General features: G+C 38.9%; 2 protein-coding genes across 5 annotated transcripts; both read right to left on the reverse strand.

Annotated features, from left to right (window-relative positions):
* Positions 1-2,327: 2,327 nt before the first annotated feature.
* On the reverse strand, positions 2,328-75,328 carry LOC139743806 (3'-5' exoribonuclease HELZ2-like). 4 transcript variants are annotated; one of them, XM_071654263.1, is made up of 35 exons: positions 75,161-75,328; positions 66,384-66,468; positions 65,666-65,714; positions 61,703-61,930; positions 58,491-58,563; positions 57,651-57,796; positions 54,143-54,325; positions 51,808-52,082; positions 50,978-51,149; positions 49,290-50,108; positions 45,136-45,439; positions 43,619-43,913; positions 42,828-43,029; positions 41,957-42,097; positions 41,311-41,512; positions 39,564-39,726; positions 37,082-37,234; positions 36,028-36,370; positions 33,618-33,727; positions 32,501-32,734; positions 30,895-31,076; positions 29,999-30,255; positions 28,209-28,598; positions 24,055-24,130; positions 19,303-23,350; positions 18,188-18,291; positions 16,940-17,089; positions 16,307-16,441; positions 13,823-14,130; positions 11,890-12,086; positions 11,558-11,660; positions 10,580-10,807; positions 9,591-9,750; positions 7,139-7,306; positions 2,328-5,841 (listed from the first exon to the last, which is right to left on the reverse strand). In XM_071654263.1, the coding sequence occupies exons 2-35, from the start codon at positions 66,443-66,445 to the stop codon at positions 5,732-5,734; spliced, it is 10,770 nt and encodes a 3,589-aa protein (XP_071510364.1). In that variant the 5' UTR covers positions 66,446-66,468; positions 75,161-75,328; the 3' UTR covers positions 2,328-5,731. The 4 variants fall into 4 exon arrangements, with proteins under 4 accessions (XP_071510364.1, XP_071510365.1, XP_071510362.1 ...); XM_071654261.1 differs by having other exon boundaries at positions 2,329-5,841; positions 51,808-52,085; XM_071654262.1 differs by lacking the exon at positions 75,161-75,328 and adding an exon at positions 69,432-69,468 and having other exon boundaries at positions 2,329-5,841; positions 51,808-52,085.
* A 39,104-nt stretch (positions 75,329-114,432) lies between these two features.
* Positions 114,433-119,895, reverse strand: LOC139743801 (GS homeobox 1-like). The gene is made up of 2 exons (XM_071654256.1): positions 119,376-119,895; positions 114,433-114,833 (listed from the first exon to the last, which is right to left on the reverse strand). The coding sequence occupies exons 1-2, from the start codon at positions 119,893-119,895 to the stop codon at positions 114,433-114,435; spliced, it is 921 nt and encodes a 306-aa protein (XP_071510357.1).
* Positions 119,896-144,179: the final 24,284 nt, after the last annotated feature.

Below are 144,179 nucleotides of genomic sequence, written 5' to 3' on the forward strand. Positions count from 1 at the left end.
CGGCTAAAATCGTGTATGAATAAATTGTAAATGCATGTGTCTGAAAGCAGGGTTATGAAGAGCCATTAGCTAGTATGAGTAAAAAATCACATTTCGAGGTATATTAACTTTGCATATTGAAACAGCCGAGTAACTACAAAGAATAAAAGCAACAACGAAAAAGACTTGCCCATACTTTGTAATTGTTTGCCTTATCGTGAATTTGACAGCGGTGCTGATGCGAATATGAATGCGTTGCACTTGCATTTTCTTTTAATGCCCTTTTTACACCCTTGTGTGAAAAACTCCTGAAATCGCATGCTGATGAAATTAGATTGAATGAACTAGGTACCTTTTTGAATGTCGATCTCGGTGATCATAAAATTATGATTCACTCGAACTTGAATGCCCGCATCATTAAATCGGTGTTATTATCTACTGAAATGTCTGGTATTCCGAAAATAAAACTTTGCAACCTATTGACAAATTGCCCTACATCTACGTAAATAAGCACTGAATTGATCAGTGTTTTAGTAGTAGCCATGATAAAAAATTAATGGGCGTATACATACTTTTTTTTTTACATTTTTTTAATCATGGCTACACACTGTACTACTAAATCACTGATCAATTCAGTGCTTATTTACGTCGATGTAGGGCAATTTGTCAATCAGTTGCAATGAAAACATCTCGGCGGAAGAATTTCTTGAATTTGGAAGATATGGAGACTATTGATGATTCTGTGGATGTTGTAAAATATTTTAATACATACTTTACAACAACTGGAGAAGACATCGCTCAAGATTTCCCAACACTGATAAATATATATTTTTTTAATCAATATAATACACATGCTATGTTTTTTACTCCCACCTCTAGGTATGAGGTTATTGATATTGTATCTGGTTAGATAAAGTGCAGGTTACGATGACATAAGCAATAAATATGACTTTAAAAGGCGTTATATTTTTTATTGCGGATCCTTTGGTGCATATTTACAATTCGCCAATATATATTATTTTGTTGAGTAGTTTGCTTCCGGAACAAATCAAAAGAGCTAAAATTATTCTTATATTTAAGAATGGAGATAATTTAGATGTTATACGGCTATTTCTTTTTTATCTTGTTTGTAAAAAATTTTAAGAGAAAATTATGTATAAAAGAACGACGAATTTTTGAGGATGCATTGTGTTTTTACAGACTCCCAGTTTGGTTTTTGAGAAAAGCACAGCACCTGTCATACTCTGTTGAATTTTGTTGATAAAGTAGCACACACTTCAGATAATCACTCTCATTTGATCGGTATCATCCAAGGCTTCTCCAAGGCCTTCGACACTATTAACCACGATACATTATATTACTTTATAAGGGGTCTAGAGCAATTACTCCAGACCCTTCCCCTGACCCTAATCGTAATCCTCAAACTAATCCTAATCTGAACCTAATCCTAACCCTAATCCAGATTTTAACCCTAACCGCAATTTTTACTCTAACCTTATCACTAACCAGTAATTAGGGGGGGGGGGGGGGGGGTGGTAACTGTCCTCTTGGAGTAATTGCCCAAATATACTTTATAAGTTGTCCGACCACCATACGACATAGGCGGGAAGGCCTCGGAGATTCAGGGGTTATCTAACTGATCGTAAACGTTTTTTTTTTTTTTTTTTTTTTTTTTAAGAATCATAACTCTGACATGAGAATTTTTAATTGTGGCACACCACAAACACCACAAGGTTGTTTATTGTACATCCTGTTGAAAAAAAAAGTGAATATAAAGTTTGAATTGAATTGAATTTGAAAGCTGGATTTAGCCGTATTAGATATTGTTTATCATGATTTAAAACAATGTTGCTGTGATGTAACATACTTGTAATGTCCATACCGCTTAGGAATTTGCTTCTCTTATTATATTACCCTCTTAACAAGCAGAACATCTATAGCTATTGCCTTCAAAGCAGTGTAAATTGTGACCCACAAGTACACGTATACACTACATCAATGTGTTCGACACACTCTTACATACAATGTACTTGCTTTCTGGCCTATCACTTGATGACTTTAATATGTGGGTTTTATCAATGTGTCTGTTTGTGTGTTTACCTATCCAAAATATGGAGAAGAGCAAAACATTTTTGGTCTCAGTTTCCCTTAACAACATGTTTTGATCAGTGATTGTGTTTGTGCCACATTTTCCATGGGGAGATGTGCAGTTTTTAGGAGATATCAAAAATGGTTAGGCAGTGTTGGTTACCATGGTTACACTTGAAAAAAAAATCCAATTGTAAACATATGGTATGTCAATGGTATAGTCAATAGTAAACAGTACACAGTATTTAAATTGTATTTCAATGGTGAATGCTCGCTGATAAACAGTATTTCATTTATGGACTCAACTGGCAAACTGTGTTTAAATGACACTTTAATGGTGAATGGGGAATGGTGTTTCATTAATGGACTTGACTGGTAAACAATGTTTCAGTGATTTTTAACTAGATCATCTGTGACTACCTTACACAAGGAATTCAGATTGTCTCACGTCTGAATAATGTCATTCAAAAGACACAGCAGTAGACAAATCATATGAAGCTAAACTTGCATCAGTTTATTCCGGTCAATCATCAAGCTTTAAGCAGCTGTCCTGTGATACCAATGTACCAGCAATAAATCCTATGACAACTGTAACAAAATAGAATTAAATATATTATGACACAATGTAGAGCATGATCATTCAATGTATCAAAATTTATGTACATGACACACTATAAACATACACAATTTGGACCCTTGTATTAACCCGTTAAGGACGAGTCCCGAGTATACTCGGGCAGGGGTCTATTGGAAATGCGTGTTGTAGCAAAATCAGTCCGTCCTCAATGGGTTAATTACTCTTGTCATAAGACTATACCTCGTGATAACTTTGTGTCATTATATGTACAAGAATTGTATTCACAAGTCTGTTACACTTGTATTTAATACAATTAATCATTTCATGACTGCTTGTACTCTCATACCCGAGAGGGGGTTGAAAGAGTTAATAAATTATACAAAATAACATTCTACCATCATTCAAGTGTACAAACCACATCAAACTTGTTGCAAACTCTTTGTTAAACTCAAAATGATTATTACAAGTACAATTATTCCACTTGTTTGACTGACTTGATGTGAATGCAAATAATTTAAATGCATACTCTTGTCATGTTAAGCAGACATTGTTGAATGCCACGGAAACATCTGGCATCTTGTGCTGATTATCATATAAAGTGTGTTAAAACAGGATATAATACACTGTAACTGTTAAAATTTGAATGATGTCAGCATCATGACAAAGTGCTTTAGTTTAATTATATACATGTACTTATGACTAGATATATTACACAATTTTCATAATTATGTAATGGATGTAAACTACAAGCGCTGCACTGCCACATTCTTATAAATCCAGTATATGCCAGCACCCAGGAGGGCAGAGGTATAAATTATCAATACCTTATATCTATCAGAATTAAAGCTCACATACCCAAGTAGAAATATGATAGCACGAGAAGTTGCATTATTGTAATGAGCATTTACTTTTCAAAGGAATACACCTTGTCAAATGAATTTCTGACTACATGTATATCAAGGTTATACAGGAAGCAAAGAATTTGCATTCTTGAATAACTTGTCACATAATATCATAAACTACACTGCAATAATAAGATTTTTTTTGTTGTTGCATTTTTTTTTTTGGGGGGGGGGGGGCACTTATGTACTGAAATTCCTAAGACAGAGAGAAAGAAAAGATGTCATCTCTGTGAATTTAATTATTTCAAAAGTACATCTGCTGAGTGAATGCATGGAAAATCTACACAAACTCTCAAAGTTATCTACTTCTTCAAGGAAATATACATGATTCAGCAAAACTGAAGAACAAATAAGGGAGAGGAGTTTGAAAAATATTTCAATCTCTTCTTGGGCAAGCCAAATAGAAATTTGTTATCAAACACAAACAGGTATGTCATTCTCAGAAAAACCTGCTTTCTACAGACAAAGCTGAGGTTTGAAGAGGTTCACACAAATTTTTCACATGTAATAAGATTCTGACATACAGACCTCTTCAGAAAGGCACAGCTGGATGGGCACTTTCTGTACTTGACTGTTATTGAATTCTTTTCAAATGTTGGATTTCTGAGAAGGCATACATTTGATTAAGCTCAAATGTCCCTGCATCTCTCGTTGGTTAGAAACAGTGAATGTGATTGCACATTCATATGTATCACACACTTGTACATCCACTGTAAATACTTTAGTAAAAATCGGGTTATATCAAAGAGCATTTTGCTAATGACAGATGTGCAATTGGTTTACATAATCTGTTATGCATGCAGTGTGTAAAGACCTCTTAAACTTACTCAAAATTATGTCAAACATACAGCTTTCCTTCTCCAAGATACATTGTAATTAAAACATAGTCTCATATAACTGGCTTTCTTTATCATTAATTGAACAAAGCATAGACTGAAGTGATATATTAAATCTTATGCACAGACAGCACACAAAGGTACAGTGTATACAAAGTACAGAGGTTTAATGCCGCTATTTACAGGCAAGTCACACTGTAAAAAGTGCTACGTACACAACATTATGCTAGTACCCTGGAAATTTCTTCAAGTACATTTTTTTATAATAGTAATACAAATCTTTCGTCTCGTCAAAGCTACTGAATATACATACTCTAGGAAACAAAATTCACAGCATCACCACTTTTGTCCATAAATACAGCATTTTTTTTTCACAGAGCAAGAGAAGAGCAATCATGGTCTCATCAATGACAATATCAAAATATAATCTACATAAGCAAACATAAAATATCCTCACGTGTTTTCAGATTTTCTAAAAATATTCACAGATGAGATTTGTCCTATTTTGCTGCCTGCAGCTCAACATATATCTGAACTTTTCACATATTTTTCTTAATGTCTATTTGGAAACATATCAAACACATGTTGTATAAAGTACACTGGCAATATAAGATTTCAAGTATTGTAATCATAGCTGTATTATACATCAAGGGTTGAGATTTTTCTACAACACTGTTGTTCAAAACGTGGGACACAATTCATTCACATATTCTTCCTAAAAGTCCCAATTACCCTTAAATAGTGCTTCAAGATATCCATCTTTGCAACAAAGGAAATAAAATTGAATGTCTGCTTTATAAATTATCCTTAAATCAAAATTAAAACAAAAATCACATGCAACTTACTGTAAAAAAATAATCCATAAAACCATAAATGACTATCACACCTGTGACACTATATGGGTATATCATCCATTGTAATTACAAAGCATGTTCACAAACACTGACAAAGAAAATAGAAGCACTAGGAGAGTGCAAACCCATTCAAAGGTCAGCAAGTAATGCTAAGAACTGTACACTTATCCCCTCAAAAATATCCTGGATCCAGATCATGATCCCGATCACCACCTAAAGCTAAATTACCTGCTCCTACGATACCACAATGGACCCATCCTGAAAACTGTATAAAGATCTTCTCTTGACTTTTTCAGTAATATTTCTTACAGGCAAATAAATGAACAAAACCAGGAAAAACACTGCTTCCTTAGTAGAGGTTTAAAAAAAAAGAAAGGTATGAATTCTGAGCTCAAAGCAGGAAAAGGCAGTCTGCCCTGTGGCTCATCTGTGCTGTCAGGCAGCTTGGTGTGCAAGCTGCTATAGCCCTGGGCTTTCTACCTTGCGGGGTGATACCTAGGAACGCTCTGGCAAGAACTCACGAGCCTCTTTCAAACAGCCCGTGTTCCTGTAGATGTTGATCATTTTTCTCCACTGTTCATGCGTCTGGAGAAGATGCATGTTGCCTGGTGATAAGACAATCCCAGTGAGGCACCAATGTTAAAACAAGCATAATTATTTATGATTACAAAATATAATTCATAACTGCTCATGAACAAAAACAAAAGAATATAATTTACGAGTTAATCGAAACACATAGTACTTTGCTGTAATGAAGACTCTATACCACATTATCATCTTCAGTACAGAAATATTCACATGTGGAAAACAAACAAACAAAACACTGAAAACACCAAAAACCCAGAACAGCAATAACAAAACAGAAGCCAATGTATCAAGGGATCAGAGTAAAATTTCAGATGTTGTGAGGCAACATGGGGTGTGTTAGTGGCTGAACAACCTACACCTTCATATTTACTGCATATCATGGACACTTGCTGAGCATTTGGACTAACATAGAAACTAGAACAAATAACTCCATCATGCAGTTGACTTGGATGCCTCCACCTTGTCATGCAATTTCACAAGTACTGTCTCTTTTTTTCCACAGTGTTTCAACCCATCATACTAATATGAATGATAGCATGATAGAATAATGCTACTGGTTGTTATTTTTCTTTTTCAAGGGAAAGTATTCCACAAAGACGGCTAATTATGAGCAAACTTTCTCTCCCAGACTTTGTATCAAACTTTGATAGAACAAGTGCTCCAGAGTTTTCATGATGTAACAATCTAGACAGAAAGTAATGATTTATCAAAATGAATATCTTATCCTTATTGGACTTTCCTGGCAAAAATTACACAGACAGGAAATGGCACTTGTCAGCTAAAGATTAGCAAACTTAGACCTTGACCTTTCACCTAGTCATTTCACTATAATTACCATTGAACTTTACTAGCTGAACTTACGGCTGGAAAATGACAATTTTGGCCAAAGTGCAGTGACTTGTCATGAAAGAATAATTGTCTACTTTATATATACATGCACATGTATGTCCTTCCTGCCAAATTATATTTTCCATCATTCACAACTAGCGCAATCAATGGCTAGAAAGCATTTTTTTTCACCAAAGTTCAGTGGTCCTGAGGGATATTATCTCAAATCTAATCAGTGTATTTACAACTCATGCTGCATACCTGGACCAAGTATCAAGAAATATTGCCATTGCTGATGCCGAAGTCATGCAAGCAAAGTGTGGGACATATGAACACAGGCAGCAGACAATCCTAAGGCACAATGACTCCAGCACCCTCTGGGGAAAGAGACCTAACGCTTTGTGTTTCAAATGCCAGACAAAATGAGAATAGACACACAGACACACAGACAACAGAGGGAAAATTTTGCCTTCGGTGCAAACTTACCAACAATGATGAGGCCTCTCTTAGCTCGAGTGAGGGCAACATTCATCTGGTTCTCATCATTAATGAAGCCCAGGTGCTTGCGCTGCCATCCCTTGCTGGGCCATTGCTCAATCTCAATGCGTGGCATAGAGCGGACTGTGGACAGGATCACATAGTCCCATTCGCTCCCTGTCCAGCAGGAAAAAAAAAAAAAAATGCACCAAATACAAATTTCCAAAACACTGCAGGTACAGTAGCTCCTAGCAATCTCGTGTCAAAATAGTTGACTGTTTAAAAATTCATCTTCATGTACATAAGTAGATGAAATTCTTCTTCAGCTTCACTGGGACATTTGAAACAAAATGTGTTCAGGCATGATATCACACATCAGTTCCTGTGACAGTGCTTGGAAGTTACACTGGAAGAATAATTCCACTCCTATAACGATATATCTTCTCATGCTTATTTAAGTTTGATACTACTGTACAACATACAGATTGTTTCCCCTTTCCCGTAAGTCCTGGGATATGTTTTCAACCACAAACGCAAGTCATATTTAAAGGAATCATGCCCATGTGTCTAAAAATTCGAGTTTTCTTGTCATAACCAACTATGATTAGGATTATGTAGACTCAAAAGATAGAAACCTGGATAAACACTTACATGCATCTTGATATTTCTGCTGACTTAGTTTACTAATGCAAATAGATTTATTTACATTTTTCCTTCTGAGAACCTAACAAGCTATTCTGTCCTCCTTACATACTCCTCATAAAGTGCATTTTCACATTCATTATCTACATTACTTTGCATACATTCGTTGTTGTAATGCTGGGCAAACTTTAGGCAAGTTAGTAAAGTTGTGTGGAACAATCTCTGAGAAAAAGGCAAGCACAATTTTTTTTTTCTTTTTGGTACAGTATGTTTGTAAACCAGTCAGTCCCCCTCCCTCGGTATAACACTTACATACTGTACACAATGAACTCAGTTCATCCTGGGAGGTGTTTATGATCATTAAACACAACCTTAATTATTCGTTTCTAAAAAGTGAGTTGCATTAATGGAAAAGGATTCCCCATTGATGATAGGCACACAGTCATCACACTCATCAGGTTGTGTAAACTGCAATAAATCAGTGCATGCTGTCACTGGTTATAGCGTCAAAATCTACCTGTGACCAAATTTCTACTTAACTACTAGTTCCAAAAGTAGTGGTGGCAACAGTAGTGGTTTATTTTCTTCATGCACAATTTATTTTGCTCTATAAGCATAACATCCTCTTTCAGTTTCTAAACTTTTTTTTTTTTTTTTGGGGGGGGGGGGGGTTTGGTTTGGTTTGGTTTGGTTTGGTTTATTTCTGCATTTTCTTTCTCCAAATACAATGACAAATGAAAACAAAGTGATACAGGGTATGCGAAGTATGCAAAAATAAAAGAAGGAGAGTTTAACAATTTCATAACAACATCTATTAGTAATGACATATGAATCAAAACAATGTATTAAGAAATACTGTATTCATGGACAAAGGAGAAATCAATACAGGAGACTGTCCTCATAAGCAGAGTTTGACGTGGATGAGGCCCTATCTATATGTGACCCGCTACAACAAAATGATCCTAAAGTCGGGCGAGGTCGATTATTTGAAAATTGCATGACACAATTCCCTAATCTTTCTGCTTTAAATTGATATACAACACGTCTTATAAAAATAATCGGCTGCGGAGATATCGATGTTTAAAAGAGAGCATGTCAAGACTTGTGGGAAATCACTGTTTCGAGAAAAGCGCCCTAAAAGTTCTCCTTGCGACGCAATCACAATCAAGAGACACGCAAGTCAGTATTCACCTCCGGACAATAGAAGTTAAGCCCTAGCAACCCCCGAAATGCTCATTCAAACACAGCGTCGGCGGTCTCCTCACCGACCAATCAGTGACCAGGATGTCAGGAGAAGCGGCTAGGCATAGCTCAACCCGCCCGCACGCACCAGTCGACTGGGCAGAGTGCGAGCTTCACGCTTCGGTTAGCGGCAAGCAGCAAACTGACCAATGAGAGCACTCTGGTCGTTGTTAGGGGCGGAGCCTATGTGTGGCGCTCAATCCAAATGTTCGAACCAGTTTCTGCTTCGTTGAAACGCCAAAAAAACATGGCCCAGAAAAACGCTATTTTTTGGTCTTTCCTTTCATCATTTTGCTTCAAAATTTCGACAGATGATAGAAGACATGTCAGACTCTAATAATATGTCAAATTCAGAAAATCGTAAGTTTTGACCAATTTTGATGCTCTAACTTCAAAGTCGATTTGCACGGCTTCGACCGTGCGCGACTTTAGGACCATTTTGTTGTAGCGGGTCACATATTATGTAATATAAACATAATACAACACCAATTATATATCTACTCATAAAACTCTTATTCTTAGTATTATACAAAACACATTTTCTTCAGTCTTTGCTTAATTTGATGAGATAACTAACCTTGACTCTTCACGACAGTGCTGACCCTGATGTTACTGAAAGGCGCTCCCATGGTTTTGAGTTCATCTGTCAAGTGAGCACACTGGAGCCGATACTGTGATAGGACCACAATACTTTCCGCTTTGGCACCATGGTGGACCATCTCGCGAACAATCCTCCGCTATAGATTCAGAACACATAGATAAAAATTGCTCCATTCACAAATAAAACAGCTTTTTTTTTTCTTTTTCAGACAAATTTGAGACTTAACTAAAGGAGAATATGATGATGCTTTACTTCCACTTTCACCTCCAAGGAGTAAAGAAAATGTGAATTACATATACCATTATTACTGAATACAGCCTTCATTGTACCAAAGAATTTAACATACACTGTTAAACCTTGTGAAGTTTGTTGGGATATTTCAGCAAAATGTGAATTTGACTTTATCCAATCCTTGAGCACACATCAAAATATAAAAGAATGCTTCCATTCAAAATTGTTCACCAACTAACCTATCTGGATCAGAAGAGCTGATCACAAATGATGTATTTGGTAGAAAACAAAGACAGAGTTTGTTACTAATGCTGGGGAACACAATCATGTACTCTGAACAACACGACGCATTCTGCACGTAGAGGAAATCCTGTACTGTGTTTTGGTAGCAGAATTGCAAAGAAGTGTTTTGGAGCCTGTTAGGTTTTATGTTGGGATGCCATTAAGATTGTATGGGAAGGCCTGAATCTATCTCCACAGAGAGATAACAGCTACAAAAAGGAGCCACAAAAGTAAATACTATCAGAGGCCGAACCCAGGCTTCTGCCTGAAAAGATATGTGTAATAGGGTACGTAAAATAATATCTCTAAATTCTGAATTGAACTCATGTGAAAGGTACGATGAAAGAGGATGATTTGAAACTGCTGACGTTAAAAACTTTTGAACTTATTGTATCAATCTTTTCACCATTTATGACAAAACATTCAATCAGTTTATCATTTCAAATACTCACAACATGTTTAATCTCCATGGGATTGCCTTTGGACATCTCACTTCCCTCGTCTGACTTCACCGATAGGGTTTCCTCTCGGCCACTGACATGGCAGAAGACACGGGGTGTGTCCCCTCTATTTGGCCAAATTCTCCACAATGGGTCTCTGGAGCGTTCAGTCACTGACCTATCCGTCTGTAGCTTGTTGTCGTAGAATGCCGACGATGGAAATTCACAGATCCTCCGGTGCTGAAAATGTACATAATAAACCACATGGCACTGGGTCACAGGGTAATGCATTCAGATACAAAAGTAGAAGTAGAATATTACAGATAAGCACACTTCTTTGGCTTGTTATTCATCTATAACTTGCCAGATGGAGCATGCTGAATGGTTCTATTCATACCACAAATAATGGTCTAATTCTCTGTTTTAACAGAAGCCTTTCAAACTAGAGAAGCAGCAAAAACATCAGGGAATTGTCCCCCATTAAAACAGTCCCTGCTAAATGTTGCTCAGACGTGGTCATCAACTGCAGGGAGCTTGTAATCAATAATACAGTGGACTCCTGCTATAACGAAGCTTAGTCCTCGGGACCAGCAGTTTCCTCTCATTATTTCAAAAATTTGTTATAACCGAACAAATAAACAATAAAAAGGAACAGAGTGGATAACGTTGCAGCCCGAATTTTTACTTCGTTGTAACCAGAATTTGGCTATAACCATGTTTGTTATAATGGGAGTACACTGTAATAATTATCACCATCACTACCCATCATAAGTATTATTAACGTGATCACAATGATCATCACTGTAACTATCACCATGAGAAGTAGAAACTTCACATTCAGTGACATCATCATCATCAGCAGCATCAGCATCATCATCTCTATCGTCATTACAGTCATCATCCTTGTTATCGTTATGTCACAATCATCAACATCACCAATGATAATCTGTATCAAAGGGGTAAGACCCTGATGAGATAAAAAAGCCATACCATTCTGTACTGGATGGTCAACATCTTAGCCTTGTCCTTGTACTTCTCCAAGAGAGAGACATCCATTCCAAGAGCCTTTGCATTGGGCTCTGTGATGATGGACCTGAATTTAAACATGAAAGTCACATATAGCCAATTAGGAATACTCACATTGTTTCCCTTTGTAAATTTGACTGATATCTGAAACAATTACAGTTGTACTTGTGTGAATTACTTCTAATCAAATTTGTTTCTACAGAGATAAATGACAAGAATCTTGCTGACTGGAAGTAATCGTGTCAAGGACTTGGGCTGGGAATGGTTTTGAGTTAAGTGCCCCTCAAAGCTCATACCTCAGCTGCTTGTGATCACCGATCAGCACCACCTGTTTTGGCTTGTTGAAGACAAGCGGGATCATCGTTTCTGGCTCGCTGCACATTCCAGCTTCATCAACGATGACCTGCATGGCCGAGGTGAAGGTTCGAATGCGGAACCCCCCAGACACATTACACGTACACAGCACAATGTCATGTTGCTGGAGCTCTTCCCTCTGGGTATAAAAAAAATAAATAAAAAATCAGACTTGAATGACAGTACTCATTTCCCAAATCCTGTCTAACAGAAGCTCTTTGTTCATCATACCAGCAATACATGTATTTCGTGTTCAGACTCACAAGAACAACTTCACACCCATACCAGTGATCTGTCTTGTAGTTAGGAGAGCTACACTAATCAAATCCTGGTTTGTTTGTTTGTTTGTTTGTTTGCTCATTTTCCATCTGAGAAGATGGCTGGAGAGCCCATATTCAGCTACGTTAAGCTGGTCTTCCATGGGGTCCAGTTGGATGTGAGGTGGGACCACTTCACCGGGTGAAACACCCTGCTCTTTGCGATGTGTGCAATTGCCAGGCCCATATTTTGAAAAAAAAAAAAAATCTTTAACCCATTGAAGACAGGTCCCGAGTATACTTGGGCATGTGTCTACGGGAAATGCGTGTTGTAGCAAAATCGGCCTGTCCTCAAAGGATTAATAGTTTGGTCTGACGTACCGTATGTATCAGCCTGAAGCAAAGTGTCATATCTTCCTTATGCCACCATTGAATAGTCCTAACTTATTACAATGTAGGTTCACCAAGTTCAGCATCATCCTTCTTGAATTTGTGCTGCTGAAGATGACCATCAACTCTTCCAGTTGATCACTTCATGGTAATAAATGCAAAAAAAAAAATTATGAAAAAGGTATTTCAGGGTATTCAGGCCCTGCTCTAGCCACCACGCCCCCCCTCCATGGGACCCAACCAGTTGGTCGAAATCAAACGTGAACAAAATTATCCACAACGCATGACAGACACAGGATGGTGTATAATGCAACTGGTATAGGACGAGCTCCAAAGACTGAGTCAAAGGAGTGTCTTTTGAAGTGAACTGATGCACTCTAAAGTATATACATACAAAGAGGGATTTAGCACTCCATGACGACCAGAATGAATGTATTGTTTCACTCTCTATATACATGTACTTGGTATGCTCATTCTTAACACCATGCAGAAGAATCAATGCTATGCAGTACCATTAGTTTTCAACATATTTTGTAAGCTTTTCGTGTTTCATATGCCTCACGGGAACAAAATGGAAGAAACATTGTAAGACCATTCCCCCCAATAAAAAAACAAACAAACAAACATGGGTCTCAAAAAATTATCAAAACACTACTGTAACTTTCTTTCATGCTTTCAAGTGTCAAACATAGACAGAAGAAATATAACTTCTTCAGAATACACACAATCAAATTTCAATTTTCTTGACCTAAATCATGTCCTTCTCAGGCTTACCAAAAAATGACCAAGTAAGTTTTTGTGGGTGCTGTGATACACAGTTGCATTTGTACTTTGCATCTCCTGCCCCTGTGCATGACATCTTGAAAGTTCGGTCGAGAATTATTGTTCATCCATTTTACAAAAAGAGATGAATATGCTGATTTCAACAATTTGACCAAATTCCATCTTGAAGTCTAATGTGATTCATGTGATTACAACATCAGGTAAATATCAAAGTCTCCCAACGAGTGTGACACATGCAATCAACTCTAGAAAGAGAATGACATCCACATGGTTTAATGCTTACACAAAGGAAATACATACAATCTTTTAAAAAGAGAAAAAGATAAGATGAGTTTGTTCAAGCATGACATGATAAAGCTTATTGTTATTGCAGAGCTTTCTTTCTCACACATGAATTTAGGGGACTATAGAGAATGGACCAGAGAGACAGGAATTGTGGTGTTACCATTGCTGCAGACAGAGTGGCTTTGTAATCCTTGACGGTGTCTTTGTAAGCCTGGGACGTGTCTTTGACGCTCTTCAGCAAGTTGGGGAGTTTTCGCTCAAATGAGAGGATCTGTCTGGCGTAGGGCTTTCCTTCCTCTCGAATTTTGTAGTGTAGAGCAATGTCTGCCAGATCTGGGGGCATGTCGGCCTCATTCTTTGACCTCTTTGCCACATAGCCAGGTGCCCCTGGAATTGGGAATGCCTTGCGCTCGATGATCTCGCCGTAGACACGAACGATTGAGACAGTCTGGAATGTCTTCAAGTATCCTGTTATGATTGTTATCACATGGACAATGTCAGTCATGATGCAGGGTGAATCTACGAGTATTATATTTGTATAGTACTAGACATAACACAGCTTGTCCAAGATATCTTTGAAATGAGAAAGAACAAATCTTTAAAATTTTAAAGCATTTTGATATAGGAAATATTAATAAAGTCAGGGTGACTTCCAACTATGTTTGTGATGTTAATGATATGTATCCTATAGTCTTTACCTGGTCGAATAAATAATAATAATAATAATAATAATAATAATAATAACTTTGTAAAAGATGGATCATGAGGGTTACATTTGCTTTAGCATGCACTGCATGTGACCGCCCAGTTCAAAACCCACAAAAAGTTGCAGATTATAAGATTCCCTAAAATGGACCAAATTAGGTCAATTGGCTTGAGTGACTAAAGGTTTTAAAGTTTATCTTAGCTGGGAGAGTCATCTTCACTACTCTACTTTTTGTCAAAATGTGACGGTTTGAAACAAAACCAAAAGCTAGATACAGAACAGTTTTTCCAAACCATATTGTTTTTCAACAGGCGCCGATTTCTCTGAGATTTTCAAAGATACCTCTGCGCAGCAAGCTCAAGTGACCCTAGTCTTTAAATCCTCTTTCTCCCTTTTCTATTAAACTGCACCTCTTAACCCTGTATTATTCTTATCACTTTTTGAATGGGTTTGGATGATCAAATTTAACATCATTTTAAAGCTTAGAATTTACTCTCTTATGTGTAAACTAGATATATCGCTACGGCGACTGATATGCCTCCGCCATAATGCATGGTTCTCCTAATAGGTCTATAGTACAATGTCTTAAAATGACATGTTTGCCACAAATGTGCTGAATGTTCACTTTCCTAGACCTAGGTTCAATTGGATGAATGATTAAAATGTCAGAGTGCAGGTATTTGGGGAACTGTTGATTTTTACTTGACTTTTGACCCTTTTATAAGTTTATGCATTGAGTAATTTTCAAGGTATTGAGAAAAAGTATAATTTCAGTATCAAATGGGGAAATAGCATTATCTAAACCTGGCCTTTGACCTTTGACCTCACAGTTCCAAAGAGAATCACTGTTAGGTTGAACATGCATAAATATGTAAGTTTCATGATGATACCTTGAGTTACTTTTGAGATATGGAGGAAAAAGTGCAATTCAACTCTTTCACTTGACCTTTGACCTTTTGACCTTCGACCTTTTGGCAAGAAACTTCCCACAGAATATATATCGGGTAATACATGCATACATCAAGTTAAAAAAACAAACAAACAAACCTTCAGGCATTCCATAAATATAAGGAAAGTAGTGATATTTTGAGGAGTTGACCTTGACCTTTGACCCCCTAACCTTTGAACCATGACCCCCAACTTCCCTAGATAATCACTGCCTATTGGAACAAGCATATATACTAAGTTCCATGAAGATACCTTGAACCATTTGCGAGATACGGAGAAAAACATGAATTTTCAACCTTTTTTCCCCTACAAAATAACCTGTGACCTTTGACCTTTGACCCTGTGACCCTAAAATCCAAACAAAGTATTATCCCCCCAGGATATACACTCATACCTAGTTTGATGTAAAACCACCACACGGTTCTTGAGATATCGACAAAAACAAAACGGGACGGACGTACGGACGGACGGACGGACGGACGGACGGACGGACGGACGACCCGAAAACATAATGCCTCCGGCCACTTTGTTGGCGGAGGCATAAAAAGTGAAAATTATTTTTGGCCTACTTTTTGTGGGCTTTGAGATGGGTGATCACATATTTGCATTCACTTGCATTTTAGTAATAGACTGAAAACACTATACCCTCTATGGACAGATTCTGCAGTGGTAATGTCAAACAGCTAGTCACATACAGTGTAGATAGGTATCAGTATAGGCATTTTGCAACACGCCCCACAACACAAGTGTGACTGTCTGCAAATAGGAGGGGGGGTGGGGATAAAAATCATTTAAAGTACCAGAAATATTGCATGAATGTCCTTTGCTTGATGTTATATCAAACCACACGTACAGGAACTTTGGAAACATTCAATACATCTAATGATGAGTAAATCATGTCAGAGTGATATCAGCTTCAAATTGCTGAACAACTGCACAAAGTGAGATTGACAGACTCAGAAATACAGATGAAAACGAATATGGACGTACTAGCCACAACATCCACAGACTTGTTCGAGGGCCCACAGTAGAGCACTTGAGGTCGTTGGTCACCTGTCTGCAGCTGTGAGTTGATGCAGGAGAAGAAGTATGCAAGGTAGGCCCCCGTCACTGTTTTGCCGGTTCCTGTGAAGACACAGCATTACTTTACGGTGGCAGGATTTACAATGAGTGCTTTAATCAATGGGTGGACGACTTGGGGTTTGAAATCTGAGGGCAACCTATGAGCATGATATGTCTAATTGAAGACAAGTGATGCATGGAAAGCTATCAGATCACTGAGAAGAGGGGTAGAGAAACAGCTGATGTAAAATTCAAAACAAGTTTTAATATTGTTGTGTAATATGACAGTCAGTTGGAAGTAAAAAACAAAAAATGATGTCATATGATATGTTGGCCACTTCATTTTAAGAGAGCTGGTATCAGAGATGCCACATGCGAAACATATCTACAGTCATGGAGCAATCTATTACATCTTCCTATGAGGATTTATACACAGTTATCACTTCTACAAAAGCAGTTTTTTTTTTTTTTTCAGGCAAATGCCGAGTCAAGCAAAAGTTTTGTGGCACACTCTAGTGTCAATGAACAATCAGACTTGCAGAAGTCCTTTATGCCACTTACCTGGTGGTCCTTGAATGACAGAGAAGGTGCTTCGCAAGGCTTCTTTCACTGCCTCCTGCTGAGATTGATTCAATGGCTTCAGGCTTGTATCTGGTACCCGAAGGTTCTGTATGCCTTTGGCCAGGTTTAGAAGCTTTGCTGTTGTGGTGGCTTAAGAATGAAACAGATCAGAGCATCAAGATAAGCATGACAAACTGTTATCTTACTGATCAGAATTGAAGAAGTGCAAAGCACTGCTTAAAATAATAATAATTTTAAAAATATGTAAAGTCAATATGTCTTTTTCTACCCAAACAGTTGCAATGTGTAATCAGTTTATACTGAAAATCAGATCCATGCACATTGACTTGTGCATGCACACTGCATAATGTGCACCCACCTAAATACAGCCAAGATCTTGTGTATACATAGGGATCCAATCCTTGCTATCCAAGGGTCTAGCCATATAACCAGACAGATGTGCATATAACCCAATGCACAGGCTAATGCTGCGTTTACACCAAGTTTTCGGCAGTCATGGCAGTCACGTTTCAAACCACAGTGGGCAAACCGGGATGGATGTGAGACAATGCTGGGGGACGGGATGGGTAAACGTGACAGGCCATGATTGCCAGGGATGCTGTGTCAAATTTTTAAACTGTCAAAAGATTTACCACTGCAGTCCCACTGCTAATGAGAAGCCTCATAGGTCGCACCAAAATGGGGTGAACTTAACAAAATGTGACAGCACGTCACAGGGCTTAAATAAAAGTTGGGTGGTCCGTACTGGGACGCGACGGAAAATAATAGTGTAGTATAGCCTGACCAGATGCTGTACAAACAAGGTTTGATAGCTGTATACCACATGTTCACCAGAGTGAGAACTGGAACAAACAAGACTAGAATAAAGAGAGAAAAAATACAAGAGAACATCTCATCTATCAATGCCGCACTACTTTTCAGACAAACGGGGCTGCCGTGTCCCCTGGGAACATGGTGTTAATGTACATAGTATCATAATGGTTACTATGAAGAAAGAATCACAAACTATTTTCTTTATAATTCCACAATCAATTGTAATCTACTACGCTTGCTGACTAGTCTTATTTCATGACACACATGACTTTGATACTTGATCTCTATCTATCACCACCATTACCACTCTGAAAAGTTCTGAACTTTCAAAAGTAGCATGGTCAGCTATGCTGTAATACTTTAAGATAAAGCAAACTGAATTTTCAACATATAAAAGGAATACTCAAAACTCACTTCTGTCGATGCCATGTATGGCAGGCTTATGAGGTCTCTGTAATGCGATGTCTTTGACTAGTTGCGGTGCTTTGGACAGGGCAACTATTGCTTGTTCCAGACGTCTATGGAAAGAGCAGGGAAAAAATAGAAAAAATATGTGAATGGTTCTCACAGTAATAAAATAATACAAAATAATTAAGTAACGTGTGCCCAAGCATACAATGTACCTTGCAAGAGCCATACCATTAAAATCAAAATGAATAGTTTATGAACTCCAAACTCTGCATCAGAGGCCTGGAATTTAATTCCCACCCAATGCTTACATCCTAGAACAATATGTTTTGACCCATCATGTCCCTCTCACCCAGGTGTATAAATGGTTACCTGGCAACGTTAGGGTAATAATAATGGCAGGAACTTTGGTAGAGCATTGGCAGCACTGAAGAGGTTACCCTGGATAAACAAGACCTTATTATCACTAGGATTCACACAACAGTTTTCCCTTCTGTTAATCAATGTGTCAGCTCTCACTTAGGTTGTAACTGGTTACTGCAGGGGAGAGTTATGACCAAGACAAATAAAACAGTCTTGTGGTTAAGGTAAATTTTAACATGTAGTGACTGTAAGCATTACCTAAGCATATGAACTCTAAGGCACAATACCATGAAGTTTGCAAAAGTGCACTCTTGACCTCAAATTCTGAGTTTGTCTGGGAGTAAAGGTTGTAAACATACATGTACTTGTAACACAGGAGTCTTTCAACCAAAATTTAATCCATGGCTTTTATGACCTTTAACCATAAAATATGATGTCAGAAAGCAAACATTACTGTACATGAAGGTTCTTTGAGAACATCCCTGATCAAAAGACGGCAGATGGATGGGGATGAATGGAAGAACACTACTATGGTCTCTTAGTCCCTAAGTTGGTAAGTTAAATACTGTTGTCATGTGTATGATTTTTGGAACATAATTGATACACAACTATGGCATGATATTGCAGGTGTGCACCATAAGAATTTTCTACTATTGCATCACAATCAACAAATGCAATAATGTCATTCAAATATGCAGACAATACCAGAAAAACGCAGAGACAGTATTACATGGATAGAGCTCAGGGTAGCCTCTCACCTGTCTGGCTCAGGTTTCAGAATCATTTCCACAGAGCTGGCCAAGTGTCTTTTGTCATCAAGGAGATCCTCAGGAAAAGGTGCTGATGACTGGTGGATGACAAATTCTACAGGAAGCCTCAATGGAACATCTTCTTCTTCGGCAACGTTATGTTGTTCCCTATTACGCCTCGACTTCTCCTTCTTAATTCCGCAAATCTCATTCACTTGCGCAGGATCTGTCTTCTCCAAGCAGCAGTGGGCAACAATTGTTTGTTTGCTCCATGCATCTCTGTTGAAGGGGCCAATGCTACCCTTGTTCTTGTCGTACTGACTGATTGCAAGCTGGGATTTCACCCTGACTTTGCGGTCGATGCAGACACACAGGTAGTGATATTCATTATTCAACACACGGTATTTGACGAAAATGCGAATGCTATGCTTCTCAAGGAAGTCCTCAGATAACTCAAAATAGCCAGATATTTTGCCCTGGTTTTCTTTCCATTTGATTGGCACATTCTGAAGGATGACTGTGTCATCATTGCCAATGGAGCTGTTGGCAGTCACCATAGACAGCATCTCTTGCCACTTGTTTTGATAGCTTGTGATGGACTTCTCCCTGCCTGGAATATCCCGAGCTATTCTGGCAAAGCAGGTAACAGGTGAAGAACGATGCTCAGTACAGAAACCAACCTTTGGGCTTATGTGGAAGAGCTGAATCTGAGGTACCAGCAAACCTTTGAGCACCTTGGAGTTCATCTGGAGCTTACAAACATCGCCTGCCTTATACGTCCTCTCAAAAGATACCATCTCAAGGACCTGTGTGTCTGATCTATCGTCTTGGGTACTGCTGCTAAAGGGATTGGCATCACGTCGTCCATTGGCATCTGCAGTCTGAATAGCAGTGACAATACCATCATTATTTCCTTCCTTGATAGCTTGGATAATAGCGTGCCAATTTTCTGCAGGGATACTGACGACAGGAGAAGAATACTCTATCTTTGCTGGAGATACTGCAATCCTTCTCCTAGTGGTATCATACATCCTCGTCTTCCACTTCAGTTTCACACCCTCAGACTCTACTTCTGGCTTCTCTGCAGGTTTCAGATGGCTGAAAGCAACAGCCCTATGTCCACTCAGTACATAGCTGCGATATGGCAAGTACATCATCATTGACATCTCATTAAAGCCCTCTATGAAGGAACTTGTCTGCAGAGGAGCTTCTTTGAGCTTCAGAGCCAGCTTAAGTGACAAGGTCTCCTTGCTGAATCGCTTGGATCTGGCGTTCTGACTATTGCAGTGGTGTGTGATGTCTGCCATTTCTCTTGGCGAGTATGGGCTTTGGCTACCTTCTATTGCAGCAGCAAGCATTCTGTGCACAATTATGTCCATGTAACGTCGAATTGGTGACGTAAAGTGGCAGTATGCTTTTCGCTTCAAGGAGTAGTGTGATCTCTTATCAGTCCCTTGTTGGCTGGTTGTGTCAATGTACTCAGCAGACTCCATGATGCGGTGGTAATAAGACAATGCAAGTGCATGGTGTGGATGGTTGCTGTCTTGCAGTACCAGATTGATAATGTTCTCCACATCCATGGGGCCTTCAGTCTCTTGCATAAGTCGATGCACTTCTCTCCACACTTCGACAGCAACAGCCATTGGATTATCCTGACATTCAATAGCAGTGTCAACTTCACTGCGATCAGCATGCATTGAGAGAAGGACACTGTTGGCTATTGCTTTATGAAAACGGCCCTTCCATGCCTCTACCTGCTCCTGAGATGGTGCTAGCTGTCTTCTGAGAGGAGTACACTCAGGAAAGTTTTCAAGAATTTTCTTTGCAACACTTTCATTTGCCAACAGCATTAATTCCTCAATCAGGCTGTGGGCATGAGGATGACACACTGCTCCACCTCCATCATCTTCACATTGGTATATCCTCCAGCCATCCTCAAGACGGTGGCTTCGACACTGTTGAGCAAGCCTATGTAGGCATCTTATCTGTGCTTCCACTTCACAGCCTTGATGACTGCTTCCCTGAATGATTCTCTCAGTCTCTTCGTAGGTCAGTTTCCGGATTGATTTAATCACAGATCTAAAGAACTGTGGAACTGCAACCATTTGTCCATCCTGGTCCAATACAAATCGGACTGTAAATGCTAATCTATCATGACCTGGGAGCAAGCTGCAGAGCCTTGTGCTCAGCTCTGTTGGCAGCATGTGGAAACAGTTCACGGGAAAAGGATGGTAGAAGGATGTGCCACGCTCATATGCTTCCTTATCAAGAGCACTATCCTTGGTGATGAAGTACGACACGTCAGCGATGTGCACATCAATTTGGTATCTATTTCCAGGAAGCTGGATTATACTGATAGCATCATCCAAATCCTTGGAGCCAGGAGGATCAATGGTGAAGACTTTTTGGGCACGCAGATCTTGTCTAGACATGAGCTCATCCTTTGGAATGGTCCAGTCTTTTGGATATTCTCTTTGAACTTGCGTATATTCCTCTCTAATTCCATGTACAAGTTTCAAGATGTGCAGGCCACTACGCTGTGTATCTCCAGGTAACAACTCCTCAGTGACAATTCCAAAGGGATACGGGGTACGTTTGGCCCAATGCAAGTACTGAACAACAAAGAGTTTTTGAGCTCTTTCATAGTAAGCAACTCTCACTTCACGTGAAGATGTAAAGTCCTCTCTTTCTTTTGCATCTTCTCTTACAGCCATGTAGACTGTTACTTTTGCCTCACTGCACTGTCCACTTCTAGGATTTGGTTTCCCAACTAAGAACAGTTTTGGACATGAGCGATCAACTGGCACCATGATATTGACATTGTGAGGATCCAAGTAGCACACCAATTTCCGACCTTTAAGGTCCCCGTTGCGTTCAACAATACCTGTCACTTTTCCATAGATCATCTTGTCTTCTTCAATGTTGGCTTCATCATCATATTCCTCATCCTCAATATCCTCCATGACCTCCACTACTACTTTGTCTGTGTTTAAAGCCTGGCCCCGTCGCCTCATACTGGTGATAGAAATGACATCCCCAGATTGTCTGTCGTGTGGAATGGCAATCATACGCCCAGTTACCTCATGGATGAAGGTACAGACCTTGTATTTCTCAGGGTATTTGACCGTCAGTTCTAAAAGTTGCTCTACAGATCCCTCATGTAAATCATCATGTTGACCAGTGTCATTCTCATCATCAGATGCGTACGCATCTTCACACCTTGTCCTGGGAGCTTGTCTTCTTTGATTTCTTCGCAGAAGAGCAACATGTCCATGCCTCTCAACCATACGTAGATTATTCAAATGATACTCCCTGCCTCGGTCACCAGCTGCCACTGGGGTTTCTTGTGCATGTGCAGGGCATGGTTCCTGCAGTGATGTCTGTGGCATGTCTGGCATTCCCTCCCGTTCTTGGAGACCAGTATCATCAAGATCATCTATGGATTCAAGTTCATAAGGTCTGCTTCTCCTTTGCTCAGCTCTCTCATCTTCTAGCATCTGCTCTCTCAGATCTTGAAGCCATTCCTGTCCCCTCAGCTCTTCAGCGTCAACGTCCGGTTTATCACGCAGTGTGCCAGTGTCCTTACTTCCTTGGCGACAACCAGGAACTGCAACAGCACGAGTCACAGATATTGCAGCAGCTCCTCTGTTATGTGAAACATAATGCTGACTAGATTTGTAAGTCTTGGACCGAGGATTAAAGGGACGTGCCTTCGGATTCAGTAAGTGTTTAGCTGCATCAATTTGCCTTGTGATTTCCGCAAAAGTGAGGTCATTGGGCAAAAGGCCTTCCTTGTCCTCACATGTCTTGATGTACCTCGTCCATGTTTTCTGGCACTCTCCGACTGAACACAGCGCCACTGGATCTCCAATTACAACAATCAGGGACTTGGCACGTGTGAAAGCTGTGTTCAAGAGTCCTCGGTCAGAGAGAAAACCATACCAGTATCTGTTTCTGACAGGTCCCCTACCACCCTGGCGTATGGCAGTGATGTCAATATTGTTCAGAGTAGACCTTGTGCGAACCGTACTGATGAACACTGCACGATACTGTTTTCCTACGGGGAGAAAAAAGGGAATACACAAATATCAAGAAATAGATCAGTTGCATCCACATCATATTATAGGCCATGAAACTGCTTACACAGAAACAACAGATCTAAGTTACACTCCCTCCATTCAGAACCACCTGCATACATCATCAATCTTCTCTCCTTAAATGATTTTTTTTTTAATTTACTTCTATGCATCTTACCATGTCACTTTCCCATCGCACAATCCTAGCCGACTTTTTTGAGCGGGAAAAATATGTTTTGAGCCAAGGTCAGTGACTTTTGACCTTTACCCCATCATTTCACCCAAATCATTCATTTCATCATTCCAATAATAATTACTGCAAATAATTGGCCAAAGTTATGGCTGGGATGACATTTGTCATCAAAGTTTACTGATCTTAGGTTACTGACATTTCACATCTGTCATTTCATCCCAATTGTTAAATAACTCTTATAATTCCTATCTTTCCCAGTACACATGCATATAACATAATGACTGGTCATTTTTAATGAAAAGCATTTGACACACATTTATATTTGATACTATGAACATTATTTTGAAGTAACCACTGAATACCACTGCCAAAATTTATTGACATTCAAAAGGGTCTCCATGTTTGGTAATTTTTGGTTGATTTGGGGCATGAATCTCCTCTGTAGTGTAGTCTCTCTTGACTTGAGATGAGCTACCAATGACATCACTATACCTTGCACATTCTGCACTGTCTCCACTGTCACTGCATGTAGGCCACGCTTCTTCATCTCAGATCTAATCAATTGCACCTAGTGGTAAAAAGGAGTTACAAAACAACTTTCACAATTTTCTATAATGTTGCATCTTCTATTTTAAATGAATTAATTATGCAAATATATGCAAAAACCTCATTTTCGTCTGTAATTGGCTTATAAAAGCTTATGGAACGCTGATTTTTGGTGTAAATATTCGTAGTGACATTCCAAACATTTGTGCATACAAAAAAATTCAGTATCGAAATTAATTTCTTATGTTTTTTATCATTTTATGAATATTTTATGTATTTCGTTGTTTTTTCAAACTTTTGCTTTTGTTGTTTTTTCAGCAGAATTTGTCATACACATTTTTGAAGCATAATTATACTAAAATAAATTGATTTCAGCCATTAGAATTAAAAATATGAATCTTTATATGAATTTATTGAAAAAACACAATTTGTATTGACTTTGTACACAAAATCACATATTTGAGCAATTTTGGGGTTGACAAAAATTTTTTGAAGGGGCGTGGCTTCGGAATGGTATGCCCGGGCATGACAAATTTGGTCTCAAAAGTTGCGTGAGACTTGAAAGTAAAAAGTCAGTGAGCGGCGCAGTCAAAAATTTTGCGCGCCGGAATGGTCGCGGAATTTGTCGAGGGGGGGGGGGGCCATTATGCCCCCAGGTAAGTTAGGGTTAACACAACTAAAAGCTCAGAGCAGTTTCACTTGAATCAGACACAAAAAGCGAGCTTTAGAATTTCAAAGTCTAGCATATTTTCATGAATATTGATAGTGGTCACAATGACATGATCAAATTAGATGAGGCAATATTTTCATCGCCCATTAAAAAGTCTCCTACGGACCTGCATATCAACATAATAAACTAGCAGCTCTCCATTGTTTTACCCTCGTGGCACTCTAAGTGAAGCAAACTTATTAAAACATCTTGAGATTTAGAGATTTCTACAGGCCCCTTTGGCAGCATCCTTCTGCTATGGGGTATTTGGGGCCCCATCCATGGGGGACCATCATTTGTACGAACAGCAATCCTCTCCCCCAGTGATGATTCCTGCTTGTTCGGGATGAAATAAAGAAAATTAGCCATAATTTAAGGGTATTCGGGCCTCACAAGGGTATTTGGGCCTCACCCCAGTGGATCCTATGGGGCACTATGTTTCCCTCTTCTCCCCCCCCCCCCCCCTCCCCCCAATTCATATTTCCTTCTAAGTTTGGTCAAAATCCAGCCATCTGTTTTCAAGAAGGTTAAATTCTAAAAATGTTTAGGCATAACAGATGTCTGATTGCAATAGCCCACTTGAGCATTTCTTCTCAGGTAAGCTCAAAAAGCCCTCTGAGAGAGCAGACCTCCACCAAGCGGCACATTTCTACCCATAAAAACAGGCTGAAAAATTGCCCATTTTCCCTACAGCCGCATTCACACATACAAAACAGTAGAGATAATGATCAAGATCCCAATCATGAGATTAATTGCAGCGAATCCCAAAGAGGCCTTGTGATTATCTAGTACCTCATCAGCTTCCTGCATGCTGCGCAGTGCCTCAAGCAGAGCATGTGCCTTTAGTGTGCATTTGCAAACCTCAAATATGTGCAGCTTTAACTCCCAAGATTTTTTTTATTTGCCAAAGGATTAAAAAGTCCTTCAAAAATTCGTACAAATTTCTGAATTACTACCAAAATTTAATCATCTGTTCCTTGTGTCATTACCAAGTTTTCCTGCAAGTTTTATTAAGATCCACTCAAAACTTTTTGAGTTATTTTGCACACAGACAAACAAAGAAACACTGAAAAAAAATAACCTCCCTAGGTATTAAAAGAGAGAGAGACAAACACAAAAAGTTTCATTTTTTACATCAGATTACTGCAAAGTTGACTGTAAATTTACTATTTCTGACAAGAAATGGAAAGTTGAAGATAGTGGTTTACAGTGTAGGGCAGTACAGTATCTGATATAACACACACTGTCCAGTTTACTATGAGACATGCACTCTATTGTAGCCTACATGAATTACATTGCAGGCCATGGTCAAGGAGGGGAAGGGGACACTAATCCATGGGTAAACAAAATGAGTCATGGGCAGTGCTTGGCAGAAACTCTTTGTTCTATTGTTTCCAGACCCAAGCTACCCCATCACTGGAAATAGTTCCAAGTTTAGAAGTAGCAAGGTGCAAAATGAATATAGTCCTTTATTTGAAGAACAGATATTTAACAATATCTGATGTCCATCTAGACCATTGGTGGTTTATACAATCATTACTTGTTGAGGGCAAGATGGTTATTATAAATATGCGTGATGCACATAAGGTATGGGTAATTTTGATACAGATTGCATGGCACCTCGATATCGAATTTGGAGTAAAGTGATGAGACTCTCAGTGTAGAAGTCTTTGTTAAAGTTTTACCATGTGCTCATTGCTGTCCTGAACTTTGGAGGAGCTGGATGCAGTTTGTGAGTGCAGGAGGAACTTTTGTAAGTTGTCAACATTTTACAACTTTCTTACTTACTGATTTGATGCAGTAATTTTCATTCACTACACTGTTGTACTCTTGTCTAATGATTCATTGATAATTTATGTTAAAACTGATTTGTCTGGGTTGGTAACTCCTGCAATTTAGTCAGAACAGAAGTTAGAAGACAGTCCACCAAGCTATTCTCTATTACATGTAAGATGGTTCTTAGTAATAGTATGTATATATATATACAATATGAGAGATATACAGAGCCTGGCGATTTAATCATATAATCACGAGTTATATGGTCAGCTGGAATACAGAATTTCTGACTATATTACTTAGTTACTGTGTCATATAGGGTTGCTTGCATTTTGGAAGAAGAATCTGACTTGATTCTATCTTATTTGGTTGTTTGATATTCCAGCTATGACAGTTAACCAGATTTATAATTCTGTGCGTTAAGATTATGATTTGTTTGAATCTGTGGCAGCAATATATTCATTGGAATATATTGTATGTATGGTTTTGTGCACTTTGAGCCATTGATTTAACGGATATTGCATAACCCAAATTGCGAAAGGTTTTACAAATTAATGATTGCTTGGTCAGACTGCACATTTAATTTTATGTACATGACTATAGATCGTTGAGGGCGCACTAGACGTGCATGAACAAAATGGCGGCGCCCATGAACAAAATGGCGGCGCCCATGTGCAGTACATATACCATAGATACGAAGACAGTGTGTAACATGTATAAGCTATTTAGAGGGAACGACTGTGATTTTATACTTTATTGTTCTTGATATACAGTTGGTTCCCTGGTTTTGTGTCAGTGCATTGGGTTGTATGGTTTATAATAGCATAGCTGAGAGTTTATATCGAATTTGTTTTTCTATCACTGTATAATAGATTTACACGATTCATTTTTGGTATTTAGGGCCTATGTGTATAGCTTAGTATGTATTCAGTGTTTTGAGGCATGGTGCACGTGTTATAATCACATTGTATATAATTTGGAATATATGGTTATATGCTTACTATTATTCCAATCTTATATCAGGATGTTCGCACGAGTATGGTATTCCTGCCGACTGATGTCCACTCATGTGATTCAGGACAGTAATCACAGACCTGGGGGTTGTTGTTTGGGTATGACATCAGTGATGTCAGAATAAAGTTAGCAATAACAACATTCTGAGTGCTGATACTCATTCATTTGAGTCCGAACCCTAAGATTGTTACACAATCTACACACTGGTGACCAACATCACCTCACGACATTGCTATCACTCTTTTATGCAAACATGTGAAACTTAAATTTCAATAACTTCCACTGACATAAATGTTAATGCCATAACATATGCAGTGTGATGCTTGTTTTCTTTTATCTCTGCTGACTCATTTTTTACACCTTCTGTTTTTTCTTCGGGGAAAGGGGGAGTTTAAACTCCTTTCGTTAAGGATACTCCTGGCAAAAAGTGAATGGCCAATGTACTTGAGTGGGAGGCAAATTACAGGTGCACTATGTGTACATACAAAACACAGAAATTTGGCTTAACATTTAATCTTAATTCTACTTCATGTTTACCTACTGACACTAACAGGAGAGGTAATGCATGATGTTCAGATGTCTTAAATCCAGTAGAACTCACCTGAGGGAAGTACGGGGACAAGACCACTATTTCACTCTGCTTTGGCTTTCCCCACTGTTCATCTGGCCAGAACTGTATGAGTGATGCCACTTTCTCCACAACCTCTCGTGCCTCCTCCAGATTTATGTAGGACGACTCGACCAGTGTGTCAACTCCCTTCACTTCCACAAAGTTGAGTGGGTAGAGGTTGGGGTGTTCCTCCCCCTCCTGACACCGTGACTTCAGCGTCATACCATAGTGGACCTTCAGGAAGTCCAAGATGGCCTGGCAGCTGCGATAGTTGTCATGGAGGAGGCAACTTGCCTGGCATTTGTTCTGCTTGTCAAACTTGTAGAGGCGTTGCAGCAGAGACATGTCAAACTTGGCATCCAGTGCATGGAATGAGTGCACCTAACATTCAAAGAGAATTGACAGGAAGAATTATTGTGGAAATTGAAATAACTGGATAAACAGACAGACTAACAAACAAGACTTATGAGTCCCTTTCTTTCATGTCTGGACCACTGGAACCAAATGTAAACTTCACTTCTGAAACATCTCACTCCAAATGAAACAAAAAGGCTCATAAATAAACTTTAACTTGGCACCTACAACTGTAGTCCTACATAATCTTATGTGCCGACACAAATAACTGCAGTTACTTAAAAGAGTTTTGAACATCCGGTGGAACTACAAACAGTCTTGATAAGTATGGACATATTTTGCTGGGACTTCAGGAACCCTGCATGGCACCGAGGGTCACATTGCTGCAACATTGCAATAGACGTCTGACTTGTCACTGTCCATTATGATCTCATGCACACTGACAAGTTGGACTTGCTTGTACAAGGTTTACAATGCATGTTACTCAACCATACTCATACACTCTTCACACAAATCAACAAATCACACACAAAAGAACAAAATTTTGATGTATCTTAACATTACAGAGCTTTCAAGACTCTATCAAAATTTGATTTTGGAATGAAATTTCATGCTAGGACACTTCTACAAGGCAGGCGACAAATTATTGTTTGTGTGGTTAATGTAACATTTCTGATTTATCTCAATCTTAGATGATCACTGACTGAGGACTGACATTAACCTATCACCCTTTTTATTCCCAGCAATTAATCATTGACTTAATCTCTCCCCTTCTTGCCAGATAATATCATCAGTTGACATATTCATCAAGAATGACATTTTAAAACAAGGTACACTGACCTTTGACCTTAATCATTCACCTATCACTACAGTCTTGTTCATGCAAATCAGTGTAGATTCATTGCTATACTGTCCATCAAATTACCTTTTGTAATGACTGGACACTCCTAGCTGCTGTGGTAATGACAGGAAATGGCAATTTATGGCAAAGCATAATGACTTTGACCTTTCAGCACTAGCTGTATTGCACAATCATTTCTACTCTTTCTACCAAACCAAATTACCATATGTAAACATTCGATAAGGCCAAGGCAAAGGTAGCTGTGAAGAAAGGGAAAGTAGTCATCTCAAAGGCTTATGATAATAGTCTGGCTGCTTCATTCTCTTCCAAACTCTGCATTAAATAAACTTTCCACTCATTAACAGACATGCATAGTCCCCACCAAGCAGATGGCTAGCAAGGCTCCTCACAAGCAATTGGCTTCAATGGCTGCTGCCAACAGTACAATAGCCTCCCCCCCCCCCCCCCCCACAACCCAAAAAATATAATGCTTCTAGCACTCTTTGGAGCAGATCAAGGCATAAAAATATGCAGGAATTTGACTTCTGAATGAAAGAGAATAGTCATGCTGTTCTGTGGTCCTAACCATTGGATTTGTTTGCTTGGGATCACCAGCGAGGACCACACACGTTGTCTCTGTCGCCAGACCAAGTGGGATGATCGCTTCAGGTTCCAAGACTTGACCAGCTTCATCAATCACAATGTGGGTGAAGTAACCACGGAGGGTAGGCGTCTTGGCCAGGTGCACTGCCATGGTGAGCGTGGCCAGGACAATGTTTGGTGGTTTTGGTCTGGTGTTTGGTGGTCCTGTCTGTGCATCATCTTTGCTGCCACGCATCCACTCTATGGACACAAACATGCAGAACATTTATGCACTTTGCACAAGAAATCTTCAAAGATCACAATGCTTTCTATGGCACAATGTTAACACCACCTACAAGCTGTACATCATGAAGACAGATTTGCTATGCAGCCAAACTTTGAAACGTCACAAGGCAATGACTTGATCTCCTTGACAGGTGATCAAGCTGTTCAAAAGATAACACCTGAACATTTGCAGTGATGAAGGCTTCCTCTTCTTTGAGGTCTAAATATATATTTGAATTGAATTGAATTGAAAGGGTATCTTATTGATTAATATCCATTGCAGCCCACAGGCTGACTTGCAGACATTTTACAGAAATAAGCACAATTACTATTTAAGATATTTATATCACTATAAAATATTTCTACACCTGTTTCAATGCAATTCTTTTCCTTTCCCCATTACCTAGGCAAACGGTAGGCATTGCAATTACAACACAACAATCTTGCAAGACTGCCTCATTTTATTAAAAAGGCCCTTTCTTACCATTTCCTATTTGTGTAGAGTCATTTACTAAAGGGTATGTGAACACAAAGTATCATCATTTCAAGCGCTATAAATTAACCCCATGCTCACTTACAATGCATCTATCATTCAATAACTACACCCTGCCTTACCTAGAAGCTCTTCATCTGTTGGGACATGAAAGCCTTCAGCATCCACAGGGCAGTATTTCCTGACCACTTCTGGTACAGCGGCAATTCTGCGCTCAGCTGCATAGATTCGCAACATCCGCACAGCATCCCCTCGCTCTTGACAGAAGCTGTCCAGGTAGGTCGAGATATACCAGTCAGCAGCACTGTCAGCACGAAAATAATGACATTGTTTAACATGTATCAAACAACCACACAGAAGAATTCCATGATTTTGAAGAATCAAACTTCTTTCTTGAGGCTATAAAAAAGCTCTGCCAATATGCATTTGATATATATGGCACATAAAATGTTAATGCAGTAAATCAAAGTGATTGGAACAACACATCTCTACCAAAATACAAGAATTACAGAATTACAGCATATAAGATTATGTAACTTGTAAGTTTAACCATTCATACACTTTGCCATTTAAACAAATGTGTCACTCTTGTCTCAACAAACTTTGCAACATTCTTTCAACTATTTTTCCTATATCTAATTTTAGGAACTCTTAATGGTGCAATGGTGTCATTTTGCTTACAGTTTCAGTTTCTTGTAGTTATAATATTGTGACTGCTTGACAAATGTAGAACTGATATCTAGAACTTCAACAATAGCTACCTATGAGTCAAGTACATAAAGACTGATACATGCCAACGAAACTATTCTGTACTTTCTAGTTTTCATCTAATATTGCATAATTAACCATAAGAAGAACACCATTTAGTGCACTCTGCACGGATCAAAAACTCTGTATCATTAAGCAACCATTCTGGGAATATCACTACAGAATAAAACTGTAATGAGTGAAAAATACAAAATGAAAATTGATACAAGATTCAAATCCTCTAGGAATAAACAAAAATATTTCAAAAAGTAAATGTCCTCTCCAAAGTCTCTTTTACATTGAATCTATTATTCTCGTCACCTTCAAAAAACATCTAAAAACCCACTTGTTCCGTTAATATCAATAATCCACTGGTAAAGCGCATTTGAACATGTATATTTATGGAAAATATGCTATATAAATGTATTATTATTATTATTATTATTATTATTATTATTATTATTATTATTATTATTATTATTATTATCATTACCATTATTATTATTATTATTATCATTATCATTATTATTATTATTATTATTTTTATTATTATTATTATTATTATTATTATTATTATTATTATTATTATTATCATTATTATTATCATTATTATTACTACTACTACTACTACTACTACTACTACTACTACTATCATTATTATTATTATTGTTATTATTTTGGGAATTACAGGATGTCAGATCTGATCCCCTTTTCAACTAATTACAACCCAAATTGATTTTATCTCAATGAAGCTAGGAGCATCAACAATATCCCCTGTACAAAACCTAAATGCGAAATTTCATTGTGACAGTAGAGTGCTACTATCGTACTAGCTCATGTGGGGAAATCTTGATGTGCAGAATTACATCTCCCCCTCCCCCTTTTTTTTTGGGGGGGGGGGGGGAGGGGGAGATAGTTGGTTTGCCTTCATTTCTCCAACAACCAACAATACATTGATTGAAAGTACAGTAAAAGACACACCTATTTGAGCGGGTGCAGATCAAGATTCTGGCTTGGGGGCACTGGTCCACAGTTCTCTGAACTGCCAGGGCCAAGGTGTGGGTCTTCCCTGTCCCAAATGGTCCTAGGATCATGGTGGGACCTTGGTGGGGCCCAGGGGTGTGTGTGGTTCCTGCTGCACAAATGTAGCGGACAGCCTTCTTCTGCCTCTTGTTTAACATCACATCGCACATCTCCTCTTCGAGCTCCAGAAACCTGCTCAATGAAGTGGGAAAGGTATCATCACAAAAAAAAACAAAAAAACATGATGACATACACTATCAACCGATATCAGTTGATTTCTAGCAGTGATGCGGACAACACCTTAAGTACACTGTGCTTTTTCCTCATCAATTAGATAAGAGCAACTTTCAGTGTGACCCACCTCCACACTTGCTTCTGTAATCATTGCTCATGATGAGGATTTCTCAATGAATATTTGCGTTGTAAACTGTTAGTAGTTTTGGGAAGTCATTTTCTGTGATAAGAATCATAACTGCAAACAATCAGAAACATGCATCTATAATGTCACATGCCATCAGTACTGTCAGTAAGCAAATGCCTCTCAAACATTTCCCTTTTCCTTCCATCCTTGCCAAAACCAAAACAAATTTTTTTTTTTTCAACTCAAGAAATACTGGCATAACTGTTGCTGCCTCAATAGTGCATAATTTCACATGTGAACAACAAACCACATATGTTTCTATACTCTTTCCCCATAATACACCATTTATTTGTAAAAATGCAGACATGCATAAACATGGTCAAAATGAAGGGATTTGGTAGAGCAACTCTGTGACTGTGTCAAACACAAAGCTGTCTCACATGCTTTTTTTCTCCCGTTCTTGAGATGAAGTACGATTTCAAACAGACACACATTGGAAATCTGTGTTTGTTTTCTTGAACACAGATTAACTAACAATTCATTAACAGAATACAACGGCTAAGAAATGCCAGGATATATCTTACAGTGATGAAAAGTGAATGAATCTAAAGGTAAAATCACCAACTAAGATAATCTAGCTCAATGATCTTGACAGCAAAACTGATAAACATGTTGCACGAAGGATTTTGGGAGTAATGTAGGACTTATGGTTACCTTGCAGGTTGGTTTGGAGGTGGTAGGACCGTGTCCATACATCTCAAGTTATCCACTGCATAATGACAGGTCAAGAACCAGTGTCTGTTGACTGAGAACTGCATAGTGACCTGTAAGCAGATATCAGTAGGAATAGAGACAGATGACTGGGCAGCCATTCCTACTACATGGGTATCTAGGCACAACGCTGTGTATCTGTGATACTGGTAACAGAGAGGGTGATCACATCTTTAATGTTATGCCCTCAGTAGCTCTGCCCCAAAGTCCCCTTTTGACAATGAACTGTACCATCAAATGTCTCTGAATTCCCCACCCCTTACCCTAAAGATTCTTTCTAAATATGTGACCCTGCATCACAAAACAAACAAAAAGTCGCCAGACATGAATCTTTAGTTATGACCATATTCTGAAAGAGCAGACTTTAAGCTTTAAAATGATGTATAACTCAAATCAAATGGACTCTCCTAACCTACCTAAATATTGGAAAGAAAGCACAAACTCAGGGCAAGTGTGAACTGAGAAAAGAGGCTCTGAAGTACAGTGTCTATTCAAGCGCTTAAACTATACCAAGCCGTGCTGGCTGTGCGATGAATGGGACAAAAAACATTAAGTAAACCACCCCAGTAGCAACAATGAAGGGATTATCAAATTAAACTGAAATTAAGCATGCCTCATTAATGCATTCTGTCCATGATAAATGCCAACTTCAAAGCAGTAGCACTGTCCTTTCAAAAGTTATTAGAGTTGAAAATGAAGAGTGTGTACAAGGTTTTTTTTTCAGAAATGTAAAAGAGACTCTAAAGACACACCTAATCATACTATTCTACCAAAAACATTCGAGATAAACTGCTTAAAAACACACTTTCCCGCCTGTTTTATGATCCCGAATTTCAGCATAATGTAAAAGAAGACTTGCTCTTTCAGAAAATATGAAAAAGTCAAGGTCGGCTAGGTTGACCCATTTCACTTATTTTCAGTCCTCACGCAAAATCAGTGTGTGCGACTTTTTGTTCGTTTTGTGATGCACGGTCACATATGATCAGACTGCACAGTGAGGAAAGTAGGACGGACAGAATGATATTTCCTCAGAAAGATAAAGTGGGGCCATCCCTGAACCGCCACAAGCATCTCATATATTTTTCCTGTACAAGTCTCTGCACACAAAATCACTACAGTGACTATTTGATCTGTAATAGATTTCTTTCTTTTGTCTTGCAATTTACCATTGTTGTGGATCTTTGGTGCATCACTTTGGCTCCTTGCTTGTGGGCTTGAACAATGGACACATGTAAAAGTTATCAAATTCTAAGTTTGTATATTGCGACTTGGAAGGGTGAAGCCTTTCAAGAAGGGCTAAATCTCATCCTGAAGGGTTTTTTGTTATGTTTTGTTCTGTTTTGTACTTAAAAAAAAAAAAAAAAAAACATGATTAAAATGTTCATGACAACAAATTGTCCCTTGGCAACATGTTATTCCTTTGGGCCCACTTGAAAAACATTTTATCACTTAACCCGTTGAGGACGGTCTGATTTTGCTACAGCACGCATTTCCCATAGACACCTGCCTGAGTATACTCTGGAATCATCCTCAACGCGTTAAGACTCTTTTAAAAATGATTTCTGACAACTTTGGATAAAATCTTATCTGATGATGAAACTGTTCAATTTGCTCATGGAACACATTCCAACATAAAACCTCATTGAGTGCCAAATTGAGCCATCGATTCTGCTGTCATTGACAGCTTCAATATTTTACCTCTTGAAGTATGCAAAGATAATAAAATCAGGTTGTACCAATTCTGAACCAAGAGATCTTTGGAATATACAAAGACTCTGGCCTTGGGGGCATACATGGAACCAGTTGGAGTCACCTGTACATTTTGAAAAAGTATGTAACCCCTGCCCTTATGAACGATTACTGCCAAGTTTAATCATTCTGATCCTACATTATAGAGAAGGTGAAAAGGTAAATATGTTTATGGAAAAAACATGATCAACAACAGTTAATGGACAAAGAATTACTGCAGCCATTCACCAAAACCTACAGCAAAGGTGAGCGATAATTTGTTTTTGAGAATGATAAAAAATAATACAATGAATATCAAGTAGCTTGGAGTCCTCTTGAAATGTTCCATCTAATCATGTCTCCGAATGGCATGACGTATAAGAATCATATATATCAAATTAATCAAGTGCACACTACCTCTAAGTAAACCATCAAGATGTTTCCATTTCTGTTTTCTTAAAAATGAAATATCCATTCCACTGAGGAAATGCTATATCAGTTTGATCACATGTGGTTATTTCTTTACCATGTGGGCTGTCACTTTTAAGCTGCAACAGCTCATTCTCTGGAACAGTTAGACACCACTCTATGCATCTCAATTTTTTTAAGCCATTCCTTGTCATACCTGCACTTTGGCTGGTGGCTTCCCTTTCAGCACGGCCTCTAGTCTCCAGTCCTGCACAAGGCGTGGGCTAAGACTGACAGTGACTGAGTTGGATGAGCCTTCCTTTGACAGGATGGGGGCCTCATAAACTGTGGTCAGTTCTTCATCTCTGTACACACCCTGACTGTTGCACTTCAGAAGGACAGCTTCAACATAGCTCTGGAAGATTCGTGAGGGCTGTGAGTCATTGAACAGTGGCTGACTGAGTTTAATTGTTCCATAGAGTTCCCCTCCCTGGGCGAAGAGGGTGTTCCTGGAAAGCTGTACTGTTTGCATAATCTCCATGTCTGTCACCGCTTTGTATCTGTACCAAGAACAATTTCCAACGACAAATACGACCTTCATATGTAGCATAAGGTAAATGGCAGATCTAGTTTCTTCCTCACTTATCACACAGAGAACATCTTTCATCTCCATCCCCATTCTCTTCACATTTTGGAATTGGCCTGCTGATAACATGAGTAACTAGAAATATCTCTATGGCAACTGGTAATGTACATTGTAAATGTAACTGTAGCACTTTATCTTGACCTTTGACCTCATGACCCAAAACTTCCCAGTGAATCATTGTCAGAAAATAAAATAATTGAAATGAGATAAAAAGAGGAATTTAACATTTTCAATTGATCTTTGACCTTGTGCCCCAAACTTTCCACACAGAATCTTTATATGGTTTAACACAAATATGCACAAAGTTTCATGAAAAAAAAAAAATTGGTTTCAAACATTGCTGAGATATAGGGGATATTGTGAAAGTCAAAAATTTCACCCTTAACCTAGACCTTTGAGGTCAAGCACGTGCATCCATAAGGTGATAAGTACAGCTTCATCCACTCACACACATGCATGCCAAGTTCCATTTGGACACCTCAAATGGATCTTAAGTTATGTGGACCACAAAGTCAATTACGGACGAATGGACAGCCAGAAAACATACATGCATGTCTCTGATGAAACTTTGTGGCAGAGGCTTAACAATCATCCGCATCGAGAGATGTGAGCATTCCATACTTGCCTTGAGAGACTCTCCATGCATTCTCTTTCTTCCAGCTCGAGCATCCTGTGCATGAAAACCTTGTAGTTTTCTCTGTTTAGGCGAAGCACATCCAGGTCACCATCTCGTGACTGTAGCTCTGATGCTGCTGGGCTGGGATACTTCTCCATCAACCTGGCGGAACACAAGCTTATGTGAGCGTATGCACATGCTTAAGGGTATATTCAGGTACGAGTTGTATATTCCTGTTGTAAAATGTATATATGAGACTAAAAACTGCTCTTTTCCCCCTATCTTTCATTGTATTTACATGCAAAACATGCCTATTCATTGCCTGTTTTGACATCGAATACAATACCCTTTGGCAATACCATCCCAATTTTGGGTAATTGTGCCCTGCACATGCCAAAAGGGGACACCAACATTAATTCATACCAAGTTTAATTTCCTCCTGCTTTGATGTTTACTAAAGTCCAGACACAGCTTTTAAAAAGAAGATATAAAAATGCTTACTACAGTACATGTAGTTCGCTGGGCCATTTGGGCCTCACTCTAGGGGCCCCCTCTTTGATCTTGGGCATTTCCATCACTTGTGTAAAATAATTATGATTCCCTCCCCTTCAATCCACAGATGATTCATTCCAAATTTAGCCCATATTCAACTCTCTGGTTCTCGAAAGGAAGCTAAAACTGTTACAAATGAGAAAATAAATTATTTTGCAGTACCTGTAATTTGGGCTCTGAATTATGGGTCCCCTGGGGAACCACTAACATTTATACAAAATGGCAAGTTTGGTCAACAGCCAGAGACCAGTGTATTAAACAAAAAATGATAAAGATTACGCACAGCACACAAGGGATGACGCATGATGTATGACATGCAACAGACACCAGACAGTGAGTGATCATAACAGCTCCTTTCAGTCATTTGGATCAGGGGCCCATTTCATGAAGACATCAAATAAAAGTCTTTACTCAAAGGTATGGTATAGTTTTGATACCTCAGTCATTTCAAAACCAAAATCATTAGATAAACTTTGAATTCCTCTAAGAATTGCATACTTTGCAATATTTCCTAAAAAAGAGGCATCTAACATTATCTCACAAATAGTTAAAGTCTGAATCCCCCATCTTGACCAACCTACATCCTTTTAAATCTCAGAATGGCCAAAGCTATGAGACACTTTCAAAGGGAAGTAAAATCCATTTCATGACATCCCTCACAAGTGCATCTTATGAGCAAAAATGTCTCTTATGTGACTTTAACTTTTAATAACAAAACGGACCTCCTGGTGAGCTTCCTAGAAAAGGGATTGTGTCATCACCTTACCAATCTCCAAATAGTTTTGTAACGAAAAATATGGAAAGCATTTTGGAGTTGATAATTTAGAATGTACAACACCTTCCCCCACAAAAGACATTAGTTCTTTGAACAGTTACAACTCTACAATCATTTGATGCAATGTGTCATTTTTTCCCATTGATTTCATTATTAGAAAGGAAATTAGTGAAGATTTCTGTGCATGTTAATGCGAAACATGGAGAGTGATGACATAATCGCTTGATCCCATTTGCACACATAATTGTTACCAATGCCGTTGTAAAAGTGAAATTTTCAGTCAAAATAGCAACCTTTTACTTTGTACTTTGACCTCTTCCACTCAAAGCATACAAATGTCTACTGTTTTTATCCTTCCTATGTGTACCACATCACATCATGTTATTAAGTTGATGGCTGGATAGCCCAAGTTTAATGACCTTGCATCTTTGACAGTTGTATCCAAAATCTAATCACTGCATCTACAATTTATGTAACATACAATTCATACTTGGTCCCACTAGCAAAACAAACTAGAGAAGCACTCTGAAAGCACAGACCTCCGCCAAGTATACAGCTCATTTCCACCACTGGTCTTGTTTTTCCATAGAGATATCAGTGATTTTCACCCATACGGACTTATAGCATTGTGTGCCGAAAGTCGCCCGATTTCCAAATATACAGTAGGAACCTTTTGTTACGTCAAAAACCCTCAGCTGCGCGGCGCGCGTTACCTTGGCAAAAACTAGAGCACGCACTTTAGTGCGTGCATGCAAACCTCAAATACGTGCAGCTTGAACTCCCTAGTTCATTGACCCTACCTGCCAAAATGTCAAAAGTCCTCTTTAAATTCCCCAAAAATTCTCGGATCACTACCAAACTTTAATCATCTGTTACTTGTATCATTCTAAAACTTTCCTGCTAGTTGCATCCGAATCCGTTAACCACTTTTTGAGTTATTTTGCACATAGACAAACTAACAAACAAAAAACAAACAAACAAACCAATGGTAACGAAAACATAGCCTCCTCCCGCAGAGGTAACAAACAAACCAAAGAAAAACACCACAGAATTTTCTTCAAATTGTGAGAACTACATCTAGGATCTTGGGCACATGAATAGTTGGGACAGACGACTCAAAAATGCCTCCGGCACCCTTTGAGTGGAAACCAAATACATCCTTACCCCTTGGTCCAGGAATCTGGGGGAGCACTCCTAATGATGTTGCAGTTGGTTTCACTCCATAGTTCACTAACTGCCACTTCTTGGTGAATAAACTCTAGCTGCTTGAGCTCAGTTTCAGTTCCCATGTTCACAGAAAGCTTGACAACAAGGCAGGGTCTCTCATCTGTATACAATCATGGAAAGAGGCCTGTCAGTATTTTGCACACCATCTACATCTGGTAGTGGATGGAATACCTACAACTGTGACTTCCACAATATGGGAGGTGCTACAATGGGAATGCTTAATGTTCTAAAGCACAATTGTAGCATTTTAATGAGCATTTCTCTTACTCAGAGGTAAACATCCATTCTATTAAATCCTTTGACACTGTAGTAGAATTCTGTCTACTTGATATATCTGTCAGGGGCTGCAACCACATGCTAAGTTCAGGATCAGCAACAAATCTCCATCCATCAATATCATAATGATCTGACACAGATAACCTGTGCAAGTTTGTCTCCCTAGAAAATGCCATGATTTATTAGCTCTTCATACACTGAAAGTCCTCTGCAAATATTCTCTCTTGAAGACACATACCGGTAATTCATTTCAATGAATTTCAAAGGAACGTCTCTTCATATTCTCATGAATAGAGGTAAATCACACATAGTAAACAGTAAGTCTCTTTGTTTCTTCTTCACTCAACTGGAGAAAAAGTGACAAATATTATGGAATTTAGGAGCTCCACATCTGTCCTCAAATACTGATACAAATTCAGAAATTACACAAGGTGATTAAAGTGATTGCTTGAAATGTCTCCTATAGGCCAGAACATTTCTGCTCATTATATTTGCTCAGTTGGTATGATTCTAAAAGGAACAAAGTGCCTTATCCATGGCATCAATTTATTCAACAGTCAAAACAACTTATCAATTAATACATTTTGAGGCAAAGGGATTACATTTCTTAATCCATAACCAACAAACTTTTTGTTTCATTGACTACACAATGCAAATTTCTAGGCCATGAATATCATTGCCACATTTAATTTGAACATCAATGTGATTGCCAAAAATTTCTCTTTTCTATGAAAGCATGTAATAACATAAACTAAGATTTATAACTTTCATATGCAACCGCCCAGCTCAAAACCCACATATTAGTCAGAGATTCAGATTTTCTGTAAAGGACCAAAATAGTCATTTACGTTGACCACCTCAAATGTTTAAGTTTGTCTTGCCAGGGAGAGTAATCTTTTCTCTACATACTGTCAAAACTTGGCAGCATGAATAATTTTTTTTTTTTTTTGGACATGGTGATGCTTTCATTGTGAAATGTACAAAATGTTTTCACTGATATTTCCAGATAGCCTGTCTAAGTGACCTTTATCTTTGGATCCTTTTTTTCTCCCATTTCTGTGAAGTGCACATCTTAACCCTCTCTTAATTCAGTCACTTTTTCAATGGGTGGGACGGTCCTCTTTTAACAAGTATATCATTTTATCAAAGCTGCAGCTTACTCTTTTAAACTGAGTAGAAAAGTGGAAATCTATTTTGGCCAAATTTTTGTGGTTTTTGAGCTGGGTGGTCACATTTATTCTTTTCCTGATTGAAAACTTTGCGATGTTTGAATTATTATCATTTTAATTAGTAACCTTGAACATGGAGTAAAGGTTCTCCTTAAAAAAAAAGAATTTTAAAATTGATAGGAGAACAGTAATTAAACAACATGAATAGAAAATTTCTCACAGAAACCTATGAGACTTACCAAAGTCAAAGACAAGCCACTGGCAAAACAGGCCACAGCGTGATGATGAGAAGATAACATTCAGTTGGTAATCCTGGGAATTTGTTTCCTTTTTCAGCAGAATGCCAGGACAGCTCTGTGGCTGGTTCTCATACTCTGGGTCTGAGAGGAAGAACTGTGAACGATGCTGGTCGTACAGCAGTCCGACTCGTTTCAGCCGTTTCTGCTTAGTGTGATCAAATGATCATGAAAGATAAACATTCATGAGGATTCAACGCATTTGCTCATTCTGTTTTGTTTTTTTTGTAGCTTACACACATGCTGCACATGATGTTGGAAATATAAAAATGGCTGAGATATAACAGAGGAGCAGCTGCTGTCAAAAGGGGAGATCAATGCACAACAATTATTCTGTACCAAACCACATGAATCAAATTTTGTGGGTTGTCATATTCATGGTCAGTCAAATCATATCACACCTGACCTGCAAGAACACAGCAATTTTTATGACACTCCAAGAGATATACGCCCACTCTTATCTACACACACACACACACACACAAAAGAAAAGCCAAAAGGGGCGAGGAAAAGTAATAAATATGAAATCTAATATTAAATCAAATTTTGAATGGACAAAGGCAAATTATAAGTCAGGCATTGTCGTCACCTCAGGAGCATGAAGGATGATATCCCATCGTATTTCTTTTTGGTGCCGAGTCTTCAAACTGTTCTCCTCTTCTGGTATGACACATGTCTGGTTGAAGTTATTGTTTACTTCTAACTCCATGCCATACATATCCTCAGTCACCTGATTATCACAGAGCAGTTAAAAGGTATCACAGAGTATGAGTGTGCAATCAAGTCAATCTTAAATACGTATGCTTGGTGATGGTATGAGTTCTCAATGAAATTAAAACTTCTGATGCTTAGAAAAGCAAGTCATGCTTTACAAAGTTCTACAAATGAAGAATATTCTCATGATTTATCATAAATCCAGGATGATGACTAACACATAGGATATGATTTGCACCTTTTTTTAATGATTTCCTCCAAATATCACTTGATTACATCCCCTTGATATGGACAACTAAAACAAACTGTTCTATCACAAATGAACTTCAATCTCAAGCTCTTTAAATTTCCACTGATAGAGCTGTGCTAAAATATGAAAAATAACCTCAATGAAATATACATCATATCACACGGAGTCTCAATATGAGTTTTGAAAATTTACGGTGGGCAACTTCACAATAACGTTTCACATGAATCTGTCTAATATACGCAGATATGTAAATCAAACTGTACTGAAACAAAAGCAATAGTTGTGCACGTAATTCACCATCTACCCTCAAGAAGTTATGTAAGACTTCTAAAAATCTAACATGGCTTCTCATGAGCATCTTTGAGCAGCCATCTTTAAATAGTCATGTGACTCTGATTACAGTTTCTTATTCCAAAGGTTCGTTATTCTGATGGTACATTTATCTGAAAATGAATAAAGGCTCATTACTTTGAGATTATAAAATGCCTGGACTTACTGCATTCTCTTCATCTATTTGAATGTCATGTGCAAGGTCATCCAGCCATGAAAAGAGCTTCATCTCATGAGCCTTGTCAAGTTTCATGATCAGATAGTCATGGCGTTCCCGCCATTCATCCAGTTCCTCTACACTGTGAGCAAACTTGCAGTCATTGTTGTCGCCATCTGTTCCAGAGAACTCACACTGACCCGTTTCATTTCTGGAAAGATATAGCATTTGTATGATGTAGCATTTATGTCTGAATCTGTTGGTTTCCTCATATTTGTCTTCAATTGTTTCCTCATTTGGTCCTACAGGTATGTCACCATTCATTTACTTCTCAAAAATATATCTTGTGCCACATATCCATATCGATACTTTTGAATTTGTCTAAGGCCACATATCAGTGGCGGATCCAGAGGGGGGCGCAACCGGCGCACGCCCCCCCCCCTTTATTTTTCGTTAAAAACAAAAGAAATATAAAGACAAAAGATGAAATGAAACCCGGAAGTGGCACCAAAAATATTAGTCACGCCCCCCCTTTACAGAATTCCTGGATCCGCCCTTGCATATGAACACACTGTCCATGGTGAAGTGTACTTTATGCTCAAAAATACTTACAGATATGTACTTCACTCTTATAAGCTACATTTTCATCATCCTGATAACAGCTGACAAATATTCATATAAAAGTCTATTACATGTAGCAATAATTATGGTATTAAAAAGTAATTTCAAAGTGACTTTAAGGAGTTCAACGGCCAGTACTCTCTGACATACATGCATGAGTGGAAATAGCAACAACTTACTCCCTGCACATCTTGTAGCGACCATCTGCATGGGGTGGGCTGCGGTATTTCCATATGCGGTCAGAGTCTGAAAGAATCCTGGCCTTGTGCCCAGGAGATTGGCAATGAGCCTCATACTGCGTCTGATCTGAGGTAGAGAACCGGCAGTAGGAGCAGTGATACTTGCATGTTGGTGCTGCTGTAGAGTCTGGTGTGGGAGTCATTGTTGGCGTTGATGTTGAAGGGATGCTCCCTACTTGGGGGGATGCAGTCTGAGAGTGTTGTTGCTTGTCAATGACCTCCTTCATTGATTTCACTGAAGGAGTAAAGTGGGATTTAGTTTGTAATAGCAAGGCACAAAACAAATATCAATAAAGTTTCGCTTGATCTTGAATCTTCCTAGCCTATAATCTAGACAGTGGATGCAGTTATTGCCTTTGCTGTAACGCTGGGGGTCTGATGCGGCAAGACTTTTGTCTTTGCTACGTGAGTGAAACGTCTGATGCAGCAAGACTACAAACAGTGGATGCGTGCAAAGCATCCACCCCCTATTTCCACTCATCTTGCTGTAGTCATTGTTTTCTATTTATCGGTTTTGAATTGATGGCAGTTTTCGTACAAAAAACTGTCAATTATTAGTCGATAATACGAAAGCAATGACTAAAGCAAGACGAGTGGATATAAGTGGTGGATGTTTCCATTGTTCAGAGCCTCACAGCGCATCACACGTTAAGTGTTACAGCAAAGACAATAGTTGCATCCTCTGCCTAGATTATATGCTAGAATCTTCCGTGCACAAGTCACATTACAATAAATGAACAACAAAAACATATTCGATTTTTGAAACCCTAATAACATGAATAGAAACTTAGTTTGCCGAAATCATGGCCATATATCCTGTAAGAATATCAAATACCAAGCTTTTGATTAATGTTTTTTGTGGACAAACAGGAGTATATCAACCCCTCCAAACTCAGCTACAAAATTTAGTGCTGCCATCACTACAGAAAAATGATAATCTGCACCTACTTCAATATGCCTTAATGAGTTTTTGATGTCTGCTTTCTGAACACAACTTATGCATTTAATTTGGGTTTTGTGTATATCATAGCTAAATGGGGCAACTGCTTTGGACGGATGAGTTAACTACAATGTATCAAGTACTAGCAGTCAACTGTGCCATTTCAGTACAAAACTGTTATTATTCTCATTCAAGCTCAACAAAGCTCTCCGAAAATTTATTGAAATGGCAGCAGCTGAACATGTGCATTTTCTCAGTTCTGGTTCCCTTATTTTCTTGAGTATGAGTAGATAGGATACAAAAATGTGAGCTCTAATTCCAACACACAATCTCTTTGTATGGCACTATGAGACAACTCAACTGCAAATTGTTCTATGAACGTGAACTTGTATGCATATAATCAGTACAGTGGTTTTGGAGTTCTACAAGTTGTTTAGTTTCTGTTTTTAGCTGGATATTCACAGCATTAGGTACCACACATCAGCATAAATGCTGGAATCAACAGGCAGTCTGTTACCTTTGTATTTCTTTTGGTAATCCCACAGCTCCAGTTCTTCCCAGAAGTGAGGAAAAAGACACTGTTTGCCAAACACACGCTTGCATGATTTGTTCTGCCAGCAGATTTTAAGGTCGATCTCTGGTCGCAGCTTAAGTGGTCTAGGGAAGATACGGAGCCATTTTCCCTGGGATGAGGCCCAAACCACTCTGACAGTGTACTGACCCCATGCATGTCTCTTTTTTCCTGAGCAGTACGATTTTTTCTTTGAATCTTGCACCTGAATGACACTGGAATCCTGGTCAAAACATGATCCGCATACAACCTTGAGGGAGAGAGAGAAATCACAAATAAAGAAATATTTAGAGTCTAACCATCCACATGTAAAAAAGGAAGCTACCAAACAGTATTTCATCTATTTGTAAATATGCTGATAGCTTACTAATAGTGCATGCATATGTTGCAACTATTTAAAAAAAAAAGTGGTAGATCATAAATCTTTCTACTGCAGTCTAAAGTAAATTGTACTGGTCAAGAAAATCAAGAGGAAATTTTTAATGAATACAGTGAAACCCCGTTATAACGAGTTCGGTTATAACGAGGAACCGCTTATAACGAGGTGATCGCGTCGGTCCCGTTTTCCTTTGCGTGTAAATCTATGGCAAAACGAATCGGTTATAACGAGTTCGGTTATAACGAGATTCCGGTTATAACGAGGACAATTTCGGTGCATCATGATAAAGAAAAACATAAGCAATTTCATCGGATATAATGAGGTTCCATTTCTTGACTTGCCCCTTTCAAACACGCGACAAACAAACATTGAAAACCGAATTCACGCTATCTATTCATATCTCTTTCCCGTTTAGCAGAGTACCGTTCCTTCCATGTTTCCTTCTAACCCACACGTTAAAACACAGGAATACCTTCCAATGTTCCGACTAAGTTATTGAATATCATCATTCTATTTTCCTTTTTCTCGAGATACGCATGTGTGATAGAAGGTCGATCAGACCACACCGCAACGAGAGGGGAAAAAAAAAGCGCATTCAAAAACTTTTCATGTAGCGACAGTCGTGACCAAAAATGGACATATAGAATGCGTGTGTAACTCATCATTCATAGCCTTTCCATTTTTCGTTCCGAATTACGCGTGTTTTGCTGATTAGTAAATATGAGTGTTTATGATAATATTAAAGCCGAAATGATTAATGAAATCATCACGATCCCGCCGGGTGACAGTACATGTACTAACTAGCGTGAAAATAGTTGAGTAACGCATGTTAATCTACTTGAGTCGGTGTTCAGAAAAAGAAACTAATGCATTCAACGGTTTGAATAAATCTGGGTTTGTTCATTATCATTTTGATAACAAATGATAATGTAAATATGAATGTGTATGATTAAAGCCGAAATAATTACAATTTTGCATTATGAAATCAACGCGATCCCGCCGGATGACAGTAGCGTAAAAATGATGAAATAACGCATGTTAATCTACTTGAGTCGATGTTCAGAAAAAGAAACAAACGCATTCAGCGGTTTGAATAGATCTGGGTTTGTTCATTATCATTTAACAAATGATAATGTTAACATGAATGTGGAATAACAAAGCCGAAATAATTAATGAAATCAACGCGATCCCGCCAGATGACAGTATCTATAGCGTAAAAATGGTTGAGTAACGCATGTTAAATCTACTTGAGTCGGTGTTCATAAAAAGAAACAAACGCATTGAACGGTTTGAATAGATCTGGGTTTGTTCATTATCATTTAAAAAATGATACTAGTAATGTAAATTCACCTGTATGAATGTGTATGATTAAAGCTGAAATAATTAATGAAATCAACGCGATCCCGTTGGATGACAATGGCGTAGAAATAGTTGAATAACGCATGTTAATATACTTGAGTTGGCGTTCAGAAAAAGAAACAAACGCATTCAACGGTTTGAATAGATTTGAGTTTGTTCATTATCATTCAATACTGCATTTCACAACGGATTTTTTTTTCTTTCAGAATGATAATGCAAATATGAATGTGTATGATTAAAGCCGAAATAATTAACGAGGTACAGATTTGCGTAAAAAGGATCACAACCTTCCAAATTTCTCGTCGCATATATGTAGAAAACGCGAAGAGATTTTCGGAAGAAAGTAAAGAACGCATTTTTAATCCCTTTGGGCGCAACGATCACATTGAATAAGATTACAGCCGAAATGATTCATGAAATCATTGCATTCCCGCTGGGAATCAACAGCGTAAAATACCTCGAAAGTTATGGTAAACAACACATGTATGTTACTCTATTTGCGCTGGTGTTTAGAAAAACTTAACAAACGCATTTTATACAATCTGGTTTTTGTTCATTAATCATCTTACGCTGTTTTTCACAAATGAACAAGGAAAAGTAGAAATTACGCGGTGCGTAATATATGTCCCCGCCGGAAGTAGCATTTTGTAACAAAATGTGCAATATCAGAGACTCCAACCCCAAGCACCTTCTGATCTGGAGATTCTCCCGCCCGAAACCCCTAACAAACGGGAGACTCCAAGTTGATGTGTGCGAAGCGCGAAGTTCTTAGGATTCTAGATGTTCTCTGGTGCTATCTAAGGCTTATTTTTTGAAATTACGACAGAAATAAATAAGAAATCCTTTCCACCGGGAGACACAGAGCCAGGGCGGGAGAAATCAAATCTCAAACGGGAGAACGGGAGATTGTGCAAAAATGGGCTTTTGGCGGGAGATCTCCCGTCGAAAACGGGAGAGTTGGAGTCTCTGCAATATAGGTAAAAAATCAAGGTCAAAGGTCAAAGAAGTCAAAGGTCAAAATTCTGTGTAGAAGTTTTGAAGCCCTCACCTAGTGCCATTACATAAAGCAAATGGAATCGAAATTGGGTTAGAAATGGCGAAGGAGTAGCATTTTGTAGCCAATGTACAATATAGGTCAAAAATCAAGGTCAAAGGTCAAAGAAGACAAAGGTCAAAATTCTGTGAAGAAGTTTTGAAGTCCTCACCTACTGCTATCACATAAAGCAAACGGAATCGAAATCGGGTTAGAAATGGTGAAGGAGTAGCATTTTGTAGCAAAATGCACAATATAGATCAAAAATAAAGGTCAAAGGTCAAAGAAGTCAAAGGTCAAAATTCTGTGTAGAAGTTTTGAAGCCCTCAACTAGTGCCATCATATAAAGCAAACGGAATCAAAATCGGGCTAGAAATGGCGAAGGAGTAGCATTTTGTAGCAAAATGTACAATATAGGTCAAAAATCAAGGTCAAAGGTCAAAGAAGTCAAAGGTCAAAATTCTGTGTACAAATTTTGAAGCCCTCACCTAGTGCCATCACATAAAGCAAACGGAATCGAAATCGGGTTAGAAATGGCGAAGGAGTAGCATTTTGTAGCAATATGTACAATATAGGTCAAAGGTCAAGGTCAAAGGTCACAACTGAAATTCTGTGTAGAAGTTTTAAAGCTCCCATGTAGTGCTATCATATAAAGCAAACAGAATCAAAATTGGCTCATAAATGACAGAGAAGTAGCAAATTGAACATTTTGATCACACACGGACGGACACACGGACGGACGCACGGACGGACGCACGGACGCACGGACAGACGCACAGAGACACACACGTACGGAGCCCGTTTCATAGTCCCCTGCTCGAACTCGTTCGGCGGGGACAAAAAATATACTTTCAGAATGGTTCAGTACAAGAGGAAGAGACAGGTGTAGAAAGAATCACGAATACAATATAGGCCTACTTGTCAAGAACATAATATGAACTATTATGCGAAGAGATTTTCAAAAAAAAAAGAAAGAATTCATCCATTTTCAACCCCATTTTTAAAAAATACTTTTTTCCGTCTTTTTTGTATCAATTCACAAATAATATCCCTTAATTCTCGCAATAATAATGATCCATAATTGTGTAAAAACAACGCAAAGGATGTTCTTAGCTTGATTGATGGGTATATGACGTCATGCTTATATTTTTCTTTGTTTTTGATGAGTACGGTTATAACGAGGTAATATCGCTGGTCCCACGGACCTCGTTATAACGGGGTTTCACTGTACAAATTTTTGAATGACTACTATTGCACAAAGCTGCATCAATTGAGTTTTTGCTCCAATCATGATCAGCTGAATTTTGAATTCTGCAGTGTATATTGTACCTTGATGGTATGAGAAAATGCAGGGTGTTCCTGGAAACTTTGCGTAGCGCCACAAGATGGGGCCAAGGTGGCTCGAGTTGCAGATGCAATCTGGGGCTGGTTCCTGCTTTTTCTGTCACTTGTCAATGAACCTTGGGGCTTAGCACTTGCTCCCTTGGTGCTGAGAGGTCCCAGTGCTGAGCCCTCATTGTGATGAGCTCCATTCTTCAGTTCAGAACAGATGGGCCACAGTTCTTCCATTCTGATGCCATGGGACAACTGGAGTGCCCACAATTCAGACTCGGCTAGACTGTGAGCAAAAGAGCACTTGTCATCCAACCGACATCCAAAGGTCTTGTTTATGTGCCAGCAGAGAGGGATTTTCTTAGTCTGGCGCCGGAAAGGACACTCCCTGACCTTGAGGTACGCTCCATCACAGGAATGGACCAAATACTGCCCAGCAGCTATGGAGTGGTCTTTGCTATATTCACAGATTTGTGGATTCGAAGCCCTCGGCCGGCTAATTCTATGAGGCCTATCGTCGTAACACTTTGCACAAAGAACTAGAATCTCCCCACCAATTTTCTTTAGTACCTCCCTGACTGCCTCCATCTTTGTTGGGTCGGGATTTTGCTGCCCTCCTCTCTTTGCTTTATTCTGTCTGATACCTCCTTGGGCTTTGGCTGTAACAGACAGGACACCTGAAGAGACAGCTTTTGACAAGCCGGAAGGGTGGTGCATGAGATATTCCATTATCTCTGCTCGATCAAAAGTTCCTCGGTGTTCAGCACGCCAGACTAGTAGCTCAATCCCGCTATGACTGTAGCGGCAATCCTCTACCTGGAAAGTAAGAAAGAGAAAAAAGATGCTGCAACGATGCCACAAACATCTTGAAATATTCCATGTAATTCTGATCTACCCATTTCCAAGAGGCGTATCTCATGTATTCAATACATGAAATTCACTTGTTATCTCTGATTTCATAACTGACAGGATATTAGTTACAGAAACATGAAGAGGTGCACAGAAGTACACAAACTGAGACAGGACCCTAAAAAGTAGGGAGAAACTAGAGTAATATCAACAAAATTGTCTGAAAGACATCACATATTTCATCACTTTCCCACACTGAGAATGGGATGGATATGGACAAGATAGTTTCAGAGAGAAGAGCATGGCAGTATTGCACAAGTAATATTCTGGAACAACTTGCGTTAATTGTACCTCGACCTTTGACAACTAGAAACATTCACTTTTAACTGGTTCTTTCTCAGTGACTATAGTGAAGTATAAAGGCATCCTAATAATTATATTCCTGCTTCAAGAAAAGAAAATCTCCTAATATGGTACAAGGTATCAAAAGCAACAATCTCTGCTTCAAGACAAGAGAACCTACTCATCAAATATTTGCATGAAACTTCAGACACTTGGTTACAAAGCATGTAGGGAAAGTCACACCACATCACAATGCCTTTCAACACAATTCCAATATATGACAGCAACCATATCTTTGGTAATGACCCTGTATTCCTTCTTTCTTGCTGCAAAATTTTCTCTATTCTCACACAAAGTACTTGCATGGAAAGAGACTATTTTTACATTACTATAAATGTGTCTTAAAAACTACATTGTATTCATAAATTCAACATCATAACAAACATCATTTTCACTATCATCCTTAACAATTGACCAGTGTGAAATAGCTCTACCTGGCATTTGCCCTTTGGGAACTTGTTACAAAGCAATTCTTCGGCACGCTTCGGGCGAGGGCGCACAAGTCCATACACAGTACTGGAATCTGCTGAGGGACCATTTTTCTCCAGCTGACAGAGCAGTAGGTCTTTCCCACACTTGGGTCCATGAGCTGGGTTGAGATTCAGGCTGAGGATCAATGAAAAGATACATGGCATCAAACAATATCTCAAGTACTAGTAGCTGCTTCTCCTTACTCATCCTCCTCTTGTCATTCTCTTCCTCTTCCTCAGTTTTTCTTTATCTTTACAGTACTAATAATGTGCTTAATGACACATTATCATTTTATCATATAAAACAGAGCGGTTTATCCAACCATTTACCTATCAGTGTCCCATGTACAACAAGTGAAATATTCTACTTGACTGCCTTCCCTGTCATACTTTTCCAATGTGTATGTCAATGTCAAACTTCCCTTCAAAGAAGTTTAAAAACCATGAACTAGCCTCTTTTTGAATGCATGACTGAATGCATTTTGCACTTTGTAATTCGTTTGTAACTTTTAAAACTATTTTCAGTCTATTCTTTGCTGTGAGTAGATATCCTTTTGCAGCAGTTACAAATACCCAGATAAAATGCACTATCTGAAATGATCACACTTATTGCACTAATAATTTCAGACATGGTCTTAATCAATGCTTTGAAGAGAAATAAAAAGAAAAACAGAGTAAATCTCCATCTCGAATATATGCTAACAGTTTCTCTGTGAAAAAGAGACAGTCCACAAGATTCCCAGAGCTCATGAGCTGTTCGTGTGCCAGAGATCAGAACTGAACTGCCGTCTCACCTGTAGCAATTGACGCCATCTTGGTTCCTCTTTAGGGTATAGCAGGTCTTGCAGGCGAGGCGGAATTGATTCTGCTCCAGCCATTCTATGGAGACTCGCGACAGAGGCTGCCCCAAATCCTGAGAGGACCGTCCTGCACTGCCTGGCTGCCTCTGCTCACATGGTGAGGAAGTAGACAGGGACGGGTCATTGTTTCTCCTCGCACAGGCAGTTTGGCCTGTGTCTGTGGACCCAGCTTGACTGGATGATGATCCTCGGCGACCTGGCTTGCTTTTCTTCTGACAAGATATAACATGCACATACATAATGTATAGACATGGACAATACAAAGTTGCACTATAAAGCTGCTTTGTTTGAATATTCAGTCTCTCTCTAATCACTCCTTGAAAGAAAATGAGCATACTACAAACATTAACATACCTGTACAAACATGAACTCATTCACACACACACACACACATATTGGCAATACATTCATTCATCATGTGACAGTACTACTGCAACTGCATCATGGTTAATTAATATTTGAAATTTTCTGACAAAATTCTTGCAACCATCATTGATCACAAAGGCTGACATATAATTGATTCCTCAAGACATGGAACCCTGCATCCTAGATGTGCACTATACACTTTGTTATGATACACTTGCCTGTCACTTGCCATGTGACTTTGCTGGCATTAAGATTAATCCCTGATAAAACTTAGCCTTTAAGCAAAATGAGCAACCCAACTAAACTGAAACAGTGCAACATTCCCTTACATTATGATGTTAAAGTAAGAACTGAGAGGAATACATAATCCCTAGTCACTGCACAATAATGTCTTTCTTTTTTTTAAACCTGTTGAGGAGGGTATGATTTTGCTACAAACACGCATTTCCCATAGACGCTTGCCCGAGTATATACTCGGGACTCATCCTCAAGGGTTAATAACCCGTGACCATTCAAGAAGAGAGCACATCAGCAGCTGTGCTGACCATGGAACTTTGCACAGTAAGGCTAAGGGCAAGTTAATATGTGTCCTTGGGTTGCTGGAGCCACTGGGTGAGGAGATGGTCCACCACGTACAGCTTGGTGTCTGTTCAAAGGCACCTCAGTGGGCTACTGCTCTGATCTACTGTACATATTCGACGGCATTTGTATGCATGATGCATGCATAGGCCTACAATGTACACACGCAGGCACACACATGCACACACAAAATAAAATGTGATACAAACGAATGTTTCATCCTTGAGAACCACAAGCAGACTGGTTATATACCAACAAATGTATTTACCACATACACAAAAGTACACAAAGACACAAAGGACAGAAGGTAACATGAAGCAAGGCGCTCTATTTTAAAACATACATTTTCTTCACCAGACCAGACAATATCAAAATGCATTTTTAATAGATATCATTTTTCATTGCATGTTACTGATATTCATTATAGCAAATTCATGTCCTTTTAAAGAGACCTTCACAACTTTCTGTTAAAGCTCAAATTGTTCAACAATAGAGGTAAATATATAGAGACCACCATCATTCAAATTCTGCACAAAAAGAAAAGTTTGGTCTGGAAATCAATGTAAATTACCTGTTGCTGCAGTACAGCACACCAAATTTTGTCCATGTCTGGTACCTGTACACATGTGTGTAAGTGTGCGTGTGTGTCTGCCTTTGTCTGCATATACATTGTATGTGTGCACATGACAGCTTGCCAATTCAATATCCTACTTTGTATTCACCACGGCTAGAGTCATTCACACACTCTATCATGATTCTTAACATGACTCTTTTTATCTACACCACAGAAACTTCCAAATATGTATGATATCTTTGCTTTCTTTACTTTTCCCTCTCTCCTTTTCCACTTCTCACTTCAGCTGATCGTCAACTCCGACATATCTACATGTTTTGTGTCTATATGAACAGAATGATATGACAAGACAGTGATATTCATCCAGGGTAGCATATTTGGCGTTTAGGTAGCTCTTCCAGAAGACCCACAATCATTATCACCCTACTTGTAGTCTTGTTAGGTTCTCATGTTTACACCTAGGTGAAGAGGGAGATCATACCTAAATGTATTGTACATTATGCATAGAAAAACACCTGGCAGGATTTGATCTTGGAATCTCTTGATTGAAAGTCCCGAGACTTACCCACAATACAACAGTGTTCCAAACTGACTTAAACTATGTTATTGGACTGCACAGAGTCTGGAATGAATTAAATTTGCATACGGATGTGAAAAAGATCCATCAATGTGGACAAGATAAATGTTTCTATCTTTAATCAGAGTGAATGATGGGTGGAAGAGAGCACAAGTCCAAAGATTAACTAATACCTGCTTCTGTTTTGTCCCTGTCTTCATATGTTCCTCGCCGATCCAATCCATGTCAATGTCATTAGAGTTGGTGGAGGCATTTCTAGTGGATTGGATGATGGATGCATTTTGCTCCAGCTCCTCATCTACCACTTGCCTCAGCTGGCTAGCACTCCAAACGTTGAAATACTGAAGCACAACTTGCTGAAGGGAATGCCACAAAAAATCAACATACAGTGTACAGTCAAACCATCATACACACAATCCTGTTCCATTCAACACAAAGTGCAAATTTTTATGCCTCCGCAACGAAGTGGCCGGAGGCATTATGTTTTCGGGTCGTCCGTCCGTCCGTCCGTCCGTCCCGTTTTGTTTTTGTCGATATCTCAAGAACCGTGTGGTGGTTTTATATCAAACTTGGTATGAGGGTATATCCTTGGGGGATAATACTTTGTGTGGATTTTAGGGTCACAGGGTCAAAGGTCAAAGGTCACAGGTTATTTTGTGAAAAAAAATTGAAATTTCATGTTTTTCTCCATATCTCGCAAATGGTTCAAGGTATCTTCATGGAACTTAGTATATATGCTTGTACCGATGGGCAGTGATTATCTACGGAAGTTGGGGGTCATGGGTCAAAGGTCAGGGGGTCAAAGGTCAAGGTCAACTCCTCAAAATATCACTACTTTCCTTAAAATGCAATATGTCTGAAGGTTTTTTTTTTTAAACTTGATGTATGGCATGTATTACCCAATATATATTTTTTGGGAAGTTTCTTGCCAAAAGGTCAAAGGTCAAAAGGTAAAAGGTCAAGTGAAAGTGCTAAATTGCACTTTTTCCTCCATATCTCGAAAGTAACTCAAGGTATCATCATGAAACTTACATATTTATGCATGTTCAACCTAACAGTGATTCTGTTTGGAACTGTGAGGTCAAAGGTCAAAGGCGAGGTTTAGATAATGCTATTTTCCCATTTGATACTGAAATTATACTTTTTCTCAATGCATAAACTTATAAAAGGGTCAAAAGTCAAGTAAAAATCATCAGTAGTCCCCAAATACGTTGTACCTGCACTCTGACATTTTAATCATTCATCCAATTGAACCTAGTTCTAGGAAAGTGAACATTCAGCACATTTGTGTCAAACCTGTCATTTTAATATTTTGCCAATTGTGTGAAACTGTCATCACACATTGTCAAGACATTGTACTATAGACCTATTAGGAGAACCATGCATTATGGCGGAGGCATATCAGTAGCCATAGCGATATATCTAGTTAGATCATGTACTTGTTCTGTTCGTTTAATTGAAAAGGTGCCCGTTGTACATCGCTTTTATGTTGTATACAGCAAACCTTGCCAAAAATCAACATAAAATATTATTGGACCAATGAAAATTTGTCATTAACTTAATTGATTGTTGACTTGTACATACATCAAATGGTTAACTTACAGTCATCGCACAGGCTTACATAGAGTAATCAGTAACTATAATAGGTCAACTTAAGTTGTGAACTTAATGATGAATGCATGTATCTGTATGCTGAAGAGATTATGTGACAATGACTGCTGATGCTGGAAATTTTGGAATGAAATCATCTTTGAACTTCTTCACTTTCACTCTATGATGGAGGCAATTTAAACAAACAGATAGGCAAGGTTAAAGTATTAAAAATGCTTGTAATTTAAGCCCCGTTTTAACAGAGTTTTTCAAACCACAGTTAGCGTGACAACATTCGGGCAATCTCTTTTAACCCTGCCTGTTAAAACGGTCCCCACAAAATGTTTCTCAGATGTTGTCGTGGTAACTTTTGCCAAATTCTGCTCTGACTACCCTGACATTACCCTGACAACCCTTCTTTTAAAACGCTCTTGTGGTACGCATGCAAAACAGTCCAAATAGAATGACACACCACTCGCTGATCATGTGCACGGATTGTAACCACACCCCCTTCGATAATGAACGGGAAGGTTCTTATGGAAACCCACCCAGAAAAGGTTTTCAGTTAAAGGTTTTCAGCTAAAATGGTGCCCATTGCTCTCTCCTGCAGATTTATGCGTGATGCGAGGAATTTTGCTCTCCAGACATTGTCCCGACATTGTTAGGGTAAGGTCTTCTCAAACAGGGCTTGAGTTAATTTATCGCAGAACTGAAACTTTGACATATTTCCTTTTGGTATCTAATGTATCGAACATGTTCAAAACATCAATCTGTGTTCCTGTAGCATTTCCACTTTGCTTTTTCCACATCGAACAGGCATTGAGACTGTATCGAATGAAATTGAAATTTAAAAGGACTTCCCAACCAGAGAGGCCTAAATGTAGCAATAAATCTATCAATGTGTCATGATCAAATCAAAGTACTCTCTGTTACAAAGACATCAAAATAGAAATGTATACTGCAAACCCAGAACACATTTCAAGGAACTATAGTATGGAAATGCATGTTGACTTGTACTGATTCATAACACTCTGATTATTATGGGAGAAAAAAATATAAATTTGTACAATATTTGCAATTGTTATATTCCTATTATTTTTCTTCAGATTACTTGAATAAACCCACAAAATCAACAACTTCCAAACCAACATTCTGCCAGTGACATCATGTGTCAATCATTGCTAAAGAAAATGATTTACAAAAAGCATTGGAATGCCCTTTCCCTAGAAAAAGCATAACTGATATGTTTCCCTGTGTTTCTGTTGAATAATCATAAATCAAAAAGTGTATCACCCAGAACTGTTTCTAATTTGTGTGCCATATTGTACTAGTATTATGTTGAATCCCATCATACAATATTTCATCTGATGGCACTCAAAATTCGCATTCCAGCAGAATTTGATAAAGTCACAACTTATGAATGGGTACCGCAAAATGAATGTTCATTAGTTCTTCATAATTAAATCACATTTTTCCACAAACTTTCACATGAAAATTCCTGACTTCTGGAACCCATTTCATAAAAAAACTGATATGATAGCAACTCTTGATGGAATGGCAATTGTCATAGTAATGAGAAGAATCCAGCTTCCTGATTGGCTGTTGCTACTGGAAGTTGCCATTCCAGCAAGAGTTGCTATCCTAAAATCTTTCATGAAATGGGGCCTAGGTATCCTAAATTAACCTAAATAATTGGACAAAAACATCTTAATAACAAAGCCTCAAATATGATGAGCGTTCTAACCAACCACTTTGAACCAAGAGGTAGAAGGGAAAAAAAAATGTATGAGTAGATGAGTCAAATACTGTATACGCCGAATATTTTGTGAGGTTTTTATTTTCACGAATTTCGCGAGTCAGCTGCTATTCGCGAAATTAAAAACACGCGAAAATATTGACTCTAATGCCAATATGAATGTGACGTACGCGTATACATTTCTCCGTTCAGTACAAGACTCCACAATCGCAAATTTAACCATCCGCGAAATTGCCAGGAATTCCTGATTCACGAAAATTTAGACTGGTGAAATATATGGCGTATACTGCAGACTTTTCTACGTGTCTCATATCAATGACGAAGTGGTATGGTACCATTTGTCTTGGAGCCAGTCTCAGAAGCTGATGGTGACATTCTCGCAGCTTGGCTGCCACCCTCTCGGAAGGAGGCTTACTCAGGAGTGCACGTTTAAATTCAATGACAGATGTGAGAGTCTGCCGCTCGTCACATTCCCATGACACTGCACAGAGAAAACAAAAACAAAAAAAAAAGCAAATGTTGACAGTGACTCAACAAAACTTAAACTATTCCAGTCTACAGATTCCACACTTTAAACTGATCTCTCTACAACTAGAGGATAGCATTCTGATCCTTCCTTTTCCCCATGCCCCTCTTCTTTGCTTCTTCATAAACTCATTTCTTCTTCCCTTTCCTTCATCCTCTTCCTTTTTTTTCCCTCTCTCTTTCTCTTCCCAATATTCTCTCAATGTTCTCTTCCTCCTCCCAAGTCTGTGATCTCATAAAACTGGTGCTACTGTCAGTTTACAAGGACCTGCCTGCATAGATGTACATCTCTACAAAACAACCATCTTCCATTCTGTAGCAAGTTCCTTGGAAGGCATCTCCGCCTTGGTTTGTTCTAGTTATTGGCTTGAGTGACTTGTACAATCATACCTAAACATTGACCAGACTAACTGCTACGATTGCAAACACACATACACATTCAGAACAGCAGCTGAGTATGCCACCACACTGAATGAACAATACCTCAGAATGCACACCCAACATTGTTTCAAGGACCTACATGTAAATATGAAATGTACTGTATCATGTGCTGGTTAATGACACATGCAAAATGTTTGAATTCGGTATTTGTACCCAAATTTTCTCAGAGCACAACACTTGTGTAGTAGGTTTCAACAGGGATGACTCACCGTTTTGTACACTGCATTTGGCAATTTGAAGGAAACGCACGCAACAATCTGGCCTTCCGGTATGTCCATTTGCCTAGAGAGGTGAAAGAAATTATAAAAAGTGATTAAAAGTTTCAATTGGCTGGTTTACTGAGGTGATCAAGTTAGCAGATTTATTTTTTCTTCAAATTGTTTAGGAAAATGTGATAATTTTTGTTTGATTCTCATATTCTTATCGAAAATTTCATTACTTGGAATCAAGTTTGCAGCATTACCGGTAGTTCTTCAATACACTTTGGATCCCAAACTCATCTGCTAGTTTACAAATGACGCACGTGTCGAAGTGCTTGAGTCAGAATTGTGCACATAATGCAACTATGGAATGCTTAACCCACAAAGCAAAGCCGAGTGCGTTTAGGCTAAATTCCATAGTTACCGCATGCACACTATTCCGACTGACGCAAGAAAAGACAAGTGCGTCATCTGTGTTACAGAATGCCATATTTAGGGATATTTTTCTTGCCAAAGTCAATTTTTCTATCATGTTACCCAATGGCAAATTTACTGGATGCATTTCCACTTGGCTTGCCACAGACAAGAGCCCGAAAATCATGCATCCACTACTTCAAAACCATGCATCCAGTATTTACTAGATGCATGATTCTTAGCCAAAAGGCGACTTGTACTGAGTGCACAAACGCTTGCTTGATGCGTGAACCTTTGCTACGTGTACAAGTGCGCATACTCTTGCTAAAGGTGCGCTATTAACATGTTTACCACTGTGACCCAGCATGCAGCCAGCAAAAAAAAAATCAACATATAGCTCTCGACGAATGAGATTGCAGGATTCTCACTACCAATTCTATAATACATGATTGCATGAAAGAGCTTCACATGATTACATGCATTTTCAACTATTTCAAAATGTTGGCATATTCGATACTCCTACGGTAAATACTATTTGGAATACATTGTATATGACATCACTTTTTCCAAATAGGACACTACCCTGTTAAATGATGTAGCAATTGTGACCAAAGATTATAAACAAGCTGCACTGCAGTGGTGCACTATAATCTTTGACTGTTACATCATGATCATTCACGCTTCGTAAGGTCACTGTAGTATCCCTCCATAACATCACATCCACCACATGACTTCTCATCTCATTTTTTCCCTTCTTAGGGCCCTGGTGCCTCTAATAGCACTATAATGGAGTCCCCTCTCCCCATAGTTTTAACCAGAAACTCTCAAGGACAATCATATCTGCATCCTAATTCAGGCAGTCCTTGGGCAAGCTCTCCAGTGTCAAAAGTAACACTTGCATGATGTACGAACATACACTGTATGTACAATGTATTTAACTTGAATATAAAATATAAGTATTTAAACCGACCTACCACTCTCTAAGTTAACTGTTGCTTTGACAGTATAAGTAATTGTGGTGGGGCTGGAGTTATCTGGTATTTGAATTGCAAGCATTTCAAAATTATTTGAAAAATACATTGACAAAACATATGACTATCATACTAATATCAACAATTCACCATTGACAGAAATATCCAATCATGACAATTAAATATATCAATGAATAGGTTTAGAATCATGAATTCAGGAAATTGCTGAGAAATAGGCACATGTAACTTAAAGAGGGCACTCAAGAAATCCTTTTCATCTAATAGGCCAGTGTGACATCTACATCTGCACCCACAGATACACTGACACTACTGCCTATAATTCAAATATAAAAGGCACTGAAATAACAGGGTAATTTCAGCAAGCAGTCACCTTTCTTGAATAAAGTGTACTTGTTTATACAAATTTAAATCATTGCATCTGGACATACTGTTTCAAATTCTGAGGACAGTTTCATGCCAATCCTGGATGCTTCATCAGCCCATCTGATCAGTAATTCCTGTTTGCAATAATTTGATTTTGTACCTTTATTGACCATTACCTGGCTGAAGCCAAACTTACATCAATTGCTTACACAATTGTAATTATTTCTGGTTTTTATTAGTGGAGGTCTCGGGTTCGAATCCCGATGGAATCCCATTTTCTTTGCTCAATTCTCCACTAATAAATAATATTCATTTTTGGTAAGAATAATATTAATTTTTGGTCAGTTTTTTTGTTTGTGTTTTTACATACTCAAAAAGCTGCATCACTTTGATGATCTCTCACATTTATCTCCAAGTTGAATTATCCTTCGGGTTTATGCCAGGTTCAATTGCGTGTGTGTCACACACAATAACACACTGCTATAGCTTCTGACCATTCGAGCATTGAGAATTTAGGGTTTCTAGGATGAACACTGAACTAGGGCTTTCTATAGCTCAGTTGGTAGAGCACCGGGCTAGCATCCAGAGGTCTTGGGTTCGAATCCTGATGGAATCCCATTTTCTTTGCTCAAGTTTCCACTAATAAATGATATTCATTTCTGGTCAGTTTTTCTGTTTGCATAGTTTATTTCTGGTTTTGTCAATGATTTTCACCATTAGCCAGGTTCTATAGCTTCTTACATTTTTTAGCCAAAGAAGGGTTTACTCCATAAAGGGAGACAAAGGAGAATGAAAATTCATCTCTGGGTTTTCAAGAAAAAGATGAAAATGTACAATTTTTTATAGGTTGCGTCTTTGCGTAATCTAAAGCTGCTTTTCTACACGGCACAGGGAAGGGAACGTCCAGTGAAAATCTGTCATGGGGTTCTCAAGAAGAAGATGAAAATGTACAATTTCGGCCCCATTAGAGCCCCTCCCTACCCTTCTCCCCTGGGTCCCAAGGGGGGCACCTCTGATTCCGCCATGAACAAACCTGAAACTACAGTCATCGATGTACTAACTCATAATATTAACTTAGCTCTATCACTTTTAGTTCTAGAGACAAAGATTTTTTAAAATTCCTTAATTTTGGGGAGTTTACGCCCCCCCCCCCCCCCCCCCCCCCCCCCCTGTGGGCGCCAGGTGAAGAGCGATCGCAATAGCTCACTTTAGCCTTCGGCTCAGGTGAGCTAACAAGGAAATGCTTGGGCACACACATTTGATTCTACATGGCACGTAAAGAAGTTGGATCAGATGAGGGTTAGTACAGAGAAGTTGAGATGGATCCATCAAAGTGCTGATTGTTGCTCTTCAAATAACCTCTTCCCTGCCACTGGCTAATTTGTTATAAAAGGCCCATTTCTACTACTAACAGAAAAAAAAATCATAATATTGTGGCATCAGACAACTTACCAAAAGTATACAAGCATGTGCATGTCTGATATATGCCCTTTCTCGCCCCTTCTCATGTCTCTGTCCTCCAGAGTAGTCATCTTCCAGTAATATATTATACAGCTGCAGGCAATCAACAAATAACCTGGCTGCAGTATGCAATATGGCTGTATCCTGCAGCTTCACACCTTCCTTCAGCAAATATTCTGCTTCTGCCTGCAAAGTTGCTATGAAGTCAAGGATCCATCTCTGAAAAAAAGAGGCGATGAGGTAATGACATGTCAAACTGCATAAATAAGAGCTATGTCTGGACTTGTATTTGCACTTGTGTCGAAAGACCTGCTAATGCATCATATTTCTCTCACACTGACACTGCATAATTGAGAAATGCATTTTTTGGCAGTTTTTCTATTTGGAATGAAGAGAGAAGTCCATGAATTGTTCATGTTGATATCGTGAGAGAAAACAGCAAAAGTCTTCATTAGAATCTGACCTCATATACAGTAATCAGAACATGGGAAGAGAGACTCCATGGTCAAGCTGTATTCAACTTTATACTGTACAGTTGAACCTGCCTTAGCGGCCACCTGTCTATAGCGACCACCTGTCTATAGCGCCCACTGAAAAATCCCCGCGAGAGAAAAGCCCTGCTAAAGACCCTGTGTATAGCGGCCACCTGTCTAACGCAGCCAGCGGCCACAAATTTTGTTTCCCGCAGTAGATTTTAACCTGTCTATAGCAGCCAAAAACCCAATGGAGCCATAGCCGAGCCGATAATTTAGTGTTTTTCTGCTCTGTAGACAAGCGGGCAACATTCAGTGATTGACACTGCTGCATTCATCCCTCATTCAGTCATAATAATGCACTAGTGTTAAGCTTTCTTCACGACAATACACATACTACTGTGCAACAATTTCATATACACCGGCATGATTAAATGCATGAAACACACGGTGTGTACACATGTACACACATACATGTACATGTAAGGATACAACGATGATACATGTACATGTAAGGATACAACGATGATACATGTACATGTAAGCAATGCACACAAAGTTGGATTACCTGTCTATAGCGGCCACCTGTCTATAACAGCCAATTTTTTCGTCTCCCTTGGGTGGCCGCTATAGACAGGTTTGACTGTATCTATCATATTGTATGCAAGCATAGTATTTGATGAATCAGGACATGTAAGACTATTCAGCAAAGAGTTAAAGATACCATCTAATAACCAAAGGAATGGAATGAGACATTCATGATAAGCATTAAAATCCCTTGTCAAAAAGAATTAATGACTTTCAACCTCATATAAAAAATTACACTGCATTTGTGTCACAGAAGGCATTATTCTGGTGTGTTGTTGAGTTTGCAAACATCAGTTGATGAGCAAGATCTGTGAAATAAAACTCAAGTTACAAAATGATTATATTGGTGTATGCAGCAGAGAAAAATCAAGCAAACAGAATGGTAAAAATTTTATCAAAGTCTGGCATGTACTGCAAAACTGGATATTTTCGCACAATTAATATTTCAAGCATGGCCAGGTAAGATGAGTTTCGCATGTTTTTAATTAAGCAATTAAAGACATCAACTAGCAATTGGAAGAGATGGCAGGCAAAAATATTTGCTTGCTTGTGTTTTCAGACTAGTTTCTGCTTGTGTGAAATGCACAAAAATGTCAACATTTACTGTAGTAGGAAAGTTGTAGAAAGGTTGTTTACACAAGACTGCCTTATTTGTTGCAACCACATAACAAATGTGCAATCAAATAACGCAATGAAATCAATCACCTTCAGTTTATACACAAAACTATCTTAAAACTAGAAATGTCACTACGGCGACTGGTGTATGCCTCCGCCATAATGCATGGTTCTCCTAATAGGTCTATAGTACAATGTCCTAACAATGTGTGATGACAGTTTCACACAATTGGCAAAATATTAAAATAACAGGTTTGCCACAAATGTGCTGAATGTTCACTTTCCTAGAACTAGGTTCAATTGGATGAATGATTAAAATGTCAGAGTGCAGGTATTTGGGGGAACTGATGATTTTTACTTGACTTTTGACCCTTTTATAAGTTTATGCATTGAGTAATTTTCAAGGTATTGAGAAAAAGTATAATTTCAGTATCAAATGGTAAAATAGTATTATCTAAACCTGGCCTTTGACCTTTGACCCCACAGTTCCAAAGAGAATCACTGTTAGGTAGAACATGCACAAATATGTAAGTTTAATGATAATACCTTGAGTTACTTTCGAGATATGGAGGAAGAAGTGCAATTTAGCCCTTTCATTTGACCTTTGACCTTTTGACCTTTGACCTTTTGGCAAGAAACTTCCCACAGAATATATATTGGGTTATACATGCATACATCAAGTTTAAAAAAAATCCTTCAGGCATTGCATAAATATAAGGAAAGTAGTGATATTTTGAGGAGTTGACCTTGACCTTTGACCCATGACCTTTGACCCATGACCCCCAACTTCCCTAGATAATCACTGCCCATCGGTACATGCATATATACTAAGTTCCATGAAGATACCTTGAACCATTTGTGAGATATGGAGAAAAACATGGAATTTCAACCTGTTTTTCACAAAATAACCTGTGACCTTTGACCTTTGACCCCGTGACCCTAAAATCCAAACAAAGTATTATTCCCCCCCCCCCCCCCCCCCCCCCCCCCCCAGGATATACCCTCATACCAAGTTTGATGCAAAACCACGTCACGGTTCTTGAGATATCATCAAAAACAAAACGGGACGGACGGACGGACAGACGTACGGACGGACGGACGGACGACCCGAAAACATAATGCCTCCGGCCACTTCGTTGGCGGAGGCATAAAAAATGATTTGGCAACTGCAACCACTACTCCCTTAAAAGTACTTGTCATATCATCACAAAAAATCAAAGTGACCAGATATTTTTCCTGATTTCATTGCAGAAAAGAAATTCATTAGAGATTAATGTGCAGGTTAGTGGGAGACGTATGAAAGCTGACATCATTGCTTGATGAAATTTGCATATGTGGTTCCAACTGAAATCAGTTTATGAAAACATTGTGGAATTTCACAATCACAGAGCCTCCTAACTCAGAATGAAATGAAATTCCCTGTCATTCATACTAGTATTTGTTTGCTCTTTCTACAAAATCTATATGGGGAGTGGATTTTATTGCTTGAAAAAAGTTTTGGTTAACTGTGAATTTTACAGCTTAATCTAACTTGCAGCAACAATAATCTTCATAAATTAAAAATTCTGTAAAAAAAGTGAAATAAATAATTTTACAGTAGTGTGCTTAATTAAAACAGACAGATCTCACTTAATTCAAAACAAACGGTGGGGCTAGTGCTCATCGGAGTATCTCAAGTTCACCCTGCACATTCTTGCAGACTATTACATTTCATCAGAATTTAGCAAACTTGGGGGGGGGGCAATTGTGTTTATAATTTGTATTTTATCACACTGGTAACAATACCTGCCAAGTGTGTAGAAATCTATGTGTTTTCTAAAAGAAGATCAAAATGTGAAAACTGGCCCCCAATTTGGTCCTGACCTCCAGGGGGACCACACGTAGATGTGCCACGAACAAACGTGAATGCATACTCACTAATATACTTACTCGGAGCATTTTTGGTTTAATAAAATACTTTTAAAGAATATCTGATTTGGGGGTTCTGGGCTCTCTTGTAATTCCAGGGGAGGACCCCCAAACACAGGCATACACCTCTATATAGTAGGTGCATACATACATACATGCATACATACATGAATACATATAAATAATAAACACACACACATACATATAAAATCATACTGTTTCCACTAATGTACATTGTTTTCTTTCTCTCACAAGCAATGTGAGTACAGATTCATTTCACCTATTTTATCCTCACTAAAATGCACAACTGACTAGAACACAGAGATATTCATTAAAAAACATACAAATCATAAAATATAGTTACCAATACCTCTGATTGTAAGTCATGATAAATCCTCCACCTGCAGACAACCACAGAACTGAAAGAATAAATGTGAAGATGTCAGTACCATAGGATTGGCATCCATAAGTTATCAATCCAGTAATTTGATGAATGTCTGTTATTATTATACAGGAATTTCCTGTTACAAGTTTTCCACAATCAGTCAAGTCCTTTGAATTTCACAGACCATTGACACATTATCAGTGGCATAAATGCATTTGGACAACCAAATATCTGCATACTTTCATTTTGGTAATCATATCGCACAAAATGTACAAAAGCTACTCTATGATTATTTAATATTCCACACATATAGCAGACAGCAAATTGAAAAAAAAAAAAAAAAAAATGCTTGAAGCTGCCAATACAATATAGTCATTCATACTGTTTCATAGAAAATTGAAAAAGTAACAGTGCTGAATGAAATAAAATGTAATTTATGCAGAAGTAGTCACTTTTGTCATCCAATTCTGTGATTTAATACTAAAAGGGATCATAGCTCAAAGGCACAACATTCACCAAGAGGAATTATGAGGAACAATGACCCTGTACATAGCATAGGGCCTACTGATGGAAGAAAATATCGCAGTGAAAACAAGTTTGGCCATCCTACATTCAAAAACATGATTGTCACTGCAATGATCTTGTACATTGTCTTGAAAAAGGTATTTACACATAACATGAAATATTCAAGCTTTGAACTTACGCTTCATCAAATAATTCTGCAATTCGGGGATGTATGTGATGTCTCTGTAGCTGTTGCTCCATGCCTCCTATCCCTCAGCCTATACCTATTGTCAGTATTCAGTATGAGAGCAAATTATACAGTTAACAAATCAAATAAAAAAAGAGGAAGAGAGAAGTGACACATACATTGCACGTACAGGAATTACTATCAAAATGAGTAACAACATCAAAAATTCCATTGGTTCTTTCATTATAAAATATACAAACATGGTTTCTACTAGTTTACAAGTTGTACAGCACTAGAGTTCTATATTTTACTTAAATTACACACTACATTAGTTTTACCAAAATTAACAACAAACTTTCATCAACAATTTTTTGGCAGAAAAATATGTGACCATGCATCACAAAAACCAACAAAAAGTTGCAAGGACTATTTTTATATGTGAGGACTCAAATTATGTGAAAAGGGTATAAACCCTCTCAATCTTGAGTTTTCCCTATTTCCTGAAACCTTTGAGCAAATTCTTCTTCAAAATTATTCGAAAGTTCGGTATCATAAAATGAACAGATATTGAGCTTTAGCAGTTTTCTGGAACATTTTTTGGTAGAATAGTGTGATTGATAGGCACATTTTAGAGGCCTCTCTTCATTTCTTTAATACCCTGTACACACATTTTTAACCCTAATAACTTTTGAAAGGATGATATATAGTCGCTTTGACAGTTAGTATTACTCATGAATAAAATGTGCTAATAGAGCATGTTCAATTTCGTCCCATAGATTCATTGCACAGTTAGCACGGCTTGGTAAGATTAAGCGCTTTACTTTAAAGGAAACAACAACCCAAAGAGAAATGAGGACCGAGTGAAAGCAGAAATAGTAGGACACATCAGTGAAAGTTTGAGGAAAGTCAGACAAGCAATGCAAAAGTTATGCATTTTTAAAGTTTTGGTGTTGTAACCGCTGGATGAGGAGAATACTAAAGGTTTTTATGCCTGATAGTGATGTCATGTGTAGACAACAATATGAAGACAATATAGATATTCTAGAGGAAATTTCACAAAAAATCATTTTTCTAGCATAATGAAAGAGCACTTGACTTACCGCTTTTAGAAAGCATGTGAGTGTAAGTAAAAGCATAATTCTGGGCAAAGCACCACGATAACGCTATTACGTTTGGCAAGTGTTAAATATTGATTCTAAAAATGTCAAGGTTCCATGACTCTCTCATAGCTCATACACTCATCACACCATTCTGGTCAGCTTGTTATCTAGACTAGGGCCTGGTAGAGGCCAAACCAGTTAATAGACATCTCAAACGTTACAGTTTCTTGCAAATTTACCTAACCCTGAATCACCCCGATAAATCATGGCACTATGGAAAAAGACATTAGCTCCATACATCATACCATGGACCTACTACACATGGACTATGAACAGAGGTGGAGATCTTTCTTTGAAATTTGAAATTGCTTTAGCGATGATTTTGCAATATACACTAACATGTTACAACTGCACACATGCATTTTTCTTGATTTAAGAAAGTTAACGTTAGAGACGTGTATCTTCTGCGCATGTAGTTTTTAGATTTCTCAAAGCACCGTCTTTTTTTATCTAACGTTAGGCCTAATGTTAGGCTGGCTGTCAGTGGGCAACACTGGATCAGAGCAGGAAAGCATGTTCAAAATGCTTTTGTGACACTTTTGACAGAAACACTAACAGGTGCACGTATTAGTTTCTAATTAACGAGCGATACAACGGTTAGTAGGTCCATGGTCATACAGAGCCTCGGCTACACTGAGCTGACCCTGTATTGATGTCTTAATTGTGACTAAACTAACTGTTAGGTCTAACGTTAACTGTTAGATCTACTATTAATAGATCTAACGTTAAATCAAATCACACAGATACTTTTTTGTTTTTGTTTTATCGTCAGTCACAGAAAATAGAATGATTAGACCCTATCATGTGCCATGTGGGGTTGTGTTTCCGGACACTTAAGTTCGCGAGTGAAAACTTACCTATTTTACATAGAATATGCACCCTTCTTCACCTCAAAGACCGACACTCCTTCAACTGGGTGCGTCATTTTCATTACACTAGCAGACGCACACTTACATTACAATACGCGTCCGGTCCCACAACGCTTGGCTTGGTCATATTATGCCATGGTCTATTCAACATGGCATGTAATGTATGCCAAAATCAAATCTCTAACGTTAAACATGCAAAAGTCCAACACTGCACAGTTATAAACTTTAACTGTTAACGTTAGATCTTAGATCTAAAGATATCTAACATGTTAGACTCTGCATGAGCATTACTAGACTTTAACGTTAGATCTTATTAGCAAACTGAGTGTAGCAGCATCTTAACATTAAATTTACTAACGTTAGTTAGCATTTACGTAGAAATTGCCTAACTGTACGTTAGGGCTTAATCGAGGGTGCCGGGTGGCAAGCAAGTCAGTCTCCTATTCAAACTGCATGAGCGACCTGTATTTGCACTTGCAAGTTGCAGGTCTTGATAACCTCTAATATACGATTACACGAATATCTCACCATTTCTTGGTTCTGACGTGACATGCATGATTTCTTTGGTAATGTGCAAATGAAATGTATTCAAATGACGAGTCATTGCGTTGGAAGTTTTTTCAGCAAGACGATTTCATAACTGCCACCGAACTCATGAACTGCAATTAGTGCAAAGCCCGTCAACTGGCGCTCCTAGTGAGTATAGTAGTAGCGTTATAGCTAGCTTGCTAGGCTAGAGGTAGGCGCACTACACTGCATGCATGCATCACATGCACGTAAACGGTCACGGCGAGATGGGTAAATGGTTGACTGGGGTACCGCCGGCGCGGTGCGGGGGTGATTTATGTACGAGGGCCCCCGGAACTGCGACTGGCATAAAATTATGCGTATCGATAGCCCATATCGCCATACACACGATAACCGTGAGCGGAGCAGACGACTCATAATGACATGAGGCCTCGGAGCTCGGAGGCGCCCGAGTTGAAAAAGAAGAAGAAAGAAACATGAGCAAAGGATAATGGTTACTGTACATGTTAGAAGCAGATGGGGGAGCTGGAGAAGGAGGAGTTTCCTTCGGGTTTTCTTCTACAGTCACTGATATGGAGAGCTACCGATCAATGGGCGCCTAGCAGCCTACTACAGACACGTATAGCATGCAGTATGTCGCAGCAAGGTTGGGGAATCCCACAAACACAATCAAGCGGAAACGGGATCCGGGGAATCCCCACTCCGCCTCTCCCTCTCTCTCCCTCTCTCTCTCTCCTCCCCTCCCCTCCCCCCCCCCCCCCCCACCACCACCATGCACACACTCCGTTCGTATTCTTTATTCGCACGAGTTTCGTTCAGTGATACAGGACACATATGACACAGAACGTGATACACACACAAAAACAAACAAACACCAGTCTGAGTCACAAATTCAATAGCAGCTGGTCTTCAGTATGCTGTTTGATCACATAGGCCCTACATTCCATGTACAATGTATGCACACACACAAACAGTGCGAAACCCAGGAACTCTGAGGTTGTTGTTGTTGTTGTTGTTTTGTGTTTTAGAAGCGTTTTCCACTCTCTTTAGAATATTTACGCCACAAACAGAAGTATATTCTCGACAAACAGACAAACAGAAGAATATTCTCGATCCAGCCGCTTTCATTATAAAGCTCACTCAAGATTGTAAATTGATGATAAAAACAGTATTCCAAACAAGGGGTTTTTAGTATAATTTAATTGGCATTATACCCGACGTGGTAACGTTCAGTTGATTTGGTCCAATGTAACATTCGACTACCGTTACATAATTTCATAGATGCGTGATAACACTAAGTATAAGAAATCATACTCGCCGGGATGCAGTCTCGATTTTTGTTTGACAGAGCCATCTTTACAAAGATGTTTCCGCCATTCCTCGGGTCCTTGTTTGTGGGTCTTGTTTGTATGTTTGTTTTCGCTTGTTTGTTTTTTTTTTCCTATAATCTGTAGAAGTAGTCCTGGAGCTATTATACTATGTTGCTTTCTTGTTTTGTGTTATCGTTTTGACACAGAGCCGAATTGGGGACAGAGCTTTATTTTTTTTTTCTGTGCGTTTTGGGAATTTGAGTATATCCTGGATGGGGGATATAAATACAGTCCAATCTTTAAGTTTTAGACCTGCTAAAACATCAATAATTTGAATGGTTTTGTTCAATTGATAATGACCGGTGACTTTGAAGGGAGAGAGAGAGATACCGGGGGTGAAATAAGTACGGAATCGTATGCATGACGATTCATGTAAGCCATATGTTGGAATTGGTCCCAGCTTAATCTCATAATTATCAGATCGTATTATCATGAAATTGACCAGCTCGAGCGCTATCACTTGGTCGTACACTTATACAGACGGTCATACTAAATGAAGCTGGGACGTACAAGCTGTCTTTATGATATAGATAATCATGAATGAATATATAGATGAATTAACAAATAAATAAGTAAATAAAAAAATAATCACATTTCTGGAGTTGCCTTTATAGATCTTCGGAAGGCATTTGACACGGTAGATCATGACCTACTTTTACATAAATTAAAGTGTATAGGGTGTAGCAAGACGACTGTAGATTGGTTCAAATCCTATTTAAGTGACAGACAGCAAGTGACGCAATTCAAAGGAGCCAAGTCCTACTCTTCAACTATTAAATTATAGGTGTACCTCAAGGGTCAATTCTTGGTCCCCTTTTATTTTCAATTTATGTCAACAGTCTACCCGAGTGTACTTCAGAAGGTGTTACTCTAGTATATTATGTACGCTGACGATACGACTCTCACTGTCAGTGCTATATGTTATCTGTGGTTTATATACGTTTTGCTATTTAATGTACATATGTTCATTAATATTATTCAGGGCTCCATGGAAGACCATTATTTATTGGTGAATGGGCTACCCTGACAAAAGATTAGAAATGAATAAATAAATAAATAAATTAATTAATTAATCAATCAATTAAAACGCTAATTCCTGCAGTAAAGTGGCATACAATCGTACATGTCATATTGATTATCAGCTCTCGTTGTACACATAGGTGCACTCACGAACGAAAACAAATTCAACCAATGGCCAATCATATTATGTTATCATGTTACAAAATTCCCCACTCCGCTCCTTGCTGAGCGATTCAATTGAACCTTGAACTCAAGGCTCTTAACGCTGTAACATATGATGGCTACTGCTGACAGCAATGAGCTGACGTGCGTGTTTCCACCTTGTAGTGGGGATTCCCACTGTTTACAGCCAGGAATAAACAAAAGATCAGAAAATCTGAGGCTGGCGTTCAGCTTCAGTTCAGTAATATCATCTGAGCTATTATGCCAAATAACAGCCATACAGAAGAAAAGAAAATATAGTCACAAAATGTCGAAAAAAAAAAAGATTCCATCACTAAAACATGAGACGAATAAACATGCCACAATCCTGCTTAGTCTTCGCCAGGAGTGTAGCATGAGGATCAAGATCTTCCAATCAGTTGATGTACTGAAATGCGCTGTGATAAAGAAAAAAAACCAACATAAAACGTGAAATAGTTTGATTGTCTTTCCTTTAGCTCACAGGGGATATTCGAGTTTTAAAACTAAAATAAACAAGACCTTTCTTATTTTTCTTTTATGATGATGATTGCTGTTTGTAGCAGCTGGAAGGCATGATAAATATTGCATGAACCCAGAGACACACAAGCAACTGATCAGATATAAGTGAAAGCGAACATAATGGTAAAAAATGTGACAAATTTAGTTAAGCTTGACTAAACGATCAGAAACACTATGATATTTACATAAAAAGCGAAAAGAGAAGCCAAATAAAGTTAGAGTGTGTTTACAGTAAATCCTACAAAGATTCGAAAGTTCGGGGTTTTAGATCTTCATTCAGTTCCACAAACCTGTGATATCGGCAAGTTGAATGGACTGATGATGTCACTTTCCCTAGTCTTCGATACTAATTATCATTATGTTTCTCATAGGAACTGCAATGTATATCATTAAAGTACGTTATCAATATAGTTTACAGTAACTTTCAATATGATTAGGATTATGATCAACTCACTCATTACATCATTATAATGATCATATTGCAGGTCAGTCTCTATCCATTGGTAATAGTAATTAATTGGTAATCGTTATTCCACAGGTTGTTTTTTTTTATATGAAAATGAAATAAAGTTCGCTATTCCAGAGGTTCGTTATTCCGAAACTTACAAATCCTGCATACCTAGGCTAATCCGAAAATGAAAAAGGGTTGGTTAACCCAAACATTTGTGGCGTTACTTCCAAAGTTCGTTATGCCGATTCATAGTTCCGAAAATGAAATAAAGTTTGCTGTTCAAAGGTTCGTTAAACCGAGAATGAAATAAGGTTCGTTATTCCCAGGGTTTGTTAATAATCCGGAAAAAAAAAGAGAAGATGGGAATAGACGAACTTTCGGAATTACGAACCTATTTGTGGGATTTTTAATGTAAGTGTGACAATTTGAATTTCCCTTTTTTCAAATTCAAAAGCAACACCACAGCTAAATTCATATTTGGCTAATTCTTATACGCTATAACCACTTATCAGAAAATGTGTCACTTCCCTGCAACAGCACAAAAACACAGAGTTTTCATTTGGACTCTGATAAATTAAAGCATCACATACGTGCATTAAACACAGCTGCAGCTATAGGTATATAAGTAAGAATTTAGTCTCGTCTCGGGATTCACGATCTCATTTTAAAGCCTTCTCATTAAAGAATAGTAGTAAAAATATACATATATATATATATATATATATATATATATATATATATATATATATTTATCATCCCCTGTCACTCTGCCAGTCATCAACAATTAACTTTAATCGCTTTGTTTATTTGCTGTGGTGATATTTATGTTCTCCGTGAGAAAAATATAATCTCTTCGACCTTGATATATACGCTCCCCTCATATGTAATCACTTAAACAACGTTTCCGCATTTGGTTTTCATGACATGGAGGTGAGAAAGATATAAATGGTAGAAGAGTCACAAGGAAGTATAGACTCGTGTTTAGGCGATTATCTTTTATATTCCATAGCAAGTCGAAGTCCAAGGGACAAAACACACAGACGCCACACACACGCATGAAGCGACATTAGCATATAATCATACTGGCAGACACATAAGCACATTTTTTCTATTAGCCCGAAGTCACAAAGATATAATGTATATAAATGTAAGTTTAACTTCAATCCATGATTTAAAGTTATAGTTCATAGAGAAAATCTGAACTACACATCTACATCATATATATGTATCATGAGGAGTTTAGTGTTGATGCGAAAAACATAAATATATCAATTTTTATATTTGAGATTACAGCTGAGAAAAAAAAATGAAAACATACATCATAACAATTTAGAAATCTTCAGACATGTTTACAAAAAGTGCATTATCATTGAAAACCTTTTATTTTTCTCTATTAATTTTGATGATGACCTTACTTAAAGATATTTTAAAAAGTGTTTATCTGGGGGTTTTTATCTTGAGGCATGCAATTGCCTAATAATAGTATACCTCATGTCATCACGGTATAATGATATGCATGAAACTCGGAGAAGGAATAAAGTACCATAAAATGAACCTCTCGTCAACTACCTTAGTAAATGTTATTAATTTATTTATCTAATTAGTTATTCCGTTCTATTTTCACATGGTAGCCCTTTAAGTAAAATAAACAAACAAACAAACAAAAACTTATATACAAAGAGGACCGGCACAAAAACAAAACAAAATACATAAACAATACAAAGTTAAAAATAAAGCAAACAAAAGTACAGTAGATAATAAATGTCATATGTTTTATATATACATATATACAGACTGTACATAAGTATACGTATATGTATATCATATTTACACATATTATATGCGTATAATAATGATAATGTATGTATATCATATAACATATCACTGACATTTTGTCGTATTGACTTCATGCTATATGAACGTGCTCCCATATTACCTGCATGCTCGTTCGGACAAGCTTGCTTATCTACCTAGATATAGGGCTTTTATCTGTCTGTACACACACACACAGACACACACACACACACAACACACACACACACACACACACACACACACACAGTGCCATGCATCTACTGCCCTGGACAATATTGCGCCGTACCCGCTACACGAAAAGCAGTAAAAGATTCATGTGATATCGATAGATTTCAAGACAAGGTCGCTCTTAAAGGACCTGTGCAATGTATGCCCGCTGACTCGTGTTTATTTATTTTTTGCTTTTGTTATTCCATTTTTGTTCTTTTGGCGGACCCAAGTAATCAGGAAAAAAAAACAGCAGAAATATAATATATACTATTTAATATAATATGACACATATCATACTCTTCTGACCTGTACACAGTGTTGATCAGAGTATAATCAAGTAAAACAACGATGTAACATGCATTTTCTACTGTATAGGTCCTACTACATGATACAGGAAACGCGCCATGCACACGAGGAGACAGATCACAAAATGGGCGAAAAAATAACGCACAGTAACTGGTTTATGTATCGAGCAGTTGCTGTGTGTAGCTGATGCATGCACAGTTTGTTTATGATAATATGCCTGGATTATGCATAAGCTCAATGATGATGTTGGAATGTTTTTTAAAGGGGCGTAGGAGGAGAACCACCTTACTAATGACATGATTCTATGAAAGCAGGAGAGTGTTTACATGCGACTGAATGCAATAAACATGATACTTACTCGACTAGGCATGATTCGCAGGCAATCTCCTCAGTACTGGTAACGGTGATGATGAACAAACTCACTACGTGCAGACAGAAATTCTGGAAACGCTGATTACTGAAGAGAATCTGACCAGGCAATCGTTTCGACGTTCTTTCCGTTTGTAGCGACGATACATCTCTGGGCCTTCAACGATGAACGGGGAATTTATAAATGGAAGCTAGTCTAGATTATAGACTGCTTTACAACCATGTATTAGATAGTTTACAGCATAGCATGCACTAGCTCAACGTTTATTTGATAAGAATTGGTTTTTAAATGGCCACGACTTTATTAGGATCTCTTTGTTTCACCTTGTTTTTGGATATCTCGGCCACTTCAAAACCTATTTTCATCAATGTTGAACTTTTAATACCCCTTAGAATTGCATGCTTTTTGATATCTCATAGAGTGGTTTCTGAATATCTCGCAAAACGATAAAAGCTAAATCCTCACCTCAACCAGAACTGTACACACCCTTTAAACTTTGAACGGTACAATGATGGCATCTCTAGAATCGGTTCATCCGAAAAGATTTTAGAAATTGCGAATTTACCCTGCTTGAAGGATATTGGTATGGCGTGTTGTGCATTTGAACGAAAAATATAAAGAGTTTAGAATTTAGACTACTCAAAGCAAACGCTGATGGCGCAATCGATAAGATGCTGGGGAATCCCAAGAAAGCCAGTGAGATTGCAGAGTGTTCTGACCTGGCGACAGTCACGACATACGGTATCGGAGGAACTCACATGCAGTGTTTTGTACAAATCGACCAGCCCGAGCTCCATAAACGGACAGAATACTGAGATAAATCGCAGAAATATTGCTAGAAAATAAGCCATATCAGTAGTCTTTCACAAGGATCACTGAACGTAGATTTAGCTGAACCCCCCCCCCCCTTGCGATCTAATGTGAAGCAAGGTTGTTTACCGTACTTATAATGAAACACGAAAGACGTATGATTTTTTAATCTTTTACGTTTAACACGTGTGTTTACGGCGACTTGTTTACAAGTGGGGACCGCTGTGCTAACAACGATACACGGAGACCGTACGTGGCCGTGAAATATCGCCTAATACACGTTCGTCTGCAGTGTATGGTACATTTTTACCTATACGAGGTAGTTTTGCGAGGCAATTGCAGTTGGTATTTTGCAGGGTCGTGGAAGTCAGCAGTCAATATTCGTTGGTATTTTGCTCCTTCCGGGTTTCGCCATTCACTTTACATGTAAACGAAGAGAAAACATTCAAGGACGTCGCTGTGTGTCGGTTACTCGCACCGCAGAAGAACGCCGATAAATCAACTCATACAAGGTCGACCAGTTCCAGGTAGTCAAATGTGGCTTGACCTATATCATAGTGTATAGCCGTATTCACATATTTTCCTAACTTACCTAGGGGATAGGTAATAATTATGACATTGACTGGCCTCGAGGGAGATACCAGATAAATATTGGCCGCACTGAAAGAATATTGCCCTCGTCTTCGACTCGGGCAATATTCTTTCAGTTTGGGCAATGGTATCTCCCTCGAGGCCAGTCAATATTATATAAATGTGCGAGCAAATCGGTTATTCGATGAAGCAGCAACCATGTATTATTCCCTCTGAATAACAAATGTTCCCGCTTGTAAAGGAATACACTGTATCTATAAACAAAGCTAATGCTCATGGCATTGTCGTGCAGGGTCGTGCCTTTGATCCCTTATTCACTTTCTACTGAAAGATAACATCTCAAAGATGTACAGTTTTAGGTTGATCTACTGTAATATACATTGCCAAATGCCACTTCACATTCGTGCAAGCATATACGTGGCTAGCTCATACGTGCTGTACTACGGCTCCGTGCAGGCGAACATTCACGTTTGATCACTAGAGAAGGACATCTTTTTGCTGAATACTCGAAACATTAGTCGATTCGCGTTCCATCACCTTGATTATATTAATACGTGACATCACCTCAATTTGTTTATTGTATTCATTTTGTTCATTATTTCGTTATTTATGTTTTTATTTTATTATCTATTCATTTATCTCTTTATCAATCTGATCATCTTTTATAGTCATTCAATACATGTTTGACTGCAGACATAATATATCATGCTTGCTCAGATATACATGTATACAAGAATTCAGTCATTCATGATATCTTTTTTCTTTCACCTCTTTATCTGTGACATTGAGAAGATTGACGAAATTGGAAACATCGATTTCCTCAATGCTCCTAAGTCTCTGCTGACTGATGTACCGGTATGTAACATGCTAACCAACAAAGAAAAAAAAGATAATTCACACTCAAACGTCATACACATACACTCGCACACACACACACACACACACACACACACAAACAAACACATACCAACGCATGCACACGCACATTAAACAGAGGCAAATAAGAAGGAAGTATAGACATTGGGAATTCCCGCAGTATCTCGTCCCCATATTATGAACTTGAATCATGCTGTGAAAAGCTATAGACGGAGCCGAGCAAGTACGTGATGTCGTTGAAATCAACGAATAAAATACAGTAGTAGAAGCACACGTTGCGCATGCGCTGTGTGCGCTCCTGTAATCCTGGGTTTTATCACCTCCCTTGCTGCAATCAAGTTGCAAGATAAATGTTGTATGAAGAACCCTGCAGGCGGAAGACTTTTGGGGTGCGGAAAGGCGTGGAGGTGAGATCCGGGATCTCTGCATGTGGTTAGGACTGGGGTTACCATGTCACGCTTTTTAAGATGACTTCTCCAGTCCGCGAAGGCAACTTGGAGGTAAAAAGAAGTGAAAACGTATCCCGTGACCGGGGTATAATACCATGTACTTTGTAGGCGCCTTCAACACTTTACAGAGACATGGCGCAAAGTTACACTATTAAGAAAAGATCTCAACAGCCCTTCTCGGGTGCTTCTTGCAAGCAATATACATAAATGACTAATGCAGGATTTCTATGAAAGGTCATTATCAATATATAAACCTAAAAAGGTTTGACATAATCGGTTCCCTGCAAATCAAAATTATCAATACACCTTGTTGTACTGATAATCTATGATCAGGAAGGAAATTTTTCTGATTACTCTTATTAAACACCATTGATTTTTCTTTTTTAATTTCAGAAATAACTTATTTGAATATAAATAATCTATTCATTCATTATGATACACTACACTAATTTGACAATTGGAAGCAGGTGATCATACCTGACTGAATGAGAGTGAGTGACGTACCATATCCAGCGCGCTCTTCTTGTAGTCAAATTTTGTGCAGGGACACTCATCATATCAAGAGATGTGCCGGGCAATACATCATGATATGACATTGGCGTCAATAAATATGACAGACACATTTTGGCCTTTACATGAAATATCACTTTTGTCACTTGCTTCCTTTCCCAAAATATAGGGCAGTACAGTGGGTGCACCTCATGAGACAGATACCCACGAGTCATAAAGCCCACAAGTCATACAGCTCATGAGTTCGACGATAAACAGACAAGGCCCACGAGACTGACACATTAAGCCCTGTGTAGTTTCTGTCGAACTAGAGCACTTTTTTTTCCTAGTGTCGAGCTTATGGGCTTTATTTGCCTAGCGTCGAACTCATGGGCTGTATGACTCATAAACCTGTTTTTAATGTCGAACTCGTGGACTGTATGACTCGTGGTTGCAGTCTCGTGGGATAACCCCAGTACAGTGTGCTTGGCAAGTTTCGGTAGGTTTTTGAAATAGAAAGGAGAATGGTATTCTTTTCACTTCAGGTTGATTTTTTTTTTTCCCGTGAGGTCGGGAATCGTTATACCTGCGGCTGGCTTAAACTCCATTTGCAATTTCAATACTATTCATGTTTTAATGTCTTTGAATGAACAGTTCAATTCAATACATGTAGCACTCCATCAGAGGCAAGTTTGCTGGAGGAAGAGCGCCATCATGCGTTGCACGACGAACATCCGATAATTATTCAAGACTGACCGAGTTCAGGATCATCTTCGACACTCAGGACACAACCTCTCTGGAAAGAAAGCAAGCAAGAAAGAAAAAGTTACTGCAAAGAGTGGTGAACAGAAATGAATCTTAGTTTAGACATTGTCATAGAAACTCTAGAACAACTTCCCTTCTCACATGTTCAGGCTTCTACCTCCATTGACATTTTCAAGAAAACCCCATTTATTTCTAGAACATAACTGATAATTATGTAATATCGGATTATTTTCCTCCTAGTCGATTTATATGCTTGTTTCCTTTTGTTAATTGTGGAGAGCTTAGAAACATTTTCGTCATAAACGCTATATAAATTTTTCGTATCATTATCAATATTGAGTGGTTCACCATATACAAGCTTGCTTTTTGGTGTAGATCTCAATTGTTTCTTTTTCTCAACTGAAGCATAACTATATATTTTGCCAGTATGCATGAATATGTTTATCTGTATCATTCTTCGTTTGCAAAGTCGAATGTATATATTTATGATGTCATTCTTGATTTATTATGTGGTATGTTTTGTTGGAATAAGACGAATGAAAATAAATTAATTAAATTGAATTGTTGCGATGATAATCTTGGTGTCAATTGAATCAACAGGATTGTCGTTGATAATGCTGAATATGATATAAATAGTAAAGGAAAAAACTATAATGATAGTATTGATCATTATAAAGTAATATTAATAACAACGATAATTGATAGAAGTAATGTAAGAAGAAAAATTACAGGAAATAAAAATGATTACAATGATAATGATGATGATAATGATAACGAAGATGGGATATTGTTATCAAAGTAAAAAATTGGCACATGTGTGATTCTACAGGCAGGAAAAGCTGAAACACGCATTGACTGAAATGATGAGACTCAAGTTTTCAATCTGACGCGGTTCTGATTGGTTGGTTGCCACGTTGCTTTATGCAAAGAATTGTTTCTATTGATGGCTTTTTAATCTATGACATGACGTCAGTGGCAACATTTTGTTTGACATTCCTTCCGTCTTAAAAAAAAAATCAAACAGGGAAATTCAGAAGAAATGCAGATATGTAAGCAAAATTTCTGCAAATTCACTAATTCATTCGTTCACACATTTAACATACATCTAACTTACTTGGATGAAATATTTCATTTGCAGAAAAAGGCACTTCGTATAATTTTATAGAGTGCGTAATGCTTCAAAACATTTTCAAACTGACGAGTTATTTTCAGAGAACTATATTTTGCAAGTTCGCAAGGTGCATTATTATCAATTTGGCCAATTCATGTTTAACTTATGTAATAAGAAATTTCCTTCAGCTTTAGAAAATATATTTAGCAAAAAATAAAAAATAAGCAAAAATATTCACAAATACCCCATTCGTCAAACAGATCTATACCCCGTGACCCTTTCTCCAACTCTTTTAACTAAACGTTTATCCATAGTGGCCCTGGAAGTTGCAGCGACATCGCGGCGACATTTCTTCTTAGTCGCCGAGACGCCTCCTCGACGACGTCTCCACATTGTCGACGGTAGGTGGCCATGAGGCTCCGCATTATAGCGGAGACGTCTCGGAGACTTACAGGACAAAATCAGTCTCAGCGACTTTGCCGAAATAAGGAGCGAGACTCGAGTCACCACCAGACCGCCATCTACAGGCCAAAGAGATACCAACTCCAGGGCTCACACCTGTAAACAAAAATGTTCCAAAGATATTAAGATAAATGAAGAAAAAATAATTAAAAATCAGAAATGCATTTTGATATATTGAGTATGAATTCCTCTCCAAATTGCATTTTGGTTGGAAGGTGAAAGCTTTTCTCATGGGATTTGAAGGGACTATGTTTTATTGGGTGCATGTACAGAAAATATGTATATTTGGAGCGAAAAGAACTCGTTGTCTGGCTTTGTGGACCCTTGGACAGAGTTTGAGCCAAAGAACCCGCCTTGGGAATTTGATGGATGAAAGGATATTATCTCACTTGCGCAGGTTAGTGAAGAAGAAATACCTTATTTTTCCCAACTATTTTAGAGAATTTTTTTAAATTTTGAATTTTAACACACGTATCTATGGGGAATTATTTACCCGTGTGAGCCCTCTACGAGCAACAATTCGCAATTTTGTCGTGGAGGGCGCTTTTGTAGACTTCGTACTCGTGTCCCTGTCAGGGACAATACTTCGTATATACGGCACTGCACTGCTTCGTAGACACACTTGTTGAGTTTGCCCCCAGATTGCTATTTACTTATACCCCAGTTTAAATTTGATGAACTTAAATGAAATGGTAGAGCATTAAAAAAAGCAACAACAAAGAAGACCGGCACGACCATGAAGGCCGAGCTGAGAAGGGCAATCCACCCGTTTATGGTCGGTTATATACTCCAGTTTTATTGTATCATTGTTGTTTTGTGATTTTACGGTGATTAAATACACAAACAAACAAACAAACATGACCCATTAAGTGATATCTTACAATCTCTCTCTCTCTCTCTCTCTCTCTCTCTACATATATACTGATATCATATATATATATATATATATATATATATATATATAGTCGAGACAATGTAATGATGACAAAAGATGTCGCATGAAGCCGGCTGTTACGAAGCTTTCGACCTTGGTCTTCCTCAGCTTTATTATCTGTTTATGAAATGAAATATATGTTTTGAGCATAACAGATCTGGAGTCATGAACATAATACACTAAATACAAGTTCAGCATGAATTAACAGCTTCATAGCATACTTGGCAACATTTTTGGCAATCATAAAACATTCAACAATGTATAACTGTAAATGAATATATAATGAGTATATGTAGCGTGCACACATATCATACAATAAAAATATCAAACACATATCATAGATAAACTTAGTAATATGATTACCTGCTAAGCAGACGTATGAGTTGCTTTGGTGTCTTGTGGCTGTCTTGTGTCGGGATGAGAGTGATCATGTGATATATTATTGGGAGGAGTAGGGTCCGATGATAGAAGAATTAGGTTCAGTGCTCATACAAGTCTCGACTACAATTCTTCCTAAGATGACAGAGGCGTACGGTACGAGTATCAGCCTCATCGCACTATATATATATATATAATAACTGGGGCTCAGTTCAGCGCGAACGAAAAATGGTTCATGAGCCATCAAAAAAAAAAAAAAAAAAAACTCCAAGGGCCATTACTTTTGCATATTGACCCAACTCCCCCTCCCAAAAAAAAGAAAAAAAAACCAAACAATGAATTTCTACATATACTAGGCTGAAAAAAAGGAAAGAAACCACAATTCAGAAGCTCATTAGATGGCATAAAATTGAATTTCAGAGATAACAGGGAAAATGGATATTTATAGAAAAGATCATCTAATCTACACTGTATTTCCTAATCTCCATCTAAACCCTTGTCTTCCAGCGGAACTAGATGTGACAATCCTAATTTTCACTTCGTGCTACACTCACAGGTTTAACCACATAACTGCGACGTGTTATTAGATGCAACGATCGCCGATATTATGCCGTTTTCCAATACCCAGTTATATGATGGTAAAGTGTGTAATTATAGCGAAATGGTACAAAATGCACAAAGACCGCAATTAAAGAGGGAAGAGTGAGGAGAGAAGGGACGTGTGAGAAAAACAGGTGCTGCTTCCGTTATCTATAGTATACAGGTTTTCTCATGACACTTTTTATTCCTTTCTCTTAAATCATTTGGCAATTCGTACCTACATCTTACAAATTTTGGGAAGATAATGTACACAACAACAACAACATTATATGATAACTCCTTCGCAATCGATTTTTGAACTTATAGGATTTGAGCAGAATAATTTTGAAAGAGTATTTATTTATTTATTTACTAACCTCTGTGTGAAAATGAGAATAATCAGTAGAGTCATGCATGATTAAGCATTATGCTCGATACAGAATGATCACTTTTCAAAAGTTACAGGAGTATTTTTTGGGGGTGGTCTGTGGCGCATTCTGCTTCAGGTGCAATGCTTAAGTGCTGTTGTTTTATCTTCCATCCTCTGATCCACTCACAATTTTTTTTTCGGTTATAACGTCTTATTTACCCGGGGTAGCCTCTTCAGTGTTGCCACTGCTCTACCAGAGGGCCCTGCCATTATCATTACCCTGGGTAATGGTGAGTCAAAGCATCTCGTCCAAGGATGTAAGCGCTGGGCGGGATTCGAACTCGAGTCCTCCGATCGGGAGTCGGGAGTCTTATCCAGTACGCCACAGCGCCCCAATTGGTCAACTCAATCCTAGGTGAACTCAGGGGAATATGGATATATTATGTTCAACTCTCGTATAACTGCATACTCCATTCGGTCTATGGTGAGAATCTGATATTGTAACCAGCATTTACAGCACATGTTGGTCAACAAAGGAGGGAGTTGCTGTGTCGTCGTTGAGTGAGTGGGCACACTTGTAAAGATGGAACAAGAAAGGCGACAATGTAATGTGAGTTTGGCATAAGGGGGTCAAAGGAAGGATGATAAAACAATGACAGCATATTAAACATTCAACAGAAACAGAATGTTTTACGAAACCAAAAATTTATTTATGAAGTTTTAAGTTTTAAAAGTTATCATTTTGTATTCAGGATGTGCCTACTCATGCATGACTCAACAGATCACTCTCGTTTTCACAGAGAAGTTAGTCAATAAGTGCTAAGATATCCTTGGCAAAATTATTCTGCTCAAAACCGATTCGTTCAAAAGTTATGCTAGTTTAATTAGGGGAGGGGTTATTATGTACACAGAAATAAAAACATTCCATAATTCATGAATCATTCTATTCCTATCCGAAATCAGTCGGTTTCAAATATTGAAAGAATCTAACTAAATCAGTAATAATTTCTTCATTGGTCATCCCCTTTCAATTTCTATTGCTTTGTTGGTTGGGGTCAAAGTTAAAGAGGTTACAGTTCGTTATTTCGAAAGTTCGTTATTCCGAAGGTTCTTTAGTCCGAAGGTACGTCATTCCGAAGATTCGTTATTCCGAAGAGTCGTTATTCCGAAGGTTCGTTAATCCGAAAATGTGATAAGGTTTGTTAATTCTAAGACTCATTAATCCGAAAATGAAATAAGGTTCGTTATTCCGAAGGTTCGTTAATCGAAAAATGAAGCAAAGCTCGTTATTCCGAAGGTTCGTTACGGACTCTACTTCATTTCGGATCAACGAACCTTTGGAATAACGAATCCTATTTCATTTTCGGACTAACGAACCTTCGGAATAACGATCCCTATTTCATTTTCGGATTAACTAACCTTCGGAATAACGCCACAAATGTTCGTAAGCTTCATCTTGATGTAAACAAAGTAAGTGACGCATATCTTACTGGGGGAACGTCGTCGCCGCGACTGCCGTTACTGATCAGTCCCATCGACTTGTGCAACTCGAAAACTCCCAAAATGTCTTGCGCTCACAACAAGAAGACAACTTTGTAGTGCGACGGTGACAAGGTGAAAAAACAAAGATGGCAACTCTTTTCCCGGAAGTCGTCGGGACGTCGCCGCGACGTCTCCACCAGTCTGGGGGACTTCTGCGAGACATTTTCTCAGTTGCGGAGACACCTCTGCGATGTCTCCACGTCATCACCGGCAGATCGCCACCGGTCTCAGCAAAGTTGAGGAGACGTCGTTGAGACGCCTTACTAAATACAAAGCTTGTCGGAGGCTTGCCCTACCTAACAACAACTGATGAATGCCATGTGAATTCCTGACTAAGATAAGAAAACAGGTGAATGAGGTGGTTCTTTACTGGGCTGTATGAAAAGAAACACAATGATTTATAAAGATTGCAGAAGTTGTCTATCTAATGTTAGCTATCATTATTTAAAATTCTCTTTATTCCATTACCGTTTGCCATGTCACTTCAATATCAGTACGAATTTGCACTTGTAGTACCATTTAGATGCCAAGCGATGATAAAGTACGCCCTCTTTAGTTGACCACGAATCATATCAATGTTTCGTTGCACATGATATGCGTGCTGGACTCGCCGCCACACGACAGGGCACCTACTCGAAAGCCGCGTAGCCTACGTACTCGTCTCCGCACATGTTTTGATGAGAAGATAGCACAGTCAGTCGTGACCATGACAACGAAATAGGCGGGGCAAGATGAGGAGAGGAGTCTGATAGTCTTGGTTGCGGCTAATCGAGGTGAAGATGAAAGGGGGAGGGGGCGTGGGGGTGATGGCTGGGCCATGTCGGAAATGTCGGAAGATAAACTTCGTTTTCCATGTAGAAATGGTAATCACTTTACTTTTCAAGATTATTTTGGTACTTATGTGTGTTCTTGATCAATCACCGGGTTAGGTCTTTACGATTTTCAAAACATTTTGGTGTGGTTTACTTGTTTCAATCGCAGCGAACTAATGTATGTTTGAAATCATAGTGGCTTTTTGGCAAAACTAAAATGCGTCGTTAAAGAATCTCTTCGTAAGCAGCACTAGGCAAGACATAACGTTAAAAAAAATCTAATAGATGAATTTTATGAGCCGAATAAAAGCTTTGACAAAATACTATTTAGAAAAGATCAAGGAAAAAGCTTCGAAACACAAGGGTGATGACAAACGTTTTGATTAACTTGATAAATGATGATATGACAAGCTACAGTTTAACCAATTATTGTTTGCGTTTTATATCCTTTAACCATCACAGGAATAGTTTTCTAATTGCACATTATGACTGATACCAGGTGAAAATTAATTCTATTTCCATTTAAATAGGTGAATTGTGCACTGTGTTTGGGGTTTAGCTGTGTGGGTTTTTTTTTCTTTTTACTCATGAATATGACAAAAAGACGAAATACATGTATCAATGGTGAAAACTCTGTTTTCATTTTCTTTACATCGCAAAAGATACCAATGTAATGGATATTGTACAAGTTTCATAAGGACGTGAAATTATGAAGGAATGGTGATTTGTCATAACATAATCATTGGATGTAAGCTCGTTGACTTTCCAACTGATATCAATTGATTATTTTCGACGTTATCCAACTGAGTCTTTTTTGGGGGAGGGGGTTCTCGGTTCTTTTGACACGTGGAAATGTAAACACAGAAGAAGAGCGTCCACAAGTTATGGATAAAGTTGCTCTGGCCTTCAAAGCTAAGCAAATATTTAAACTTCTTCCTGTCGACTTCCTTGAAGAGACAATGACATCAATTCTCGTCTAACCTTTGTTTCTCTTGTTGTAACGCATTGTCATTTTACTGAAGGGATTGTGACACCTACAGGTAATGAGAGAGCACCCTGGACCAGTCAGGGACATCCGAAGGTCAAGCCCCTCCGTCGTCAAATTTGGCCCTCAGCATCACATCGTCAAGCCGTCCATCATCAAAAGACTAAGGTTGTCAGGACCGGGATATGATGGGCAAAGCCGCCACTGCCGTGAGCCCTCCCTCCTTCAGGATCAAATCCGCGCAAACGTTCTACAACTGACCCAGGGACCTGTAAAAGTGCTACCTACACTCTCTTTCTTTTCTCCACCTCCCCCGCCCTCCGTCAGTCCTTCTGTCTGTTTTCTATTTGTCTGACCATGTCTGTCTCTCCTTCTCCCTCTCATCCACTCACTCTTTCTTTTTTTTTTCTCGTCTCTGCACAGCTTCCTGACATGACAAGCTGGAAAAAAAAATGAACACCCTTTCCCCTTTTCTTGTTCTCCCCTTCATCGGACTTACTGAGGGATGGCGAGGGAATATATGGCAGACAGGTCCTCTGTGCACCTCGTTCCAGTTGAATTTGCTTAATTTCGAATTTGATGCATGCTTTGTATGCAAACGTGTGCTGTGCATGTTGCGTTGGTCATTTTGTTGTGCGCGCGCGGCCGTGCGGCTCGATGCGTGGGCGTAGCTCCATGTGTATTCGCGTAGACCAACGCGCAAGTACTCGGTACTTATGCAATTCCACGGGCGCCACTCTATTACCAATCTCTGTTGTTATGGCTCATTAAGTATTATCCTTTCATATGGATTCAGGCCAAATTGATCGCGGAATACAAAACGACTATTTTCTCATACATGTTAGACCTACTGTTGCACGCAGACGAGAAGACTTATAGTGATTTCCTTTTCAAAAGATAACAGACAGAAACTGATTTGTTTAACCATTGGAATAATTTCTAGCTTGCCTAGGAAGTCCTTTGATATGATGCGCAACCATTTCCCATGAGAAAAGAATCCGTATTAGCCTAACACACGACAAATACACGTAAAATACAAAATCATACGGACACACTAACACACACACGGACACACACACACACACACACACACACACACACACACACACACACACACACACACACTCACACGCACTTACACAAGTGATTGTTGTCAACATTAAGTCATTTCTAGTTTTGCGCATCATCGGCACTGTATTTCGTCTTTAGCAACAGCTTGTGCAGACAAATATCAAAATACTATTTGAAACGAAAAAAAGTGATCAAGCTACAGTGACGTCTATTGTAAATCGATGAGACTGGCGAAGCAACAACAATAATACCAGTCATCTTATAATAAAATGTGACAAATGTCCATTTATATTTACCCTACTATTTTCTGCCTTTTTCGTTTTCCACAGCTTTTTGAATACCGCATTGTCGATTGAAGATAATGAATTATATGTTATTGGGAAATTTAATGTTAGAGACCTCAAATCATACGATTGTTCAAATCAATTGCATTTATGAATACAACTCCTGGTTTAATTTGCGATGTTGCCACGTTCAGCCTGTTATGACAGGAAACTTTCAAAGATCATTAAATGGATACAGTCTTTGATCTTTGATTTTGTTGTTGTTCAGACGAAAAACGACACTGGTTTCTTTCCAAGAAGGAACAAAGAAACAAATAAAAACCAACAACAGGCACACACAGAAAACATCACTGGCAAGATCAAATAATCATTCTAGACCAAGGAAATCTAGCCAGACTGCTTTGAATGAACATATCTTTTTTGGTAGCATAAAAGTTTGTATTATTTTTTCTTCTTCTTTTAGCAGAAGAAGTGAAAATGTCAGCGCCTTTCCTATTGCAACGTAATCAGCACTTATGTGGAAACAAACTCTGTTTTACTATGACCCTTTTGCATAATGATTACCCAAGGCAAGAATATGTGTTGACTATGAAGAGATGCCGTAGAACTATTAACCGGTAATGCACAATTTTAGCATTATACGTGAAGAGCTCGAATCGAATGCGCAACGTCAGAGATATTTTTTAGTGAAAAGCACAAAAACTTTCATCGCCAAGTTTCGATTAACTCACATTTAATGACATTCCATTCTCTACTAGATATCTCATATCACTTATTTTATATCATTACGTAATAGTTTGCGTACATAACCACTTAATGGGCATTAATTGAACGTGATTATGCATATGGCAAAGTACTAATACGTAGTTTCTCCAAACATAATGATCGTGTTGAAAAATTAGCTTTTTCAATTTTGAAAGAATGAACTGATGATTTTGGGCAATGCGTTATCGCGCTTCTTGTTCCTTCTAGGTAGTTTATTGATATATCTGACGCTTAATATTACGCAATAAGTCGCGGGGCTGATATGCCCGTAGAGTCATGTTTTCCGCTTTTTATTGTGGATCGTACTTACTCTCCTTGATAAAAGACGTCGTTTGATATTCAAAGCCAGACACTGCTGCGGCAAAATGTCGATTCTTGCCACAAAGATTGAATGCAAACTGGAACCTTTCGTCACCCTCACTACAAGATAGGAAAGAAATTACATAATACAACAAAATGTATAGAGCTTCTATGCTAATTAGATTAACAAAGGGTGGTAACATACCCATGTCGTTTACAAGCAAAATGGATCACATATTGGCGATGAGGTTGACAGGATCTTACAAAGATTTCTAGGATATTTAGTCAAAATTTTCGTAAAGTCTCTGATTTTACCGGATTTCGTCACCCTCAATGTTTTGGGAACACTATTATGATATTACGTAATGTTACATAATAAAGTGGTGAATAATGTGGAAGAAATTCTCTTTCACAGCTTACCCATTACTGTCTTGTGCAAATCGAGTTCAAAAGAGATTATTTTCCGCCATGTTACTGAATGATAAACATTTATTTCATCGTCACTAAAATCTCGTCAACCACATTTTTAGCAATTTGTGGAACTTTCGTCACCCACTTGCTAATTAGGTTTGTAATTGACCTGTGACGTCACAGTATCCTTATACATTATTCCCTTTACTTCCTGCTGGTGTTCGTGAGTGCAGACAACGCCACCTACGATAGCAGCGCCTAATGCCGACAATTTTCCCCGCGATTTAATCCAAAATCTGCGAAAAAGATCGGAAATGTTCTTTCGATTTTCGAAATCCTGGAAAAGTCGTCATCCATATAATTGATGAACTACCCATCCACTTTAGTGAGCTGTCCTGTCAACTCTATTACTATAATAGCAATTGAGAAACCATTTCACGAATGTGCCTGCAGTTTTGTGAGGTCGCACTGTTGTGCAGATACTGCTAAACATTTTCAAGATTTCTCTCTTCTTCTTGTTTACTTCGCCTTTTCCAACTTTGACTTCGTCATCACGAACGACAAGAAGCGTGTGTCTCCAGAAGTATGTACTCATCCATTGTTCTCTCTATGATTACGTAACATTAGCTAACTCATGGCGACCCTGTGCAGTTCTTCGTTGCAATTGCAGTTGGCAGTCGTCAACGTGTTTTCGGGTTGATAATTGTATTTTTACCTAAAGAATTCGAAAATTAGTAAGAAAAAAGAATCGTTTTGAAGCCTCCTGTAGCAAACGCGTATTATATTTGGCTGCACTGTCGTCAACAATAGATCAAAGGAGTGACTTGCATATAGATTACACCTTCAACCATTGTGACGTCATCACCTTAGACTTTGATATGGCCAAAGTTAATAGTAATTTTGTGATTATTCTTCGGTAAAATAATATTACTCAAACTCGATGCAAAGTGAAAAATTGAATAAAAATTTAGCAAAGAGGCAGCATCTTGATTAAGCATATAACAACCCATTTCTTCAAATACAAATACCGTTGATCAGAGGAATATATTGAATCGGATGACGTAATGCATCATTTGCATATGAATAGACTATAACAAACGACCCACAACTTGTCCCATAGATGGAATTATCTCATAATTTTCAGAAAATTTTGTTTGAATTAGACATTAATTTAATTAAAATCATTTTGTATATACTCAACTGGCAGGGTGACGAAATTTGATAAAACTCGTCACCCTCGCAGATAGTCTGCCGAATTCACAAAAAACAGTCAATAATTTGACCTGTGACGTCATAAGGACTAAAAAAGGACTTACAACATAACTGTTATTCAAATCTTTATATTGCATAAACTTTGTCTCTCCGAGCAATTTCTGTATTTCAAGATTAGATCAGAGAAGAAAATGTTAGTTGATGAGATTTGCACATTCTTGTTGACTTCGTCACCCCTTCATTCAATTGAATACGATTACGTCACACCCATGGTTACGTCATAATACATGATTACGTCATATCAATTTTGCGCGTATGGCGTAGCTATGATTATGAAGCATGTGGAAATATGTGATTTTTCCAAAATAAAGTGTAGGAAAATTGCAAGAAAAAAATAAAACGTGATAGACAAATATCCTATTTAACTCTGTTTCGTACGATTTGCGCTATAATGTCTTCGGGGAAGTGATAATTAATTAGAAGGGGAAAGAGAGGGGCCCGGTGGGAGAGCGGCACATGTTCGTGGGGTAGGGGTAGGGAGGCTGTCAAGAGTTTCGGTGATTTCAAGAGCGGAGCAGCATGGCGGTTAGCGACTCGTGCGACGCTGAAAACACTTCAATAAGTCACATTACCAGAGAATCATGCCGGGCTTTCAGCCGGGTACCGCCCCGCGCCCCGTTGGCATACAAACAAGACGAGGCAACCTGCGTCCAAAATTAAGACTACCCCTATCCTCAGCAAGAATGAAAGGGAAGCATGCAACGAAGAGGCGATAAGAAGCCGGTTAAAATTACAAAGCTATTTTCAATGGCTCTGTCTGACAAAGCGAGGCGAGAACGCCGTCTCGCCGGCTTCTTGGCGTCGAGCGTCCTAAGCAGACACGTGGGCCCTGACCGGGCGTTTCAACACCACGTGGCCCTTGTTAGCTCCAGCTACCTGTTAAAAAATAGTCAGACTCTAATCAATGCAAATCACTCACATGAACACAGACTTTGGTCAATATTAGAAGACTCTTACTCTGTGATTTTAAGAATTTTTCCTATGAAACGATGGTAGGTTGCCGATAGACGACGATAAAAACAAAATGCCGAAAAATTCTCACGGATGAATGTTCGGTATACTTCGACAACGGTCGTTGCGACATCCCCCCTATGCGCCTAGAATTTAGCCATCTGCTGTGCAAGGGAAGGCAACTTATTCATCGCTCTTTGTCATTTCGCTTTTAGTCTGCTTTTGCCGAAGAAACAAAGGATCTTGCGCTGATTTGAAATTTATTTGCAGCATCGTGCCAAAACCGATCTACATAAAATATGAGAGCAAGCGGCCAGATTGTGGCGAACGGCGCCCGCGCGATTGTGCTCGCACTACGCCAAATTAATTGTAGATCGGCTTCTTCGTCTCTTATACATTTGTCCTCAGACCTCGGGGCTATGCTTCAAGTCACACGAAATGTAGTAAAAAGTAATTATATTGCAAAAAGGTGTGGAAATAAGATTAATAATCTGATGGAGCGAAAGGCAAGTGGGTGAGGACGATATAATGGGCCCGATGCTCACGACTAGACGCTCACAAAAGCAAGGAGCATGCGGCTCTCTCGTCAAGAAGCAGAGAAGGGAAATCTGGGGGTAAGAGTTTGCACGGCTAGATTTCACTTTAATCAATGCTACAGAGCAAGATGTCAGCTTGAAATAGCTGTAAGAGAGAGGAAAGAAGACGAAGACAAAGAAAAAGTGGTTCGGCCGGATCACATCGAGACACTGCCGACACGCGCCCAGCCCCGTGCCGATTGCGAGGCTCAGACCCACCCTAGGCTAAGCGCGTTACCACCGTTCGTGCTCTTATCGCAAGCTTCGCGAGCTTGATGTTGTTTTGGGAAAGAAGCAGCGTCAATAGGTAGACGTTGCCAGGCCTTGAGGGCCCGGGGAGCGAGCGGGCGGGCGATGGGTGCCGCTTGGACGGCCTGCCCAAGCCTGCCCAGCCGAAAACAGATGAGCTGTGCCCTTATCACGCTCTACCGCGGCCAGTAATTTATGACTGCAGCTGCATCCAGCTCGCGAGAGCCATTGTATTTTGGGGTAAACACATAGAGTAACAGAGGCTGAATTAGGTTTATATGTACAATTGAATGTTATTGAGTTAGAGCGCACCTGCAACCGACGCGACTCGGCCGCCTACTTGGACCAATTATTGGCGAATTAGTTTCATGTGTGGCCGATCATTAGAGCCAGTTTGATCAAGTGCCGATTGGCTGCAGCATGGACGGGTGGGCGGCCACTTCGTTTACTTTTCAATCGTGCTAGGTGCGTGTGACAGAGCGGGCACTATGAGCAGGAGAAGTGCGTTGGAAAGCAAAGCTTTTGTCAGGTGCGGCCTGGCAGCAGCGAAGCTTGAGAGAGTTCGTGCCCAGACCAGACATTTTGACGACAAAAGCCTGGCATATGGACATCCAACCCACATATGTTTCACTTGACAGTTATACCTAATATACGATCTTCATTCTCCTCCCACCCATCCCTCACCCGCTCCGCCATCTCCCTTCTTCCTCAGCCGTTCTGCTCCCTGTGAGCATTGGGACTCCGGTCAAGTCTCCACAAATCCGCCGCTGCCGGCTCTCCTCTTTGAATAAATAATGCCTGACTGATATCGCCGAATAGCCTTTCGATGTGCTTCATGAGCTTTTAAACCTGACACAATGGGCCAATTTGACAAGTAAACTGAGGCCCGGTCTCTCCCCCATGTTCTGATTTTATCATCATAATCAGACTGGACAGATGCCTGGCAGCTTCAAACGCTGTAAAATGTTTCAATTTTCTGCCTTTTGAGAACTGATTATTCAACGTGAAAAAACTCTCGCCTAATTGAGACCATTACCGACATGTTTCGCGTTTGACTTTTCAAAAGCCACGCTAAGAGGGAGTGGGAGGCAGCTACGAGCGCCTTGTTTGTGCTCCGACGGGGTATCAGTCTGTTCCGCAGCCTTAAAGTGTCATTGCGAATAAGGTATTGCCGTTACGACAGATGGCTGAAAAGATACGTGAAATCGTTTTGAATCAGGACTTAAAGACAAACGCTCAAGTTTATTAATTGTAAAATATTGAGTCACAAACGTTACCATGGCCACCGTCATTTATCACCGAGGGGTGCCATGCGTTCAAGAGTTTTAATTGACGTTAATGTGAAAAGGCAGAACTTCCTTCAAACGTCAATTCAAATTTATGCACGCTAAACTTTCCTTCTTACAAATAGTTAGAATTAAACATTTGACACCGAAAAATGCTTAACATGATCATAGTAATTGCCTTCATATATCTAAATAATACATTAAAAAAATAAAAAACGCACAAAGCTGATCCACAATACCTAAATATGTAGAAAAATTTAATAAAAAATAATTTGTTTTAGTGAAGTTATATCAATATTGATTTATGAAAGCCCCCCACCCCCCTTCCTTTCTCTCTCTCTCTCTGTATATACACGTATATCTTGGTCGAACATGCACATACACATAGACACATATACGCACACATCATGTCTGGTGTACGTGCATAATTATCAATTGACTTGTTTGGAGTACATCTTATACACTCCTCTTCAATTTTCAAGAAAGTTTTCCTTTGAATGAATCTCGTTGCTTTCTGATGACAGAGGGGTCAAGATCTAAATCAGGTATTTCTGTAATGCATTACGGTACCACTATATCTTTTATAAGGACAGTGATTCGTTGAAATTATTGAGCTTCACTTGCACATAAAACGTAAGCAAACGAAAATGGTTGTTTCGAAACAAAGAAGCTGTGGTCTTCTTCGGGCAGGTGAACAGAATAGAAGGAGGAATGAAGAGGCCGATCTACAAAGAACGAGCTTGAAGAAAGTGCGTTATCATTGTCCGGCGATAGTCAGTGATCGCATAACGGATCGCTCTTGTTTTGTTGTCATTATCCCTCTAATATTTCATTTTCCGTCGATTTTCTCGCCATCTGTGTGCGATTTTTCGCATCATTACGCCCATCAGTCGAGCCCCGCGCGGTTTATGTGCACACATCCTCATCTCGCATTTCAGCCCCCTCATCACGTTCAGCCGTGTCTTTCGAGGCGTCTGCAGCTCTCGTGGTGTGGAATTCGGAGACCCTTCGAGTCATAAACCGTATTGTAGCCATCGGGACCACCAGGCCTCCTGACAGCATACAGATAAATCCCGCTCAAATTTGAGTACGATAAGTTTGGCAGAACAATGGCGATCATCTGGTCATATTTAAGTAATTTGCACGTACTCTTCCAGTATTATTTTTCTGTCAAATTTCGCCTCAGAAATTTGAGCTTGAATGATGAAAGAGAATGATCAAGATGCACATATATACACTCTCTGTATCATGCACACAGATGTAGATGTAGCCCAAATAAACATGGCATCGAGAAATTTCAAAGTAGAAAAAAAGATGTCATAAAACATTTTCAGATAGTTTAGATTATCATCAGACATATTTTACATAATGAAATGATCAGACGATATACTAACTTTCCTAAAACATTGCATCAGTTGAATTTAGAACATGAAAGAAGAGGATTATGCCCAAAAAATCTTTTTCTGTTCAGTCAAATAACGACGACATCAAATTTTGCTCACCGGAAAGGTGCAGAGGAGAAAACCCTTAAAAGCTGTGTTTTTAGGACAGTGTGTTCCAATAACAATGAGGAAAATAAAACACTTCAAACAAACAAACTGTTTTTCTCATTTCACTGTCATGAATGCCTATATCAATGTTAAGGATTTGTCTTTCTCCTTTATTTCGGAGCATAGTCTCGGGCAAGTCTGATAAACTATTTAATCTTACTCGTCCTTGTATTCACTGAGAATTTGTGATAACCACAGGTCAAAATATAGATATTTCTTGAAACGCTGTCATACTATAGACGCTATGACATTCTTCCCATGTTCATTTTTTAGCACTTGACAGAGGGGCAAGTTCCACCTATTTGTCTCTGTGTATCTCTCACTCTATTTATAAATTATGTTTATTTAACATACATATTTCTTTATAAATGTGTGTACCTGTGTCTCCATATATTGACTTACACAGATTGATCGATGAATTGTAGGCCTACGCGATGGCAACTTATTCTGCTGCAATCGATTCTGTGGGAGCCTATCAACTTCATGCCCTCTTGCAATCCAATCAAAGGAAATGAAAGAATATCGGGGCATTATGCCTAGAAGTTATAGGTACTGCATATTTTAACGATAAGACTTTTTGGTGTCCTGTGTTTCTGCAGCTGCAATTTCTAATGTTTTTCGGCACCTACAGGTACAGACTGCTGTTATGAGTTGTTGAACTTTTAGTTGAAACAACAAATCAAAATCGACATTTAGTGTGAGATGGTTATTACTTTGAAAAGATTATCACTCTTCTTTGGTCTCAATGCACTTTTTTTTTCATAACTGACAAGCAATTAACCCGATATAGGAATGGAAGACATATGTTTGTACGTATGTGTCAGAAAGAGGATAGTCACAGAGTGAAGAGGTCTTGTGTTCCAGCGGTGACTTCGTCCGAACGTGCAGTTCTTGAAACAGGTGCTATTTACAACGTGACCCCTGCCCCCGCTGCGTGACCCTTGTAAATTACAGGTTGTACTTCCGTTTCCGCTCTCATTGGCAATGCCACGCACAATGCGCGGCGCAGCGTGGGGCTACAGCACGGCGCGTTGTCCGGAGCGACGCTGTCCATTCACCAACTCATGAGCCAGTTTGATTTCATTGACGTTCTCAAAATTCATCACGCCTCGCGCGATGACTGACAGCCTTCAAACCGTGATTTAATCTCTCTAATTCATCGAAGTCACTGAAACTGAAACGAAAAGTGAGAGGGAGAGCATGAGAGCCGGATGTAGGAAGAAAGAGAGGGAGTGAGAGAGAGAGTTTGAGCAGGATACCTCAAAATCAACATCGACATGAGCAACAGTTTCATACGTCGTATTTTACTCTTGCCAGTTAGCGTATGATTGAAACGTCATCTGTGCATGTATATCATGCTTGAAAGAGTTACTAACAATCTCTTGTAGTGACGTCATCACCAAGTTTTAGGAGAACTCACAGGGACAGGCATCTATGATTCAAAACGGTCTGCCTTCAACCAACGATAGTATATAAACATGAATCAATCATACATCCCACCAACCATATATACATAATTATTACCAGTTTGTACGTAGAACTAAACGCCAAAGTTTCAACAGTGGTTGTGTTTTCCTTTAATATATGTGGACATTACTTGAACAGTATAAACATGATATCAAAATCTTGATCTAATATTCAGTAGTTTTGAATCTCAACGATTTTAACCTGATTACAATGATATTCATTCGCTTTTCTTCACTTTCTAATAGCTCCTCTGTCCGTTCCCAATAATAATTCATAACTATCAATTTAAAAGCATAATACGCAGGCAAAATAAATAAAACAACATTACATGTAGGCCTACATTTGGAAAAGGGTAATATTCATGGAACTTATTGTTGAAATCGTCGACTCGGTCATAACATTACACAAATGTGTTCGTTATTAAGAGATAAGTAGTATGTGACGTATGGATATCGTAAACCAATTGTACATTTCAAAATGATTAGAATAAGCATGGTGCTATTAACAGATATTACACAAAATGAAATGTGACGAACAGGTGGATATTTAACTAAGATCAAGGGTATTTTTCGGTCACTGACATTACAATGACAAGCTTTGAACATAAAAAAGTCACATCAATGAACAGACAATGGGCCATGAGATAGTGACATAACAAAAGAAGATGAAGGATAGGGACTTGATCAAGAAATTATAGATAAGATTCTAGGTAAAAAAACGGAGGGAAAGGAGAAGCCTTGCGTCTGGCAGCACGTACGGCTGCTATCGCAGTAAATGAAGGCTCCCGATTGTGAAGTCGGGGATCATGAGTTCTAATCTTGTTTAGGCAAGGATCCAATGTCTAATGGACGCTATCCCTCATGACCACGGTACCCATACCAAAACTTGGTGACTACAGCAAGGCCCTGGATGTCGAAGAGAAATGCTAACACTGCAGGGCCCCGTTTTATCAAAAAATGAGATCGATTTTAAATTTCCTCATTACACAGGCTGCCATAGACTTACATCTGAAATCAACTATATGATCAATTTTAACTCTTCATAAATCAGGGCCAGAAGAATCAATGAATAAACAGCATAATTATTGTAATCATTTTTCTTGATTTTATTCTAATAGTTGTCTATCTGTTGTCTTGGTGTCATGTCAGCCTTGTCTCATTATATATTTCCTGTAGTTTTGTTGTCGAGCCGGCCTTGCTTCATACCATTGTCATTTTTCTTCTTGTTGTTTCTGTTGTCATGTACTCCGTGTCTCTTTAATGGGCTTCCGAAACTATTTCTGTGCTGATTTTCATCTTCAGAGGGGCCCCGCATATCACAAGCATTGTCTTTTTAGTGGGTCCATCCGTTTTTCATACATTAGATATTGTTCGCTTTGATGATTGTGGATGCGATCATATCGTAATGTATCGTCTACATTATCCCTTTGTCACAAAAGGAGTGAAGTGTATGTTGTTATGTCTTGTCGAAATAGAAAAATAAATTTCAAATCGAACTGAAATGAATAGTTCTTACAATTCTTATCAACAAAGAATTTCACACCCAAATGCACACACATACACAGATATATATCATATCTGTATACATATACATGTATACGTAGATAGATAGATGAATAGACAGACAGACAGACAGATAGATAGATAGAATCCGATAGAAACATTACGATTATCATGCGAGCGCGGACATGGCAAAAACAGCGATTAATTCTAGCAAATGTGTATTTTAGTACGTCCCTTGTCTTACCAGCATGGCCAGGACCCATGTGTCCCCATTGCTTCGTGAAACCCTGCCACCAATGTCATCGAGTGTATTGTATGCCCTTTTCTAGGGTTCCGCCCCCTCCCTCCGAACTCTCCCCGATTTGTGAAATTGAGCGTAGCAGAGCGGCAAATCACCAGTCATGTTAATCTTAAGGTGATTGATTCCTCATCACTGCCATTTGGCACTGCCCTTTATCCGGAGATCAGTTGCCATCCCCTGTTGTTCATTTCGGCAAATCTATATACTACATTTGGAGCACAGTTTTTTGGAGGTTAAGTGCAGTGTGCACTTTTGCGAGGCCATCTAGGTCTTGAAACAACCAGCCTTTCATGTTACACTAACATGATCCCAACTGATATTCAAGGAATAATCCCTTCTTTTAACCCTTGGAGCAGGGAGGTTATCATGACTTACACCTCGGCCTAAATCTCATGGTTCGCAACACGGTATTACGCGTTAAAGAGATGAAACACCTTATGTAGAATATAGGTTATAAATTTCCGCTCAATGTATCATTGGTCACGAATTATCATTTCGATGACAATGATTTTGCTCGTCAAAGGTACGCAATTGGAAAAAAATCCTGAAACTTGTGGACAGACAAGCGATATATTTTCCAACCGTACGAAATTTTCAACGCCAAAATTTTAAGACGTTCATGCAAGCGCAGTGAATTTGGTCCCATTGTAAAATATGCTATTGCGGTATCGCATCCGTTCACTGGTTTTTGTTTTAAGTGGGTGTTTTTTTTTTTTTGCGTGTGTGTAATGCAAGCAACATCGATCTCGATTCATTTCAAACGTGACACATCAGCTTTACACTGTAGCTGTTTAGTCGCTGAGGGCGTCACTACAACAAATCGGAAAAATAAAACCCCAACTCAAAACCGTAGAGGAATTTTATGTCAAGTTCTGGATCGTGGCCTCACATCTTTATGTCAAAGCTTTGGGATTTGAGTCAAGTTTAAAGAATAACAGTGTGAAATGGATTCATCGATGATATTTGTCAATAAATATTCATCCACGAGGAAAAAATGAGCAATGGCGTCAATGTTGTATAACATAAATTGTCAAGCAAGGTCATATTCGATGACGCAATTTTCGCACTGTTGCTATGTAATGCCACATTTCCCACTATCACGATTCGAGTCGCGTTTGAAATCGTGGTCTTAATCGTGGAGTAATCGTGGTGGTCTTATCAGATCTTGAGGTCAGTCTTGGCAATCGCGTTGATCGTTAGAAAAAAAAAATGCTAACGGTTCAAAAATGTTTACGACCAACACGATCAAGTATTAATCGTGATGATCATTGCATCAGAGCTTCTTGGATCGTAGCAAAACGCGACAGATCGCATCTTATCGTGCTTCTTCATCGTGATGTTCTGAATCGACCTTTTCATGTGTTTTGCATAGTTTCCATATTTACTCGAAGACCGGTCATAATGTATTTCCCACCATCAAGCAAGCAACTATTTTTGATGACTGTCTTTCCACAATTCCACGAAACTTCATATCTTTTTTTGATAAAAATACCATACATCCCTACGTCTTGCTACTGGAATGCTAATGGTAATATTCCCCCTACTTTCTGAAAAAAGCAAGTGCTGTTTCATTATGCTAGACATGTGAAAAGATGTTGAATTTTCTCCATATTTTCCTTATATCGTTATCCGTACGTGACGTCACAAAGTGTTGTAGTCTTCTCATCCAGCGAAGGCCGCACCCCAAATTTAAAAATCATAACTATTTAACGGATTTTCCAATTTTTCCCCAAACTTCGCTGAAGTGTTCTGCTAATATTGCACCTCCGCAATTCACATAATGTACATAATACTATGTAGGTTTCATTCTCCCTTAGTCTCTCCTGGAAACCTGTGGTCATCCGTCTAACTGGCAACTTGTGGGGAGTGTCACTATCCGTGTCAAATCAGTTATAAGAGGGTAGTATTATATTCATATCTCTCTCTCTCTTTTTTTTTTTGGGGGGGGGGGGGGGGGGTGAGGTCCCCCTCCAATCGTCTTCCTGGTAGTATCTTCGCAGATGACACGAAATATCACGTGCTTGGTCAAACTGACGGGGTGAGAGCTGACAGGGACGAGCCGGCCTAGGAAACTCTTCTTCAGGCACGATTTAGTATCTCTTCCACCTCCCTGGTCTCGTCAAGGGGCCAAGCACTTTGAGTGTCCCGACTCTAACTCATTTGAACCCTCTTCTACGGAGAGTAGAAGTGGAATGGTACTCCTCTACTGAAAAAACAAACAAAGAAAACATTGACATCATAGCATGTCCCCTTCCACTTGAATAGCGTGCAATGATGCACGGTGACATCTTCGAGACACTATCAAATGCTTCAGCATGGCATAACAATTTTCCACTCATCGATTCGTGCTTTATGAAGCATGGTGACCCTTTTCCATACTAATCAGTAGAATTGAGGTCAATATACAGTACGATTGCGACATAATTCACTAACACCGAACTATTTCCAAATGATTCTCGCGGAGCTTGGAACTAAACGAATGAACGCTAAAAGTTGGAAGTGGATGATAACAATGATGCTGCTAATGCTGATCACAGCCATAACAATATTGTAAGAATGATTACTATCACAAAAACAAAATAACAACAGCAATAATAGAAGTCAGTTCTACTTACTTTATGTCTCTAGAATATTCATAATTTCATAGTTTCTGTCGTTGCCATTTTTATTGGGATAATTTTCATAGTATAATACAACAAGCCACAAGCATTGGTTCAACGTATTTGTAGCCTATTACTTGATTAGCAGTCATATTGGAGGAGAAATAGCCAAACAGCAATTAATACAGTCAGTAAGTGCCAGATTTATATAGCCACAGTTACATTACAAGAACCAGAATATCTAAAGGATACTTCATTTCGTTGCTACAGATACTGAAATTAATTACACATACACCAATTGTGCACGGTTCGCGTAAGTATATGGTTAATTCAATTAAAAAAACAACAGCAACAACAAAATGCTCAGACAAGTACCTTATTCATCGACCCTGTTATGAGCTTGCGTCCCCATATTGCTTGAGGAGGGAGAGGGGAGGCGGTTGACTAAATTGCTGGTTGTAGATGAGACTGATGAAGACTAGTGGACTGAGGAAATGGAAGGAGGGTTGGAGTGGGTGGTCGAAAGAGCATAGAATGGATGATATGATCGGAGGCGGGTTGACAAGTCTTAGCGCAAGTCTCCACCCCATGTTTGTGTTAAGAGGTCGGCTCTCCCCTCAACACTTTGGCGGTAAATTGATCACTCCGCGAGGCCCCTTGTTTTCGTACCATGAATCAATGTCATTGGCGAGCTATGTCTTATTACATCAATGCGTCCGCCCATCCGTCTGTCTCGCGCAATATACCACTCTGGTAATACGCGCGTATATAAACACACGCGACTTACAAACTGCAATTCGATGTATTAAAGGGGTAGATATTGTTGTTTTTTCCCTAATCTCTGCCTTTTTTATTTTTGGTTCTTTTTTTTTTTTACCAACCAGATCGTCTGGTTATAGAACTTTGATTGGTGGGGTAAATGGAACGGGCTAAATTGTTAGGTTTGCGGAGCTCAAAGCTCGCACAACATGTGGCCTGGCGTGATTATCTGGATTCTCACATTCTGATGTAAGATTGTCATATTGTGAAAAAGAGGGAATACATATCATCCACCTAATTGCTTGTTGATAGAATATTCATTGTACACAATATATCATTTTACATAGTGTTTAATTTTATGTATATAGCATGAATGTTAGAACCAAGGGCTGAGGGAGCTGTAATTGATTTTTAGCTACACGTCAAAAAAAATCGATAAAATGCATTTGAGTTGACGGAAATGCAAAACCACAAAAACACACACACAAACAAATAAACGAGAAACAGGCCTTCAAAGTAATCAATACATTTGTTAGTTTAATGCGCATGATTCATTCATTCATTTATTTTTACCGTGTAACTGAAATACATTGTATACAAATAAGAAGTACTGAGTATGTAAAAATGCTGGAAATGGGGATGAATGCTGAAGGAGCAATGCTTGTAGGGTGAGTTCCCCAAACATAATAACACAAATTAAATGATTAATATGCTCTTACATGATTATACAATATCTATATGGTAAAGTCAGAAACAAAATTCCTGCATTTATTATTATTAAATTATTGCATTATGTATCTAAATGATTTATTTGTTGGTAAACTTTGATTGGGGGGGGGGATCCAATTTTACCAAAATTCTCCAAGTTACTGTAGGTTGTATTCTTGTTCGTGTATACAAAAAAAAAATGCAGAAATAAATAGAAATTGAAATGATATACGGAAATGCAAAAATCACTTACACAAACTACATAAGAATAGACAACTAACTAGCCCTTAAAAACACCCCTGGCAAATCCCAACACTAAGTCGCTTTCATGCAGAAAAAGAACGAAATGAGAGAGAGAGAGAGGAAAAATGATATCGTGATGTGAAAGTAAAACGAAAATGGCTACGACAAAAAGAGACTGATGGTCGGTTCTATTGAGCAGACGTTTGATATTGAAAGAAGATAAAAGTTTGATGTTCCGGTTCATTTGCAACTGTTAGCAAATCAGGAAGGTTTTACAATTTCACAGTGTAATTATACAAAGCGTTAGCTTTGACAATGAGACTTAGATGAATTCTTTTAGATAAAATTAAAAGATTATTTTTATGTTTTATTTATTTCATTTCCAACAAAAAATCAATTGCAAAATGATTAACAATAGGATACACATACACAAAATCAAGGAAAATACTATGAATTGATATAAAATAAATGTTATGTCTTTTATGACAAACGCCAATTCAAAATTGATTGGAAATGGAGGAAATGCTAAAAAGCAGAGCTGTAGTTTGCAATCTCCCCAAAAACAATAACTAATGATTAATTGCTGAACTAACAAAACCTAGTAAATTGTTTGAAAGACGTAAAAGAAAGACAATAAGAAACACACACACACATATCACACACACAAACAAGCAAAGACAGGATAACTTCCTTGCAAAAAGGAGAGAAAATTTTCAATTCAATTCAATTTTATTTTATTGTCCAATTACTATGGAAATTTGTTTTCCATACGTGTACGTAGATATTGTAGACATGCGAGAAATTACAGTAATATAACATCAATATCAATATCAAAAAGATACATATACATAACATTCAAAGAAAATTAATACACTGTATATCCCTACATGCTTAAATAAACCTCATGTAATATACAAACATACAAATATATAAATATAATTACGTCAAATTACTAACTGTATAAACTTATCTAACAACATCCAGCTAATATATTTATCATAAATGCATTTACTTTCATTAAACTGAGTTTCATTTTAACTAGATAATTAAATCATTTAAGAGAGCAACTATGGGAAAAATTGTAACATTAAATTTGAACATTTCTCCTCAACATTTGACCCCATGGCGAAAAGGCTAGAGAATCGTTGTGCGATGATTAATGTGGAAAGAATAACAGAAAGAGACTGAAGAGGACAAGGAAAGGGGGAGGAAGAGGAGTTGAAAGGTCAAAACCAAAGCACGCGAAGCATGACAAATTATTTTGGAAAAAAATCAAGAAACTTGAAATTAGGGCTTACAAGAATTTTGCTACATATAGGAATTTCTGAAAACAGTTATCTTCCTTAAAATGAAAGTATTAAAACATAAAGCTTCTTTTATACTGTTATCAAGAGAATTCCGAAATCTGGCGTCAAAAAGAGAGAATACAGATTTGGCAAAATACAGTTCTAGTCAATGGCAATTGAAAATCATTGGATTGCCGGGCATACGAAATATGAATAGACAGTTTTGTTTTTAACGAGTGTAGAATCGAATACAGCATGAGGGATAGAATGGTTGGAAAATATGTACATTAAATTGGCAAACAATTTAAATCATTGATCTTTACGGTGTTAATATACTTTTAGGAAATAGATCATCAGTATGGAATCTCCATGATTCGTTAAAAATAATACGTAGGGCTTTTTTTCGGTAGTAATGATATGGTTTCTGTATATTAGGAATATGTGTTTCCCAAGAAGAGTGTGCCATATATTTAAGCAAGGTTATAACAAAGTAAAGTATGACATTAAAATATTTTTTTTAGGAAGATAGAATTCGACTTTATTTATAACACCTGTAAATATTTTTGGAGATGATGCGACATATAAATGTATGAATCCCAAGTAACTGTATCATCCAGGAAAGTATTCCTTGGTAAATTTTCAAGGGAGTTACTAAAAAGCATAAATTTCTTTTAATATTTTTGACAATTTGTTTGCTATCATTCATTGAAGTAATTTAATTGATTTGGTGTTTAAAGTATCAATAAATATGTCAGGATCGGAGTTAGACAGAAACCCAGTAGAATCATCAGCAAATGATAAAAAAGAAAGAAAATATGATAAATGTAATAGGCATATCGTTGATATAAAGAACAAACAACAGGGGTCCAGGCAAGCTGCCTTGAGGTACACCACAATTGACATCTTGCATAATAGATTTTAAGACCATTGATTTAAAAAAAAATGTATTCGAAATTAGCAAGGTAACTCCTGAAAAACTCTAAGGACCTTCCTCAGATACTATAGTGGGATGATTTGCGAAGAAGTATATCATGTGGTATTATGTGATCTGTGGTATCAACAGCTTTGGAGAGGTCTAGGAAGACACCATAATATGATAACATTCATCAACGGCTTTTGAGACTTTATCAAGTAAGGTATTTATCAAGTAAGGTAAGGATTGCATTGTATTTTGTTTTTCTCGAAAAAATTTTGATAATCAGAAGCGATTCTATAAAAATCTAAAAACTCCAATGGCCTTGAGTGTACAAACAACTTGTGCTAATAAGCGAAATAGAGGTTAGCAAGGATATTGGCCTATGATTACAAATATCTTTCTTTCCCTCTCTCTTATGGACTGAAATTACCTTGGAAATTTCATAACCTCAGGAACAACAAACACCATTACTCAAGGACAAGTTAAACACATGTACCAGCGGATCAACGATAAAATACTTATACTTACTTTTATTTCTTTTCAAGAAAATCATCAATACCGTCATTACCAGCGCTTTTTTTTTTTCAAGTTCTGAATTATATCTATTGGTTCATTTTTTCTTTGGTTAAGGACAAGAAAAAAAAAACCAAACAAGCAAACAAGCAGAGAGCTGGGATTAGGCGTTTCTGGGAAAAAAAAAAAAAAAAACTTCTTATGGTTCTGGGAAATATTTTGGGAAAGATGGTTCCCTATTCGCAAAGATTACCGGTTGAAAATATTCGCTGTTGATGTGGGGTTATCAATTATAGAATCATTACGTTTGATAATGATAATGATAATAATAACAATAATAATGGACATATTTGCGCAGCTATTATAATGATATACTCTGCTGTGCATTACAAAGTAATAATCATAACATGCATAAGTCAAACATAAAAAGCATTATTCAAAAGATGAGTTTTTAACATGCAGGGTGTATCCTATGTTTCCTGCAATGACTGTATTATAGTTTGTTTTTGTTTTTTTAAGAGCAGTTTCAAAGAATTTCTTTAGATTTCTTTTCTTTAGTTTCAAAAGAATTTATACTTCAGACCGCTTTCGCTTTTAAACTATTACGGAGATTAATCTAGAACTTGAATCCAGGGGTCTAAGAATACGTGATGGTGTGAGATGATATCTAAATGATGGAGCACACTAGTGAGAACCTCACCCTCTCCCCTCGCTAAGCTCGGACCATGCCAAAAGTGAAGTTTTCTCCCTTTAACGGTGGCAACCATTCCGCGAGGTCTTTGTCGACGATCGAGGTTGAACGCTGATGATTCGGAGCATCGGCAAAAGTAAAAATAAAATAAAACAACAACAACAACAACAACAACAAAAAGGTGGCAAGGTCGTCGGCGATGATGAGCGGAGCGAGCCGATTAAGGCGGCATCGCGGTTTCCATAGAAACGTCGATGCGGGCCCAACGTGTCTCGACTGAAATGCTGCTCTGGATGGACTTTTCTGCAAAGGATCTGACTCTACAGTCGGTTTTGCATCCTTTACTTCAGTGATTTAAAAAAAAATATTTTTTTATAGCCGTTAATCCGCTGAAGCACAAGCGAGCGCGCCTTCGCAGGTGTGACAGGAACCCAGAGACGCATTGGATCCGGGATGCGCGCGCTTCCCCGGTACTGATTATGGCTCGAGATAAGTTCCATGACATAATTGTATGCTCCGCCGACAATTGCTCCGAATATTGCGACAAATGCTCCGCGACATTATCATGTTCTCGCAATGAATGCAATTGCTCCACCGACAGTCGCTCCGCCGACAATAATCAACCGACATTTTCTTCGAGGATACATTTGCTACCCTGGCAAGTACTTTGTTTATACTCTGCCGAAGATTAGATTCTCAAATGAATTTCAAGCGATTTTGATTTAAGGATCTTCACTTTTTATGCATGTTGTGTGAAACTATGTTAGTCTTGCGACATCTAAATGTTATTTAGTAATCATCTTGTTCAAATATTGTTTCTTTTTTTAAAGGATGGTGTAATTTCGGTTGAGATGGGGCTTCGGGTTACCGGCGTTTTTTTTTTTTTTTTTTTTTTTTTTTTTTTGAAATGATAAACCTCTTATGAAATATGAAAGAGCATAACATTCTAAGAGGAATTCAACGTATATTGGATGAAAATTAGCTGGGATAGCCACAACAAAGCGATCCTAATAAAAGGTGGGACCCGTCTTTTATTAAGATTGCTTTGTATTTCTTTGTTTTGGGACATTTCAGCCATTTTGAAACCGATTTTAATCAAATAAGCTTTGAATTCCTCTTAGAATTGTATGCTCTTTAAAATTTGATAGAGTGATTTCTTAAGTATCTCGCAAAGAGTTGAGAGCTGAATCCTCATCTCAAGCAATATTTTACCATCCCTTTAATCAATACTTCGAAAGAGATGAAATTGGAGTACATTTGAATTAGTAACCATCATTCATATGTTTCATTGGTTGTAGAATTAGAAAATGTTGTGATGAATATTGTTACTGGTTTCAGTAATTATCAGGTCAAGGGCACGACACAGATATGTAAATCGACCCCGAGTTAAAAAGCCAAAAAAGGGTTCTTTTTTGTCCCCAAATAATTTTGATATCATAAGGTAATTATCATTATCACTGACATCATTATTATCATTTTCAATATTATTATCATTATCATTATTTTCTTTTGTTTATAATGATAATGATAATAATATGAAAAAGAATAATAATTATTATTTTCATTATCTTTATTATCATCAGTATTATTATCATAATTTCTTTATTGCTTGTCAATTGAGCCGGGAGATCGAGCTGCATCTCGTCGGGCAACATGTTATTTGAATCAAAACAAAACAAAACAAAACAAAACAAAACAAAACAAAACAAATGTCGTCTCCTAGAAGGACCCCAATACTGTTTTGCTGGCTCGAAATGATACCCATGATGTTTCCCTGCGTGCAAACCCCTTTTCATCATCTCTTGGTACAACTTCTCTCATTTGAAATCACTTCATACTTTCCCTTTCATTTTAAAGTAAAGTCATCCTTTTAAGTGATGCGTTGTGCTTATTTTTGTATAAGTTTATGTGTCAGCAATTTGCCCATTGTGCTGCAGTATCTACGAAGAAGTTTTGCTATTTCGCTTTGAGCTATTACTTCTACACGTGTGCATCTCGTAACCATTGGAGTGTTGGTTGTGATTTTTGCACCGAATTGCTTAACTCGAATAATTATGACAGTGTTTGTGAATGCTTGGCAAAGGACGCAATGATTATTTTGATTTGATTAGCGTTCATAATTGTTGTTATGCTGTCAAACCGGTTTGCTTAACATGCGTTTCCTTCTTTCCTTTTCTACTCTTGACTGTCATTCAATATGCCACCAACCAAGACTTAGTGCTATAGCAGCCAATATAATGTACGTCTCTTGAGGCAAAATGCTTACGACTACGAAAACAAAAACTATTGATAGTGAATATTTGCTTGGTAATAATTCTCAAAAAAGACAAAGAGTTAGACTTAGGACGGGAGGGAGGGAGTCAATAAAAAAAAAAGAGAATGCACCTCACTCAGATGCTCGTTCTTCTAGTTTAAATTCAAGATTGGTAGGGAGTATTACAGACGTAACGAAAAACTTATTTAAAAAAAATCAGAATCGATTTTAACACCCGTGTCGTGCCCTTGGCTTGATGATTAATCGAATTGGTAACTATGATAATCATAGCATTTTCGGATACTGCAACCAATGAAAGATTCGAATGAATCGATGGTTATTGACTCGACCACAACCATTCGACTCTCTCAAAGCATTAACTAATAAAAGAAACAACAATTGTGTAAAATAATTTCTGAATGATATCTAAATATTGCCAGACTATCATAGTTTTACACGAACATATTATTAGATATATATTTACTTGAGAATTCAATCGTCAACAGAGTCGGTGGAGCACTTGGCGACAGAGCATACACGTCGTATCTTCGAAGAAATGTCGGCGAAGCAAATGTCGAAGGAGCGATTGTCGGCGGAGCACTATATCGGCGGAGCGCCTGAGACCGATTACATGGGGACTAATTATAGGGAAGAGTTAGTATATCGCGAAAGAAGAGAGATAGGTGAATAGAAAATGCCAATGTTTGGATGAAAAGACTGTTAGATAACAGGAATGCAATGGTGAATTGCTGTACGTGTTCAAAGTGAAAAGTACAAGAAAGAATGTGGAATATATTATGGTGCCGAAAACTTGGTTTAGGCCATATCGCTGCAACCTGTTTGACGATGAGTTGTTTGCTAAAAGGCTGCTTTGCTAATACATTCAATTTCATGTGTGATATGTTCTGTAATTAGTACCATTATTTTGCACTAGCACAATACATGTATTGTCTATTCGAATGTCACTTCCAGACTGGGATGTGTTTTTGACCGAAATGATTGTCTACTGCTGACAGTTGCGGCTGAGATTCAAGGAATATTGAAAAGTTTTGATCTCCAAATTGTACCATGTTTGCACCTTGTGATCATGCCGACTGTAGCCCGCATGCACGTATTTGTGTGTGTGTGTGTGTGTGTGTGTGTGTGTGTGTGTGTGTCAGATTGAATGACATTGGGGGAATTTTATATAAAAATGATGGTAGGCCTATATTATGGCGGTTACTTGCCTGTGTTTGAAGAGAAGAATCTGTCCAACAATGCAGTATCGATTGCGACCAGTGAGAGGTGTGAAATCATGCCATGTTAACTGTTCTTCGAATTTGCTTTAAAGAAAGAGGGACCAACGCTATGACAAGTGACTGAAAGCAACTGAACAGAAGTAGGAAGGGACGCTCGAAAAGATTCAAATCAATACCAGAAATATTCACCTAAGAAAGCAAGCTCATGTGAAAAGAGTCTCTCCAGACTGCCTTAAAAAAAAGCAAAAAATCAAGTAAACCAGCGCGTATAGATTATAGTTAGTTATGAAAAACTACCAAGCGCAAATCTTGTATAAAATAACATGGATAATTGCGCAACATGTTGTGGCTTACAAAGAGGGGAAAAATATACAAGCAATTAATGTGAGCAAGGTATGAGATGCGTCCAAATGAGTTTGTCATATGCCGAAGGGAATTTTACGTTTTAGGACAGGATACGTATCTCGCGGGAACGATAGTATGTTGCTACAGGTATTATTTTTTTGAAGAAACTGTTCATGCCGTATAATCTCTGCTCGATTTTGCTTGGCAGGCGACCTGTAAGGCCAAAGCACTCAACGGTGTATAATAACCTCCGCCATAATCTTTGGCAACCTGCTCACTAAGCTTGTCATTGTCATATTTTGAATGCGGCTTTAGGAGGGTTAATATGGCTCGCAGCAGTTGGCGGGCGAACTGTTTAAGCCCGCCAGAAAATGATACATGCGTGTATAACTGTCTCTTCGGCCGGGCCCTTCCATCAGAGAGGCGGGAAGCATCTGGCTTGTCCTCCTCGTCTCATGGCAGGTTTTTTTTTTCCACACACAGACGGTGGCAGAGGAACATATGACTGATGAATTGGGGGAAATGGGAAGAAGAAAGAGAAGGAGAAGGAAAAGGAAAAGAAAAGGAAGAATGAGAAAAAACTTTTACGCGGGTGATAAGGTTATCCGAATCAGCCTCCTGATCGCCCCGCAAATGTTGCAATAAAACATGAGTGATTATTATATCGAAGCTCATTTAGCTTGCGAGCTATCGCTATCTTCTCGTCAGATCTGACGTTTCAAACTGGGTCGGGTGGGGGCGGAGATGATGGAGGGGGGATGGGGGGCTTGGTTGGAAGAGGGATAATACATTCATAGGTGACGTTTTAACCCTTGTCGTGATCTAGCGATCATCTGTGAGTGGCCATCACAGAAGGTGACTGTGTGGGACTACGGTAAGTTTGATAGCGCTTGAGGATATTGTTTGGCTTGCACGTCATAATCTTGTTGCGATACGCCTATAACTCCCGGCAAAGCTCCTGTAAAGAAAGAAGAGCGTAAAAGTGTGTTTGGTGTGTCTGCGTTTATGTGTTTGTGCGTGTATATTTGTGTATGTGCGTGTGTGCGTGTGCGTGTGTCATAGAGAGTGGTCATAGAGAGAGAGAGAGAGATAGAGAGAGAAAGGGTGTGATTACAGAGAGAGAGGGAGAGAAGAAAGGAAGACTGAATAGGGAAGGAGGGAGGAAGAATTGTGGTTCTTGTAACTGGATGACGATGTGAACGGGTATCGTACTGGACCGAGCCACGTCATTTGGCGGCTGCCTGGCAATCACTCATGCTGCTCTTATCTACGGACGATCGAAACTGTCCCCGTTACACGATGCCGCTCTGGTCCGCCAGAGCTGGGCCATCGGGAGGCGCTAAACCGGAGCTGCATACTTCGCATATGGGCTTTTACATGGCTACAATATCGGTATCACTATAAAAGTGAATATTATTGTGAGGCCAGAATGGCTCTGGGATATGAAATGAACTTGAGAAGAGGACGAATAAGCGCCTTAAAAAGGACAGCCGTGAAGTTCGATAAATCTTTATGGTAGATGATACCGGCCCGTAGTTATGACACGGAAGTTAGAAAACAATTTGTAAAACCGAGACGACGACACGAAACGGACGGAGTTGAATTTCATGGGTAATTGAGACCCGGGTGTTACAGATAACAGAAGAAAGGTATTTTTATCATTCGATCCGTGGGATGCACGGGCGTCTGCCCTTTCTTCAGTCTCGACACTTTCGGCTGCTGCGTGGGTCCTCGTGGGTCCTCGAAGCTCATTTGGCCCTCTTATTTTCTTTATCTCTAAAGTCCAGTCTTTTGTTTTGTCTTGTTTCTGTCTCTCTGATTCTATAAGCGTAAATCGAATTTTTATCAAAACATACTCTTTTCCGAGACATGTCGGATGGGTTGAGGATGTGCCAGAGGAAAGAGGGCGATAAAGTTAAGTAATTTATTATTGGAAGAAAAGTATCATTTGGTGACGTTGGTGGCAGTAAATTACATGACTATAGCAAAGACGTCGAATGAAGCCCTTTTGACCATGGAAGGCAGGTGGATCAACAGTTTAAAGTGGGTAGAACTGAATGCTAACCATTTCGACGAGGCTGTCGTGTCCTGCGGTACACTGTTCAGGAGTCGCGCGTAGGATGGCTGTTTGTACTGCGACCCACGGTGATCACAAGCATTCAGCACGCACGTCGTCTCAGATACTGAAAGATAGCAAGACAATGAAGAACAAAACCACGCACAACATACCCTCTTTATCAGAATTATTTCGTCTATCCAACAAAAATGGAAGGTTAAACTGCGGTAATTATATACGATAAGTTTTGTATCAAATATGATTTTTTTTTCACCAAGTATTTATCATAGTAGTGTTACCATGTCTTCATTGACAGCAAACAAAACGTCACTTTCTAAATGGTCCATAAAGTATTTTAATGTGATGACCCAACTCACAAATCAGTCGAAGGCAGATTTTAGACAAAGATGCAAACTCGTATGGCAATAAGGTGCACACCTCCGCTTCGTACGTACATTGCGAATAATTGCACAATTCCACATCGCATCATTCTCTTTGCAAACTCTGTCGCTCCGCGCTAATGCTCCCAAATGCAACGACAAACCTTATACTGTTTTGCAACACCGTTGAAGTGACATATCTGATTGTTTATATATATATATATATATATATATATATATATATATATATATTTGTGTGTGTGTGTGTGTGTGTGTGTGTGTGTGTGTGTGTGTGTCCTGACACATAAACACACAAGATATAAGAATGGAGACGGAATCTTCTTTCAAAGTCAGTATGATATATTATTTCAAAGTTCGTGATATCAGTCAACTTTGATACAAATTTTAGCCATTAGTTACGAGAAATTGGAATGTCAGGTATAGTGTGGTGCAGAGCAATGTACGCGTCATTTCAAAAACAAAATATTCAGAGCGCACCAAGATATCAAGATAAACTGTAAGTATATACGGATTGCATGTTGTGAAGGAATGGAGTTTTTCTAGTTACCGTCTGGGTACAGGAAACGGTACAAAATCCATTGTAATGCAACCCCTCGATATAAACAGAAGAATCACAAATCGATCAAGAGTATGTCTCTACAAAGCGTATGTCTCTACAATATTCTCTTTACTATGAATTATAATGACCATATTTGTTATTGAAATTCATATTATTATTTCACTGTGATCCTCTGCATTTGTACAAGTATTTCATTGAAAACGGTACATGTATTTTTACATTTTTATTCGTTTCATTGTAAATTAATCGAGGAAAGATGCAGTGCAAGTCATACAACTTTCCTTTTAAAGTCTGTTGCTTTGTCACTGTACTGTTAATGAGTTAGTTGACTGAAATAAAACCAACAGTTGATTCACTGCTGAGTAACTACGAATGAAATTATATCAACTGCAGATGAAAAGTTGGGGGGAAATTTGTCTTTGCTGTATATTCCGAGAAGGGGAAAATTGAGACAAGAATTTGGCTCGGGGAAAAAATGAAATCAAGAGGCATTTTGCGAATAAAGCAAATATGGCATGATTTCAAAGTGTAGATCACGGTCAGATTTACATGGATATGATTCTAGTGTTACCCAGATAACGTCGAAGGCACCCTTACAGAATTTTTCTCAATAGTTATGATTTACCTAGCTCTTTTCCAACCTCTTCCAAATCACCATCGATCCGTTTATTTATTTTTTCTCAGTTTCGTTCAAATTGGATAATTACTTCTTCATGGTTGGTCAGTTCAAGAACACTGCATGTAAGTGGAAAAGAAATTGTGATAAGCACAATACTGCTTAATCTGACAAGATTAACATAATAACAAACATTAAACACATTTCGAATAAGTTATTGTTTTAACTAGGCCAATTATGGTAATAGTAGGCAACGCTTCGTGTTTCAGTATCATTACATTTCAAGACACCGCTGAGATATCTCATCATCAGATGTCATTATAACGATCGTTGATTTTACAGTTTACTTTGAGTGACAAAATACAAATGAACATGAATGACGTATAGTTTCTTCATTAACAACCACAGTGTACAATCCAATATCAAAATATAAAGCTGTATTCCAGTTTCAAACATAGGCAATGAGATGGCAATCATGGAATGAATTAAACACTAACTGAAGTATTGCTGGATGAAGAGTGTTCGTTCTTCCTTGTCCTTTTCCCCCGGCATGCGTTATCTAGCACACTGAACACAGAGCATAATGAGGCAGTACCTGCTGGCGTTGGAATATAACTTGACAATCTGCAACGGAGCCGCGATTTGACTCACAAAATATCATCATTTTCCCTCCTTATCGTGCATGTAGTCATCATCAGCATCGTTCAAGTCACCGAAAGCGATTGCCCAATGTATCTGAGAATGTTTTTGTCTGTTTGTTCTTGTCTTTGTGTCTGTGTGTTGGCTTTGCAAAATAAAAAAGTAACTCACATGACAATCAATGTATAGTGTGACTAAACATTTCGCGTGACTCGCCGCATGATTTCACTGAACGGGTTGAGGTCGTGCCGCAGGTTTCAAACATTGTCAAAAGAACGAGGCGACCAGGCGAATTTCGATCAATTGTCTGTCGTTTCCTCTGACGACAGCTTCCCTTCCTCGTCGCTCTGCGACATCGTCGTTGAAGTTTCAACGATGGACGTCGTCGACGAGTGATGTCGCCCGTGGCCGTTGCTACGCGAAGACGTCACCTGATGATGGCACTGGCAGTCGTGGGATTGGGGTGACCCCGGGTGACCTTTGCCCTCTTTCTTGTACTTGACCCGCCGGTTCTGGAACCAAATCTTGACCTGCTTCTCCGACAGGTTGAGGTAGGTGGCGATCTCGATGCGGCGTAATCGCGAGAGGTACATGTTGGAGGCGAACTCGCGCTCGAGCTCGAGGAGCTGCGTACTGGTGAACGCTGTCCGGATCCTTTTGCTGCTCTCGCGGATCTGATCATCGGGTGTCCTGTCCGAGCCTGGAGGAAATTTCAAACAGTTATCAACGTTACGAAGTGGATGGGACGAATATATTATTCACTGAACTTGTTCAAATATGGTTTCACTATACGATAGGGAAAACCGTGAGATTACAAGATCGGAAAGAACAAAACTGTTCCTATATGAGGGTCGCCAGTTTCTTCTATACTTCATGCATCATAAGGATAATAATATTATGATATCTCATGATACAGTAAAGTAGCTTAGATGGAATTATCTACAACACTAAGTCACTTTTTTTTTTGTTCGTAAAGCTTAACAGTTGCGACTGACATGGGGATGATTGTGAGCGTCATTGCAACAGCAAGTAAATAGAAATATCATAGGTTGTCTCATTGGTAAGTTGACAAGAACACTGAAATCGTTTTATGTTATAGTGTTGTAAGCTGCTGGAGAAAAGAAAAATATTGTAGTGGTATACCCTGCAGTTGTCAGCCAAATTTCACTGTGTTGCTATTGCGGGACAAGCTGATATTTTTTATTTCATTTGTGGCCAACTTCTGGAAATAGATTCATCCTCTCCAAAATGTGCGCTTCACGGAAAGGAGAAAGAGATAATCTGAAGATTCGATTCTTCTCTGACGTATTAGTTGCCAGAACGAGAACGAAGAAAAAAAAGAGCAGTGGAACTCACTACCACCTAGGTTAGCAGAAATGATAGAAGATATACTGATGCAAGAAAATGAAATTCTTAGAATGGGGTTGATATATTTGTACCGTATTTTCCGCTCCCTGCTCTCCATCGACACGATGAGAAACTAAAGCGAGCTTAGGCATAGCATCATGAAAGGTTGCTCTTCCTAGTTGTGCTAAAGTTGATTTGCATGTTTGTTTGTTTTTTAAGTCATCATCAACGGCTAGCGACTGGAAAGTGTCGAGGCATAAGGTTTGTTTGCATTATTTACTCTGCTTCTCAAGTCAAAGCAAACTAGATTCATATTGTTGTAAAGAATTGAACAAAACTTTAACTAGATTACACAAAAAAAAATCAAAAGGAATGTATAATCTCATCTGATATTACTGCATAATTATTATAAAAACATTTATGGTTGCACAAATCATAAAATGCAATATATTTGATTCAACAAGGAAGCAGGAGACGGTCAGCATTAGCATGGCTTGACTGGGCTGGCGGCCTCATGGTACAACTTGAAGTACCAACAAACTCAGTTGTGTTTTCATGGGCAATATTGTGATTTTGCATTACATTTAAAATGTTCCGAAATCCGTGTTTTGAAAACTTAAGATATTTACATTTTGTAAAAGTTTAAAAAGTAGTATATTTCTATGTGTGTGATTTGATATTTTGATTTCGTGACTGTCATAATTCACTGCGCAGTCAGTAAGGTCAACCCTGGTGTGTTTCGACAAAACGAGAATGTGAACAGTTTTCACAAAGCATTTGTTATTATAATTCCATAAATAATACCAAAATTTGACATTCATTAATACCTCTCATGATCATAAAAAATCCTTGCAAAATGCGAAATCTTTCAAAAATATGTTAAAAGGTAGAGAATGGTTAAAGTGCTTGCCATTATACATAACAATCTTCTTTTAGTGTGAAGTGTGTTCAAAATTTTTAGGAAATGGGGAACCAGTAGTGGCAATGAGACTAAAGAGAAACGGAGTGTCTCGAGGAGAATGTTTAAACCAGTTTATTCTTGTCCGAATAAGGCCCTGATTACAAGTATCTAGTTTGCCCACAAGTCCATGGCCTCTTTGCGCCAAAATATGCACCCACTCCTCTCATCAAAATGCCTGCTCCTGTCCGTCGCGATCGTTTACATTTGGTAGAGGAAAAAGAAAATAAACAACTATCAGTTTTGTGCGGCTGGATTTGGATTTGGATCATGCGATTCCCAACAAAGAGCGCGACTTTGACATCTTTCAGAAATGTCGCTCAAGCTTCTCCGAGCGGGCGTGAAACCATTAAAGGCGGATCGTCCTGAACTTCACCCGCCCTTGAGTAAGTTCGCTGAAAATTATCGACTTATATGAATACATCAAAGTTGCCCAGCCGGAAAATTTGATAGCGCTAAGGTGGTGAAGCGAGGAGGAACTCGCATAGAAACTGGCTGGGTTATTGTGTTTCTTCCCCACTCGTGCGACGATTGTACTTCTCTCCTCTTCTTTTTAGGCTCTCTCAGAGCTGAGATTAATATTAATTATGATAATGACAAAAATCACTTCGACAAATTCTACCTTGTCGGATTTGCAACTAATTCAGACACAACCTGCCAGGAACGAGGAACAACGAAAACGGAGAAAAGAACGTGAGGAGCGCCGTTTCGGTTTCCACTAAAAAAAAAAAAAAAAAAAAAAAACACGCAAGAGTGTCCTGCACATCCTCGCCCTATGAATTATGTAAATACTTTCTGATTCTCGACGCTCATTGGCTCTGGAGTCTTTTGACGGAGAAACTTGGGAGTGGTCCATTTTCGGACGTTGGTGGCAGACTTTCACCCACAACAGGGGAAAGTAGAGTAGCTTTATCTCGGGGATCTGGTTTTCCTGGTTTGTCTATCACCATCGTTATCATTCCCTCCCTTCGTATCCCTGCCCCATGCGTGATTGTCAGAAATTATCTTTTTTTTTTTGGCTTTCTCTCTTTCCCTTTGACTGATTCTCTAGAATTGGTAATTATCACTTTTCTTCACCCTTTCCCCAACATCAGGAAAACCTTAAATCATCGGTCATGTTTTTGTTTTCTTTTGCTTGACGACATGAATAATAGGTCTTCCTGTGGTCATTTCCTGTCTTTCTGTTTCCGACCAAGTTCACAGGGTTGAGAGATAGACAAATAACTTTGCGTAATCAAAATCTAAGGTATCCGTTCATTCTCTTAGAATTTTTGTTTACGTTTTTCTTCCCTAAACTCCCAATTTACATGTTTATCAACCTCGACGTGAAAGGACATAAAGGACTAAGCACGTATATGATACACATACCCTGTCAAATCTTATAATCATCAATAACGTTGAAAGCTGCAAAGCTTACACTGGAAGCTTATTTCAGATCCACTTCAAAAATATTTTTTTTTCGTAAAGGAATCAAGTGATAAACTCACGCACTTGAGCAAACAAAATGTCATCGTCGCCAACAAACCAAACCTCTAATGTGGCAAACTTTCATAATAATTCATGATTACATGTATGCTGTGTGGCTATCTTGTTTGTATATTTATTTTTCCGTCTTTCTTTTCTTTTCTTTTTATTCTCAATCAACTCATAATCCTGCCTTCTCTAATCTTGTTTCATTTTCATTTTAGCCCTGAAATGTCTTCCTCGCCCTCATCCGCCTGCTCCATCGGGCGCATAGAGTGAGCTTTCTTCTTTCCTATCGTGTCTCAGTACGTAATGAAACGAATGTCTCATATGACTGGTTGCCCATGACCGCCTCTGCTTGCATTGACAGCCCAGGGGACCAGATCACGCCCAAAGCAAAGCTGTGCTCTCGAATTTGTCAGCAACCTTGAAGCTGTAACCGTCAAACTTAAACACTTTACATAATAATTCTCATCACTTTCCTATAAAACTATGGTAAATTGAGAACGGACATTCAGACCGGAAAAGGCAAAGCCGTTCTTGTACTGGGAATATAAAAGAGGAGAGTTTTAAATTCTGTCAACAAAATGTTGACAGATGCTTTTTAGGTCACTCCGTTTGATTGTAGCTTGTAATTTTTGCATCCCTCTTATTTTTGATAACTTTGTTAGCATTTAAATTCCGCATTGGAAGCTCTTTCTCTGTTTTTGGTTCTATAAACTTTTTGAGATTACCAATTACAGACAGCTCGCCAATTCACGACGAACTATCGAACTCACTTGTGATCATTTAGATAGTCGAATTTTGGAGATTGATTTTCTTTCTTTCAGTTTACCAATAGGAGGAATCAGGAATAGTAGGCGTCAAATCGCATTCACTCTTTCAGTGCTAGAGCCATTTTGATTACATTGATTAAATAAGATTATTCATGAAACATAGACTCTTCATAGATATAAAAACCTCATGAATGCGTTAATATTTCTGATGCTCACTGCTCAGTGACGAGGAACCATGCAAAAGTGTTTTCCATAGCTTTCTTAACCGCATCGCTATCTATACTGTTGGTTGGTCATTGTTTGCATTCTTCTTATTATATCCGAGAAAACAGTCATGTTTGCTACTTTATGCTTGCGAGAGGATGATTTCGCAACCCGGGTCAACCTTAAACCCACTCTTCACCGAATTCGGAGGCATGGTATCTCATCAGTTTTATCCTTCAGTGTTAGATGACCCTAATCAATCATATCAAGGTTGTTTTTTTTATTCTTCGCCATCTTAACAAAAAACAACAAACCTCCTCAAATTTTTTCTCATAAGGATACTGGAAAGAACTAAGCCGCAAACATTAGTTATTCTCCAAACTTGTTGCCATGCAGAGGAATTACTTGCGTTAACCTCTCAATATCTTTACAATCCCAATAATGTACATCTTTATAGAATTAGAAAAAGATCGAGAAATCTTCCAAAACTCACCAACAGGTAAAAAATGGATTCTTCTCGGGTCAGATGCAGGTCTGAAGGGTTCATGGTGTGATGACACAGGTGTGTGGTGAGGGGAGAGGCGTGCTGGCGAGAGGGGAAGAGATCCCTGCCTCAGATGAGCCTCCTGGTACGCCTCCAAGAACGAACGGGTGGCGCTGGAGTGGTGGTGATGGTGGTGGTGGTGGTGGTGGGGGTGCCCCGAAGTAGGGTGTGGTCCCGGAAGGGGAAGCGGCGACTTAAACAGTGTCGGTAGAGAGCTGGCGGAGAGGGGAGGTAGCCGGGTGTGGCAGGGGTGTGCGGCGGCGACATGGTCGCGCACACAGAGCGGACAGGAGGATAAAGAGTCGGTGTGAGGTCTGAAGCAAGAGAGGCTGCTGGACTTGGTGTCGGGGGACTGCCGGGCCGGGTGGTGGATAGCAACCGGTGGTCGGGGATGCTCGCTGCCGTTCGTTTGAGACAGAGGTGGGGTGCGGTTGAGGATCAGAGAGTCAACATAGAACGAACGTGACATGGTGACAAATCAGGCTAGTCCGAGGAGATGAGAAAGAATAATCCCCTGATCAGATTGGGAACAAAAATAACTTTGCGGTAAAGTCGACCAGTATTGCACGTAATCCCAGTGTCCTTTCTTCCTTACAGGCGTTTTCACAACATATCTACAGTTCGCTTTCTGGCCACAAGAAATAAAGCAAAACAAAATAAACACTCGGAAAATGAACTGAAAATTCGCATTGAAGTCTTTAGCCCTATTTTTTTGGCAAAACTTCAGTATGACCAAATGAAAACAACCTCTAAATGTCTCTTTTTGGAAACTTAAACGGATACTTTAGCACGTGACATGAACAATTTATTGCACTTAGTTCCTCTTCCAGACGACAAATTAATGTCCGAGGGGTAAAGCTATATCTGGCTCAGTCGAAATTTCGCTGCAATGACCGTGATCGGTAGTGATACCAGTTTGATGACTATCGTTCAGCACTCGCTAAACATTGGCTGCAAGTCTGTGTATCGGTGTGAGCGCGCGAATCAACACCCGCGTTATGCCCGCTCAACTTGGTTTCCTGCCAGTTATACCCACCAATAACCTACCCCCTTCTAATACCTGTACTTCTCGCCTCTTCTGCCGGTGATTCGGCGCTTTTCACCCCTCTACTCACATTCTTTTTTGTTTCCCTCTTGTCCTTTGAGTTTGGATACCGTGTGACATTGTACTCAGTTTTGTTTGGTCTACACTAACCGTGCTATGATGTCACCAGGGCTATCAGTGGTGATTGGCTCAGCGAAAAGCAAGCGCGTGGCTGACACGCGAGCCAGCCCTGCCAGCCCGGCTATCTCACTTGGCCAATCTCGCTCGCGTGGAGTCGAGGCAAAGGGGTTACGTGGTTGAAGGAGGTGTGTACTTGAAGCCTCCTCTCCCCTCTCTCCTCCTCTTCCCCTACCGCCTTATTTCTCTGTTATTTTACTTTCTTTCATCTCTCGCCTTTTCTCTTACCTTCTCCTCCCCCCCCCCCCCCTCTCTCTCTCTCCTCTTCAAAATAGTCTCTCTACCTTTCCTTCGACCTCTGGATCTGGATCTCCTTTTTTTTTTTTTTTTTTTTTTTTTTTTGGCCACGCCCACTTTTGTTCGGCGTCTTTCCGATTGGCCCCAGGGTCAATGAACACCTTGAATTAGCCGAAACAGACAGTCACACAGTTTGATGTCAGATTTTGTGGTGTGATATGTGTGTCTAGTTCTTCTCCCTCCCTTCCTCACGTTTACACTACGGGAGAAAAAGAGGAAACTGAAGGTAAGAAAAGCAACAAGTGGCACGTCCCTTTGACAACGAAAAAAAGAACAAAAATGGACGGGTGATACAAAGACAATGGTACCACGGTGGGGGGGGGGGGGGCGAAGGCAGAAAATGTGTCAGATACTTGCAAAATTGATTTTGGTTTTAAAAAAAAATATCCATCACTGATTTTCGACTCTAATCGATTAGTTTATTTCTTATAAGCTTTTTTGGGGGGAGGGGGGGGGGGGGTCCATTTCATTCATTCTTATATTTCCATACAAACACAAGCAAAATGATATATTATGCAAGCAACCCAAATTGCCACTTTTACACTTGATAGTAGCTGTTCGTATACAAGCAAACTGTAATAAAAGAAGAAAATGATAAGCAAATCATTGTTGAACAATGTCAACAATTTCATGACCGTTATAAAGCGTCTGGATGAAACAAAGACAATGCGTTTCAAGCAAAATTCGAAATGCTGAATCATCAAATTGTCAATATAACTACTCTTATCTTCACTACCTATCAAAATTTTACAGCTCTATTAGTTGTCTAAACCTTGCCCTATCATCATTACGCTTTCAGTTCAATTCAGTATTATTTCAACTTGTATCCTTGAAAAGTCTAACAAAGCGACAATAATGCTGATTTCTGTACAATACATTCACTATCATTTTATAGACTCATAATGAATATTGCCAATGTTACCAAAATAATTGTTACTATCACCCTTAGCCAGAATATTACTATCTTGTTATTTTCGTTATCATCATTGTTATTACAGTTATAATCACATTTTATTATTATCATTACTATTTCATTTTTACATCATTATTATTACATGATATCAATATTATTGAACTTGTTATCATGAATCATCATCAACATCACATTCATCATTAATGTCATTAATGTTATTGATGTCAATCTAATCGTTATCATAATCTGTATAATTTCAGTGACGCATACATATATATATATATATATATATATATATATATATATATATATATATATACACGTCCACATACACACACACACACACACACTATATATATATATATATATACAGTCAAACCTGTCTATAGCGGCCACCCAAGGGATACGTAAAAAGTGGCCGTTATAGACAGGTGGCCGCTATAGACAGGTAATCCAACTTTGTGTACATTGCCTACATGTACATGTATCATCATTGTATACATCTTTTAATACTTACATGTACATGTATGTGTGTACGTATATGCACACGTGTGTATCATGCATAACACAATGCCGGTGTTTATGAAATTGTTGCACAGTACATGTAGCATGTGCAAAATTTGTGGCCGCTGGCCGCGTTAGACAGGTGGCCGCTATACACAGGGTCTTTAACATGGCTTTTCTCTCGGGGGGATTTTTCAGTGGCCGCTATAGACAGGTGGCCGCTATAGAGAGGTGGCCGCTAAGGCAGGTTTGACTGTACATATAGATAGATAGATATATTACATATACATATGTGTAACCTTTGCACTTTATATAATATATTTATATAGATATATATAATCTTTGAATATAGCACCGTCAAACTCTTCGATTTCAAATAGGGATGTGTAGCTCGTATTTTTTAAAGGAATTGTCAGTTATGCCCTTTCCATGCTCGAACTTCCGTTTCAAAATTATTGGCTCATCCACTTGTCTCCCTAACCCGCACTTCCACAGATCACTTTATTGATTTCTGTAATGAAATAAAAATACGGAGTCGATTGGGCACGAATTTTACGCCCAGTCGCTCAGTGAAATATGCAATTGAAGACTAATTCGGGTAGGAAATAGCTGGTACATTCAGCAGTTAATCGGGAAAAAAAGGGAAAAGGGGAAAAAGACGGAACCAGAACGAACGTGCACGCGTTTGGCCTGCTATCCCCCCTACGACGCGCTCAGCCCCTGCTTCTCGTAAGCATTTCCACGCCCGAGAGGCGCGCCGAAGCGTTGCGGACACACGGCCTGGGGTCCGTGGGACGTCATGGAAAGTGCGCTCGAATAGAAGGGACGAAAAACCGCAGACGACGGGAGCAACGACGTAGGACGAGCCGAGAGCGAATTGAGACAATTCGACCCGACCTGAAAGAGATTCGCTGGTGATTATGCAAATAGTCCTGTTTAACCATGACCCGAAAACGTCAAATCAAAGATCTCACCTGCACTTCACGCCGAACTGCTCTCGTTCATCAGTCCGCTGACGGTAGCCCAGAGGATGCCGCGCACGCAGCCCGCCTTTCAGCGACAGACACTTGTCGACAGATACAAACGGGTGGGGTAGCGGTGACGGTCAAAGGGTTTACGGCTAATTGATCATGCACTTCACGTCCTACCGTTCACCGGTACCATACATTTTATCATCAATCAATCTGCAGTTAATTGTTAATTATATGATTCCGTGTATTAGTACTCGGGCGATTTTTTTTTTCTCTCGCTCTCCTAGTCCCTCTCTCTCTTTTTTTTTTTCACCATGTCGTGCACAAGGTCGATACAGGTCTATTTGGTTATGCCCCGTTGCGTTGAAATGAACCGTATCTTGACGAAGAATAGGACAATAAAGATAGCTATTCATATCTAGTTAGAGAACATTCTGTGTGAGGAAGAAATTTAAATTTCAGTGGGGAAAAGCATCAGCAAATCTGATAAATCAGGATAGAAAAAATAAAGGAATCATGATATGAATTCAACTCTTCTTTGTTGGCTTGCACACAGATCAACAGTGTCAAATGTATTCCCCACCCCACCCCTTTAAATGGTAATATGATGGAAAAGTATTCAATAAAACAAATGAAAGGATTCTTACACTTTGATCCTTCCATGTACGTTCCAACATTAACGGAAACTCCTCTTCATCTCGATTTTTTTTATAGATATGATTAATTGATCAATTAATCGACTAATACAATAAAACAGTTAAACTTTCATTACAATCAGATTGAAAATACGACAGTCACGAAACATTCAATTCGCACTTGCTTACACAAAGGAATGATGTCGACTTCAGGGCACAAATTTGAATATAATATTGTCATTATCACCGTTTGTGTCATGTACAACTGTACAATTTCATGAAATCGTTTCATTTCGTCTCACAATTGCAATGGAATTTTCGGGGATTATTTGGCTTTGTTTTCCATGGTACAATTTTATTATTTTTTTTATTTAAATCATCGTAAGCTAAAAAGTGGTTTCTTTTAAGGAATTCTTCTCGATCGATGTATATACTGCAGATATATTGAATATGATTTATTTTGCAATCACCACAGGAGACCGAAACCGCTGACTCCTCTTTTCAATTTTCAAGCGGTGTCGCAGAAGAGCGTACCGTCGGCTTTTTGTCAAGTGAATTAAATGATTTTTCTGTTGTAGTTTTCTTGTTAGAAGGGAAAGACGCTGTGAGAACTTATACCTTTTGATCGGACCACATTTGACATGCTTGCCACATATATATTTGGATTGCAACATACTGATAGAAACAAAAAATTGTATTTACTCTGCCCTTTCCTTATGGCGAACTTGTGATTCTTTGAAAATGAGGGTTTAGAGCTTCTTTAAACTAAAGCATTATCCCCACATGAAAATTAATAGCCGTAGAGTTTTGCAATAAGAGTTAAAATTCATTATAATTCGGGGGGGGGGGGGAGAAGAGGTAAAAAAAGATATACGCAAATACATACGTTGAAACGCACACACACATACACACAAACACACATACACACTCATACATAATCATAATTCAATTATATAGATTAGTCCTACTGCGTTGAGCTACCATTGCAGGGCCATACGCGATGTTTAGTCGAAATTTGATAGATTGTGAGAATATCTCTCAATCATTCCTCAGTTTTGCTTTTTTTTTTTTAAAGTTTCATTTCATTGCTTTAATTCGGAGTCATTTTTCGGTTCGTCACTGATCTCACATTATTAGAGTTTAGAGAGGTATTCTGCTTTTCGGACATCCCTGGTTTTGAAGCCCAGAGAAACCGGCTGCTCAGCCAATGTTGTGTGCTACCACGGCCTATACCCTCCACGATAGCTTTATACGTCCCAGGAACAGAGCATGGGTGACACGGGTGAGGGAGTCGCAGTTTGTGAAGGGAAAAAAAATCTCACTTCACTGCTCCACATAAAAAAACAGGGTTCAAACCTGGGGGTGTTCTTTAAGTTACGAACGACTTAAGAACGACTGGTGATCAGTTCTTGTGCTGAATTATTGAAATTCTGATAAGTATAGCTCATCAGAAGTAATAACCAGTCGTTCGTTAGTCGTTCGTAACTTTAAGAACAGCTTTATGAAACACCCCCAGGGGGGCGTTTGATAAATCACCTGTCGCAGCGACAAATGGCCATTTCAGCCACAAATCAGTGTTTCAGCGACAAATCTCAGTGCAGCCACAAATTTCCATTTCATAAAGAAGTTATCGCTATAAGCTGCGACAACCGTGTGATATCAGCGACAAATCTGGTGAAATTTTGTCGCAGCTCTTCACCTTGTGACAAATGCTCAATAGCTATGACAAGTTGTCACAAGTGTTATGAAATGGAAGTTTGCCACTAGTAACAACTTGTCACTGATAACAACGAAATTTTGTCTCAGGAACGATTTGTCACAATTACAAATAATTTCTTTATGAAACACCCCCAGGTGTAATGGTCCATCTCACTATAAACGCGCACACATTGGAAGTACTGGCGAACGATACACTTATCTCCATCTGCCCCCCAGTCATTAGCAGCACTCGGGAAGAGACATTAATTGGGCCGACCGAGCTAGGCATGACAAGAATATATCCGAGATTTGAAAGAATCTTGATTGACGAAGAATTGGCACAATATATCCTGAGGAAAATCGTCGCTGCACTCGTAGGTCATCGCTGCCAATTGAATAAGAATGATGTACACGCAATTTTCCATAGCCAAAGAGCAGATCATTGGCGGGGGGGGGGGGGGGGATAATAAAAAAAAAGAGATAAACGATAAAAATCACTACGTGTTGCCAGGGACTAACAATTTGATTGACAACTACAGAGAAATTAACCTATGACTGACTAAGTAATAAAAAAGACAAGAAGACTCTAATTGAAATAGAAGAATGAATGCGAAAAAAATACAACCATTTTTTTTCTCCATTGGTAACACACCATTAAAACAGATAATTAAAAGGTTAATGCAACCTGTGGGCCAGACGCTCATTTCCAAATTGATAGAGCCTTCGTCTTCTATTTCTTGACAGGATTTGAAAAGACTTGCCTGCTGAGTTAGGTTAGATTCCTGAAGGTGAATGACAGGAAAGTACGTAATTGGTACACCACATCTCTGACGTGTCGTTTCGAAATAGGGGTTGGTGTGGATGAAGAGACCGGAAAAAAAAAACATAATGAAGGTATGTTCTATTGTCAGATGTCATGGTCACTTGGCACAGAATTGAATGTAGCTTAGCTTAAAGGACAAGTTCACCTTCATAGACATATGGGTTGAGTGAATGCAGCAATAACTAATAGAACACATCAGTGACAGTTTGAGGAAAATCGGGCAGTCCGTTCAAAAAATATGAATTTTTGAAGTTTCTGCTCAGTTACGGCTGGATGAGATGACTTCTATAGCTTGTGATGTCACATGTGTACAACGATATGAAGAAAGTATAAAGAAAATTTAACATATTTTCACTTTTTCTCGCATAACAAAAGAACACTCGACTTCTCTCTTTCAGAGGGCAAGGGGAATAATATCACCCTCAACATACGTAAGTAACAAGTCGAAGAAATGTGCACTTTATTCAAAAAGCAAACTTTTCTGATATGTTCTTTTTATTTTCTTTATATCGTTGTACGCATGTGACATCATACACTGTAGTAGTCTTCTCATTTAGCAGCTTGCGCAGATACTTTAAAACTTTATAACTTTTGAAAGGATTGTCGGATTTTCCTCAGACTTTCACTGATGTGTACCGTTCTACTAATATTGTTGCATTCACTTAGTCCACATGTATATGAAGGTGGACTTGTCCTTTAAAATGACACCAAAAAATGGAAAAAAAAGAAACGTCAAAAAAGCAAGGAAGAGATAGGAAGGACAAACTTCAAACAGCATGCCCTACTTCTGACAGCTAGTAGGCCTACTTGATATAGAGTTCGTTTTGTTCATTACTACTTTTTAGTTTTTAAGGCAACATAGCAGATAGATTACATTCTTTTGTTTGTGTGTGTGTTTTTTTAGATCAAGAAAAGTCATCAATATTTTTCAAAACTGAAATATCTAATTTCTGAAAATTATAGCTTTTATACCACAATTTGAAAGATCTGCATCCAGAGCCAATGGAACATACAACCTTCTCAGCAATTCAACTGAAGAGAGAGAGAGAGGGGGGGGGGGGGGGGAGACTTCAAGAAAAAAACATCTCCTGTTCATCATTACAAGAAATGTCGGATAAACTGAAACAACACTGTCGAATCCAAACAAAAATGAAAATAGGTAATGCCAAGTAGCCCTATATACATGATATAGTGGTTACTGGTCATGATGTGCTCAAATTATTAAAATCATGAAGGGTTTGGTGAAAAGCAACAATGTAGGGGATATTCTAGAGGGCGAAACCTGGTGGTCTATTAAATGGACTCGGGTGATATGCCTACTCGTGCCCACTCCCGCCGCCTCACTGATCGGCCGGGACATTAGCTCGGACACCGTGCTGCCTTTTCCAACATCAAGCCTGCACGCTCCGCACTATCCTCTACTATTTGAATACAATGGTCGACGTTTCTCCCCCAGTATTATTTTTTTTTTCTTTCTGCGGCTGGCCTATTCGTGTAATTGTATACAATGACAGTTGGAAAAAAAGAGAGAGGAGGACAGAGAAATTGAAGAGAATTTTGACTAGCATCTATAGCATGGATGCGATAGTGCCTGTATTTGTTTACTGGCAGCCGTATTTGTGTATGATAAAATCATTTCTGCAGGAAAGAAAGAAAGAGGAGGAAAAAAAGGAGCAATGTCATCTCCTTGACTTCTCCGCCTATGCTGCTTTCATAACATGCTCCCTGCTCAGCAAAGTGCGCTCACCCGTCGCATCAACCCATGCACTTCTGGAGGGAAAGAAGGAGGGAGAAAAAGAAAGAAAACAAGGACAACAGGAGAGGGAAAAAAGCGAAAAGAAAATAGAAGTAAACCTGCTTTTGTTCAATTGTGGAAATTCGTTTGATGCCGGCTGGTTGAGGCGTGCATTTATTCAGTGTGCATCGGACAAACGTGCGCGAGAGGTTGAGCTCGCGGCCTTTAGTGAATGGTGAGACTTTGAAGGCGACTTCTGCCCACCCTCAAGACTAAATAAACCCCTCTAACCATCGACAGAAAAAAGTGTTAAAAATTTGCACCAAATGTGCGGACAATTCATTCTCAATTGTCATAATATGTATTATCCTCTCTCTCCCCACAGGGTTTATGTGAGGGCTAGAGAGTTCTCTTTCCCAAAATGAGATCTATTTTTTTTTTTCTTCTTCTTCTTCATCATGCTTTTGTTACCGTTTGCCCGGGGCTGAATATCAGGACAAATACTAGTACAAACACAAATCGGAACAGCGAGTAAGAATTAGGCCGTCCTTACGTGAGAGGCCCGATAGCCTAGTAGTGCTCCTCTCCGCACGCCAGGCCAGGCTGACCCCATCCCCACCCCTCCACCTTCACCTCACATCTGAACACCTTTTACTCATTCGCTCTGCTTTTCTCCCCACGTATTGCCCCACCCTTCTCCTTATCTCGCCCATTCTACATCTCGAAGGAGCCGAGTTGCACATAGAAAGCATAATGAATAAAGAAGAAAAGGAAGGAGAGGAGCGGGGAGAGGAGGAGGGGGAGGGGAGAGGTGGAAAAGAGAGAGCACGAGGAATGAAAGAGATGACCTTTTGTCAAGTTCATGGGGGTCTATTTCTGGTTCTCCATTCTTTACCACGATTTAATGCGTTTTAAATTGTTCGTAAATTGGGCTGGCGTGTGGCGGAGAGGCTTAGTCCGAGATCGAATTCAGATCGAAGAATCAAGATGAACGAGACGGTCTCGTGATGTTAACAAACCGGTCAACCACAGCACCTGTCTCAGCGTAAATCATACTTTTTTGTGAGTGTGTCCCTTTCTAAATCCTTTTCCTTTTCTCTTTTCATGTTAAATATTATTCCCTCCCTCCCTGCCTCCCTTCTTATCTCTACCCCCTTTCCCCCCTTTCCCTCTCCCTTTTCCCCTCTTTCCATTTTTAGATGTGCTCGATCAAGGTCCGATTTTCTGTGGTTCTTAAGATCATGATAACGAGGAAATAATTGTAACAGATTTTGGTAGAGAGAGAGAAAGGGGAGGGGGGGGGAGGAAGAATTTATTAGAGAGAGACAGCAATAGAGACTGAAAGCAGCCGTGGAGGAAAGACGATTAGTAGAGAGCAAAACCATCTCGGGCTGACATTTCGACAAAGTTTCTAGTCAAAGGATTTGCAAGGACCTGCTGACTTGCGCTTGTGTTTTAATCAACACTCTGACGTCATCACCTGGACCAAAGAATTCGGAATTCGGAAATAAATTCGGAATGCAAAGCTAAGGTTACAACAAACTTCGCCAAAATGAACCAGATAATTTCAGTCAAGAACGCTCTATGATGACTGCTACGATCGAAAATCAAACTTTGACCCATCAGTTCCGGGAAACCACATTCCTGTAGTTTGGTGCGATACACATTTTTTAAACCATTAATGTTAGTGATTCATAAGCTTAGGAAGAAAAAAAATCTCTGAATTGCGCTTTTTGTTGTTCATAATTAGATCATTGTTCGTTTCGGCTGCAGATTATTTTAACAGCCTCCTAGTTGCTATAAGAAATACAACTAAATCTTGAATTAACGACGTATCAAATAATATAAAAGTCCTGTTTTTCATATTGGCAATTTAAAATATGTTTGAATTTGTGCAGATTTAGTAACTTATCGCAGCACTTTCATGTAGTTTTTCTCAAATAAAGGATTCGTAGTGGAATTCAGAGGTGTCCATTTAGGGATGTAAAGATGATAGTTTGTCCCGTAAAATTCCCCGAGACTGGCTAACGGATTAAGGAATGACACTGAAATTTCATGTTCTTCAACAGACCAAATAAAGACCTTCAAAGGCTATGGCAGAAGAAGATGTCACAATACACACGCTGACATGTGATTTCAAGTTTGATTAAATTTGGTTTAGTTGTTTTTATCATGGCCCTTCACGGCGTGACTATTAATGGCAGTAGTGTAGAAGCGATATGAATCAAATCATAGACTCTAACTCCAGATAGAGTTGCTTATGTATAGCTTGGAGGAGTTGTAACTGATGCAGATTTCCGAACTCTCGCTATATTTTACAAACGTAACCACACTGGAAAGAACACAGTGTCCCACAGTGTCTTCACAGTGTCTTCACATAGTCGACTATGTGAAAACGCTCGAATTTAACTGTGTGAAGATGATTTCACACTGTGGTGTGGTTTTCACAGAGTGTTCACATAGTAATGCTTTGTTTCACACTGTGAATTGATGACTCACATTGTGTTCACACTTGTTCACACTGAGTTTCTCACACTGTGGGAGACTGTGTTCTTTCCAGTAGGGAACATCCTCTCAGAACACTTACAAGCCTTTCACTTTCCGCAAAATAAGATTGTGTCCTTGAGAAGAATCCCGAAGTAGGGAAGGTTTTTAATTGAAAGTCTTAAAACTTGACGAAATTTTCCATGAATGCCATTCCGAATTTGTTAGAGTGCTCCAATTGCGTAGGATCGGGAAAGAATCGGGAACGGATCGGGAACATAATCATCCTGGATCACTGAGCAGAGCATGAGATGCCAGGAAGCGAGAACAAAAGATGTACATAAGAAATTATGCGACAAGGAGAGAGAAGGAAAGAAAGAGAGAGAGAGAGAGAGAAGGGAGGGAGAGAAAAAAGGTCATTCATTCTATTCAAAACGGATTACAGATAAAAGGGGCAGATGTGGAAAAACACAGGAATTGCTGAAGGAAAACCATGAGAAGAAAACAGGAATGAACAAGACAATGTCGAAACGGAGAATCGAAGGAAGTAGCCCTCTGGCGTCTTTCGGGCATTACGGGCCAAACTGCATCCCTCCTCAAAATTGCCTGTCCAAACCTTCCACCAAATCACTTATCAGGTGACTTAAGTTGTTTTGACACGACCATAACACGACGGGCTGACAGACCCGCCGCTATTACGTGGACGTTAACTCGTTCGAGAATCGTTTAATGCTCACAAGTCTCGCCGGATTTTTCTAGACGTCATTATTATTCCAGGCTAAATCTCGCGTCGTGAGAAATCCCGTCTCCCGGCCGGAGCGCCGAGGCGAGCCTGCCGCTCGAGCAATGCTTGGAATCCAGCCACTGTCCGTAGATCTGTTGGAGTCAACGACTTTCTGTTTTTTACGCGCCCCACTTTTTACACGTTCAAACTGTCTGGATCGAAGACGTCACAATAGGAGACGGAAAAAAGAACACCCTCTTTCCTCTTTCATCTGTAGAAATATTTCGAAAGCTGACCACAGTTCCCCTTCTTGTTCTAGAATATCCATTTGTCATCACTTCTTCATCTTCCTTTACCCTACTCTCAAGCGTGTCGGTTTGATCACCCATCATGTCCGTCCTTTATTTTTAGATTGGAGATTGAAAGATACCATAGTCATGATGTGTAAAAAGTTATATCGCACCGCATAGACGTGTATTATGCTCGCGGTATCATACTCTGAAAAGACAGAACAGAATTGTTATGCTAATTTCAATGTTTTACCGCGGATTTATATGAGTAATTTTGCCTTTGCATCAGTATGAATTCAACCGTATGCTTTCATCTGTAAATTGGTGACAGATTCTGTGGTTTGTGAGAATTCAAAGTCCTAAATTTCTACATCAAATTTAGAAATTATTTGCCATTAGTTACTTTTACGTCGCCCCACTTTTTCCTTTTCTTTTTTTAATTCTATTTCTACACACAACCTTGGATTCTATCAAAGAACAGGGAAACTATCATCGCTTCCACGAGTCCCTAACTTTACGATACATATATCTGTTAAAGACTATATAAAAATGATTAAGTGAATTGAGGAGAGATAAGTTGAAACCAATGAAATCAAATCATTAAGTGACACGAAATGAAATGAAACGAAATGAAACGACATGATTATAGAATCATGTAACGAAATGTTATGTAGTGAAATGAAATAGAATGCAATAAAACGAAACGAAACGAACTCAAGTGAAACATCATGAAGTATCCCAAGACAGGAATACTTAACTTAATCCGATGTTGACAATTTGGTGATTTACACTTTCACTCGTTAGTAGGGTGGAATTACACAAGGAAGAATAAAATAAAAAAGAAATGCATTTTCCTGAGTAAGCATTATGTTTCCGTTTGTTTGTTTGTTTGTTTGTTTGTTTGTACGCATGTGCTTATGTGTCTGTGTGTGTTCTTGTGTGTGTGATACAATTCATTCTGGAAACACAAAATTGTGTGAGATGACAGAATGATAACATAAGTAGAGAAAACAGATTAGTTGGATTGTTATAGAAACTGACTGGAATTCGAGAGATCTTCGCGTTTCTCTTTTAGAATCTTTTCTGTTTTGCACAACTGATACTATACAGTAGTAAAAATTCTAGTTGCCATAACAAGAAATAGGCACCGACCAAAAACGGCCTTCTGCGGGTAAAATGATGCTTTGTCACAATTATCAGCCAATAACAGGGAAGATATATTATCTGGTAACTAAGACTATTCTAACTTTCATCCAATGTATATTCCTCATGGGTATCCACAATAATGGAATCTGTTGAAAAACACTCAACTTTACTCTGTAGACTGATGTAATACCATAAAAATGAAATGTAAGAAACGGAGTCTATAATCATACTACAAATGTATCAAGGAAATATCAGGACAGTCGTCCCTCGTGACTTACCCTCTGAGGATTGAACAGTCTAAAACATTTAACGCCGTGCTCGTCTTTCTGGGATTAAGACACAGGCCGTATGTTTTTCTTTCTTTTTCTATTGTAATTTCAATTCATTGAGTGGCCCACATCTCTACAAATTTGCCTTTTTAGGTGGGCTTCTCTTTTCCAATAATCCAATTGTTTTGAACAAATAGTTTCATACACTGCATGTATGTTTATATATTGTATACATTGTTCGTTTGTTTTCCATGAACTGATATCGAAAACACAAATGTGATATTGGAAATAAAATTTGGATTGAATTGAATTGAATTGAGAATGATTTGGGGGAAATAGAATCACTCTTTTAGACGAGATGAGTTTGGAACATATCTTATAAACACCCGCTGTGAAGGTTTTGCCCCTTCACAGAGGGAACGCGCACGCTTTAGCTTTAAAAGCTACCAGGAGAAAAGGTTGAGTAGAGTGCTTATAAGCTAACAATCCTGATTGGAAGCTGTAACAATAGAAAAGAAAAGAAGAAGCAAACAAACAAATATACCAGCATCAAACGGACAGACAAACTAACAAGCAAGCAAAAAAAAAAAAATTGTTGAGGGGCAGAAATGGGTCACGTTCTTTGTAATCAGTATAGTTTTGAGGCCAAGCTTTGGAGAGGCGCGCGACAGGTAAAGTGCGGGACTCGGTGCATCAATCCAGGCAGTTGAAATCATCTCGCTTTTTTGTGCAGGCCAAAATTAATAGCTTATCTTCAGCCGCTGCTTCTCGTCATGATTCTCTGCGAAGATTTATCTCTCGCGTGCGCCATGGAGAGGGACCTTGACTCCATTGAGAGATGGCGTCTCATCGGGGCAGAGAACAAGAACAGTGCAAAGCCCAAGTGAAGCCGTCGGACATGATGCTACCTTACGCAGTCAACTATTTATAGGTGGGACTTTTTGTCTTTTCCTTTTTCCTCAGTTGTTGTTGTTGTTGTTATTGTTGTTGTTGAAGAAGAAGAAGAAGAAGAAGAAAGGGAGGAGTTTCCTATCAGGACGATTTGCTACTCTTTTTTTTTCAGTGGTTCGGAAGCTTCGCCATGCAGATAGCTATTGTTTTGTTACTCTTGAACGGTCAGTCGGTCAACATGCGCATTAGCATAGGCGCCAAACAGTTCCCTAACATGACATCAAGGATGTACTGCCTCATAGGCGCCGGAAGTGGGGGGGCAGGGGGGGCGGCCGCCCCCCCAATCCAAAAAGTGGGGGGGCAAAACGCATTTTTGCCCCCCCCAAAAAGCCCCCCCCCCAAAAAAAAAAAAAAAATAGTAATAATAATAATGATAAAAGTAAATGAATAAACAAAGAAAATAAAATAAATATGTATATAAAAATATGAATAAAAGGGAAAAAATATGGCTACAAACGGCAGCTTTTGGACTGTAAAATGTCAAAATTTTCAAGCTCGCTCGCTTCGCTCGCTCGCATCCAGCAGTTGAGCCCGGTGCGCCTCCCCCTTAATTTCTAAAGCGAAAAACATAGCTACGACGGCAGTTGTTGGACTCTAGAATGTCAAAATTTTCAAGCTCGCTCGCTTCGCTCGCTCGCATTGAATCGTTATGCCATTCTCCTAATGTTGCTGACAGTAATTGCCAGTAGTTGCGCCCGTTACCACCACCCCTTAATTTGCAAAGCGAAAGATAAATATAGCTACAAACGGGAGTTTTGGGACTGTAAAATGTCAAAATTTTCAAGCTCGCTCGCTTCGCTCGCTCGCATTGAATCGTTATGCCACTCTCCTAATGTTGCTGCCAGTAATTGCCAGCAGTTGCGCCCGATGCCCCCCCTTAATTTCCAAAGCGAAAGGTATAGTTACAAACGGGAGTTTATGGACTGTAACATGTCAAAATTTTCAAGCTCGCTCGCTTCGCTCGCTCGCATTGAATCGTTATGCCACTCTCCTAACGTTGCTGCCAGTAATTGCCAGCAGTTGCGCCCGATGCCCCCCTTAATTTCCAAAGCGAAAGATATAACTACAAACGGGAGTTTTTGAACTGTAAAATGTCAAAATTCTCAAGCTCGCTCGCTTCGCTCGCTCGCACTGAATCGTTATGCCATTCTCCTAATGTAGCTGCCAGTAATTGCCAGCAGTTGCGCCCGATGCGCCGCCCCATTAATTTCCAAAGTGAAAGATATAGCTACAAACCCCAGTTTTGGGACTGTAGAATGTCAAAATTTTCAAGCTTGCTCTCTTCGCTCGCTCGCATTGAATCGTTATGCCATTCTCCTAATGTTGCTGCCAATAATTGCCAGCAGTTGCGTCCAATGCGCCCCCATTTATTTCCAAAGCGAAATATATAGCTACAGTTAAAACTCCAGTTTTGGAACTGTAGAACATCAAAATTTTCAAGCTCGCTCGCTTCGCTCGCTCGCATTTTATTGTTATGCCATTCACCTTATGTTGCTGACAATATATAATTTGTCGATCGTTTCACACCGTCATTCCATAATCCATGTAAGGAAAACTTACAATGTTTCTCAATGACTGTGTTGTTGAATGTATCACATTCCGTAATGTATTGTAGTCCCATTATTGCTCACGCACACACGCACTTGTAAGCATACAGACCGTCTAAAATTACTTTATGGTTTCCCCCATGTTTCGACCCACCGTACGCCACTTTACATATATATATATATATATATATATGTATATATATATATATATATATATATATATATATATATATAATAGATGTGTGTGCGTGTGTGTGTGTGTGTGTATGTGTATATTGTGTAACATATGCATGGTCTAATCTTGAGCCCCCTCCAATGTTTGCCCCCCCAATCCAAAACTGCTTCCGGCGCGCCTGTACTGCCTAGTACCTCTTTCAAGATATCATCCCCGACTTTTCGCTTGCAGCCTATTTCACTGATTGAGGAATAAACTTTTCATTTTTTTCATTACTTTATCGACAGCAGAAGCCTAGAGATCTTAGAGATTTAAAATTTGAGAGTGATCAGACTTAGTAGTGACTCTTAATATAGTGCAGAGATGGACATGTATTTTTTTTTCTTTTTTGGATCTACATTTTATTTCATAGTATCGTTTCTGTTAATGAAATACATCGTAAGCACGGAAAAGTGGAAACAATCATTACGATTAAGACACTCCAGCCTCTCTTTGTTGAAAGAATTCTAGCGGTATCAGAAAGTCGTCACAAATTTTTGAGGGTAGCAAATGGGATGTGTGATCTCCACGTCACATTTGCCTATCAGGAGACTTGTGTTTGAATGACTAAATCTGTACCAAATGGAATGCCGGTTCGAGCTATTCTCTGGTGTAATATAGTGTGCCCTCCCTTGTATCGCAGTCATCACGATCAATAAATCTCTACCGCTTCATCGTTTCGCCAAGAGGCTTTCTAATGCGACAAGGGTCACCGAATCGAGGTCGAGGGTCACCGAGTGGGGGTCGAGTCTTTGCAGTTGTGTCGTATGGTTGGTCACACTCTGGCGGAGACGTCGGGCGGCGTCTTGATTTGCGAGCTCGGCCACCCCGACGGAAGAGATCTGGAGTCGCCCGCGAGTTTGATCGCGTGGGGGCATTCGGCCACCGCTCGTCGTAACTCATCCTCTATGAGCTCGGGAGAACTCTGTGTCAGGTGAGGGCACTGGTGAACAAGGCGTATTCGGAACTCGTTTTTTGTTTTGTAGTCAATGCTAATCTGTTAATTGCTTTACATTTTAGAATATGCTTCAATCAAAGTCTCATATAAATGTTTTTCATGATGTAGATATTTCGATGTACATCGCCTCTCCTCTCCCCTCCCTCAGCATTTATCCATTTATTTATTCTCCTTCCTCTTCATTCATCAGCCATGCAGCGGCCGACCTCTTTTAGTCAATGATTTAGCCTATTTTCCTTTCCTTGTCCCACTTCTAGGTTAACGTTCATGTTGGGTTGTTGTTGTTTTTTTACTTCGAGTTCGCTTTCCGTTACCTTGAACGACGCACTCTGAAATTCTACAAGACACATCGTTATCGTCCTAGGAGAGCCATATCCTCTCTTGTGTCTTCATAATCACCATCATTGTAGTCATTATCAGTGTAGTTGCCATAATTATCACCATCATCATCATCGCCAGATTTATTACCATCATCTTTATCATAATTAGCAGCAGCAACAGCAGCATAAGCACTTACACCAACATTATACATGGACCACCATCACCAGCTCTAGCGATCTTCCCAAGCACTTCATCTCATCTGCTGTATCTATCTCTGTATCATTCTTTTTCGTTTGTGTTTCCTTTTATATTGCTTGTTGCTGTATAACATTTCTATTTCTGCCTTTCTAATCTATCATTCCCGCCCAAAATGATGTAGAGCTCGGGTTATTCGTAATGCAAAGGTTCATTAATCCATTTAATCCAAAAATGGAAAAAAAAAGAGGAAAGAATGAACCTTCAGAATTATACGAACCTCATTCGCTTTCGTTTTCGAATTAATGAACCTTTGGCATAAAGAACCTCTTTTTTTTTCTATTTTCGGATTAAAGAACTTTCGGAAAAACAAACCTTACTTCATTTTCGGACAAACGAACCTTTTTCAAATTCGGAATTAAGAACCTTCGGGATAATGAACTGTAACCGCATAGATCTCCCATCTCCCTGGCCAGCAACATGGCGAGTTCACACGTCATCATCGTAGTGTCGTCAGCGTCAGCATCATCATTGTCATAAATCATCACACATCATTAACAACAACAACAACAACAACAACAGTAATAATAATAATGCTGATAATAATAATAATGATAATAATGATAATAATGATAAGGATAATGATAATAATAATAATAATAATAATAATAATAATAATAATAATGATAATAGTGGCTATTTGTATAGCGCACAGGTCAACCTTTCGGTGCTCATGGCGCTTAAAACCATTACTATCTTCTTCCTCTCACTCACTCCCTCTCTCACTCTATAACTCCATTCTCTTCCCCTCTTGCTTTCAACTTTTCCTGCTACTTCTTTGTTATTCTTTGCTTTTGTAACTTTCTTTACAAGCAGCATTGTTCATGTTCTGCGATATCAGCTAAAGTACTTCATTGATGATCAACATCGTCCATATCTCTATGTTTTCTTCATTATTTACTTCTTCTTTGCTTATTTGCTCCTTGGTCTGATTTCTCTCCCCTCAAAGATTCATCACCACGATCATTGTGGATATAAAGTCGTCTTTGAGAGATTTTCATATACGTGCGTGTGTGGTTCTCAGGACCTCTGGTCAATGATTACAATGCGGAATGAGGATTAAATGCCAAATATTGGGTAGCGCGAGATAATGATGGCTTAAGAGGTAATTAAAGAAAGCAGGTCGGAGCGGCTGGATCTTGAGTGAAATGAGACACTAAGCCTATTATCGCAATCTGCTCACTTCATATTGAAAGCAAGATCAGAAACTGTCTGTTGGCATCATGGCCTGCACATGTCTGCAGATACAGCTCACTTCGGCACTCACCAATGGTTCCATCAAGAAACTGTCGTCCAATAAAGGGATATTCTCATTATCTTGTTAAGCCATTTAATGGGCAGAATCTAGGACTCCCTAATAGGATTCTATTTCTTATGATTAGAGATGACAATGTAAACGGCGATGAGGAAATCTTCATTCCCAGCTTCAAGAGGGAAACAAACGACGTTATTCACAATTTGAATAGTTCGATCTTTGTTGGGTCGCGGTGGGTCGATCGTCTTTCAGTGATGTCTGGATACAGTAATGACACCGTCATCTGAACTAACCAACCGTCAAAAACTACTTAAATTTTGTTACGACTATATGTGCTTACATTAGTGCATGACGCTTTGTTGATGGAGAGGTGATGTTTGTTTTGCTGTGCTTTAGAGTTCTGTAGCCCAAATTCGATCTAAATAATTGAATTAGCTAATCTTTTCACCGAGTAATTAACAGATACCCAAACTTTTTCTCTCTCTTAAAACGTTGTTAACAGGGATTAATCCTTTATCTGACAAATCCCACTGGCTTTGCGGGGAATGGTGTATAGATGTGTTTGGCGACTTGTAACTGTTACTGCTTTAATTTTGCACAGGACTATAAGCAGTTTTTCATTTTCAAGCAAATAATAGTGCGCGTAAAAAGAGGACTGCACTAGGAATGGTGCCCCTATCAGGTTCGATTCTAACAAAAACAAATTTACAGTACATGTACTAGATACTAGGTGGGGTTATACACATGATGCACTTTTGATCTTTAGTATGTTAAACTCAAAATGTATTCATCAGATAATACTGAAATTGGTGTGGGTTATAATCAATTAATAATTCGACTGATTTGAGGGGAATTAATTTCACATGCTCTGCTTTGTAGCTTCCCTCCATTTTCAACATTGTCAACATTATTCAGTAAATAATCATGCATCTAGGCTTCACAATTTGTGTTTATGTCATATTTCGATATACGTATATAGAGAATGTATATTGCTTGTTTTTGCATGATATGTCTTGTACACGATATATTCTTTGTTGAAAATAAAAAAAATAAAAAAATGATCAATAAAGATAAATAGCTAAATAGTGAACATGTTTGTTAAAGTTGGTAATTGAACATGATATCATGAATCAGTTTTATGAAATTCATGATTATTTTAAAGTAAGAGTTTAGGTTTTTGTTTTTCAACTCGCTGTATTTAAAAAATCTTAGTGCTGGTGTAAATAATGCTGTGTGTGCTTATCATGAATAAACACATCTCTTCGGAAATGAGATATTCAGGCCACTGCTAGTCTCAAGCCGAGATCAAATCCATGATCATGTTTCCATCTTTGGAGCATATACACTAGAATTTGTTATTCAAATGAAAAATTCTTCTTCTGTCTTACATGGAATGAATTCATGATTATTATCATTGTCATCATCATCGTCATAATTGTCATCACCATCATCATCATCATCATAATCATTGTCATAATAATAATCATCATAATCGTCATCATGAACAACAACAACAACATTGTTAGTATTCGATTTAATGAAATTACGTCTCAGCACTTTGGTTGCTTTAAATCCACTAAAAACATCTTAAGGGCATTGGTTTACATGGACTGTTATGGTGATTTTTGACAGGGGATGAATTAAGACTAGCAGTGACAGGAAAATTGCCCATGACGTAATAATGAGAAAGCGTTCATCTACTTTAGATCTGGATGAGAAATGCGTATATCAGGGCATCCAAAGTGTGGATTTCCCATCCATTGTCTGGGGCTGTGTGGGGATTAGCACACACAGACATCTACACATACATATGTTTCAAGTTCAGGGAGTTGGAAAATAAGCATAATTTGAAACCTAACGTCAAAATTTAACATGAGTTTCATAAAGATAATTCCTGTCATGTCCAAATCATCTTCAACAAACTTCTACACCTTTCAGCTACAAACCACATCAATTTCAGCATCATCTGATATATGCAATTGGAAAGATAAAATGATAATTATATAATATTGACTGGCCCTGAGGGAGATATCAGAAAATATCGCCCAAACTGAAAGAATATTGCCCAAGTCGAAGACGAGGGCAATATTCTTTCAGTGGGGGGCAATATTCATCTGGTATCTCCCGAAAGGAAGGCCAGTCAATATCATAATTATTACCTTTACCCTAGGTAAATTAGGAAAATATGAATACGGCTATACACTACGATATAGATCAAGCCACATTGACTTACCTATAGCTCATCACCAACATGTCGAATGGTTGAAACAAGCGAACAGGCGAACTTTAAACAAATCTTGACACACTGGAAGCCGCCATGTTGCACACGTTCGTATACACACGGCCCGGTGCACATTAGTTTTTGCTCAAATAGGCCGCGCCGTTAGTACTGACCACTGTGCCAGCTTGGGTGCTATTCGTTATTCCGAAGGTTCGTTAATCCGAAACACACAAATTCCCTATACCTAGGTTCGTTAATCCGAAAATGAAAAAGGGTTCGTTAATCCGAACATTTGTGGCGTTATTCCGATGCTTCGTTATTCCGAAATTGAAATAGGGTTCGCCATTCCGAAGGCTCGTTTATCCGAAAGTGAAATAGGGTTCGTTATTCCGAAGGTTCGTTGATCCGAAGTGATAATGGGTCCGTAACGTACCTTCGGAACAACGAGCTTTGTTTCATTTTCGGATTAACGAACTTTCGGAATAACGAACCTTATTTCATTTTCGGATCAATGAACCTTCGGAATAACAAAGCTCATCACATTTTCGGATTAACGAACCTTCGGAATAACGAACCTTCGGAATAACGAACCCTAGGACTAAAGAATCTTCGGAATAACGAACCTTCGGAATAACGAGCTGTAACCGACTCAACCGAGAGCTTTACGTACGTGCGATCGCCTGCTCAGTCATTGACATAGCACTGTTTTGCACACATTGTTTTGTGCACGGTGTGTGTAACCGACATACATCGACGTTCTTGAATGTCTTCTCTTTTGGTCGACCGGAATGTTTACCTGTAGAGTGAATGGCGAGACCCGGAAGGAGGATGATACACACTAATATCGCCCGCTGACCTCCACAATCCTGCAAAATACCAACTGCAATTGCCTCGCAAAACTACCTCGTGTAGGCAATAATGTGTCATATTTTTAACACCTAATATGTTTACAGGTCACTGTTTGTAATTGTGATGGGCATATGCCTGTAATACACAAAGTCGGTTGAGTTGAATCTAATCAGTTTTTCTTTCCCTTACTTTTCTTTTGCCTATCAAAACATGCCAAAAAGGGTGTTTTTGTGATTGACTGAACATAATTAAGGGCAAACGAAGTCCTGTGGTTGCTTTTTACAGAAAACGAAAACTACTTAAAACAAGCTGGAGTGTTTCGCAGAGTCTCATAGCTAACTTCTTTGTTATCACTAATGTTTAATGAGATTCTAATTTTTTAGAGCAGTCGAATTCTTGTATTTGGCAAGTTTCCTCGCGTGACACGTGATCAATATATTGTAATGTTTGTTTCTTTTGTGTTTCTATGAAAGTCCCGGAAAGTCCCTGAATGGGTTAACTCAATAATAATTGGACGGCATGCAGAGTACATCTCAATCCGACATTTTGCAGATATGTACATGCGAGGGAGGCGTGGATGGACTAGAGGTTAAACCTTTGGAAAATTGAGGGATTTATCGTTCGTTTGCGTCTTTTGTTGAGGTTGAGGATGTGTGTTTATCGAGAGGAGAAAATGGAATCTTTCGATTGAAAAAAAAGGGGGGGGGGAGAGCGAGGGATATATGGAAAGCAATCAGCGTGCAACTGTCATGATATGATTGAGAGTAAATAGTCCGCGACGAACGTGACACAAAGAGAATAGAAATTATCCTACCGACTATGTTAACTCTGTGTTCGATGCTTGTCCAGCTTACCACTCGTAGGGGGAATTAACCGGGAAATGAAAAGGTGGTGGTGATGGTGGTGGTGGTGGTGGTGGTGGTGGTGGTGTGTGTGTGTGTGTGTGCGTGCGTGCGTGCGTGCGTGTGCGTGTGTGTGTGTGGGGGGGGGGGGAGGAGTTGGTGGCGGGGAGAATTCATGTAAAAAGTGATTCTAGAAACTTAGCAAAAGCCAGAGTGTGATGAGGTCAATCAGCAAAGTCGTGATATTGATATCTGCGATGATTGGATATTCAACGGGGTGATCGCAGAAATTGTACGAAGATTTGTCACATGAACTTTGAATCGAAGAAGAGTACTTTGAGGAAGAGATGGTGGTGGTTGAGGAACAAATGGAAGAGGAGGAAAGGGGAAGAGATGGAGGAGGAGGAGGAGGAGGAGAAAAGAGGCGGGAATGGAGGAGAGGAAGGCGGTATACCATAATATCGGAAAAGGGGCCCGAAAGAAATTGAATTCATACAAAGTCTTGTCTTGTCATCTCCGCTCTATTCTGTAATAATGTTAACGTTACGTTAATGTCATCCTTTCTGATTCTATGATTACATAGATTATCACTTAAACTGCATTTTAAAGCTTACTTCCTTTATTTCGGCTATGGTTGCAACTATAAAGAGAAAAATGTTGCTTCTAGCGTACACAGATTTACTTTAAACAATAATAAGTGCAGTTCATCACAGGATATTTTAGTTAACGCAATTGCTCCACAACGCTACTCGGGGTTTCAACTTTCCCGCTTCGACCTACATTCACTGCCGTCCTACGCGCAATTAGCACAGTCCTTTTTTTTTTTTTTCTTTGTAATGACATGAACGACAACCGATTCTGAATAAAGCACAGCCGATCCATCTTCCGGGAACAAAGTGAAGATGATGTTAGAAAGTATCAGCAAGAGAAAAGGAAATGATGAATCACTACATTCAGTTGCTGAATGACTGGATGACTGGACGACTGATTCCATCGGAACACGCGCCATTCTGTCCATCAAACAACTCAAAAAAAGAAACGACGTGGGACTGATGTATATTGATTGCATTACATATCATCAAGTATATGTTTAACTCCTCAGGCAACCTAAATTACTACGTTGAATATAGGACAAAAGAAATAAGAGTAAACCGTGTATTTTAAACAGGTTCGTTGCACGTGACTTTGTTGTTGTGATTCTTGTTTTCCTTGTTCAGCCTTTTTTTTTCACCGATTTATCTTGCAAGTCGTGTTGTTTTGTTATTTTCTTCCCAAAACTAAATCGCGAGACAGTTTCCTGAACACGCAGTGAAATCTCTGAAGACGAGAAATGTTGAAAATAAGAAGAATTTGATAGGAAAAAAAGACGAAAACGGGGGAAAAGACTTTATTAATTTCTGTTGTTCATGAAGATAGATTATGACAAGAGCCGCAGGGTCGCCAGAGCAAGTGGGCGATAGCTGAATTACATGGTGGCGCCCCTGTTCATCCCTCAATCACAAAACCCTGTCTATTCAAACGCTAATAGCTTGTATCATGCTAGGTCTCTGGTGAGCAGTGACGAGTTCGTAATGCATTAATTTTATACCTCATTCAAAGTAAAGCTTTGTTCCAATCTTTAAACTCTGC

Source organism: Diadema antillarum, unplaced genomic scaffold, assembly GCF_040938485.1.
Source record: "Diadema antillarum isolate AM-2024a unplaced genomic scaffold, OU_Dant_1.0 seq00001106_RagTag, whole genome shotgun sequence".
In the NCBI taxonomy this organism is placed as follows: Eukaryota; Metazoa; Echinodermata; class Echinoidea; order Diadematoida; family Diadematidae; genus Diadema; species Diadema antillarum.

What these genes read in the sequence shown, in the direction of transcription:
- LOC139743806 (XM_071654261.1), bottom strand. Translation starts at nt 66,445, where the DNA reads ATGGAGCAACAGCTACAGAGACATCACATACATCCCCGAATTGCAGAA. An exon ending in GACTGGCTCCAAGACAAATG is followed by an intron (nt 54,326 to 57,650) that starts GTACCATACCAC and finishes CATTCCCTTCAG; the next exon opens with CAAGTTGTGCTTCAGTATTT. An exon ending in TCATCCTTCATGCTCCTGAG is followed by an intron (nt 41,513 to 41,956) that starts GTGACGACAATG and finishes CACACTAAGCAG; the next exon opens with AAACGGCTGAAACGAGTCGG.
- LOC139743801 (XM_071654256.1), bottom strand. Translation starts at nt 119,895, where the DNA reads ATGTCACGTTCGTTCTATGTTGACTCTCTGATCCTCAACCGCACCCCA. An exon ending in AATCCATTTTTTACCTGTTG is followed by an intron (nt 114,834 to 119,375) that starts GTGAGTTTTGGA and finishes AATTTCCTCCAG; the next exon opens with GCTCGGACAGGACACCCGAT.